At 38.8% G+C, this 121,276-nt stretch overlaps 4 protein-coding genes, 5 long non-coding RNA genes and 4 pseudogenes across 10 annotated transcripts; 5 read left to right on the forward strand and 8 right to left on the reverse strand.

The window, feature by feature from the left end:
* Nucleotides 1–3,544: 3,544 nt before the first annotated feature.
* LOC126618194 (uncharacterized) lies at nucleotides 3,545–4,552 on the reverse strand. Its single transcript, XM_050286273.1, has 2 exons — nucleotides 4,274–4,552; nucleotides 3,545–4,090 (listed from the first exon to the last, which is right to left on the reverse strand). The coding sequence occupies exons 1-2, from the start codon at nucleotides 4,550–4,552 to the stop codon at nucleotides 3,545–3,547; spliced, it is 825 nt and encodes a 274-aa protein (XP_050142230.1).
* A 1,231-nt stretch (nucleotides 4,553–5,783) lies between these two features.
* LOC126619853 (copper transporter 2-like) lies at nucleotides 5,784–6,392 on the reverse strand (annotated as a pseudogene).
* A 2,113-nt stretch (nucleotides 6,393–8,505) lies between these two features.
* On the reverse strand, nucleotides 8,506–9,230 carry LOC126617913 (18.1 kDa class I heat shock protein-like). Its single transcript, XM_050285993.1, has one exon. It carries the CDS (start codon nucleotides 9,204–9,206, stop codon nucleotides 8,736–8,738), a length of 471 nt encoding a protein of 156 aa, XP_050141950.1. The 5' UTR covers nucleotides 9,207–9,230; the 3' UTR covers nucleotides 8,506–8,735.
* Nucleotides 9,231–17,507: 8,277 nt separating this feature from the next.
* LOC126617821 (7-deoxyloganetic acid glucosyltransferase-like) lies at nucleotides 17,508–20,261 on the reverse strand. Its single transcript, XM_050285877.1, has 2 exons — nucleotides 19,653–20,261; nucleotides 17,508–18,506 (listed from the first exon to the last, which is right to left on the reverse strand). The coding sequence occupies exons 1-2, from the start codon at nucleotides 20,197–20,199 to the stop codon at nucleotides 17,590–17,592; spliced, it is 1,464 nt and encodes a 487-aa protein (XP_050141834.1). The 5' UTR covers nucleotides 20,200–20,261; the 3' UTR covers nucleotides 17,508–17,589.
* Nucleotides 20,262–22,993: 2,732 nt separating this feature from the next.
* On the reverse strand, nucleotides 22,994–23,549 carry LOC126618195 (7-deoxyloganetic acid glucosyltransferase-like; annotated as a pseudogene).
* Nucleotides 23,550–24,568: 1,019 nt separating this feature from the next.
* Nucleotides 24,569–33,409, reverse strand: LOC126618196 (7-deoxyloganetic acid glucosyltransferase-like; annotated as a pseudogene).
* LOC126617823 (uncharacterized) lies at nucleotides 28,015–29,365 on the forward strand. 2 transcript variants are annotated; one of them, XR_007621546.1, is made up of 6 exons: nucleotides 28,015–28,097; nucleotides 28,228–28,269; nucleotides 28,366–28,488; nucleotides 28,667–28,712; nucleotides 29,083–29,154; nucleotides 29,279–29,365. It is a non-coding gene; the product is annotated as an uncharacterized LOC126617823 (long non-coding RNA). The 2 variants fall into 2 exon arrangements; XR_007621545.1 differs by lacking the exon at nucleotides 28,228–28,269.
* Nucleotides 29,579–30,838, forward strand: LOC126617822 (uncharacterized). The gene is made up of 2 exons (XR_007621544.1): nucleotides 29,579–30,541; nucleotides 30,618–30,838. It is a non-coding gene; the product is annotated as an uncharacterized LOC126617822 (long non-coding RNA).
* Nucleotides 33,410–39,402: 5,993 nt separating the features above from the next.
* LOC126620076 (7-deoxyloganetic acid glucosyltransferase-like) lies at nucleotides 39,403–50,159 on the reverse strand (annotated as a pseudogene).
* Nucleotides 50,160–74,346: 24,187 nt separating this feature from the next.
* Nucleotides 74,347–75,715, forward strand: LOC126618026 (uncharacterized). Its single transcript, XR_007621629.1, has 2 exons — nucleotides 74,347–74,788; nucleotides 75,406–75,715. It is a non-coding gene; the product is annotated as an uncharacterized LOC126618026 (long non-coding RNA).
* Nucleotides 75,716–76,416: 701 nt separating this feature from the next.
* LOC126617782 (caffeic acid 3-O-methyltransferase-like) lies at nucleotides 76,417–78,448 on the reverse strand. The gene is made up of 4 exons (XM_050285834.1): nucleotides 77,979–78,448; nucleotides 77,275–77,585; nucleotides 77,122–77,186; nucleotides 76,417–76,928 (listed from the first exon to the last, which is right to left on the reverse strand). The coding sequence occupies exons 1-4, from the start codon at nucleotides 78,416–78,418 to the stop codon at nucleotides 76,632–76,634; spliced, it is 1,113 nt and encodes a 370-aa protein (XP_050141791.1). The 5' UTR covers nucleotides 78,419–78,448; the 3' UTR covers nucleotides 76,417–76,631.
* A 6,716-nt stretch (nucleotides 78,449–85,164) lies between these two features.
* LOC126619808 (uncharacterized) lies at nucleotides 85,165–86,093 on the forward strand. The gene is made up of 2 exons (XR_007622161.1): nucleotides 85,165–85,326; nucleotides 85,426–86,093. It is a non-coding gene; the product is annotated as an uncharacterized LOC126619808 (long non-coding RNA).
* A 1,599-nt stretch (nucleotides 86,094–87,692) lies between these two features.
* On the forward strand, nucleotides 87,693–106,953 carry LOC126617911 (uncharacterized). Its single transcript, XR_007621580.1, has 2 exons — nucleotides 87,693–88,441; nucleotides 106,525–106,953. It is a non-coding gene; the product is annotated as an uncharacterized LOC126617911 (long non-coding RNA).
* Nucleotides 106,954–121,276: the final 14,323 nt, after the last annotated feature.

Here is a 121,276-nt window from a genome sequence, read left to right on the forward strand (position 1 = left end):
TAAACTTTACAAGCCTTTATACACCAAGAGGTCTACAGAATATAGGGGTTCCTATAGCAGCTATATAATACAATTAAATACAAAGTACATTTAAATGATAACAACTCATCTTGACTGCCCTAACAGCTCATCCTAACTGCCCTTGTCTACACTCCCCCGCAAACTTGACGCCGGAGAGGAGACAAGTTTGGAACACAAGGACTGAAAACGCGTCTTCGATAGGCCTTTCGTAAAAAGATCAGCCAGTTGCGAAATGGAAGGAAGAAAGTGAACACGATGAGTTCCGGAAGCAACACGTTCCCGAACGAAATGATAATCCAAAGCAATGTGTTTCGTGCGAGCATGAAAGACCGGATTAGTAGCCATATATGTGGCACTCAGATTGTCACAATGCATCAGTATTGGCTCAAAGACTGGTACACGAAGCTCACGCAAAAGACCTACTATCCAAATAGAATCAGCACATGCAAAGGCAAGAGCCCGATACTCCGCTTCGGCACTGGATCGAGAGACCGTCCGTTGTTTCTTAGCACACCAAGAAATCAGATTGTCACCAAGGAAAATACAAAAGCTAGTGGTAGAACGACGTGTGTCAGGGCACCCTGCTTAATCCGCATCAGAATAAGCAATGAGACGAAATGGTTGTGAAGATGAAGTTAAGCGAAGGCCCATACCCAAGCTGCCCTTAAGATAACGCAATATTCGCTTAACCGCTTCCATGTGAGCAGTAGTAGGATGACCCATAAACTGAGAAACATTTTGTACAGCAAAGGAAATGTCTGGCCGAGTTAACGTAAGATACTGCAAGGAACCCACAAGCTGCCTATAAAGAGATGGATCCGAGAGGGGAGCACCGGTGTGTGCAAAAAGTTGAGTCTTGGCTGCTATAGGGGTGGAACAAGGTTTACATTCTAATAAGTCACCACGTTGTAATAATTCCAAGGTATATTTGTTCTGAGACAAGTGAATACCATTGGATAAATAGGATACCTCAATGCCAAGGAAGTAGTGCAGCTTGCCGAGATCCTTTAGTTCAAACTCAGTGCTCAAAGTTTGGATTAAGGATTGAATAAAGGGAGAGGAATTACCAGTCAAAATGATGTCATCCACGTATAGAAGAAAAACAAGGACAGTGGAGCCATGATGATATGTAAACATCGAACTATCTGCTCGACTTTGAACAAAGCCGACCTACATGAGAAAGGTGTTTAGGCGTTGAAACCAAGCTCGCGGAGCTTGTTTAAGACCGTAGATGGCTTTCCGAAGCTTACAAACATAATTGGGACGACTTGGATCAACAAATCCAGGTGGTTGGGCCATATAAACCTCTTCCATAAGTGAACCATAGAGAAATGCGTTCTTCACGTCAAGTTGATGTATCGGCCAACCAAAGGACACGGCTAGGCTGAGCACGGTTCGAATCGTGGTAGGCTTCACAACGGGACTAAAGGTCTCTGTGTAATCAACCCCAGGTTGTTGATGGAAACCTTTGGCAACAAGACGCGCCTTGTAACGCTCTATCGACCCATCAGAATGACGTTTTATTTTGAACACCCATTTACATCCGACAATGTTAGCATAAGGAACAGGAGGAATTAAAGTCCATGTACCTTGTTTGAGCAACGCATTGAACTCATCCAGCATGGCCTTGCGCCACTGAGGAGACCATGAGGCCTGTGTAAAACAAGTAGGCTCCGCATCGGATTCAACAAGGGCAGTCATTGCAGAGGGAATAGGATGACGACTAGCAAAGTAGGCCTTGGTTTTGGGTTTGAAAATGCCAGACTTGGACCGTGTGTGAGGTCCTGAGGAAGGAGCATGAGCCACGCCACTAGCTGGCAACTGAGATGTATGTGGATATGATTGGTGCAGCTAAGTTGCAGCAGGAATTGACGTAGGAAGAGGGGCAGAGGTGTGGACAGCAACTAGTTCCATATTTTGAGGCATAGTCACGGGTGGTGCAGGTAGTAGTGGTTCCACGCCACCAGCTGGCAAGGGAGATGTATGTGGATGAGAAGGCATGGTCATGGGTGGTGTATGCATATTTTGTTGCTGAATTGCAACAGGAAAAGACGCTGCCAGATTTTGAGGCAAAGTCACGGGTTGCATTAAGGGCAACATGGGTGACAAGGCATGGTGGGGTTGAGGTGGGGCAGGTATGGGGACAATGGGAACAAATACCAAGTCTGATTGTTGCACGGAAGACGATGCCATAGAAGAGTGGAATGGAAAATCATCTTCATTGAACGTAACATGGCGGGACAGGTAGACACGTCCAGTTGGGGGATGGAAGCAACAATAGCCTTTATATTTGTCACTGTAGCCAAGAAAAACACATGACAAGGATTTGGGTTGTAGTTTGTTAGTTGCATAATCACCAAGATATGGGAAACAAGCACACCCAAACGGGCGCAAAAACATATAATCAGGAGCTCGGCCAAATAAAATTTGAAACGGAGAAGCCCACTTGAGAACAGGAGTGGGTAGCCGATTAATTATATAAACAGCGGTGCAAAGTGCCTCAGCCCAAAATTTATGCGGAAGACTGGCAGCAAGTAACATGGTGCGTCCCATTTCTGAGATATGACGGTGCTTCCGTTCTGCAAGTCCATTTTGCTGCGGGGTATGTGGACAAGAAAATCTATGGTGAATCTCTTTATGCGCACACAATTGACGAAAGGACAAATTATCATATTCTTTACCCCCCATCACTTTGGAGTATTTTAACCATTGTAGAAAACTGATTAAAAATGAAAGTAATAAAATTGTTAAAGTGATTAAAGACCTCAGACTTCTTACGCATGGGATAAATCCATGTGTATCGTGTGTAATCATCCGTAAACAAGACATAGTAACGAAAACCCGACACCGACACAATAGGAGACATCCAAACATCAGAATGTATTAATTCAAAAGAGGTCATAGCAAAGTGTTCGGAAGACGTAAATGCTAGGCGATGGGATTTAGCCAACGCACAGTAATTACAAAAATCTTTAGTGGAGATAGGAAAAGATGAGCCTAGTACATCACTAGATGCTAACACACTAAGAACTTGACGGGAGGGATGTCTAAGACGACGATGCCAGAGTGAGGGTGACGTAAAAATGGAAGCAAAAACATGTTTGGCAGTAGACCCATTGCTAGAAGCAAGACCAAGCTTAATGGGATAAAGACCATCCTCACATGGGCCCTGAAAAAGAACAACACCCGTCTTTAAGTCACGTACGACAAAACCCCATGGAAAGAATGTTAGACTAACAAGATTATCATGTGTAAACTTAGCAACCGACAATAAATTTTTCCGAATTGCTGGAACATGCAAAACTTGGGATAACCGAAAAATGAACGACCCGAACTTAAAGGAAATATTACCAGTGTGCGCAATAGGGAGGGTCTCACCATTACCCACAACAACCTTGTCATTAAAACCATACCCCGTAGCCGAAGTAATGGAACGAGAGTCACTTGTCATATGGTGAGTAGCACCAGTGTCCGGATACCATGTAGGATCAGAAGGGGAAGCAGTGTGCATGCCAGCGAAAGCTCAAGAGATGTCATCATCAGAACGAGGCGCTCGAGGACACAACGCAGCTATATGACCAAATTGATTGCATGACCAACATTGAGGGCCACGAGTAGCAGGACCGGGTCCAAGTATGCCAGGGCGTTGATGTGTAGCACACTGACCATAGCGACCAGCACCACCATGCATAGTAGAACGACCACCACCATAAGTACGAGGAAGTCGATTGTTACTTGAAGTGCCATGAGGGCGGGAGGACAGATTACCACGTCCCTGAGAGAGATTACTACCAGAATTACGTGCGGAGTAGAAAGCGGAGGGAGCCAAAATAGCTTGAGACATAGCATGTTTGGATTCATAAACCAGAAGACGAGCACGTAAATCGTTGAATGACGGTAGATGAGGGAAGTTGGTCAGCGCCAAGACAAGAATCTCATATTCAGGCCCCAAGCCATTTAGTACATAAGTCACCAAATCATCATTCTGAACAGGTTGGCCAATAGAAGCCAATTGATCTGCCAAGTGTTTGGCAAGACCCAGATAGTCCGAAATTGTTTTAGTACCTTTCTGAAGAGACAGCAACTGAAAGCGAGTATGGGTAGAGTTGGCAAGGGATTGTTGAGAAAAATTTTGACGAAGATGCTCCCAAATCTCACGAGAAGTAGACAACCCGATGGTCAAAGAAAGAACAGGCTATGTAAGCGTAGCACGCAACATGCTGACAAGTGTTTGATCAGTCTGGTACCACACCAGGTAGTCGGGGTTGGGAATGCTAGTAGTTACAGGAGGCACCACTGTGGAGGAGGCTGAATCCGCAGAGGCATTTGGTGAAGTGGCATGAGTGGTGGTGGTGAGAAAGGAAGGAGGGCACGGGTGTGTTCCATCTACAAAACGCCAAAAGTTTTGGCCAATCAAGAATGGCTTAACTTGACTTTCCCAAGGTAAGTAATTAGACTCAGAAAGTTTGACAGAAACTAGTGTAGAAATATTTGGGATGGGAGATGAAGGAGAGGAAGTTGCGGAAGCCATGGAAAAAAAAAAAAGGATCAGAGGCTCAATACCATGTGAAGTTTCAGATTTTCATTAACTTTCGGGGTAAACTTTACAAGCCTTTATACACCAAGAGGTCTACAGAATATAGGGGTTCCTATAGCAGCTATATAATACAATTAAATACAAAGTACATTTAAATGATAACAACTCATCTTGACTGCCCTAACAGCTCATCCTAACTGCCCTTGTCTACATTTGGCATGTCGTCCATTTCTCAATGGAGGAGCTGGAAAGCAGGTTTGAGAGGCGAGTGGGCTTCTGATTGCTCAAATTCTTTTGGTTGTGTTACACTTATTTTTACTTTTCACACACCTCTCTCAATTTTCAACTGTCGGAGATAGATGTGAGTTAGGTCAGTTAGAACATGTCTTTGTCTTTGTGCATTTGAGTTCAAACCTCATTCATCAACAGTTTAGAACATCAATTTTTCAAAACCGTAAAAATATATTCTTTATTACATGCCGTTCATATTCACAACCCGACAATATAACCTTATATTTGGGTAGAGAGCGAGCATTATTGGTCCATTAAATTTATATTGGAGAAGGAAATAAGAAGATTGATTTGTGCTTAGAAAGTGGAGTGAATGTACAAAGAAAATGAGAGATATAATAAATGGTGAAGGAACTAATAAGGAATTGACCCACCAAACAATACAGGACCAGGGGAATCTAATAACTTAACAATACAGCTTGTCGATAACACTATTCTGCCGCCTAGTGCAGTGCAGCAGTGCTAGTGCTGTGTTTTTGTAAACTTTTAATAAACAATATAACATTGTTCTGATTTTATAGTTAATTAGTTTTGAATCACGGATTAGGGTATGGATAAATTCAAGGATCTGGGCATGAATTTCTAGCTAGGTTCCATGAACAAAGAACTGTAGATGCACTTGTCTCGGTTCTAGTGGTCAGTTCACAATATATAGATCATTATCGCATCATCGTGAGTCAAAGCTTGACCTGTTCTAACCAAGTAGAGACAACTACGACGATTAGATCTTTAAATAGTACCTGTCAATTTTTTTTCTCTGTGAAAACATTTTCATGATTGATCGTTTGGAGGAGAAGATGTTGTACAGTATAGACTTACGTGAAAACTTATAGATCCTTGCAATACATGACAGATCCTCCTTTACTGTTTGCTTAATTAGCCTTACAAATGATGAATCAAAGCTCTATTTTCGGATAAATGGACGACTTGGAAGTACACAAAACTATTTTCTTGAATATTAAAGGTAATATTGTTTCATTGACAAAAGGTAAAACTATATCTGATCATCAAGTAGGTATAAACAAAATCAAATTTCCACTAGGGTGGGGAAGCAGCTGGTTTGGCAACAGCAAGAGTTATGGCCTTGACTATAAAGTACCCGAAGGTGTGGCCTGCCACGGCTACTATGAAGATTCTGGCGTTGAATGACATGACTGCGAGCATGACCAAGTACCCCATCCCAATTCGAACAGCGTAAACGGAGGCCTGAGCGAGACCCGCCACAATTGGGTTCATGCTAGGTTTGACATTAGGCCAGGCAGACAAAGTTTCCATAGCAAAGGCTAGCACAAACAACAAAAGTAAAGCCAATATGTACATGGCAGTGCTTTCATTAGCCAGCCTTTGAATAAGATTGTAGCCTCCTTGCCCCAGTGGAAGCTCATCTGCATGTTCATGTTCATCATATGCTCCATCCTTTCCTTGCTTGCGATTTGGGCATTGCAAGGTTTTCTGGTAGGTTTTGGTGTTATATAGATTACAGACAAGACAGGTGTTGAAAACAATGTTGTTGGGACTTAATTTGGAGGTGATTACAATGGCTGAGGGACAACAACTGGCCGCTCTAGATTATATTTATTTTTCAACAAAGGGGATGCTACTAATCTTCTTGTCCGAATCTTCTTGTTCCATGTTGCTTGATTGTCAAAACTGTCTATTTTATAATTCACCCTTTAAGGATCAAGTTTGCCAAAAATTGACCAAATTAGTTACCAATGAATTAATGTTGTGAAAATTTCAATGTTTAAATGAATAACATTGTTCGTCTATTTATTGGATAACTCACAGATTACTAAAAGATTTATAATTTGATTTATTTTTTATCGAGTTATCTTTAAGGAGTAACTTAAAAATAGATAATTAAATTATTATATTACATTGAAGAATGAAAAGGAGATCCAAAAAGTGGATGTACTAAACTTTCGTTAAGTTATTAACATCAAAATAAGTAGCATTGAGTTTGTCATAATGAAGCAAAACCGAAAAAGACATCGAACACAAAGAAAGCAAAGCCTTGTGGTCTCGACACATGTATTAGCAAAAAAACCTGTATTCAGATTCAACATTGGAGCAGGAGACGGTTGGCTGCTTCTAAGAACTTTGGTGAGCAAGTAATGTTCATGCATGGCAAATTTGATTCTCCAAATTTGCTTTACATTGAGACTCAATTAACTTTTACAAAACTAGTTGTCCTACGAGTGTACATGATTCAAAACTGCGACGAGGTGCGCTTCGACAGGATCCATAATTTTTCATACATGCGCAGCTGTGCTATTAGTATAGTATGGTATGATCTGTTTCCAAGCAATTTCGTGGCACGAAAGCTGCCATACCAAAACTAATATTAAAGCTTTCTAAGCCTTTTAAAAGGTATGCAATTATAGAATATAAACATATCGGCATGTTTCATGATTTGGCACCAAGTCCTTAGTCACATGCACTACTAGTACTCTCAGCCATCATGAGGTCTTTTCTTGTAGCCGGTATTCATATAGGTTTTTCCTTGATTCATTCTTTCATAAATTGCTGAAATGGAAAAAAAAAATTCATTAAAATTCAAGATCTATTAAACCAAGTAATTCAAAATGCATTAATGAGTTTTTGACTCCCGAATATCGAAAATAAAACTTACATACAGTTTTGTTGAAATAAAAAACTTGCATACAACTACCTTGGGGTTTCAATAGAAGAACAGCTACAGTTATAATAAATTTTTTTTTGGTAAGTATTAAGAAATTTGTATTTATAAGACCTCATGCCCACGTTGAGATTCCTTAATTAAGAGAGAATTGATTGGACACAATGTAATCGTACGTGCCCATTGCGTTATTGATCATGATTTTGTTAAGAATAATTTTAGCCCTCGATCTGTGCCAAACTCTCATATTAGGAGACTATTAAGATTTCGTTTAATTTAGAAATTTTTTATTGTGCACTCTAAGCATGCAATCTTAATTTATAGCTTGCAAGATTCAGGATTGATAAAGACATGTACAAGCAGTGAGTTACCAAAAAGTGCTCTTCAACATGCACGTCTTCTTTACATAAACTGGGTTCCCTCCCTCAAAATTTTATCTCGTTGGCCTTTTACAAAATCAAAAGAATTGATTAGAATAGATGCTAATCCTTTCAAAATTATCATTGAGAATTGTTGTAGGTGTACGAAGTAATGATATTAGGACACGTATCAGTGGCATGTCCATAGCCATATAATATTTGGTTCTTAATAATTCCATTAACTCTATGAATCCTGTAAACTTATGCTTTTCATTGATCTGTACAACGATGAACGATACAACTCCTTTTAAATGGGATAGATGCTACTTGTACTCTACGAGAAATTTTTCAAGTGTGCTGAGAACATGGCTCGGTACACTAAGTGTAATAATACAATTAGTTAGAAATTTGAATTTTTTTCAACTAATTATATTATTACACTTGATGTACCAGACCGTATTCCCGTCATACTGAAAAGTCTTTCCTACTTTACAAACAGATGACAGCAGATAGGTTTGCACAAGTATTTGGATAAAACTAACTACATGAACTCTTATCAACAAACGATATATTAATTTTTACTCAGTGATCAAATACAAAATTTTTGTGAAAAAAAGTAGGATATTCATTAAACATTGGATCAAACACGTACAGGAGGATTAGGTGCACAGAGGGGAACTAATTAAAATTAAGTTAGAAAAGAGCACTCTCACACATTAATTTTGTGGCTAGGACTAATTAAATTATTGTTTCATTACATGGAACCAAAGCTACATTGGTGTCATGCACCTTATTTGTTTAGGTAAGACACACACAAGTGAAGGGCAAGCAGCCGGCCACCCCCAGCTTCCCGGACTAATTAAAGTTACAATATACATACAGCATAATTCTAGTGCATTCTGGTATGAGGATGGTACTTAACCACATTCTCCTTAGGAACCGTGACAGTGAGCATTCCATTTTCCACGAACACCTTCATCTTCTCGGCCTTGGCATTCTCAGGCAACCTCAAACGCCTAATGAACTTGCCACTGCTCCTCTCGATACGGTGCCAACCGTCGTGATTTTCTTCTCTCTCCACCTTTTTCTCGCCCCTAATACTAAGAACCCTACCTTCCTCCACATCCACCTTCACTTCTTCCCTCTTGAACCCCGGAAGATGTGCCTTGAGTACTAAGTGCCCATCTGAGGTCTCCTTCCAGTCGGTTATTGAGGTCACGAAGGAGGTTGCTTCACTTGGGAAAGCATGGTGTGGGATGATCATTGGGCCTCCATAGTGAAATTCCTCAAATGGGTCCCAAACATTGTGGCAGAAAGGATCGTAGTGACCAACAAAGATGTTACTAGGAATGAGTGACATGATATTCCATCCAATTTTGAGGAAGCTATTGAGAGTGAAGACAAGGAGAGGTGGTGCAATGCCATGGGTGATGAGATGAATTCTCTCTTGAAGAACAAGACCTGGGAGTTAGCTAAATTGCCTAAGGGCAAGAAAGCTATCGGTTGCAAATGGGTGTATGCCAAGAAGGAAGATGTTGATGAGAAAAGCAATGTGAGATTCAAAGCAAGATTAGTTGCTAAAGGGTATGCACAAAAGGAGGGCATTGACTACAATGAAATCTTTTCTCTGGTTGTGAAGCACTCCTCAATTCGCATTATGTTAGCTCTTGTTGCACAGTATGATCTTGAGCTTGTGCAACTTGATGTGAAGACGACTTTCCTACATGGTGATTTGAATGAAGAGATTTATATGTGTCAACCGGATGGGTATATAGTGAAAGGGAAGGAGAACTTGTTTTGCAAATTGAAGAAATCACTATATGGCTTGAAGCAATCTCCAAGGCAATGGTATTTGAGGTTTGATAAATTTATGAGAGGCCAAAATTATTCTAGAAGTCAATATGATCATTGTGTGTACTTCAAGAAGTTGCAAGATGGGTCTTTCATTTATTTGTTGATATATGTTGATGATATGTTGATTGCCTCAAAGAATGTCGAAGACATTGAGAAATTGAAGAAGCAAATGAAGAATGAGTTTGAGATGAAGGATCTTGGTGAAGCGAAGAAGATCATTGGCATGGAGATCACTAGAGATAGAGAGAAGGTTTTGGTCAGTTTGAATCAAAGACAATACCTTGAGAAGTTGATTCGGAAGTTTGGAGTTCATGATTCAACCAAACCGGTTAGTACCCCTTTGGCTCCTCATTTTAAATTGAGTTCTCTACAGTGTCCTAAAACTGATAAAGAGAAGCTGCAAATGAAAAATATACCATATGCAAATTTGGTTGGTAGTTTGATGTATGCAATGGTATGCTCTAGACCGGATATTGCTCATGCAGTTGGCATGGTGAGTCGATATATGCATAATCCAGGTAAAGAGCATTGGCAAGCAGCTAAGTGGATATTGAGATATCTCCATGGTACTCGAGATGTTGGTTTATGCTTTGAGAGAGATGACTCTGGTATTGGTCATTTTGCAGTTGGTTATGTTGATTCAGATTATGCAGGTGATCTGGATGGAAGGAAGTCTACTACAGGCTATGTGTTTACTATGGCTAAAGGACCAGTTTGTTGGAGGTCCATTTTGCAGTCGTCTGTTGCCTTGTCTACTACAGAGGCTGAATATATGGCAATTGCTGAAGCTATAAAGGAGGCCATTTGGATACATGGGCTGATTAGAGATTTGGGGGTTGATCAGAAGCAGGTGGAGGTACATTGTGATAGTCAAAGTGCCATTTATTTGGCTAAGTATCAGGTTCATCATGCGAGGACCAAGCACATAGATGTGCGTTATCACTTTGTTCGTGAAATTGTTGGTGAAGGGGAAATCATTCTCCAGAAGATTCCAACTAAAGACAACCCCGCTGATATGTTGACTAAGGTTGTTGGTGTAGCCAAGTTTGTTCATTGCTTGAACTTGGCTCACATTTTGCCTATATAATGAAGGCGTTGAGCAGTAGGAGTTTTGGAGCATTTGGCTCGGCATGAGTTGTTCTCTTGCTAGTGTTTGGGAGTGATGTTATGTGTTAATTGTGTTGGTTGGCTTATCATGGCGTTTTTCGGAACTTGGCCAAGGTGGAGATTGTTGAATAAGTGGCCAAGTGGACAACAAAACAAAACAACTTTCGGCTAATAAACAAACCAAAAGAAAAAAAAGTGAAAGACAAATGATTATGTTTGTTGAAAAGAAAAAAGGAAAGTCATGATGATGTTTGTAAAGTAATCATTATGTCTTTACTTTGGTTTTGTTTATTGGGTGTTTAGAATGGATGAATGTGTGCATACGGAAGTAAGAGAAAGGAAGGAGGTGTGCACCATTTTTCTGTTTTTAGTAGCCCATCTTTGAGAGAGCAAAGTGAGCTGCAGAGAGCAGAAAATTGAGAGCAGAAAAGAAGAAGAAGGTGCTCTTCTATTTGGTTAGTAATCATTCACCAAAGTAGTTGTTGTTGTAATAGCTTTGAGCTATATGTATAGAGAAGAAATTATTCATTATATTTCTTTCTCTATTTGTTTATGTGGTGTGTGAGAGCTATTGGGTGTATTGGGTTATTTGGGTTGTGAGATTGCCAACACTTTGTAAACTCCCATTTGGTTGATAGTAGATTATTGGGTGAGCTCCTACTGCTCCGAGGACGTACTCAAGTTACACTGACTGTTGAGGAACCTCGTTAAAATCTTGGTGTCTTTTATATTTTGTTCTTGCATTCCATTTGATATATTTCCTGTGGGTTAGCTTGAGTTGGTTCCAATTAGGTTTGGTGCTGTCCTAGCACAACATTTGTATGTAATGAGTTTTGGTAATTGGAAAAAGAAACAGGGCTAGCTAAGTATATGTAACTTTTCAATGCTGTGAAATTAAGAAAGATGGGGCGGATAGCCGTATTTATAGGCCAAAATTGAATGGTTGGACCTTGGAGAAGGATGGCGATGTGAAAATATCTCTATAGTGCTTAAGGCATATTTGATGAAATTTCGAGAGAGAGAATCCTCTTTATAAAAAGATGAGAATTTTCTTTTCTAGTATTTCTTTCATGTCACATTGTTTGTGTTTATTCTCTATCAATCTTGAATCTTGTTCACTTATAAACAACGTTATTTGAACATGCAATACACTTTTTAACACACATTCTAATATAAAGATAGCCCTTCCATTGTAAACTACTCTAATCATATATATATATATATAGTCATATATACCTGACTTTAAGATCATGATGACTTTATTTATTCTAATTGAGCAAAATCTAACCTTACCATAAGAAGATGGAGTCGCATATAAGTGTCAAACTGTCAAAGAAAGAGGATGCGACTTTGGCCAACTTACTGGCGCTTGGGTCTACAACAAAGTTTTAAGCTTTGACATAAGCTGAGTTATTTATTTATTTATTTTAATTCATGAAGCAATCATAAATAGCACACATGTTTACATAGATCAAGAGCTTTCCCTAGACATAATACTTCAGCAACCGAACTTTTACACCACATGATTGTAAGGATCCAAGTGAAAAGAAGTTCAAGGGTCAAACTAGATGACACTTGTCAATAGATTAATGAGAGAGCTGTCATAGGTTGTTACAAGTTAGTTGAGATAAGGAGGAGAGTTAGTTGTTTAGCAAAATATTAGCTAAGTAAGAAAGTGTTATATATATATATATATATATATATATATATATATATATATAACAACCATTGTAATCATAACTTGGCTATCAAGAAATCAAATACAGTTTTCTCTCTCTCTCTCTCTCTCTCTCTCTCTCGTTCTCTCTCTATTTTTCTGCATTCAGTGAACCTTTCAAAGAACAAACTCATCAATATTAACATGGTATCATCGCCAGGGAATGCACAGGCACTTCTGCACCTCCATTAAAGGCATTGTTTTTCTTTCTCTAATCCTTTGTTTTGCAAACTGCTGTGATCTTACAATTTTGGGGTCTTCTCCTATCCCTGAGTTCTTCATAATTATGTTCTTCTTCGATTGCCTTCTAAGTGTTTGATCAAAATTCTCAATGAAAGTTTCTTCTCAAAGTTTAACAATGGTGACTGCAGACCAATTGAGAATTGTCCAGTCTCTGATTACAAACCTCATTTCCACAGTTTCTACTTCGATTACAATGAAACTGGATGATTCTAACTATCTTACTTGGAGTTTCCAGATCAAGTTGCTTCTTGAAAGCCATGGCATAATGGGGTTCATTGATGGATCAAGAAAATGTCCTCCAAGATTTGTTGATGATTATGGAATGGAAAAAGTTGAAAAAGATGATTACTTGGTATGGAAAATGCATGATCGTGCACTTATGCAACTGTTGATTGCAACATTGTCTACTACAGCAATGTCATCCATCATTGGCAATCAAAGCTCTCATGAGATGTGGGTGAATCTACTGAAAGGTTCCCTGCAATCACTAAGGCTACAATCTTTCAATGAAAACTGAACTTCAAAACATCAATAAGGGGCCTGAATCTGTGTTTGATTATCTCCAGAAGATCAAGGATGCAAGAGATCATCTTGCAGCTGCATGAGTAGTGTTTGACGATGATGATGTGATCATTCTTGCGCTGAAAGGGCTTCTTTTAGAGTTCAACACTTTTAGATGTGTTATACGATGAAGAGAAAATGGTATATCTCTAAAGGATTTCCGATCTCAATTACTTGTGGAGGAAGCTATCATTGGTCAGTCCTTTAAATCCTCTTCTATTTTACCATTTGGAATTGTAATGGTTGCTGGTACTCAATCAAACAAGGGCAAATCATTGGTTTTTTTTTTATCAAGAAACATCACAACCTACTGGAATAGGATATAGTTCTGGATTGTCTAGTTCAAACTTCCATAACAATCATGCTGGTGGATCAAATACCACAATATACAACTCTGGGAATGGTTCATTTCAAAACTACAACAATTCTTATCAAGGGTCTTACAACTGTGAGGGATACAAGAGGAACAATTTCCAAGGAAAAGGAAGAGGCAGATCATATAACTATGGTCCAAGATTTTATAATCCTCCACCAAATAGAAGCCCTGGTATTCTTGGTGCTCCAAAACCCTATCAATCGAGTTGTGCAAAACATACTTTTGAGATCCCTATTTGTCAAATCTGCAGCAAGAAAGGTCATGTTGCTGCTGATTGTTTTCAAAGGCATAATTCCTCACAGTCTACTAGCAATATACCAATTCAATGTCAAATTTGCTGGAAATTTAGACATTTAGCTCTGCAATGTTATCACATAAGCAACTTTGCATATCAAGGGAAACCACCTCCCCTAACACTTATTGCTATGCATGCTCAACATTAACCTTTTGCACCTAAGCAACAATTCTGGATTGCAGACATTGGAGCTACTTCCCACATGACCTCTGAGTTAGCTAATTTGGATCTGGTTGCTCCATACCAAGGGAATGACACTATAACCACAACAAGTGGTGCATGTTTGCATATTTCTCATAATGGTACATCAACATTATCTGTTGCTAGTAACACATATTGTCTAGCAAAACTTGTTAATATAAGCACACATGTTGTCTAGTAAAACTTGTTAATATAAGCATGTGGCTTAGAAGATTAGGACATACATCAAATGCCATTACTTCTGCTATTCTACATCAAAATAACATCCCTGCATCACTTGATACTTGTCAATCAATGTATAAACCTTGTCTGGAAGGAAAGTTTACTAAGCTGCAGTTTAATTTTCCTGCAACTAAGTCTATACAACCTCTAGAGGTCTTACATAGTGATGTATGGGGACCTGCCCTCTTGTTATCTCATGAAGGATTTAGGTATTATGTAACCTTCATAGATGAATGTACTCGATATACATGGGTTTTTCCTTTGCATAATAAATAAGAAGTTTTTGCAACATTTGTGCATTTTTATGCCTACTTGAGTACTTAATTTTCTGCATAACAAAAAATTTTACAAAGTGATGGTGGGGGTGAATATGTAGGATCCAAGTTTCAACATTTCTTGTCACAAAAAGGCATGATACACCAAAAATCTTGTCCCCACACCCCAGAACAAAATGGATTGGCAGAAAGAAAACATGGACATGTTGTAGAAACTGCAATCATATTGCTTCAAACTGCAAGTTTACTTGCTAAATTTTGGTTTCATGCTTGTGCTGCAACCACATATTTGATCAATAGAATGCCATGTGCTACTTTAAAAATGAAATCCCATTACCAGTTGTTATTTAGACAAGTTCCAGACATTAATCATTTGAAATTTTTTGGTTGTGCATGTTTTCCACTACTTAAACCATACAATAGCTCTAAGCTACAACCAAAAACAAAAACCTGTGTTTTCCTTGGTTATGCAAGTCATTATAAGGGTTTTATTTGCCTGGATATTACAACACAGAAAATATATATACCTAGGCATGTTTTGTTTGATGAAACAACCTTTCCATATTCTGAGGCTGCACAATTACCCAAATTCACACAATCATTATCTAACAGTATACATGAGCATTCTCAAAGCCCTCCAACATCATCTGTTTCATTAAATAATCAAGTAATATCACATGCATCTCATAATCATTCATCAACATCTTAAACCACAAAGTTATTGACTTTGCATTCATCTAGTGCCTTAAATTCTTTGACAGCATCTAGAGCTTCAGATTCCTTGAATACACTTGCATCTAGTGCTTCAAAGTCTATTCACTCACCTTCACAGAGTCCCAATATAGTACAACAACCTCACTATCTTACATAGTATCCCATCCCTATGGATCCTGATTTTCAACATGAGCAGTTACATGTTGTATTGTCAATACCTATGAATGTTTATCCTATATAAACAAGGTCCAAAAATGGAATCTTCAGGAAAAAGGCTTTCTCAGCTTCTGTAAGCTATTCTCAACCATTTATCACATAATCAAAAACTTTCAAAGCAACTTCAAAAGTCTCAGAATGGCAAGAGGCCATGATAGAAGAAATTAATGTCTTACATACACAGAAAACTTGGTATTTGGTTCCATTACCACCTGACAAGAATCTAGTTGGTTGTAAATGAGTATATAAGATTAAGAGAAATGCAGATGGGTCTGTTGCAAGGTATAAAACAAGATTAGTGGCAAATGGTTATAGTCAAGAATGAATTGATTATAGAGAGATCTTTAGTCCTGTGGTAAAGCCTACAACTATCCGATTGATTCTAGCATTAGCTGCATAGTTCAATTGGCATTTCAGAGAAATGGATGTGAAAAATGCATTTTTACATGGAATTCTTCAAGAGGAGGTGTATATGGAATAGCCTATAGGATTTCAAAGTTCAATACATCCTTCCAACTATGTTTGCAAGTTATACAAGTCTATATGGCATTAAACAGGCTCCTAGAGCCTAGAATGACAGGTTCACAAGTTTTTTACCAGTTTGGGATTTAAGGCTTCATAAGCTGATCCTTCTCTGTTTGTTCAACATTCATCCAAAGGCATTGTGATTATGTTGCTCTATGTTGATGATGTGATACTTACTGGTAGCAGTTCTAAGTTAATTTCGAATGTAATTACAGATCTTACAGCTGAATTTGATATGAAAGATTTGGGGAAACTGCATTATTTCTTGGGGTTGCAGATTAGTTACACACCATAAGGGTTATTTATGTCACAAACAAAGTACATCAATGAATTGATTGACAGGGTTGATCTACAAGATTGTAAGCCTTGTGCTATTCCATGTCTCCCATATCACAGATTGCTTAAGAATGATGGAAAGCCATATCACAGTCCTGATCAATACAAAAGCATTGTTGGAGTTCTTCAATATCTCACATTTACAAGACCAGATATTGCATTCTCAGTGAATCAAGCATGTCAATTCATGCACAATCCTATGGAATCACATGTTATTGTAGTAAAAAGGATCATCATATATCTCAACGACACTTCAATTCTGGGTATTCACTTTAGACCAAAACTAATACATCTTCAATCTTATAGTGATGCAGATTGGGCAAGTGACCCAAATGACAGAATGTCCACTTCAAGCTTTGTTATCTATCTTGGTTCAAATCGGGCATAAAAAAAGTAGCACATAGTCTCAAGGTCCTCCACAGAAGCTGAGTACAGAGCTTTAGCAATCACAACTGCAGAACTAACTTGGATTAGACAGTTGTTTTGTGATTTACATGTTGATATTCATATACCTCCAGTCATATATTGTGACAAAATCTCAGCAAGAGCTCTCTCAACAAATCTAGTCTTCCATGCCAAGTCTAAACATGTTGAGATAGATTATAACGTTGTGAGATAAAGGGTCACTCGAGGAGATCTTAATGTACACCATGTTTCTTCTGCTGAGCAATCTGCAGATATACTTACAAAAGGCTTGTCAACACCCTTGTTTGAACAACAATGTGGCAATCTTATGCTCAGTTCTCTTGAGCATACGATTGATGGGGTGTAAGGATCCAAGTGAAGAGGTTAATCCAAGTGAAAAGAAGATCAAGGGTCAAACTAGATGACACTTGTCAATAGATTAATGAGTGAGTTGTTATAGGTTGTTACAAGTTAGTTGAGATAAGGAGGAGAGTTAGTTGTATAAGGGAAGAGAGTTAGTTGTTTAGCAAAATATCAGCTAAGTAAGAAAGTATATAACAACCATTGTAATCATAACTTGGATATTAAGAAATCAAATATAGTTTCTCTCTCTCTCTCTCCCTCCCTCTCTCTATTTTTCTGCATTTTGTGAACCTCTCAAAGAACAAACTCATCAATATTAACAATGATTTCAGATCACAATTTTTTTACGTCTTCAATAAGTTTTTCTAGGTTTTTATATGAAGAGCCATCTTCATTAACTGCATGGCGAGCCAACTTTGCAAACGTATCCACCGACTTGAAAATCTGCGCGCTTCGATCACCTTCTTCCATCAGTGCTCTTACCATCTTCTCCACCGTAGACCTATCACACGTGTCCTTCATATCGAGCCCGATCTTCCAACCCTCACCAACCCATCTACTATTCACTGGTTGGTCTGCTATTTGAGGCCAACAAAGCATTGGAACTCCCGCCCAAATGCCCTCAATCGTCGAGTTCCAGCCGCTATGGGTCAAAAACCCTCCGATAGCTTTGTGGGCCAATACCTCTTCTTGTGGAACCCACTCCGCTATAAACCCCTTTTCTTTAGTACCAACCTCTAACTTTACCGAAGTTGCATGCGCTTCTTGCTCATTCCAAAGCATATCCGGCCGTATTACCCACAAAAAGGGTTTGCCACTGTCGATTAGACCGTGCCAAAACTCAAGTAACTGGACACGTGTTAGCTTTACCAAACTCCCAAAGCTGACGAAAATAACGGACCGCAATTGTTGGGAGTCAAGCCAAGTCATGCAACGTCGGTCTTGGTGGCGCAAGGAGGAAGCGGAGGATGATAGATCGTCTCCTATGCGAGATTTGAGAAGAGCATGGAAAGGGCCTAAGGTGTAAATTTTGGGAAAGCGAGTGGCGATGTGGGAGAGTATTGGGGACTCGAGGTCATCGAAGGTGTTGAGTATGAGAGCAGAAACTCGAGTAATGGCCTCAAACTCTTCCACGAAAAATTTAAAAGTTGGATGGTCGATTGGCATTTTGCAAAAACTCGGTAGATCTCGACGTCTCAAAAGACTTTCCATCCCCGGAATATCCCTAATCGGCTGATCCATGTCCTCATCTGTTGTAACATGACAAGCATATATCGTGTTCAGCAAAAACTGGTACTGTAGTAGCAAGAATACAAAATACATCTGAACTAGTGAAAACCAGTTTCACATATTTGTTCTAAGAGAAAATGATCTTAGCATTTAGCAGAAAACTAGTTTACGACAATATTGTCAAACTAATTAAAAAAAGGATAAACTAGATTACCATCCCTCATTTTTCTTTCTCATTAATTGAAACTTTTTTTTTTTCATTTTTGATCAAGGTCCCTTGACTTTTCTCCATGTCATTACTAGAATTTTAAATTATTTACAAGTCATTGTAAGTCAATTTAAAAATGAAAAACTTATTAATCATTTCCAAATATATATTTTTAGTATTTTTTTTTCTTCATATATTTCTATTTATAATTTATACCCTTTTTTAAATTTGTACCAATATTCTTTTTAGTTTTAATTTGTACCCATAATTTTGAATTTTAATATGTACGCATAATTTGTACCCACATATATTTTTTTTTGTGAATGTACCCATGCTAATTATATGTATTTATTTTATGTTTTAAAATACATCAATAGTTATTTCTTAAAATATATTAATAATTACGTGGGTACATTATTTTTTTGTTAGAACTATGTGAAGAACAATATTACTCTATTATTGATTTTTAAGTAATTGTTATATTGTAAAAATATTATTTGAATTTGTTTAAATTTCATAATTTGTGGGATACTTAATGCATAAATGTAGGAGTTAAATCCCTTAAATAATGTTAGGGACGTCGATCAAACTATTTAAACAAATAAAGGTTCATTCTAACAATTAGGTTAATTAGGGACCAAAACAAAAATAACCCATGAAAAAATAATAATTCCTGGCCTGTGCCTAAATTAGTATACTTCCTACCCAATTTTATTTTCTGTTAAAGGTGTATCCTATTTAGCTTAGTTCAAATTTTTTTTTACCTCACAGTTTAGGTTTCGCTTACATACAAATTAAGAAAGTGACGTGTAAATCATAACATTGAGGAAAAATACAAAAAATGAAAGAAAAGAGTCACCATGAGAATTTTCTGAAAGGATACATATAAATCAGAATTTTTTGAAATTAAAGTTTTATAAGGAACGAAAAGAACGGGAAGAAGAGTGACAGTGATCACCTTGGAAGGGAAGCTGGCCTTGTTGAATGAGGTCGGGAATGCATGTATAACACCAGAAGCTGCAAGCGCTTGTTGTGCGAAGGGCAAATATGGGAATTCCCACCTCCTCAGCCACATCAATTGCAAAGCACATAAATATCCCATCTATTACCATACAACGCAAAGGAGGAAGCCGCCGGCGAGTAGAGCCATCATTAGACGTCTCGTCGTCTTTTTTGGTTAGGGAGATGAGCAGTTCGCGCAGAAACGGCTTAATTGTGGACCTAAGCGACGCACCCACTTCGTGTAGGGCAGAAAATTTGCGTCCGTGGTCCGGTGGGAAGCCGTCAGGGATAGACTCGAAGTGGAGGGTTGGGAAGCGGGCAGAGAGGGCGTCGCGCTGGGTGAAGAGACTGTGGCTGTGCTTGGTGATGAGGAAGGTGACATGGATGCCAGCGTGGCAGAGCAGCTGTGCCAAACTTAGCATGGGAGTGAAGTGCCCTTGTGATGGTAAGGGCAGCAATACTACGTGTGAATTTTGTTGTTGTTGCTCCATATCCACATACATCTACCCACGACCCATTCTCGGTATGTTTGTCCGGTTCAGAAAATTTGGTGCATGCAAAGTGCAGAGCTTCTCTGAATCTTAATTATAGGCCTATTGATAGTGAGACAGGAAGAAGCACGATATTCATTAGCAATATCGAAAATATGTACAAGAGGATAGGTTGCATTATCAAGTGGTTTCATTTAAATTTTGTTGGTGATTCAATCTGGTCAAAGGAAAAAAGAATGCCGGCACAAATATTACAACATATGACTAATTCTTTAGAAAGAGATCGACAATAATATTTGGAGGTTCTTCAAACCAAATTATATCTTGTGCCGTTGTCTATTCACTCCGTGCTAGTCTATGCGCAATACAGCGCCCGTATAGCACCTAAGTTACCGTGCAAGTATTTAACTATAACCTTTCAAAACTTGGCCATGAAGGACCGAGCACCATTAAGAACAAGTCCAAGCAATGAAGAGTTAGGCTATTGGCTGATTATTTAAAAACAGAAAAAGAAGGATTTGTAAGTGCCTCTTTGACTAAATGTTTGCATGAGGTTTTGATCAATTAATCTCAAGAAAGTTGGATCAATTAATCTGAAGAAAGTTGAGGTTCTATCATAAAACCAATTGGTAATATGTTTGCATGAGGTTTTAGATCAATCTGAAGAAAGTTGAGGTTTCATCATAAAACCAATTGGTAATATAGGAAATAGCCCAATTTCTTATAAGCCCATACAAGATCCATCATTCCATCAATGTGAGACTCATTCTCAACACAATCCACTTCCTTCAAATGAGACAATTTCAATTATAAGAAGACATTTTCTTTAACCCAACCTTCCAATGCAACAAGAAACAAAAACAAGCAATCTAGCACGATTAAAATGTAGGAATAAAATATTTCCCTTTGCATTACAATCATTAATCGCTAATATAAGAAACTAAAATAAATGTAGTTGCTTGAACTCAAAAAAAAAAAAAAAAAAAGGAACTCTTACCCTGCAAAAACGCATAAGGTTACAGGTATACCCTATGAAGATGAAGAGAGATGAAGGTTCAGAAATGAAGAGAGAGAGAGAGAGAGAGAGAGAGAGAGAGAGAGTACAGAGAAAACAGAGAAAGTTTTAGTTAGAGAAAGTAATGGTCTGTATTTCATTGATCTCTAATGAGCTAAGATTACACTTATATAGTCGGTACATCTCTTGCTCACAAAGGAATTCTGTTTTTGGCAGCTAACGATTTTAACATTTGTTATAACAACAACAGCAATTCTAACAGCTCTAGTATTTAATCTCGACTGACACTTGGCAGCTAACAATTCTAACAACACTTGTTACAACAACTAGCAGCAATTCTAACAGACAAGAAATCTGCTGTCCCCAAACTTGTCTCGTCTCTTTCTAATATTTTGACAATTTTAAACGTGACATCGTTAGATTGAGAGTTAAATAAAAGGACGCTTGTCGAAAAATTAGAAAGAGACATGGACAGAGACACAAATTTGAGAACAACAGATCCGTGGCCATTGTAACAGCTCTAGTCTTTTAATCGACTGATACTTGGCAGCCTTAGAACGGTTGATATACACATACATCAAATATTCTTTTTTTGGTTGTTTCGAATTCACAGGTGTACATGTAGTATGTACTCACGCATTACACCTTTACGGCTAGGCTATCCCAATGCCTTATACATCAAACAATTTACAAATAAATTTGTAAATTAGTACATTAAAAACAAACGAACCAATACAAGTACGTGTGGTTGCTGTTGTTGCTTCTCCATCTTTATATCCCAAAAATGATCGAGAAGCTCTTTGCCCGATGTCCCGGGTTGCTCTATGTTGTAAACTGTCGTTGTCGGATCACTAAGGCTGACTTTCGTCCATGCTAGACGGGTGGGTCATGTAGTCAAGCTCCCATATGCCTTTACCCAGCAGTCTTTACCGTAAGGAAGCAAATGCAATATAGATATTAATGTGTTATATTGATAGACTTGAAGAGATTGGCTTCATATTGCCCGACTCAAATCTAAACTCAATACAAAAGTATTGAATCAGATTTTTCCAGTTGCCATGCTCATTTTTGCTTAAAACTGAACCGGAACGAACAAAACTGAACTTGTTAGTTGATTTGATTTTTAGTTGCTAATTAACCAAGCTTAATGGGAGCATGCTCGCGTAGTGTTGATAAAACTAAAGTGAATAATTTTTTGTTAAATTTGAATTCATTTCCACATGTAAAGGAGGAGAGATAGATTTAAGATCTCATGATGACTTCATTTCCAATTAGCAATTAAATCTTTTTGGTAGGAAACTGAGTTTCATAACTTTCATTCATAGAATAGCACAGCACCATTAAGACAAGAAGAAATATTAGTAAGTTTGGACCTCAGAGCTCTACTGCATGCGGTTCCAATTATAAGAAAACAAACGCACCAACAGTGACATGGACTAAAACCTCTTTCTTGTGGAGCCCATTCCTCTATGTCCAGTTTCATTAGGACCCACCTCAACTTCCACCGGAATTACGCCGTCTCTCCTTCCTCACAATAATCCTTCAATATTTTTTTCTGAAATATTAATTTTTTATTTATTTATAGAAAGCTCATCTAGTTGGTTCTTGGCATATCCCACTTTCTTTTAGTTTAATCAGTTTAATCAAACATATATTGATTTATTATGAATAAATGGGAAACACATAATACACAGGTTTCTAAATACATAATACAGTTATTGACAGTTAATCAAGCTACCAATCTAAAGGGAAATATGACAGCAAGAATGCCATAGTCTCCATGTGACCTTTTTACAATTTTCTTAGGTCATGAATTAGCTTCTCCCAGTTTTGACATGAAGAACCACCTTCACTCACAGCATGACGAGCCAGTTTAGCAAATTTATCCACTGACTTGCAAATTTGCTCTCTTTGATCACTGTCTTCCATCAATGTCCTCACCATCTTTTCCACCGTGGACCTAGCACACTTGTCCTTCATATCAATCCCCATCTTCCAATCTCACTAACATATCTACTAATCACTGGCTGGTCCGCCAGTTGCGGCCAACAAAGCATTGGAACTCCCGCCCAAATTCCCTCAAGGGTCGAGTTCACCCACTGTGGGTCAAAAACCCTACCACAACTTTGTGGGCTAGGACATCTTCTTGTGGAACCCATTCCACTATAGACCCTCTTTCTTTTGTACCAACTTCAAGCTCTGCTGGAATAACAAACTCTCTTTGCTCACCACGAAGCATATCTGATCGCACCGACCATAGAAATTGCTTGCCACTGTTGACCAAACCATACCAAAATTCTAACAATTGGCCATGTGTTAGCTTCACCACGCTGGCAAAAGCTGACAAAAATAAGGGTGAAGTGTCGATTTAGTCTCTGAACTATCACCTCAGTGAAAAGTAAGTCCCTGAGTTATTTTTTTGATAAAATAAGTCCCTAAATTCATTAGAAATTGCTAATTTCATCCCTATTATTATATTCAAAACTATTTTATCCAATTTTTCATCAACTTAAGTCACTTGACACACTTTAGAGTGTAATACCACCATTTTCTTGTCTATAAGCCCTTAACATTTCATATAGGTTGCGAATTTTGTCTAATTTACCCTCAAAAGTTAACTTACACTATTTATTTATGAAAAACTACCAATTTATCCTCCAAAGTTAACTCTATACACTATTTCTTTATGAAAAATTACCAATTTATCCTTCAATGTGTATCACATGCAAGTAACGTGACTTAAATTGACGGAAAATTGAATATAGTAGCTTCGAATATAACATTAGGGATGTAATTGGCATATTTTTATAATTCAGGGACTAATTTTTCTGAAAAAATAGTTTAAGGACCTAACTTTCACTATAAGGTGATAATCTAGGGATTAAATTGGCAGTTTACCCCAAAAATAATGGATCCTGGCCATTGGGAGTCAAGTCACGCCATGCAAGTTGCAACGACGATCTTCTTAGCACAAAGATGTGGCCAAAGATGATAAGTCGCTCCTGACATGAGATTTGAGGAGAGCGTGGAGAGGTCCGATTGTGTAAACTTGGGGAAAACAAATGGCGATGTGGGAGAGTATAGAGGCTTCAAGGTCGTCGAAGGTGTTGATTATGAGAGCAGAAACTCGAGTAAGGGATTGGGACGTCTCTTCCATGAAGAATGTGAACAAACAGGGTGGTCATATAATGTTGGCAGTCTTCACAAAATTGGTAGATCTCTTCGTCGCAAAAGGCCTTCCATTCCTGGAACCTCGCTCACATTTTGATCCATTTCTTCACGTGTTGAGCAAAGTAATTAAAATGAGCTTTATTTATTTATTTATTTATTTGCTTTTTCATTTTTCTTTTTGTGTATGTGTATGACTTATAAGGTTGAATTAACATACAACACAAGTACTATCTAGACAAATCATGCACGATCAGTTAATACAACAGTAATAAGTACAAAAACTTACTGTTTAGGTTGAGCTTTAACTTGCGGTGTTAATAAGGAATAGATTGATCAGTAATCCGGTAAAAAAAGGGTCATGTTTGTGTTAATTTGCAAATTTATTGTACTTTATTTTTTTTTAAGCTATTGACCGCGTAATTTGGATACTTTTTTTTTATTTAGGTCAATCTATAATTTTATATTTTGAGATATGGTGATAGATGTTTACTTTCTAACACAAGCTAGCTAGTAAAAAAAATTGCACTTCAACCAAGGCCAATGAAAACAATTTTCCAACAAAATCTTGTGCTAAAATTTCTCTTTATTAATGGGATTTGGTCGTGAACACTGGATCTTGGAGAGGCTGAGCTACAGTGAAAGAGGGGATGGGATTGCAGGTCTTATAACATATTTCCCCACCCTAAAATGTTCTATGCCAGCAATGTAGGTTCCAACTTTCTGCTACGTACAGCAGGGCTCTTTTTGTTTTTATTCTGTAAGTATAACAGCCACATATTTTTTTGCGGCAAACATTATGCCGCTAATTTTAATTAACATGGTGTATTAAAATATTTATAAAAAAAAATTGCCCAACAATGAAACAAATGCAAACTTTTCAGACAAAAATTATAAGATCGACACGTAATAATGCATGCATGGTATAATTCCAATATTTATTGGCAAATTGATTGACACATGACATTGCTCCAAAGGAAGTAGACCAGTAGCCACACACGCTAAGGATTGGCACAGCCATTACGGGAATCCCCACCTCCGCCACATCAACCGAGAAACACATATTCCCCATCTGTTGTCACACAATTCAAAGGAGGACCAGTAGAGTCATACAACCCGTCGTCTTTTTTGGCTAAGGAGATCAGGAGGCCATGCGGAAGCGGCTTTGTTACGAGTCTGAGTGACGAGATAATGTCGATTATAGGGGGAACGGTGCGTGGATGATCCGGTGGGAGTCGTCAAGGATTGACTCAAAACGAAGGGTTGGGAAGCGGGTAGACAGGGCACGGCGTTGGGTGAGGCGACAATGGATGTGTTCGGTGTTGAGAAAGGTGACGTGGATGCCAACGTGGCACAGTAACTGTGCCAAGTTGAGCATCGGAGTAACGTGGCCTTGTGCCTGTAATGGGAACAATAGTACGTGTAGTTGATTTTGTTGCTACATCTCCATCTCAAGTTCACAATTAAAGCAACTGATGCTGTAATTCTATCTTCGGATAGAGTCTATGGGCTGGTTTGGTATTTATGTGCTTTAAAAAAAAAAAAAGTTTCTATTGTGTTGTGAGAATAAGCAGCAGAGTGTTTGATAAACTTTTTTGTAAAAATGCTTTTGGAAAAAAATAGTATTATAGTGTTTGGTAAACTTTTATGTAAAATAACTGTGAATGTGTGAAATGACCAAAAATAGTATAATACTAGATGTGTCATTAATTTAATTTTCTTAACAAATAAAGATGAATTACTAAATATACTTTATTTTTAAAAGAAAATTATTTATAAACTTTATCTTAAACATATAATCCAATGTTTAACAAGAAATCATAATCCAACGTTTAACAAGAAATCATAATCTAACATTCAACATATAATCCAACATTTATGATATCTATTTACTATACAACTATTACTCTTTATCTTTTCTTTTATTATGGAATCATAATTTTTTATTCTATATTCTTCTCCAAGGTTCGGTTCTCCTCTTTTGCAAAACCTGTATTTTCTTTCCTCTTCCGCCACCCACTCCCTCTCTCATCCTTCTCTCTTTGTCTTTCTCTGCCATATCCTAAGGAAGGCTAGGTCGCCGACAAATTCCACTCCTTTATCTAAGACCACCACTGCAGCAACACCAATTGCAATCCCTTGAACACAATCCCTAGCTACTCTCTCGACGAAGATTTGGGAGAAGTCGTGGGAGAGTTCCCTTCGTGTTAGAGGCTTTGTCGTCAACATTATTGCCCACAACCAGCACCACTTGGTCGTCTTCCACTCGCCGCCCTCGTTTTGGAGCTTTCAACATGTCTTCAGCTCCTTATGGGTCCAACCCAAGTGGCCCTTCGTCTTCACTCGTAGAAGATGGATGAACTCCGATTTCAGGACTTACCGTTGGTGTTAGCGGTGAAGGTGTCGAGGCTTTCCCGTTGAGATTTTGGGTGTCAAGCAGAAGGGTGCTTTAATGATCGAAGTAACGTCATTTTATTTTGGGAGCTTTAATGAAAATGGCTTGGAATAAGTTCATTTTAATAAAAAAACTATCCACTAATTTTATTTAATGTAAAGGGCCTGAAATTTAATAAAAAATGACAAAAACTAAAGCCTCTCAAGTAAGAAAAAAGCCCACGTGCACAACTATTTTTTTTTTTCCAGCCTATGCCCCTTATGAAAGCTCCTCCGTTAGTCCAATTCTTAATTATCCCAATACGATTTGAACTGGGTGAAAAATTTGTCGGGCACACTCCCATTAAATATGTGTTTGGTTGTGTGCTAAATGTCAACATATATGCTGGACTTACAGACACATGAATTTCCACTTCTCAATCAATGTCTTATTTGGGTCACAGTTGAAGAAAATTAATTGGAGAAAGAAAAAAAAATTCTGTTATTTTTGTTTTCAGTCGTCCATCAAGAAGAAGAGGGAGTGAGAAAGCTAGTTTAGCGAACTTATCCACCGACTTGAAAATCTGCTCTCTTTGATCACTGTCTTCCCTCAATATTTGCACCATCTTCTCCACCGTGGACCTATCGCACCTGTCCTTCAAATCAATCCCCATGTTCCAAACCTCACCAACATTATCTATATACTAAAGCACTGTTCACGAGCAATGTTTTGGCCGAACTGCCTTTGAGCTGCTGCCCATTCACAGCTATTTTTTCCGTTTTTGTACAGTGAAGTTACAATTGTACCCTTTGTATACACGTGTTGGTCATCGTGGAAAAGAAACCTGCTTCTATGGGATCTCGACGCGTTGATGCGGTTCTAGAAATTCTGGTGCTTCTGGACTCTTCGTTCCATTTCGAAGCCAAGCTCTCAGACGTCTGCTTCTTTCTAAAAAAACTCTAGCCCTCTGCTTCCCTAACACACCTCCCGCAAACGTCTCTATTGTGCCTTCTGCGATTAACACTTTTGAAACAAGAAATTAAATCGATCTCCAAAAGTTCAACCCCCAAACTGGATCCAGATCCATCACCATCTCGCGGTGCCTTGCTCAGATCGGCTCTGCACTCATCATCGATGACTCTGCCTTCACGGAGGACTCCGCAAATCCCATCGCCGATAAAGGTAAAGCACGGCCACCTCTCCCTTTCTTCGTTTTCATGGCCGAATGTCAAATCAAGCGACTTTGACTCATGCATGTGTGTATTCTGTAAAAGATGCTTCTCAATCTGTTGTCTGGACTAAAGAAAATGAGGATGGGGCTCTCGAGAATTTCAAATCCCAAAAAAGAGAAAGGTATAAATTTTGTTTAGTTTCTTTGTATCTATAAGAATAATTTTTATTTTAGGTTACTTCAAAACTGCTGGAGTTTGGATTTCATATGTTTTTTCAGGCGATTTATTTGTTAGATCTTATGGATATTTAGGTATGAATTGGCAGAAGATTGTGCAGACGATGATGAAGCAAAGTAGCTAATTTATAATAAGTGACTTTTTCTTTGTTCTTTATTGTACTATAGATTCGAATTTATCATTATAATTTTTTTTTTAATTTTTTTGTGCAGTTATATGGTCGGGTTTTTTGCAAAGTGTATGAAAATCATTTGAATGCTGAGAACCTATTATATTCGCGAAGTCCAGGCAATGCTGCTTTACATGATACAAGAGATCGACACCTTCATCCATATGTAAGTTTCTCTAATAAATACTTTGAACAAATGCTTTATGAATTTGAGTTTTTATCTTCTGATTATTTTTTATGCAGATGTGGTATTAATTTTCCTTTGACTAGAAATTTAGAGGTTTCTTAAGGTACAATGTTATCAAACTAAATTTTTCTAATTTTCTGATTTTGGGGTATTGCAGGGAGTGCTAATATACAGATTTTCTGGGATTTTTTGTTTTTGAATAGGTATGTGTTGTTTTTAACGTTTCGGTTCTCACGTGTTTTGTTCTTTTATCTGTTATTTGCCTACTTTTGTGTTGCTTCTTAATTTTCATTTTTCAATGTTGGGTGATGGAAATTTGTAAAAATAGTTGTAGTTTTCTGAGAAAGTTGTGGATTTTAGTTATATTTTCTGTGTAATCCTAACTGTAAGACTGAAAAATAATTGAAAATTGATGGTTTTTATTTTCACTTTCTCTTAAATGTTTTTTCTTGAATTTAAAAGCATCTTTCCCGATTGGTTACTATGGTTCTGCTCTCTCTAATTAGTTATTTCATATTCTCTCCAACCTTTTTGTCTAATTTTATTTTTCATTTTTTTGGTGGCTTTCTGCAGAAGTTAGCATGAGGTTTTCACATGACATGGATGATGAGTAGCGAAACTCATCTAGAGAATGAACCTACCAAGGTATATGCAAAAACTGTCCTTTGGGTTCATATGGAGGTATGAATTTTCTTTTAGCGTGTAACTTTGACGCAATAATTTATCTCATGGATTATAAGATATCTTATGGATTTTACCTACTTGGCAGACAACGCCTGATGTTACTTTAAAGGAGCTGAGATCAGCATGTCACAACAGTCTCACAAGCAAATGCCCAAACTGTATACATCACAGTAGGCAAGTTTCAATCTTTTTTAGCTTCCAATTAATATTTCGTGCTGATATTTGATTGCATTGTGTTTGGGTGTTTGGTTTCAGGATTTCTCAAGTTGAATTGCAAGGTGGGTAATGAGAAAAAAAATGGATTTGGTCTCTGGTTACAAGGTGACTTCACCTCTCACTCTCTCTAAAACTCAATTTTGAAGTTGTTGTCCATATATATATATATATTTTTTTTTTTGGATCACCATCACCATGGGTCATCTGAATATCAGCCTTTTATTTTGTCTTATAGTTTTATCATCGTACATCGTTGGTTGATTGTTTTTGTTTTCTGTGTAAGGTACTCTCTGCAATTTATTGCAAAATAATGTCAATTTTTCCTTATTTGGAAACAACTAGGAGCCAGTCTGGTATCCAAACTTTATGTTTGCTGCATGTAGCACTTGAAAAGATTAAGAATATTCTCTAGCATTGCTCAGAATGTAGTCAACTTTATTTGATAGGTATTCCCTCAATTTGCATTTGTAATTTATGCAGTAGTGCTACTTCCAACTTTTCAAGTAAAAAATTATTTCCCCCCTCTACTCTGGAGGAATAAATTTCTGTTTTGGTGTTTAAATTTGTTTCATTCATGATGAGTTTGTATATAAATTGTACTGTGTCTATAATGGGCAAATTATTTGTTATCATTTAGGCTACAATAGAATCGCAAATTTGTCAAGTATATTTTAGATTCTTGGTTGCATATTCACCTACTCACCACTATTGTTTTCTGTCTATTGATTGGATGGACTTTTATAATTTCCAAACCTACAGTTGCAATGCTTTTGACATGTTAAATTGGAGTTGCATCTCTCTTTTTTTGTTCATGAAATTCATTATCTTACTAGCTTGGGAATTAACTAATACATTTTATCCACTTGCGTGATGTCAATGGGTCTTGAAATTGTTGCTGCAAGCTTTAATTCATCAGTATCTAGATAATTGTACCTATTTGTTGGTCGAATGCTGATGTGAGTAATAATTTTAAATTTTACATCTTGAAGATTAATCATAAGTTGTGTTTAATCTGTGATGTTTATGATGCCTTTAGATTTCCACATTTGTTGGTTTTGTTTATGTAGTTTCATGGGTGATACGATTACAGAGGTATTATAGGAAGTTGCTGAATTTCATGCGCACAATTAAGGTTGGATTATTTCTCACACACACTCCCATTTTCTTGATTGTTGACCGGTTTGTGAGTATGGTTATTTCTATATCAGTTTGTTGAAATTGGCAAACGCAGCAAGGTTAAGTATGAGCTCGACAAGGAAACTGGCCTTATAGTAGTAAGATTCTTCTTTTTCTTCACTTACAGGTTGCAGTCTAATTTTTGTTGAAATGCAACTTAATTGATGATTATCCTACTAGATGAATTGTAACTGAATTGATTTTAAATTTTGTTTCAGCAACTTAGTTGATATGGAAATCGAACTTTTTTAAATCATATTATATTCTGTTATATTACAATATTGCGTCTGGACTAGCAATTTTCATACGAAGTCAACTATAAAGTTTGTTGCTTTATCATGTCATGTATTTTATGTAGGAGTTTGTATTCAATCACCAAAAGTAGAAATGATTGCTTCTTTGTTCAAGCCTATGTTCGATAAAGATCCGGGGCAGAATTATGATAGCTTTTCTCACCACTTACATTTACTTTGCCACTTTAATATTTTTGTATCCAATTTCCATTATCTAATTATTTAAAACTCTGTTATATTTGTTTTATGAAAAGAATACAGTTGCGTAATTTTTCATACAATTTTCAATTCCGCAGCAACGCGCAGGCACAATTTCTAGTATCTACTAATCACCGGCTGGTCCCCCAGTTGCGGCCAACAAAGCATTGAGACTCCCGCCCAAATTCCTTCAAGAGTCGAGTTGAGCCCACGGTGGGTCGAAAACCCTCCCACGACTTTGTGGGCCAGTAGGCCCAATACCTCTTCTTGGGGGACCCATTCCACTATGAACCCTCTTTCTTTTGTAGCTGCCTCAAGCTCTGTTGGAATAACAAGCTCTCGCTCACACCACGAAGCATATCTGATCGCACCGCCCACAGAAATTGCTTGCCACTGTTGACCAAACCATGCCAAAATTCTAACAATTGTTCATGTGTTAGCTTCACCATGCTGCTGAAGCTGGCAAAAATAACCGATCTCGGCCATCGGGAGTCGAGCCACTCCATGCAACGACGATCTTCTTGGCACAAAGTGGCAGCCAAAGATGATAGGTCGACCTCGACACGAGATTTGAGGAGAGCGTGGAGAGGTCCGATCGTGGCGATGTGGGAGAGTATAGAGGGTTCTAGGTCGTCAAAGGTGTTTATGAGAGCAGATACTCGAGTAATGGATTGGGTCTCTTCCACGAAGAATTTGAAAATCGGGTGGTCGTATAATTATGGCACTCTGCAGACACTTGGTAAATCTCTGCGTCGCAAATGAGCTTCCATCCCCGGAACCCCAATAACCTTCTGATCCATATCTTCACCTGTTGAGCAAAGTAATTAACATGAGCTTTATTTGTTTTCTTTTTCTTTTTGTGCCTGTGTATGACTTATAAGTTGGAATACAGGTACAACACGAGTACTATACAACCTAAAGGAAACCATGCACAAGGTGTTCACAATACTAAAAAGTACAAAATTTACCGTTTAAGTTGAGCCTTGACGGGATCGTGTTGATATAAAATGGACCAGTTAGTGATCCGGTTGTGTTGGTGCTATTATGTAAAGCTATTGTATACTTTTTTTTAAGCTTTTTTTTTATATTTTTTTTATGGGAATCTTAACAGAACACTTTTGTACTGTTCATTTTTTAACGAAAATGACATTTTTACCTTGAAAAATCACTCTTGGTACTATTTAATTACACCTTTATTTTGTCATTTTCATTAAAATTAAAGTTTTTGTTAGTTTTCTTTTCTTTTATTCGAAGAAAATAAATTACGACCAGAAGTCTCAAGGACAAGCAAAATTATTGACTGAATAATTTGGACATTTTCTTAATACGTAAATTTGGTGTAGGTCAATATATAATTTCATATTTGAGCATATGGTGATGGACATATTTCACTCTCTAACATAGGTGAATAAACAATTTGTCTTTTAAATAAGGCCAATAAAACCATTTTCCTCTTTCACTTTGGTCAATTTCTTGTGCTGAAATTTCTCTTATTGAGCCCTCCTGATGAAACGGACAAAATGTTGAATGCTTCATTGAAATTTTATTATTAAAAACTGGCCCAGCAATGAATCAAATGAAAACATTTCAAACAGTAATATGATTATGTGAATAGTAAGATTTTTTTTGCTTTCAATATTTATTGCCAAATCAATGGACACATAACTATGCCTGCATGCCTGTTAGTGCTCACCTCCAAAGTGAAGCTGGCCTTGTTGAATGAGGTCGAGGATGCATGAAGTAGACCAGAAGCCACAAGCGCTGAGGATTGGCATAGCCATTACGGGAATCCCCAACTCTTCCGCCACGTCAATTGTGAAACGCATATACCCATATGTTATCACACAATTCGAAGGAGGGCGAGTAGAGTCATACGACTTGTCATCCCTTTTGGTTAGGGAGATTAGGAGGTCACGAAGAAGCGGCTTCGTTACGAATCTGAGTGACGAGACGAGGTCGATTTTGGGAGGAACAATGTGGATAATCCGGTGGGAGGCCGTCAAGGATTGACTCGAAGCGAAGGGCTGGGAAGTGGGCAGAGAGAACGTGGCGTTGGTGGAGGCGACGATGAATGTGCTCGGTGTTGAGGAAGGTAACGTGGATGCCAACGTGACACAGTAACTATGCCAAGCTAAGCAACGGAATGACATGGCTTCGTAACGGTAACGGCAACAATAGTATGTGTGGTTGTTGATCTTGTTGGTCTATCTCCATCTCAAATTCTCAACTATGTTAATTCACTCTGTTAATTATTTATTTTTTCGGGAGAGTCTAAGGATTTGTTTGTGACGTCATTATACCCCTAGATTGTATTATGGGAATTTTAACGAAAGTCTACGGTACTGTTCACTTTAACGAAAAACCACATTTTAACATTAAAAAGTCAAACCTGGTACTATTCACTTTTCCCTTTATTTTGTCCTTATCGTTAAAACTCAAAGTTTTCAAACTCTTTTCATTAATTTTCCTTTGTATTATTATAAGAGTGTTACTAGGCCCACCTCCAGCGGAGAAGCGAGGATTTCTTATGAGGACACCTATAAAAGTAAGAGGTAGGATAGAATAGAAACAACTATTATATAGAGAATAATAGAGTTTCACAAACCTTATTGTTCTTTATTCAATAAATTTGGGATTAGGAATATCTAAATATATGAAATTCAAGAAGAATAAGGGAATAGCTCGCATGAGTGAAAGATGGTTTTTTTAATTAAAAGTGAATGATAGGTTTTAATTTAATGTCATTGATTTGTGATAAATGACCATTTAAAAATTATACTTAATTTTGGGAAGAGATTTGGATGAAAAGATAGATAAATGATTGGATTTGTGTTAAGTGTATAGAAGAGTTGCAAAGCAATAAATACAGTGTAATACTAATCTTGTTTTTTCAAGTCAGGGTAGGCTTAGGATTACTCTAGTTCTCATGTGTCTCCGTCAGTGCCTATCTCATTGTTTTATTTCTATACTCACATTATAATCCCACCCACCATAAAAAATAAGAAAAATACTCTACTATCTTCCCACCCACCATTATCCCCAAAGTACCCTTCCAATCGCCACACTCGACACTATTCACCATCATAACCTCCCCCTTCGCATAGACATTATTGACCGATGAGAAGCACATAATTCGACTACCATATTGCTTCTTTATCCTGTTCTCCCATCTATTTTCAATTATTTAAATAATAATTTAATATTCAACTCAAAAAGAAAAAAATATAAGAAAAATGGTTATAAGGAAGCAAAACAGTGACCACCCTTTTGCACTTTTACCACCATCCCGACTATCCCCACAGCTGACCACGGAGGTGATGCAGCAATAGAACGAAGAGTTAGTCATTCAACCAATCATAGAACCAAAGCTAAAGGAATTAGAAGTGACATTGGTAGAGAAAGAAACTCCGATGACATCCTGTAAACACGGGAATTCCCGAAATTTCAGTGTCTACACATCCATATCCGGTTTGATGCTTTCAGTGCGTTTGGATTTGTATTACGACGAGCTGGATGAATACAACAAGATCAATTTGCGATTCAATCATAGATTCAATAATTCAGGATCCAATAAACATAAATTAAAATTTAGAAGGAATAAAATGAAGACAAGATGTATGGGAATTGAGATTACGAGTTGCTGGCAGTGTGGGCGAAAGTGAACGATCTAATTTTGTTTTCCATCAGGCCTTATATGACATTTTACGTGAGGATAAATTGGGAATTATATTTTTTAATAAATAGTGGAGGTAGAAATAAGCCAAAGGGGTAAGGTTAGTGCTTGGAAGATATCCCCTCCGGATTTCTCCTACCAAAGCCACATAATCAATTAATTCGGACCTTAAAATTTGATCCAACGGTTACAAACAAGAAGCTCCTTTAAAAGTTATAATAATTTTAGCCGTTGAATTAAATTTCAAGGGTCCGGATTAATTGATTATGTGGCTTTGGTGGGCGAGATCTAGAGGGAATCTCTTCCCAGTAGCACTATATAATAAATTTGGCAACCTTTTATCAAAACACATGCTTATCCGAAACCACAAAATCCAACAAAATCTACGGTTTAAGAATGGAGCTTTAATAAAAGGGAGCATTTTTGCTCACCACCATAAACTATGGTGTATGCTCACCATACACTTAATCAATTGACACGTGTCATTTCACTTAATCTTGGTTAATTTTTTTCAAAATTGAAAAACTAACATTTAATATGAAAGTTAACTAGAGTTAAGTGAAATGACACGTGTCAATTAGTTAGATGTAGAGTGAGCATACATCATAATTTACGGTGGTGAGCAAAAATGCTTCCTTAATAAAAAGCATTTATTCAAACTTTTTTTTATTAAACTAAAAACATCCTAATACCTTTATTTAATGAAAAGAACAAAAGCTTTAATGAAAAAAGTTTTTCTAAATTTTTTTTCTTGACCAAAAGCACTGTAATAACTTTATTTAGTAAAAAGAACACAACTTTAATGAAAAAGGCTTTTCCAAACTACTGCAACTATTTTTAGAAATGAGACCGTCATTATTTTTAGAATTAAACATTACAACTATTTGTAAAACTGAATATTAACACTGCAACTTTTTCTAAAACTGAATACTGATGCTACAACTATTTCTAGAACTGAATATTGACACTACAACTATTTCTATAAGTGGCCACTGTTATTATTTCTAGAATTGCACATTGCCACTGTTTGTAGAACTGAACACTCCAACTACTTCTAGAACTGAACACTATAACTATTTCTAGAACTGAATATTGTCACGAAAACTATTTGTAGAACTACACATTGCCACTATTTCTAGGACTGAACACTACAACTAATTCCACGACTGAACACTGTTATTAGTTATAGAACTGAACATTGCTAGTGAAATCTCGTCCCCAGATTTTACTATTTAATTTTACGTATTTTCGTATTAACGCGAAAATATTTTATTTTCATTAAATTAGAGCTTGATCCCACGAGCGCGTAAGCAAAAACTTGAAGTTATAACGAATGAGTTATTATAAGATTACAAAGGCAGGGGCAAATTAGTCATTTGTGTGTTTTTTATGTATAGGGACTCTAGAAAAGCTAGAAAAGGAGGAGGGATAACCAATTAGAGGCCAACCCGGATTCCACCATAAGATCCGTGTGTGACCAAGAATTAGACCCGGTTTCTAGGCGCTTTTCCGACGCCGATTTTGGCGAAATTAGACCGCAACAGTCCTAGCCACCACCTGGAAATCATTCCCCTCCTTCCCTAAGCATTTTCCATGCATGATTGACCGCGTTTGGCCACTGTTTATGATGAAACAAAGCTCGGTCTTCCCGAGACTTCCCGACGGTGATATCTTATTCTCTTTTGCAGCATCGACGATCATCATCACCACTTGACAGCCCTTGGCCCCATTAACAAAACTGAGCTTCAGATTGGACATTAGAGCTTCAACGAGTTCGTGACGGGGTACACCGTTGGCGCCTGGCGGCAGTGCATGGGCCTAACAACCCATTTTACCTACTTTGACCAATTTTGATGCCCTGAGCCCATTTTTCACATCCGTTGGATATAATTTCATTGATTGAGCTTAATTTCGTTAAAGTTCGCCAGTAAACCTTTGTAGTAGGCGAACATCCAACTGTTGGATTATCACTAAATTTTAATATGTTGTTAGACATAATATTCGAGAATCTTAGGAATTGATGAACCGAAAATCCAATGTACGAATCTTTCAAATTGAAGAATCTTAGATTCTTGACATTTGTAAAATCGTAGATGATCTGACCGTTGGATCGTCACCAATTTATAATATGTGATTATATGCATTATTTGAGGACCTTCAAAACTTACGGATTAGAAACCCGACATACGGAACTTTCCAGATTAAATTTCTAAGTTTGTAGAACTAATAGTTAACTTCCACTGAAATTTGCGATTGGAATCTGAACATCAGATTATCACGAAATTTTAATATGTTGTTTTAGAAATACATTGAGACTCTTAGGAAGTTACAAATTAAAAATTTGGTAGGCAAATCTTCCGAACTGGATTATTAAGGTTGGGGACCCTACTGTTGACCTTCGATCGATAGTTGACTTTTACGTCAACGTGCCTTGAATTATTCTAGCGTGTCATTTATTTTTAGAATGTTGTTAAGGCTTCATGGAGCTTAGTTGTCTCATCACAATGATGTGGTTTTCCGGTTGATATGTGTCTTGATATACGTGCAAGTGGCACCTTATTGTGATATACATGTTTATTGAACTTTTAAATGATACAAATGAATTGTATGGTTACTAGTATGAAAATGTGAGCCTGGAATCCTATTAGCAGTATTTTGTAGAACTATGCTTGTATGACAAGATAGTTAGTTGTCGTGACTCGTGAGAAATTGATAGTGTATGTCCTTAAGTTGTAAATCATAGGTGTTGACATAGGAGATAGGTTGTGTGATAATGCGATTGTACCATGTAGCAGTGGTACATTGATGATCCTGCTTGGTTAATCCACATTAGGGGACCATACGCATTATAGGGGTGATTCTACTTGATTAATCCATATTAAAGGTCACTACCTATTTGATTACTAGGTTTTCATAGGTGGTTCTGCTTGATTAATCCGCATTAGGGGACCATACACATTATAAGGGTGATTTTGCTGGGTTAATATGCATTAGGGGGTCATTGCGTATTTGATTACTCAGTTTCCATGGTGTGGTCCTACTGGGAACCCCACTATTGACCATGCATATGGTTCAACTTGGTTAATCCTTATTATAGGGCCATACACATTATAGGGGTGACTATGCTTGGTTAATCCTCATTAGGAGGTCATTGCCTATTTGATTATTGTATTTCTATTGGTAGTTCCATCTGGTAAATCCGCATTAGGGAACCATATTATTGGATGTCTATGGTTCAGCCTGCTTAATTCGCATTGGGGAACCATACACATTTTAGAGTGGGATTCCATTTAGTGGTTTGGATACTCCACTCCATCTTGACTCCGTTGAATATTCTGGAATTGTATTCTATTTGGGGTCTCGTTGAGTGGTCTGGATACCCCGCATTGCCTCAGTTCCATATAATGATCTGGAATTGTATTTTTCTCGATACCATTGAGTGATATGAAACTAGATCCCTAGAAATCTTTACGGTTTCTTTTGAATCGGCATATATTGCATAAACATAAAAGTTGTAGGCTTTGGCCAAACTATGACGCTTTAGCCTTACTTTTTTCAACATACTTATAAACAAAAGATTCGAGAAGCTTTGTGGTTGATTTAGAAGTGCTGATCAAATTGTTTATAATTTCGTAAAGTATGGATATGAATGTTATTATTACAATCAAATTGGTTAAAGAATAATATTGTGCATTGTTGGTTCTTTGAAATCTTATATGTTATTGAGTGCAATATTGTACTAGAAAACGGTGTGATATATGTGATTGAAGGAATGACAATCCTAGTGGTCATATGTTATCGTTTTATAGTTCGGAAGCTAGTAAATCATGCTCGGTGAGTTCCTTGAGTAATTATGGAACTATTATATGAGTTTCTTCTGCTAAGAAGTACTACGAGAAATGTCGGAGTTTAACAAAAGGGTGAACTACGAATGGTTTGATCCTGCCTTAGGGTACGTAAACAATCTAACATAGAGATTAGATGCATCCATAATATAAGGGAAAATCACTGCGTTGTTTGGACTATTGACTTGTTTTGGTCATGTATCAGAGGCTGGTCATGATAGATGAATAGTTACTTAGTGACGTCACATGTCAATCCTGGACATATCTTGGGATCAGGGCGTAACACTGCCACTATTTTTAGAAATGGACATTGTAACTATTTCTAGAGCTGAACACTACACTATTCCTAGAATAGAACTATCACTATTTCTAAAGCTGCACACTACCACTATTTCTAGAACTGAACACTGTTACAATTTCTAGAACCAAATCTTTAAGGAAGCACTTACATGGAAAGGAAACCCAAGAAGAGAGGATTAAACTTCTGTCTTGGGTCGAGAACCAATTTCGTCACATTCGATTGAAAATTGGCATATTCACCGGAAAAAGTGTTTCCTTTGGAGAGCTCAATCTCTCTGAACATTGAGTTTCGACGTGTGGGTTTTGTATTAGAAGAAAGAGGGCTTAGAAGAAAGAGGGCTTCAATACAAACTCATAGCCTTTAACTTTGCGTGATTTCGTTACCATATGAGAGACTTATGAAGAATTTAAGATTGGAAAGAAGAAAATGAGAGGGTTGTCTTGAATAAGTTTACAAAGCTAGAGCATCAAACCCGTTCTATAAAAGTCCTTTCATTCTAGCGATTCATCACAAGTTTCTCAAGTCGTGAATAAGTTTGTCCAGGTTATCGTATGAAGACCCATTTTCACTAATAGCAACCCTGGCTAACTTCGAAAATCTTTCCACCGACCTCAAAATTTCCTTTCTTTCATCACCTTCTTCCATCAATCTCCTTATCATCTCCTTCACCATGGATCTCTCACACGTATCCTTCATATCAATTCCAATCCTCCAAACCTCACCAATCCATCTACTAGTCACCTGTTGTTCTGCCAGCTGAGGCCAACAAAGCATCGGCACTCTCGCCCAAATGCCCTCAAGGATGAAGTTCCACCCACATTGGGTTAAAAACCCTCCCACAGCTTTGTGAGCCAGGACCAATGTCTTAAATTTAGATATTATCGGCGATATTTCGTCGATAATATCATTTTTGTGAGACATTGATATTTTCACACGTATCCATTGAAATATCGTCTAAATATCGCGATATTATAAATATTATCGTAAGGAGGACGCACCTGACGAGGAAGAAGAAGGAGTAGAGCTGGAAGAGGCGGATGAGGGCTTACTGAACGGCCAGATAGAGAGGGAGTGGAGCCGCCGGAATCCGCCGAGCCGAGGACCATAAATCTCAGCTGCTGGTTGCCGCAGCCGATGTTGGCCTATTGCCTGGTGCATATCAGTTCCCATAGCCGCTCGTCCTCCATCGTCGTGTGCCACTACTTGCTCATGCACGACGCCATCCCCAACGTCCGCGCGTCCACGTGCTTGAACACCTCGAAGATCAGATTATTGTCTAGATTTGAAAAGCCCACCCCTTTCAGCTCATCCTGGTCAATGCAGTCAACCACCATCTCCTCCTCTTCCTCCATCTTCACATCCGCCAAACTCACCGTCGCCATCGAATAGTCCCCCGATGATGCTCTCTTCATCGAACGATTACAACCTACTAGTCTGAATCTTCTTATTGATTGCTTACAATCAGAGGTTTTAAAGTAATTTTGGGAAGATTTGGTGGGTAATCGGAAAACCCAGAGCCCAAATTGTATGAGCTGTGAGGGTGTGTGGAGAGATGGGGGTGGGTAATGCGGAGGGAGGAGGGAGGTGGGGGTGGATATAGAGGGTGGGGAGTGGGGGACCTATTTTCGTGCGTTTTGGAAGACGACAATTTTGTGAAATGAATGCGCCTTTGGGTTTGTGTGTCTCGTTTGACGAATATTCCCACTTCTTTTTACTCTGCTTTTTCTCATCTTTTACCTGCCCAGTCTCTTTTTTATTTATCTGTTTGCTTCCTTAACTTGTTTCCTGCGTTAACAACAAAAATCAAAATTAGTTTATTAATCCAATACATATGGGCAACTGTGTCCTAATTCATGTATCTTACCATGTAATGTATAAAATGTAAAATATTGTACCAATTCATTATATATAAATGATTATGGTGTGTTTAAACTTCTTTAATTAATTACTATATATTTTCTACACTCACAATGTTTGCCAACTCGCTATATAATCAACTTAAATCAGTTAAATCCATTATAAATGCATTTCTTTCTAATTTTTTGTGATAAACTAATAGATAATTGACTAAATAAACATCCTGTAAAGTTTCAATAAAAATTTCTGAGTTTTTCTTACAATTTCCGTGGTTTTTATTCAATTTTTATCGATATCGATAATATCCCGATATTTCCATCGATATTTCCATATTTTTGGACTACCGATATCATTGATATTTTATACATTGGCCAGGACCTCTTCTTATGGGGCCCACTCCACTATAAAGCCCCTCTCTTTGGTACCCATCTCTAGCTCCGTCGGAATCACATGCTCTCCTTGCTCCCCCCAAAGCATATCTGACCGCACCACCCATATAAATTGTGTATCGCAATTGACCAAGCCGTGCCAAAATTCAAATAATTGGTCACGTCTCAACTTAACTAAGCTGCCAAAGTCAACATATATAACAGATCCCACTTGTTTAGAGTCTAGCCACGCAATGCAACGACGGCCTTCTTGGCGCAAAGAGGTAGAGGATGACAGGACATCGCCAACGCGAGATTTGACAAGAGCGTGGACAGGGCCTATTGTGTAAACTTTGGGGAAAAGTGTGGATATGTGGGAATAATTGAGGCTTCGAGGCCGTCGAAGGTGTTGATTATTAAAGCAGAAGCACGAGTAATAGCTTTGGTCTCTTCCATGAAAAATTTAGTAGATGGGTGGTCAATTGGCACTCTGTAAAAGCTTGGTAGGTCTCGGTGCCGAAAAAGGCCTTCCATCCCCGGAATATCGCTAATCTTCTTATCCATGTCTTCATCTGTTACAAAGTTAGAAGCAGATTTGCATGACTAGTCACGGTAAAAATATGAAATAGACTTTATTTTAAAAAATTGCTAGGAGGAATTGTACCATATGTATAAATGAGTATAAAAAATGCTACTAGTCACGACAAAATAAGTTCATTTGATGTATCTAGATGTTTGAATATTGCGGGAGACGACATATATTTTCTTTTTTTTTGTTAATTAGATAATTCATCAAATTTTATTCTTTGATGAAATCAGGCAAGTAAAATAGACAATTTGTCTTCCTAATTTTAGTAGCCACTCTTTGATTCTCACTTCCCTAACTCTCAACTGCTATATCGTAAAAATAAAGAACAAAGAATTGTGTTTGTACCATACTTGACCAATCCCGAAACTACTGATCACCGGTCAACGTTATACCGTCAAGGACCCATGAGAGTTTCCCTCCAACCAGGAAGTCAATCACAACACGACATGTGTCAACATCAGAGGCCAATCACGGCACGACACGTGTCAAAGTCGGAACAAAGCTAGATCATTTCTTTTATAAAAGGAGATCATTCTCTCACAATATTTCCTAATGTCGTTGGTACTGAATCATTCACTAGAACTCACTAAAGGAGAGCTTGAACCTAAATACTTGTGTAAACGTTTCACAATTAATGAGAACTCCTCTACTTCGTGGACGTAGCCAATCTGGGTGAACCACGTACATCTTGTGTTTGCTTCCCTGTCTCTGTCCATTTACATACTTATCCACACTAGCGACCGGAGCAATCTAGCTAAGGTCACAAACTTGACACTTTCTGTTGTACCAAAGTCCTCATTGATTTTGTGCATCAACATTTGGCATCGTCTGTGGGAATCACACTTATTCCTACTCTCTTCAGCTTTGTCAAGCTGGTTTCCACCATTGGTACACTCTCTTTTGACCAGGCATCACTCTCCAACATGGGGAGCGAAGGAAGCCACATCACACAGAACGACACCTTCATCGAGCCTAGTGTGAGGCAGCGAAAGAAAGAACGAAAGAAGTTCGCTCTTCAAGCTAAAGTTGTAGAGCTAGAGGCTCAGAACAACAAGATAGCAATGAAGAATAAGGTCCTTCAGGAGCAGTATGAGAAACTCTTCGAGACGTTCCATGAGGCTAGGCATACTTAAACACACGAGCTCATCACCCCCGTGGAAATCAACTATCAACTGGGTGCCCCTCAACACAGAGGCTCACCTGTCTTCAACATGGGTATTCCTGACGAGGAGCGAGCTACTCATCGAAATGTTGATCAACATGCGACTTCTCTCAACCCAGCTGCTTCGACCTGAAGTAGGAGAAATGGAGGAAGGCACATTCTTGCAGAAGGAATGGAAAGATCAATAGCCGTTTACCGTGACTGTCAGGACTTCCTAAGACTGTCGAGAAAATTCTATCCACATAGGCTCAAGGGTCAAAGACCTAAGAGTCATTGAAGGGTTCGGTCCTCTACCACAACGTAGGCCAACGCCTAATCCAAGAAAGGAACCACATGCCTTGGAGGGACAAAAAGGTGAAGGAGACTCTAGGACTTCTAAACGGCACATCTCGAAAGTCAGTACGGTGAATCTAAGAAAAAGCCACATGCCTTTGACCAAACTTCCATACTTCCAAGGGATGAGGAAAACTTGCAAATAAGAGTTTTAATGATGCCTGACTCCACTCAGGACCCTCTTATCATACATCTCCTCGAAGAGGTGAACATGCTAAAGGCCGAGCGTCATGCCCAAATCCCTCGCTGGGATCAACCAAGGCCCGACCCTCTGACAAAGAGAATCCTTGGCACCCCTCTACAAGGAGAAACGAAATAGAAGCTTGGCTTGCAATCTTATACTGTGAGGGAAGATCTGATTGAGCATATATACCTCTTTGAATCTACCATGGCATACCGAAGACATAATGATAAAGAACGATGTCTCATATTCCTCCTCAACTTTCTTTAGTGGAGCTCTCAATTGGTATTGTCGTCTTCGACCTAATATTGTGGATTCCTTCGCTGAGCTAAGGAGACTTTTTGTGGCTCAACACATCTTCCAAGCTGATCGTGTACACTCCGCTGATGAGCTATACACTATTCGTCATAAATCAAATGAGTCATTGCGTGAATATGCCGATCGTTTATGCTATAAGTACTCTCGTTGTGCTGAGGCAGACGATAAAACAGCACTCAAGGCCTTCACAGTAGGCATGCATGAATGCTTCTTCAAGTACATGATGAATGCTAACACTTGGAAGACTTACTCTGAGGTAATGATGCAAGCTTACAATCATGCATTTACCGAGGTAAAGACATACCAAGGGAACCTTCATATGATTAACCCCTATCAATAAGTGGGAAGTGGAAGTCAAGTTCTACCAAGTGAGGAGATCTTGGCCATTCAGACACCCATTGCATACTCTCTTACCTCATTTAGCTACTCGTTTCTACCAAGTGAGGAGATCTTGGCCATTCAGACACCCATTGCATCCTTTCCTGCCTCATTTAGCTACTCACTAAGTCACCAAACATATTCGTCTCTTGGTAAAGGGAATGATTTTTACTCTCAGCAAACTCATTACAACATGAGGGATAAAAGTTTGTATCAAGACAACTAGGGGTGAACGTACCGTCGACTATTATGACTATGGGGCCAAGCCTCACTCTTTCAAAGTGGAGGACTAGGTATTGAAGGAAATGATATTATAAGAAGGCATACACATTACAAATGTTTTGACCCTCAACCGCTTGAGATCTTTTTATCACACAAGCCATTCGGCAAATATTTAAAGAAGAGAGAATTCACACAACTTCTTCTGAGTCTTTTGCATTCCTAGCATAAGAACACTTGGTCTACGCTGACCTACCTCTATACTCCAACTCAGAGCTCCAACATGCGTACTTTGACACAAAGTAAGTGATACTAAGTGTTACAACCAACATGGTTCACATATCGAAAGCATGGATTCCGTCATGCATAGAAAAACATTCATAAGCATCACTCATATCAATCAATATAAACATCATACATTCCAACATATTCATACATAAATATTATTTGGCAACTTGCCATCAACCAGGTGATGAAATGTACAACCCGTACTCTCCTTCATGCCACCAACCAGGTGATGAAATGTACAACCCGTACTCTAATATTATTTGGCAACTTGCCATTCTTATCACCAACTAGGTGAAGAAGGAACTCATCTTCATGCCACCAACCAGGTGATGAAATGTACAACCTGTACTCTCCTTCTTATTACCAACCAGGTGATGAAATGTACAACCCGTATTCTAATATTATTTGGCAACTTGTCATTCTTATCACCAACCAGGTGAAGAAGGAACTCATCTTCATGCCACCAACCAGGTGATGAAATGTACAACCTGTACTCTAATATTATTTGGCAACTTGCAACTCTTATCACCAACTAGGTAAAGAAAGGAACTCATCTTCGTGCCGCCAACCAAGTGATGAAATGTGATGAAAGGTGATGAAGGAACTCACATTCGTACCACCAACCAAGTGATGAAAGCAACTCACTATTCATTCCACCAACTAGAAGACGAGTGGTACAACTTGTACATGTGAACTCCTAGCATTCACAAATAATCAAAAACCCTCAAGCTTTACAACTTAACTAGGGGAGCACTTATGCCCAACAAGAGTTATAGTCACCAACAAAGTCTTATTGCAAGCCAACAATGACTTCAGTGCATGGTATACGATGATCAAGCTCTTCAGCCCTCTTGCATCTGCTTCAGACATTTCTCCTCTGTAACAATGCAAATACTACAACTCGTAGAAAGCTTCACACACTCTTGATCAAGACTATTCGAAGCAAATTCAATTTATATGGTTCATCCAAGCCTTCGAACGTGTGGCTTGCATCACAATCTCTTGCTCAACAGTGTGGAAGCAAAATTTGTATATGTTGTTTTTCCCACATTTTCAAATTTTCAGTTTCCCAAAAAAAATAATAATAATAAAAAAAGGAAATTGAGAAATTCAACAACTTCAACAAATGAAGGGCAACTACAATTCTCAAAAGGTTCACCTACAAAGCTTCAACATCAAAACTTCACTTACAAAGTTTCAACCTCAAAGCTTCTCCTACAAAGCTTCACCACAAAGCTTCACCAACAACTTCAACAAATGGAAGGCAACTACAAATGCCAAAATCTTCACACTCTTGATCAAGATAGTGTGAAGCAAAATCAATTCATGATATCCAACAAAGCTTCAACCTTAAAGCTTCACCTACAAAGCTTCAACATAAAAGCTTCACCTACAAAGCTTCAACATCAAAACTTCACCTACAAAGCTTCAACTTCAAAGCTTCACCTAAAAAGCTTCAACACAAAAGCTTCAATTACCAAGTTTCACTACAAAGCTTCACATATAAAGCTTCACCTACCAAGCTTCACTACAAAGCTTCAACCTCAAAGTTTCACCAACAAAAGCTTCATCAAATGGGGGGCAACTACAAATGTCAAAAGCTTCACACTCTTGATCAAGATAGTGTGAAGCAAAATCAATTCATGGTACCCAACAAAACTTCAACCTCAAAGCTTCAACACAAAAGCTTCACCTACAAAGCTTCACCACAAAGCTTCACCAACAAAAGCTTCAACAACAAAGCTTCACCTACAAAGGTTCACCACAAAACTTTACCAACAAAAGCTTCAACAAATGGAAGGCAACTACAAATGCCAAAAGCTTCCCTCTTGATCAAGATAGTGTGAAGCAAAATCAATTCATGATATCCAACAAAGTTTCACCTACAAAACTTCAACACAAAAGCTTCACCTACAAAGCTTCAACATCAAAGCTTCACCTACAAAGCTTCACCTAAAAAGCTTCAACCTCAAATGCCAAAAGCTTCACTAACAAAGCTTTTTAGGTGAAGCTTTGTAGGTGAAGATAGTGTGAAGTAAAATCAATTCATGGTACCAAAATAATGTGAAGCAAAATCAATTCATGGTAACAAAAAAAAAAAAAAAAAAAAAAGGAAAAAGGGCCTAAGCTTCCCCTTCTTTGGGTCTAACAACTTTCATAACAAATGTATATGAAGGAGGAGTTTTGGGCTACCACTTAGAGAAGAAAATGATGAAGTTTTGTTACTTTGGAAACTTGGCTACTAGCAAGACACCTCATTCGTCAACTTCCTCGACCTGAGACTTGGGGGACTCATACCATATACTAGTACACCTCGGTACTTGGAAGTTTCAAGACCACTCAGTGACTTGGATCTTTTAAGTCTCCAACCGAGAAGTTTTCCTCACTCGGGAAATCAAGGGAGCATTATTTCAACCCAAATACTTCACCCCTGTAAAAGAAAGGGCAACATGGCTGCTTGTTCAAAAACCGAAGAAACATTGCTCTCTGAATCTCGAGAGCTAGATCTTCCTGGATAAAATTTGTCAACATTACCCACACGCAACATCAGCTTTTCTGGTACCACGGGTAGCTTTCTCAAAGATCCCTGACCAAGTTAAGAAGTGTGAATTTTGCAGTTCCAGCTACTCTACTATTACCCACATGGGTAAAAGAACAACACCACTACTGGCTAATTGGCAAATCCTTAGATGTGTCGACCTCCATCTTTCGTGGCAAAGCATACTCACAAGAATGCCTAATTTTTCCTTATATCCAAGAACACACCTTCAACAAATTTGCTTGTTCAAAAATCGAAGAGGCAACGCTCTTCGAATTTCGAGAGCTAGATTATCAACATGTCTTCTTGTTCGAAAATTGAAGAGGCACCACTCTCTGAACTTCGAGAGCCAGATTTCCTTGGATAAAACTTGTTCGCAATCTTCACACGCAACATCAACTTTCCGGATACCACAGAACACTTTTTCAAAGTGCTCTGACAAAGTTAAAAGACGTGAAGCTTGCAGCTCGCACTACATTGCTATGACTGAGAAGGGTAAATGAATAGCATTACTACTTGCTGTTAGAGAAATTCCTATATATGTCGACCTCCATCCTCCATAACCAGGCAGACCTGCAAAAAATGCTCAACTCTTCCTTACATCCGAGAGGGCATTCCCAACGAAGTTTCTCGAAATACTCAGCTTCCTTTCCCCCGATAATACTTTTACAAACAATTCACACCAGAGTAAGAGTATCTCATATCATCAGGGTTGAAAGCAAGAGTATCCCATATTATGTTTTTTCCTTGTCTTTTCCTTTGCCCTTGCTTTTACCTGCAAGATAAAGAGAAAGATAGCAATCAGTCAGCACTTGAAATCAAGCTTCCAGTCAAGAATTGACTGCCTGAAACCCCTTGCTTGATTACTTACCTAACATTGCTCTCGAGTACTCATCTTCAACATCTTGTGCTTACAGAGAAGATACCACAACTGCTTGAGGAACAAATAGGGCAAGTGAAAAAGATACAAGGAAGCATGTGGAGACAAGCGCAACAGAACACATGCCGATTCATCTTACTTTTTCAAAAAGCAAAAGTATCTCATATTATCTATTCTCCTTTTTCTTCTCTTTATCCTTCTTGTTGCCTACAAGATAGGGAGAATGAGAACAATTAGTCGAAACTCAAAATCAAACTTTTGATCTAGGATTGATTGCTTACCTTGTCTGTCACCTTTTTTGGTAGATCTCCTAGCTCGGTGACTTGGGGGACTCCTACTATAGGGTTTGTATCGCACTTAACCAAGCCCGAAACTACAAGTAAGCTTCAAGTGAAAATGATACATTACCTTGTGCGTCAACATCAGATAAGGATACCACTCTTAAATGGAAGAGAAGTACTTCCAGATAAGATGCCACTTTTACCTATGGGACAGATAAGACAAGTGAAGACGATACCACATTTCGGTACTTAGAAGTTTTGTGATTACTCAATGGCTTGGATATTGCAAGTCCCCAACCGAGAAGCTTCCCTCACTCATGAACTTAGGAGAGCACTGTTTGTACCATACTTGACCAATTCTGAAACTACTGAGCACTGATCAATGTTATACCGTCAAGGACCCAAGAGAGTTTCCCTCAAACTAGGAAGCCAATCACAACACGACACGTGTCAACATCAGAGGCCAATCACAGCACGACACGTGTCAAAGTCAGAACAAAACTAGATCATTTCTTCTATAAAAGGAGATCATTCTCTCACAATATTTCCTAATGTCATTGGTACTGAATCATTCACTAGAACTCACTAAGGAGAGCTTGAACCTATGTACTTTTGTAAATCTTTCACAATTAATGAGAACTCCTCTACTTCGTGGACGTAGCCAATCTGGGTGAACCATGTATATCTTGTGTTTGCTTCCCTATCTCTGTCCATTTACATACTTATCCACATAGTGACCAAAGCAATCTAGCAAATGTCACAAACTTGACACTTTCTGTTGTACCAAAGTCCTCACTAATTTTGTGCATCAACAAATTGCATCACATAGGACTTTATATTTTGATTAACAACTATTATAAAAGAGGTTTGAACTCAAAGGCTTCATCTCACAAAGTGGAAAACAATCATGAGTTATGATATAAAAAATGCTATTCTAATCACGTCTTTTATTTGTACTACTTTTCTAATAGAGATGACACCTATATGTGTTGATGGACTCTATCTCTATTAGAAATGTGATATAAATGTGGTATGAAAAATATATTAAGTGTAACATTACTCATTATTGTAGACATGTAGCTAGCACTACATATCATTATCGATGCTGATTATTTATTTATTTTTTTTTTTTTTGGGATTACATACTCTAAAAAACCTTATCGTTTTGACATGTGGCATCACGATGTCCAACTCCAGTAAACATTTAATTGAATTAAAAATAAATTTGGAAAAGAAAACGAGAGAAGAATGAGAGAGTGTGTTAGACCAGAAGCCACAATCGCTGATGATGCAGATAGCCATGATGGGAATGTCGACCTTCTTTGCCACATCAATCGCGAAACACATGATCCCATCTGTTATGACACAACTCAAAGGAAGACGGCGAGTGGTGGGGGAGCCATACGACTCGTCATCCTTTTTGGTTAGGGTTATGAGCAGATCACGTAGAAGTGGCTTGGTTACAGACCTGAGTGACGAGACGATGTCTATTAAGGGGGGAATGGTGCGGGGGTGGGTCCGGTGGGAGGCCATCGGGTATGGACTTGAAGTAGAGGGTTGGGAAGCGGGTGGAGAGGGCATGGTGTTGGATGAGGAGAAGGTGGTTGTGCTCCGTACTAAGAAAGGTGACATGGATGCCAGCGTGGCATAGCAGCTGCGCAAAGCTCAACATCAGAGTGATGTGGCCTTGTGCTGGTAACGACAACAATAATACGTGTGCAGCAGATTCAGATCGTTCCATCTCCATCGATCTGTATCCGCATCCACCGTGTGGCTGTCTATATATATATATATATATAAGTACTGTTAGGATACTACCAGATTGCACATTAGGATGATGACATCTGTACAAGGTTGTCAGTAGTTAGTTACTTGTTAACAGATAAATAGGAGATTGTAAAGATGGAAAGGCGGTTAATGAAATATTGATTGTTTGTATTGTTGTTTCGTTCTCTCTGTACAATTGCAAAAGACATAGGGTAGGGTTCTAACATATACATGCACATTTGAGGTAGGAATGAGGCTCCACTTAAAATCCTAATTCAGTGGTCATGATTTCTCAACTATAAGTCAGGAAAGGATTGGCCATCATATATCGTGGGGTCGCCAATCTGTGGCATTATTGATGTCAAAATAAGAGTAACGATAGTATGTAGGGGTGGGCAACCGAGTACAGGAACCGCGGGTCGGGGCGGGTAATCACGGTTTGGAGCGGGTACGGGCCGGTTCCTAATTTTAAAAAAGAGAAACGGGGCGGGCCGGGCCTTTGAAATTTTAGGTTCGGGCCGGTTCCTGAAGTGTAGAAAAACTGGTACCCGGACCAGCCCGTTTGTAATTGCAATGGACGGATGAGATTGAATGATAAACTATCATCCAATCTCAACCGTTAGTTTCTACCCTAATCATCCTTCCTCCCGAGTCCACTCCACGTCGTTTGTCCCTCTGACTCCCTCGACTCCAACCCTTAGTCATCTTCTCCTCTGTCGTCACGACCAACACGACGGCACCACCCATCCTCCCATCCTAGGTCTCATCGAGCTCAACTGTCAATGGAGTCCCTCCTTAAACCCAACCAACCATGTCGAAGCTCGTCGGTGTCCTCGCCTTCCTAACCCTAACCCTTCAATTTTTGGCCCACTCCTTGCCAATAGACTCCTTGTTCTTCAAACCCCTCCAGTCTTGAGGCTTTGAGCTCGATTCAAGCTCGCGAATGATCCAAGATCTCTTTGCAGCGATACAACCTCTACAGATATGAGAAAGTTTGTGTTTGTACTTCTGATTGTTTGTGTTTTTGTCTCTCCCAAGATCTCATTTCTCAGTTTTGATCTTCTGATTGTTTGTGTTTTGGTGATTTGGGAGAAAGTTGTGGAATTTGAGAACTTCTGTTCGGTCAATTGAAATGGAGGATCAATTTATTCAAGTCGAGGACTCTGAGAATGTTTGTTTGTGAGCTTTAGCATGTCATTGGGCTCGATTGATGCGATGCCGTTTAAGCTCGTGTTGCTACTGTTGGAGACACCATTGAAGCAGTTGAAGTAGAGCTATTGGTCGAGCTGGAGGTCGGAGGGGATGGGATCGGCGGAGTGGAAGTTTCAATCTGTGCCAGAAAAAAAAAACGGGTACCCGTGTACACGGACCAAACCGGTCCGTTTCAAACGGGCCGGGTTAGGTCTGATTCCTGTTTTAAAATATGGTGTACCTGCTCCGGCCCGGCCCGTGCCCAGCCCTAATAGTATGTAACAATCTGCCGACCTTTAACATTTATTATTTATTTTAAAGTGAACAACTAAGTATTTATTTTAAGGGGAAGTATTGATATAATGAATTGTCTACAGATATAGAGTCTACCAAAATTTGTACTTGCGCGTTGCTGCGGGATTGAAAACTATATGAATGATTATGCAATTTCAATCTTCATAAACAATGTTTGAGTCAAAAATTGAGTTACCAATGCCAATGCAAATTATACACAACCTCATCATGAATGAAAGAAATTTAAATATCAAAAGAGAAACCTATTTCGTCTATTAAAAATGTTGTTTACTGCAACACTAAAAGTTGTCCTATGCTATGTTGGTCATTAAGGAAGCATCCTAGGCAAGGGAACAAAAAATTGAAATAAATTTATAGACAGTAGAATTATATCATGAACAAATAAGGATAATGCGTGTTTACCTAGTGTTTTTGTGTGCAGAAAGAAGTCTGATTTTGCATGAAATGGAGATGACCTTATTTGGCAATTCTGTAGGATGCGATCAAACTTTTGTGTGTTTCCAATTTGCCTTGCAACCAAGTTTCTACAAATACAGATTGAATTCAAGAAAGTAATTAGACCAAGGCATAAGAGATTATAAGAAAAAGTATAGAAAATATAAACCACATATACCACTTATTATACTACTTTGTATTCCGAATACGCCTAAAAATATATCGATTTCTAGTAAATGGTTCGGTTCCAATTAATTCCACTTTAGTTTCTTTCAAAACCTTCAACTTATCCTTGACATTTTTTTTAATGGCATCATAATTAAAAGTTAGCTAATAATAAATATACAAACTTGTTAACCTTTAGTTGACCCTCGACATGTGCTCGGAAGAGGGCTCTTTCAACATCCTAAAATCATGTCAAGAGTTAAAAAGGAGCAAGAAAAATATAACGTAAGAGCTCTGAAAATTTGAGGCAGAGCATATGACCTTATAGGGCCTCTTTAGAATTAGGTGGACCAAGTTCTATTGCCATGATTTCATCATCCAATTTGTCAACCATCTGAAAAATGAAGAGAAAGTATCTACATATGTAAAATCTGAAAAGTAATAGCAAAAAATAAGTCCCTGGTTTAAAACAACGATCTAGCTAAGACAACATCCATACCTGCATATATAATTCACAACTTATGAGACAGAACAGTGTAATAAGGAATTTCCACCAAGTTCCTTTTTAGAGATCCACCAGTCCCTCTAAAAAATCCCACTTCAATGAAAAGGAAGTTAGGCCACACTATAAAATGCACTACTCCAGCTTTTTTCAAAAATGACATTTTAAGAAGCTAAATGCTTGAAGAACCTAAGAAGAAGATAATATATAAATTTATACTAAATTATAATATTAAATCTACATATCCTAAAGTTATTGTAAATGCCCAAAAATAAATCTAAACAAAAACTTGAAACTAAAAACCAAATGGTTATCAAACGGCTCCTAAAGGATTACACATTCTAGATTTATTAAATGGAGTTTTTCAAGACCTTCAACTAAGTGAAAATAATATACAAATACTAAGAATAATATCGCATAGCCTTACCTCAATCTTCTCAAAATTGATCATGACACACTCTTTTGTATCACATGGAATATCCCTTACCTACAATGTTGCTAACAGAAGCTTTCAAAACTATAATGAATGGAAAGACATAATCCTCAATCTTCCAAACATGGATTACCAAAGTTACCTGATCAGTTTGCAGGGTTACTTGAACGGGTTCAAAATGGGTGACCAGAGGCAGCTTGAGATGAAAACCTGAAATTTGAAATAATGAGAAGCAGGCAAAGTTAAGGCCCTATGCAAGCAACTTCTTAATGCACATCACTTGGATCTATAATTGTGTTCAAAAGAGCGCGTCCTCTCCAATATACCCCAACATGACCTTCTGGGACTTGGTGCAGAATTGATATAGTTGCTGATGTTGGAAGAACCGTCTGTAAACATCAAGACGTCCCAGTTTTAAGAATTTAGCATACTAATCGAAGTTCCCCAGCTAGCATATCATAGTAATTAGCAAAAATACAATCCAAGTCTATTGCAACTATCATTACAGAAAACGAAAAATTCCGAGAAAAACCTTCGATTCGATGCATTATTGGGAAATCGTGTAACTATAATTCTCAATCAACTAATACAAATATTAGATAGAGGATTAATGAAGTCACCAGATGCATTTTATTGCACATGATCATGCTTAGCAAACATATGATCATTAATGACAGGACAAAAGAATGCATTACGAAATAAATATATGCATTCAGTGGAAATGAAAAACAGATGCATGATACTCGAAATAGAGAAATTACTTACCATAATAAAACCTAAAAGTGAAACAAATTGATGAACAACTGAGTTAGTACTGCATATCAAGTGATGGATTAAGCTCGAAGATAAAATGCGATAAGCAATACTTTCTATTTGTATTAGTTGTAAATTTGAGGCCTTTCACTTCAGATCGTCGCCCCAACGCAGCAGCAAGGAAGTTGTATGCAAAGATGACAGCTGCTTTAGAACACCCATTTCAGAAAAGATTCAATCAGAGGCCATAGAGATTCAGCGGAGTAGAGAGAAAAAGATAATCCCAAACGAAATTCTAGAGAGAGAAGAGTTACCCTGAAATCAAATCCAGTTGAAGAATTTTCTTTGAATCGGGAGAACCGGGATGGGATTCACGTTGTGCTTCCTGGAAAACTGTCGAGAGAGAATTGGGGTGGGTTGGAAGAACATGTTGGAAGCAAAAGGAAGAGCCCAATTTTGCTTTAACTAAGATACCCAATTCAATCCTTGATCAAAACACATAACATAGGCTAATAAAATATCTCACCAAAGCACAAAATGCAAAACAATCGAACGGAAATTAGTGGAGAAAGAGTGAAAAGCAACAGAAGCAAAAAGAGTAAAAAGCAAAGGGAAGATGCTAGAAGACGTAGCAATGGTCGAGAGGTGGAACGGAAGGGCATAACCGTATTTTCACTGTATAAAAGTTGAAATAAAACGCAACCAGATACAATTTTGGAAGGCATTTTCGATATTTTACTGTTACAATTCATCAAATATAGCCAAATATTAGCCCCTAATTTCAAAAATGTCATTTTTTATAAAAACTTTCAAATGTATCCAAAATATCACTTAAATAGATATAAATACCATTAAGATTTTAAACCTAATAAATTAAAAAATAAAAAAAAACCAAAACCCTATTAGATTAAGAATTCTCACGGAAAAACCTAAAAAATGGTGGAAACCTAGTGAAGGCATCGACGGTTGGTGAAGACTTGTGCACTCCTAAACGAAGGTGGGTATAGATGGTTAATTTATTGCATTTTTCCTTGTCTACGTTTTCTCTTTGCTTTTGTAGTTTTTTTCTTCATATTTAATTTTCCTTTGCAACTTGAAGAAACAAAAACATGAGGTTTTATGATGATTGTAACACGGTTTACACTCCATTATATATTTATTTTGAGATTAATATTTGAATAGTCATGAGGTTTGTACATTTCGTGGTTTGCAATACTCGCCTTGAGAGATTTATCGAGTTTTCTTGCAAGGGCCAATAACAAGGTTGTTTTCCTGCAGCCATAGGTACCAAGAAAATCATGTACTGCATTTAGAAAATTTAGGGTTTACTTTATGATTTTTATTTTTGTGTGTTTTTTTTTTCTTTTAGTCTGCAATTGTCGATTAACTGTACCAATAATTTGGCCAATATTAAATTAGTTTTTTCAATAAATATGTCACTTTCTTCTTTGCTTATTGTTTTGCTTATATTTCAGGAAAATGTCTAGTAATATGCAATCCGATGAACTCCGCTCTAACCGATCAAATGTTCACAAGTGTAAAAATATTGCACATGAATCAGACATGGTAGACTGTGCAATTCAGATAGAGGGATAGTTATAGGTTAATTGTACGAGACTATTTAAAACAAAAAGTTGGGTATTGATGCTATGAAGAACAATTATGAATTCAAAGTGAAGAGATCAAGCAAAGAAAGGTTTGAAGTTGGTTGTGTAGGCGATGAATGCAAGTGGAAACTATGTGCCTCTAAATTACGACAATCATCCTATTTCAAGGTTAGGAAATACGTTACTATGCACTCATGCTCATTAGATGTTATCAATCGCCATCATCGACAGGCAAGTAAAACTCTTATTGGTCAAAGCATAAAGTCTAAGTACGAGGGTGTATCACGAGTACATAGACCACGTGACATCATAGAAGATATGCGGAAGAACATGGGTGTGAGTATAAGTTATGTGAAGGCTTGGAGAGCTAAGGAACATGCAATGGAGTTGGTTAGGGGATCACCAGAGGAATCTTACGCGTTACTTCCATTTTATTTTGCTGTGTTAGAAGCCAAAAATCCAGGTACTATAACACATATTGAAACTGATGAGAATAATTGTTTTTTGTACTGTTTCATGTCATTTGGACCTTGCATAAGAGGTTTTCGAAGTGCTATTAGGCCAGTAATAGCAGTCGATGGGACATTTTTAAAGGGTAAATATCTTGGCACCCTATTTGTTGCCACATGCATGGACGGCAATAAACAAATATACCCTCTAGCATTTGCAGTTGGAGATTCAGAGAATGACGCATCATGGAATTGGTTTTTGACAAAATTACGAGGAGCAATTGGGAAAATTGATGACTTGGTGTTCATTTCTGATAGACATGAAAGCATTTGGAAGGCTCTCTCAACTATTTTTCCCAATGCCTATCATGGTGCATGCATATTTCATATAAGTCAAAACATTAGGCACAATTTTAAGCATGAGAGAGCACACAAACTGTATTTTATACGAATTTTGTTATTTTTGTTGTTGTTGTTTAGTTCTTCTTTTGTTTTGAGTAATATATATATATATATATATATATGTGTGTGTGTGTGTGTGTGTGTGTGTGTGTGAATATGCAGGTATCGCCCATCACAACTTACTCATTTCATATATATGATGGATCTCGTATTGAAGTTGTCAATTTAAAGGAAAAGAGTTGCACGTGCCAATAATTTGATCTTGACCAAATACCTTGCTCACATGCTTGTGCTACATGTGGACACTGAAAAATTTCATGTTATCCTATGTGTTCTCATTATTATACTACAAACTCCTTGGTCATTATGTATACAGAAGCTATATGGCCAGTTGGTGAACAAACCGATTGGAATCCCGTTCAACTTCATCCTACTTGGTAGAACCCTTTTAAGTTTATAGTTTAATGAATACAATTTTCTTTCAATCATTTTATCATTTATATTGGTTGTACAAACCTTTAAATTTGAGATAAGTGAAAGTTAATTTATTATCATTTGTTCACTTTGGTTTATTGCCTTCTTCATCAACTTCTTCATCTAAATTCCTGATTATATTTACCACTGCTTGATGTATTGTTCCATCTTCCTTGTCAACTACTAGATTTTCAAAGGAAAAGTTATTTGGTTACTATTAGCCGAAAGACTAGTATAAGAGAAAACACTATTTTTAGGTTTTGCCATGAGAATTCATTCATCTAATAGGGTTTTGGTTTTTTTTTTTTTTAATGCAATGATATATTTTATTTTTAATTTATTAGATTAAAAGCTTAAGGGTATTTGTGTCTATTTAAGTGATATTTTGATACATTTGAAAGTTTTTATAAAAAATGACATTTTTGAAATTCAGGGCTAATATTTGGTTATATTTGATAAATACTCAGCAGTATCACTTGAGTTTGAGTTTTAGTATATATAAATAGGGTAAAAGACTATTTACTACCCTCATATTTTGTGGTTGTCAACATTTAGTACATCAAGTTTATTTTGTCTCAGAGTCATACCTAAAGTGTAAATTTTGGGACGGTCTCATACATCCGTTAGTCAAACTGTTAAATCTGCCGTTAATTGTGATGTGGCACCATGACTGGGCGCCACGTGTCATCCACGTTTTTTTTCTTCTGTTTTTTTCCTTTTTTTCTTTTTTTTTCTTTTCTTCTTTCTTCTTCTTCTTTCTTCTTCTTCTTTCTTCTTCTTCCTTCTTCTTCTTCCTTCTTCTGCAATTTTTTTTTCTTCCTCTTCCTTCTTCCTTCCCCTTCTTCTCCTTCTCCTTCTTCTTCTTCTTCCTCCGAATCTGAGGTCCTCTTCCTTCTTCCTTCCCCTTCTTCTTCTTCTCCTTCTTCCTCCGATGCAACTTCTTTTTTATTTATTTTTTCCATCCTCCTTCTCCTTCTTCCTTCCTCCTTCCTTCCCTTTCTTCTCCTTCTTCCTCTGAATTTGGTCTTCTTCTTCTTCTTCTTCTTCTTCCTCCGATGCAACTTCTTTTTTATTTATTTATTCCATCCTCCTTCTCCTTCTTCCTTCCTCCTTCCTTCCCTTTCTTCCCCTTCTTCCTCTGAATTTGGGGAAGATGAAGGTTTTTTTTTTTTTTTCTTCCTCCTTCTCCTTCTTCCTTATCCTTCTTCTTCTTCTTCTTCCTTCTTCTTCCTCCGAATCTGGGGAAGATGAAGGTTTTTTTTTTTTTTTTTTTTCTTCTTTCTTCTTCTTCCTCCTCCTTCCTCCGATTCTTCCTCCGACTGCAACTTTTTTTTTTCTTCCTTCTTCTTCTTCCTCCTTCTTCCTTCCCGTTATTCTCCTTCTTCCTCAAAAAAAAAAAAGTTGTAGTCAGAGGAAGAAGAAGGAGGAAAAAGGAGGAAGAAGAAAAAAAAAAAAAAACTTCCCCAAATTTGGAGGAAGAAGACGAAGGAGAAGGAGAAGGAAGAAGAAGGAAGAAGGGGAAGAAGGGGAAGGAAGAAGGAGGAAGGAAGAAGGAGGAGGAAGAAAAACAAATTGCAGAAGAAGGAAGAAGAAGAAGAAAGAAGAAAAAAAAAAGAAAAAAAAACATGGATGACACGTGGCGTCCAGTTATGGTGTCACGTCACAATTAACGGCAAATTTAACAGTTTGACTAACGGATGTATAAGACTGTCTCAAAATTTACACTTTAGGTATGAATTTGAGACGAAAAAAACTTGATGTACTAAATGTTGAAAATCACAAAATATGAGAATAGTAAACAATCTTTTACCCATATAAATATGTTCCCAAAATTGTGAAGTAATAGGCAATTGTCAATATGGGTCATTAGTTTTGTCAATATGTGCTAGTATGCTGTCTATATGTTCGAGAACCTCCATGGATTTCTCAAGCGCCTTGCTCTCATGCAGGTTTGGAGAAGGACTAGTTGTCCTTGCTTCATAAATCATCCATGATTACTGCTGGAAGAATCAAAGCAACTAAAACTGGAAAAGTAGATGCAAAAAAGGATGAATAAAGAAAGAACTGAAACTTATCGATCAAATAGTTAGGGTTTGACAATAATATTTAAAGCTATTCAAAATTTTGAACACTCTAGTGTTTGAGATTTCCACACTTTGGAATGCCGGATTGGAATTTGTTCGAAATGCTGAAACAGAGTGCCAGCTAGCTAGTCGGCGCCGTCCCCAAATTCCTTTATAAGATCCAAATCGTCCTTGAGACTCACAGCTTCCTTGTTGAGATCCATCAGCACCTTTAATTCATGGATCGACCACTCAAAATCCTTCACCTCCTTGTTTTGCGATTTAGTCGTGAACTCTGGATCTTGGAGCGGCTGAGCTACAGTGAAAGAGGGCTTGGGATTGGAAGACTTATAATGTTCTATGCCTGCAACCTTATAAACGGGTCGGGTTTACTGGGTTTGAGTCGAATTTAACTTGACCTGTTAAGCTAACGGATCACTTGAATCTAACTCGTTAACCTTTTTTTTTTATTTTAACATTTCATCCAAATCAATTACAGCCAAGATTTCCTTGAGCTTGAGGAACTCTTTGGTTTGTGCTTTCAAGATGATCACGGTGGAGACGATGGGGAGTAAACCGGGCATTTTGTTTTGCTTCGGCAGGATTGAGGTCTTCGAGAGCCTTGAGGTGGAGAGAGGTGGTGAGCATCTTAACTCTTAAGCCTGTGACATCCACACTGTGTAAGAAAGAAATCTTAGCATCCTAGTACTTGTGCTAGCCACCTCCTTACTTTATTTAGTTTGTGTGCATATGCAAGTCATGGAGTGATTTGATGAAGACCTGGAGTTTTATTACAATGCACAAGATTAGGAATGTCACAAAACATGTTTATGTTTGTATACTTTGCCTCAGAACTAAATGAAACAACTACAACCATGACCCATGGTTGCAATGAGCGTTGTTGATTAATAAACCAGGGGGTTGCCGCATATAAACTTCCTCACTCAAAGAACCATGTAGAAACAGATTTTGAACATCAAGTTGATAAATAGGCCAATTAAAATGGATATCAACTGATTAAATTAACCTAACACTAGCATGATTTTGTTTTTATATAGTAGAATTCAACTTTCTATCAATTACATGCGTCTCCGAATCTTAACATAGATCGGGAAATTGTTTAAGTAAAACACGGTAATTCTCTTTCTCAAGTCTCAATCAATGTCTCACTACAGAGTCTATAGTGGCTCTCTTTCTTCTTGCATTGCATCCTCTGCTGCTTTTTTACCAACCTTCTTCTTGCATTGCATCCTTTGCTGTTTTTTTTCCTTCAACATTCACCTTAATGGTTTAAAGTTTTTAGTTAGAGAGCAAGGAGAGATGTAATAAAATGATGCAAGAGACTAAATTGGAACTATATTTCCTTGACAAGTGAAATTTCCATTAGTAAGAAGCTTGTCACGATAAAAGTAGGCATTAATCTTGCACAATCCATCCTAATCATTAAACATCACAGAAAAATATCTTTAAAAGAACAAGTTAAAATACATACCATGCTTAATCAAGACTAATACTATTGGAGCATTGTCCTGAGTTTTCGTTAAGGCTCATGTCAAAAATTTCTTAAGTGAGTTCTTCCAAGTTAGCACCCTCTTTCTCTAAAGCTAAACATAAATGGAAAAAATGAAAATAATTATAACCTATTATATAAGGAAAAAAAGTACAAAGTAATATAAAATTTACCTTCATTGCCAAAAAAACCAATTTCTAGTACATAGCAAGGCTTGAATGGTTTCAGGTAACAAAGAACTTTGATAATGATCAAGCACTCTACCACTAATATATTTGATGTACTCACAAACTTTCGTCACTGATCCATCAATTTCCTTTAGTCCAACTTGGATTATCAAGTTTAGGATGTGAGCACAACAACAAACATGGAAGAACTTTCCATCCATTAATAGCAAACCTCTAAAATTTAATTGTTTCTTCAATAGCTCAACAGAACAATCATTTGCTGAGGCATTATCCAAAGTAATGGAAAACAGTTTCTTTTCAATCCCCCACTCAACTAATAAGGTGTTAATTTTTTTCAAACAAAGCAACCCTGGTATGTGGAGGAGGCATATGACAAAAATTTAAAATTCTTTTGTGCATTTTTCATTCTTTGCCAACTAAGTGAGCTATGAGTGTGAGATATCCATCAGTTGCAGCAGAAGACCATGGATCAGATGTCAAACAATTTTTTTTCCTCAATTGTATTTAACCAATCTCGAAGTCTTATCTTTTCATCTTCAAACATCCTCAACACATGTTTGTTAACGGTATTTCTAAATGGCAGTTTAATATCAGGAGATATGTATTTAGACAAAGTTCTAATGCTCTCATATTCAACAAACTAAAAGGCAAATCATGCTTAACTATAGCCTCAATCAATAGCTCACAAAAACTAATATGGTTAAACTGAGGAGAACGCAATCCAATTTGAGATTTCTTCATATCAATGTGATACTTTTTACTACACGAATCCATATGATTCAATAGGTTTTTCGTCCCACAATTACTATCACATATGTAAACTATTCCATAGTTTTTACACTTCGCATGTTGTTTATTATCAAGAACAACATGCAATTCTTCAAACAAAGTCCAAACACGGAATCTCTTTTGACTTATCTTACCTACTCGTATACCTTTAGCCTTTCTTTATTTAGCTCAAATAGACAAAACTTTGTAGAATTGAATTTTTAAATTGCCTAAACAGTTTGGTTTTTCTAAAATATCACAGAAGTCATATTCACAGAGATGCAACGCATACTTTCACACATCCACGTACTACATTCAATAGATCCATGTCGAAAATTTATCTATGGGTTTAGGAATGATACATTCTTCTAGACTCGAGGGTTTTGAGTAGTTTGTTACTTGTTTTCCCTTGGGTTCTGAGCACTGGCCACTTCCGTTTATGCTCATCTTCTCCGCAACCAATAATGGGATCTGTTCCACAAAAAAGTTTCAAGAGAACAAAACCGGATGAAACAAAGCCACCAATTGGCAATTACAAGACAATGGAAAAAAAAAAAACTAATTAAATAAATAAATCCATAACTTGAAAGCATTTAGATTCTTAGGTATACAGAAATATTCCAGTTAGATTACTATACATAATCTTGTACGTTGGATTTAACCTAGTATGCAGCTTAATTCTCAACATTTCTTTCCCTCACTGATGTGGGATACTCAACAATGAAGACTTTACCAACAACCACAGAATATTGTAGTTCAGCATCAACCCCACACAGTACAAAACATTGTAATATCATGGTGGGGCATTGACGGGATATATGGAATTACTTCCTGCCTATCTCCAATGCCATTCAAACAAGGCGGTATGGCTGCTCCATAGTAAAAGAAAGCCATCACCTTTAACTACTCATCTCCACTTCAAATTTCTGAACAGAGGACATAAAAAAAGGAGCTGAAATTCCGATGGTTTTCTAACATGATGTTGGTTGCAAGAGGTCTTTGGGTTTGGAATCTCCCTACAATGGTTCTAGAGTAACTTGGACCCTGAATTACGATGAACCGTTGTACTTTTGTCTTTGATTTGTGACTCAGTATACGATAAGAAGTGTAAAAACGAAATCAAATAAACATCGAAAAGAGAATTACCAAAAGGAAATCAAGGTAAGCGCTTAACTTTCATAATAATCCTTGTCATTCTCAATCGAGTCATCGATTCGTGAACCAAGAACATAAAAATGAAAAACCACACAGATTTATGCTAACATAACATAGATGGAAGTATATGTCCTTTCTGCAAAAGAAACTTGTCGATTTTATGGCCAAAAATGGTTTCTGAGTTCGGATTTGAAAGAAAATTTGAAATATGAAAACCCCAAATTCTAATCTCAATTTGACCTAAAAATCAAAACCCTAATTTGTTCAAGTGAAAAAGTCTATGAATGAAAATTTCTCAAACCCAAAGACAAAAAAAATCAAATAAAGCTCAATAATATCACGATCTGCAAAACAAATCAACGAAATAAATCGAAGATTCAAAGTTTACTAGACAACTCGGAGTAGATGAGGGTGAGCAGATGCAGATAAGGGAGGATGCAGAGATGAGGGTAAGGAGGATGACGATGTGCAACGAGCAGGACGAGCGACGTTGGGGTTCTTGAACGAGCAACTCTCTTGCACTTTTTTATCTTTAAGAAGGGCTTACGAGTTCGGCCGAAATTAAGGATCTTCATTAAGAACACCTAGCAAGGTATATAATCCGAGCAAGTCCGACCTAAGTTTATTAAACCTAATCCTTGTCCAGACCAAATAAGGGACTACACTAGCAATTAGTCTAGTCCAGTCCAGTCCTCCCTAATCCGGTCAAACAAACACACCTAAAGAGTTTATTTATACTTTCATTAAGTATAACATAAGTAGTGTAAATATTTTAAATTGAAGATCCAGTTCATTCATTGTATTCATATAGGGTCAAGGAGTGTAGCTGTAAAAAAATCATCAAAATCGGAGTTAAAATAACCGTTAAATCGTGATTTTTCGTTTATAACTGTAAAAAAGTTTTGTCCCGTTACTTGATCATTGGATGTTTATTTTTTGCGATTTTTGGAATATGCGATCTCGAAGCATATACATACAAGTTTGACGGTTGGATCGTTGAAATTAGTTTTGTAGAATGTGTATCCCATTAAAACAATAGATTCACTAACACTTAAAGAGTTTATTTATACTTTCATTAAGTATAACAAAAGATTTTGTGGTATCCACTAGTGTAAACATTTTAAATTGAAGATCGAGTTCATTGGTTGTATTCATATAGGATCAAGGAGTGTAGCTGTAAAAAAAAGGGAACTTTAACGAAAAACACCCGGTATTGTTCACTTTAACAAAAAACCACATTTTTACACTAAAAAGTCAATCCTGGTACTATTCACTTTTCCCTTTATTTTGTCCTTATCATTAAAACTCAAAGTTTTCAAGCCTTTTTCATTAGTTTTCCTTAAAAAAAATCATCAAAATCGAAGTTAAAATAACTGTTAAATCGTGATTTTTCGTTTATAATCGTTGAAAAATTTTGTCCCGTTACTTGATCTTTGAATGTTTGTTTTTTGTGATTTTTGGTGTATGCGATCTCGAAGCATATACAAACAAGTTTGATGGTTGGAACGTTGAAATTAGTTTCTTAGAATGCATATCCCATCAAAACAATAGATTCACTAACACTTAAACAGACATAAGATGTTGTGGTATTCACTAGTGTAAATATTTTAAATTGAAGATCGAGTTCATTCATTGTATTCATATAGGGTCAATGAGTGTAACTGTAAAAAATCATCAAAATCGGAGTTAAAATAATCATTAAATCATGATTTTTCGTTTATAACCATCGAAAAGTTTTGTCCTGTTACTTGATCTCTGAATGTTTGTTTTTTACGATTTTTTGCGTATGCGATCTCGAAGCATATACAAACAAGTTTGCTGGTTGGATCGTTGAAACTAATTTCGTAAAATGTGTATCACATCAACTTCAATGGTGTGTGTGTGTATATATATTAAGTAGCTTTAAATTTATTTATTTTGTACACATAATACTTAAGAAATTGAATGATATGTATATTTATTAAGTAGCTTTATATTTATTATTGTAGTTCGGATCGAGTTTTTGTTAGAAAAATATATTATTGTGGGAAAAAAACGGTATAAGTCTTGGTTTGGCCCTAAAATCTTGCGCGACGCACAGGCCACGTCGCGCAAACGTCCTTTGCGCGACGTAGGTGCACATTTGTCGCGCAAAATAGCTTTGTGCGACGTAGCGAGACGAATGCACACCTTCGTTGCGCAAAGTCAATGACTTTGTGGTATAACATAATATTTTGTGGTATCCACTTGTGTAAGTATTTTAAATTAATGATCAAATTAGTTCATTGTATTCATATAGGATCAAAGAGTGTAATTGTCAAAAATCATCAAAATTGGAGTGAAAATAACCGTTAAATCGTGATTTCTATTTATAACCGTCGAAACGTTTTATCCCGTTACTTGATCTCTGAATGTTTGTTTGTTGCAATTTTTTGCATATGCGATCTTGAAGCATATACAAATAAGTTTGACGGTTGGATCGTTGAAACTAATTTCGTAGAATGCGTATCACATCAAGTTCAATGGTGTGTATATATATATTAAGTAGCTTTAAATTTATTTATTTTGTACGTATAACACTTAAGAAATTGAATGGTATGTACATTTATTAAATAGCTTTATATTGATTATTGTAGTTCGGATCAGGTTTTTGTTAGAAAAATATATTATTGTGGGAAAAAGTGGTATAAGTCTTGGTTTGGCCCTAAAATCTTGCACAACACACAGACCGCGTCACACAAACGTCCTTTGTGCGATGTAGGTGCACCTTCGTAGCACAAAATAGCTTTGCACGACGTAGCGAGAGGAATGCACACCTTCGTAGCGCAAAGTCAATGACTTTGTGGTATAACATAAGATTTTGTGGTATCCACTTGTGTAAGTATTTTAAATTGACGATCAAATTAGTTCATTGTATTCATATAGGATCAAGGAGTGTAGCTGTAAAAAATCATCAAAATTGAAGTCAAAATAATCTTTAAATCGTGATTTTCCATTTATAACCGTCGAAAAGTTTTGTTCCGTGATTTTTTGAGTCGGAGTTATAATAACCATTAAACCGTGATTTTTTGTTTATAACCGTCAAAAATTTTTGTTCCGTTACTTAATCTTTGAATGTTTGTTTATTGCCATTTTTTGAATATATGCGATCTTGAAGCATATACAAATAAGTTTGACAGTTGGATCGTTGAAACTAATTTCGTAGAATGCGTATTACATCAAGTTCAATGATATATATATATATATATATATATATATATATATATTAAGTAGCTTTAAATTTATTTATTTTGTATGTATAACACTTAAGAAATTGAATGGTATGTATATTTATTAAGTAGCTTTATATCATAACAGATCAAAGGAAGCCCCGCCATTGATGCTTGGAGAGCAAGGAAAATCTTACAGAGAGAAATAAGAGAAATAAGATAGAGGAAGCTTTTATTTCATTCAGTAAAAAGTCATTACAATCCTATTCACTCCACTATTTATACATACTAGTTAGCTTAATGACTAAGCTAATCATCTAACTAACTCCCTTTCTAGGATTGTGACACTTGGCACTCCAAGATCAGCTTACACAACAAAGCATGACTTAATACCCCCCCTCTCAATCTCAATGGGGGAATCCCAGTTTGAGATTGGTACAATGTTGAACAAATAAGGGACCATGAAGACCATTTGTCAAAATATCAGCAACCTGATCATTAGTTGAGATATAATCAACTTGTAAATCTCTTTTTTGCATCCTTTCACGAACAATGAAAGTCCGTATCCAAATGTTTAATCCTAGTATGAAAAACTAGATTCGAACACAAAGCCAACGCTGAAATATTGTCACAATGCAAGACTAGAGATGAGGGCAGAAAGACTTGTAAATCTTTCAAAATTAATCTTATCCATGCAACATTTGCAGCAGCATTGGCTAGATCTTTATACTCCGCCTCTGTTAAACTTCTCGAGACACTTCCTTGCTTTTTTTGACCGCCATGATACTGGATTATGTCCTAAAAACACCACATATCCAGTAGTTGACCATTTTGTGTTGATATCGGATGCCCAATCAGCATCATTGAATGCTAACAAATCCAAAGTATGTGCAGATGAGTATGTAAGACCATATGCCACAGTACCCTGAAGATATCGAATGATTCGCTTTACCAACTGAAAGTGAACATCAGTAGGATTGGACATGAACTGACAAGCACAATTCACAGCATAAGCTATGTCAAGCCGGGTGAATGTAAGATATTGTAATGCTCCTACCAAACGTCGAAATTCAGTAAGATCAGAAAGAGGTATGCCTTCATCTTTAAGTACTTGAGTGTGTGGCTTACACGGAGTTGGACAAGGTTTACAAGATACCGTACCAACCTTTTTTATGAGCTCTATAGCATAATTTGATAGAGACACAAACAAATCACCATTGTCTTGATAGGTGATTTGTAAACCCAAGAAAAAGGTGAGTTGACCCATGTCTTTCATATCAAATACCATGCCCAATTCATCAATAACTTGTTGAACCAGAGCTGCATCAGAACCTGTGATGATTATATCATCAACATATAAGAGAAGAATAACCACTGCACTTTCTTGAGTTTTAACAAACAAACTGGGATCTGAATCTGAAACATTGAACCCCAATGTAGGCAAATAAGTTGTAAACTTGGAATTCTGGGCCCGAGGAGCCTGTTTCAAACCATAGAGCGACTTTCTGAGCTTACAAACATAATCAAGATATTGAGGATCCTTGAACCTTTGTGGCTGTTTCATAAACACTTCCTTCTTCAAATCACCATGAAGAAATGCATTCTTGACATCTAATTGCCTCAAAGACCATTTGTTAGAGGCTGCAAGGGCCAACACAATTTGTATAGTACTGTGCCTAACAACCGGGCTAAAAGTTTCATCATAATCTAAGCCATGTTCTTGACTAAAACCCTGAGCCACAAGTCGAGCCTTGTATCTCGACACTGCACCATTTTGATCCCGCTTGACCTTATAAATCCATTTGCTACCAATAATGTTCTTATTAGAGGACAAAGGAACAAGATCCTAAGTCCTTTGTTTTTTAAGTATAGAAAATTCTTCTGACATGGCATCTTTCCAATGAGAATGTGCAACAACATGTTTATAAGATACAGGTTCAATAGGCTCAGATATATTTAAGACAACAGTGAAACCAAGAAATATAGTATCATCAAGAGAATGAGATGAATTAGAAGACTTAGGACTAGTTGTTGCTACATATGCTCTATAATCTCTTTTGTTAATAAGTCCAGATTTAAGTCGAGTAGTCATAAGATGAACATTTAAAGAATCAGAATTTTCAGCATGTATATTTGTGAGATTGAGAGATACCTCTAATGGTGCAAGTTGGTGGACAGGCAACAAAGATGTAGTTGGAGAAAATGAGTGTGGAGTAGTATTAAGAAGGGAAGTCTATATCGAAAAAGATGAGCTTACATCCTGACTGTTATCAAATGGCACTAGACTAGTATGCACTGATGATGTATTCTGAAGCATTGAATCAACACCACTATGCACCGAGACTGCAGGATGATTATGTTAATCAAATCTTCCACCTGAATACTGTGGTAACACAACTGGAACAACCACTGGATGCTTTAACTGAGGTTGACAATTATGAACAGTGTGTTGCACTATAGAACCTTGTTGAAATGGAAACACGTGTTCATCATGAACCACATGCCTCGAGATAAACATATTTTTCTTCCCTTTGTGATAACATACAACCCTTTTGTATCCTAAAACATAACCCAAGAAAGCACATTGATCTATTCTAAGATCCAACTTATGCTTAGTGTAAGGTCTAAGATATGGATATACAGCAGTTCCAAAAATTTTAAGTGAAGTGACTAATGGATGAGTCCCAAACAACTTGAAATAAGGAGATTGCATATCCAATGATTTGCACGGCATTCTATTAATAAGAAAGATAGCATGAGAACAAGCATGCATCCAAAAATTATGAGGCAAATAGGCAGCAGTTAGTAATGTAATAGCAGTCTCTATAATATGGCAATGTTTCCGCTCAGCAGTTCCATTTTGCTGAGGTGTATGGGGACAAGAAACAAGATGTACAACTCATTTGGAATTGAAAATTTTCTTAAAGGCAAGACTCATATACTCTCCACCACCATCGGACTGAAAATACTGAATAGATGCATGAAACTGGTTCTGAACAAAGGCATATAAGGTCTCAAAAACAGATAAAACTTGAGATTTATATATCAGAGGAAACAACCATGTAAACTTTGTATAGTCATCAATGAAACTAACATAGTATTTATATCCTTCAAGTGAAACAACAGGAGATGGTCCTCATACATCACTACTTATCCTTTGAAATAGTCTTACAGACAAATGTGAACTGGAAGAGAACACTTGCCGAGACATTTTCCCACTAAGACAGAAACTGCATACATGGTTATTCACATCTGGTTTATACACAATCTGAGAATTAGAAAGCATACTATGCAGTACATCATTACTAGGATGTCCTAGTTTATGATGCCAAAGAGAAGCCTTCACCACTTGACCAAGAAATGCCTTCAGAGTTGTAATGGACAGGTTCTTGTTATTCTTGAAAGACAGACTCTTGGGAATGTAATACAGACCTCCACTACTCCTTCCCCTAATTAATATTGTCTTTGTTGCCTTGTCCTGCACCCAAAAACCACATTTATCAAGAATCACATAGCAGTTATTATCCTTGCACAATGTATACACAGATAATAAACTAGCTACTAAGGAAGGAACATGTAAGACAATGGCAATTTATAATGTTTTAGAATGAGTATGTAAAGAATTTGAACTGGTATTCTTCACTGGAAGGCACTCTTCATTGCCAACCGTGATCTTTTAATCGCCTTCAAATGGTGTAATTATATCTAGATCATTAAGATCTCCAGTTATATGATGAGTGACACCGGTGTCCATGATCCATGCTTGATTAGGATTAAAATTGGAGGGAGACTGAGCAATCATGGCAGTCAAGGTTGATGGTGGATTAGTACCTTGATACGCATAGTTACTGCAATAGAAGCAATTGAGAGCAGTGTGCTCTCGCTTTCTACAAATTTGGCACTCAGATATAGTACCATGTATCACAGATGGCTGTTCGTTTTGGTAATAATAATTTGGAGCTGTATGACCGCGTTTGTTGCAAATCTGGCATTCAGGAATAATTGCAGATTTCTGACCAGTATTACCATTCCAATTTGTCCAACTCGAACCTCCATTATTTTGAAAACTCCCACCAGAATTACCATAGCCATTGCCTCTATTGTTATAGCTAGAATTAAATCTGTGTCCTCCATTAAATCGTGATCGTGAATTATACCGCTGATCATTACCATTGTTTTGATTGAAATGAAATTATGGTGGTATATTAGGTTGATTAAAGCCCCCACCAGAAGGACCACTACGATTTTGCCTCTGATTTTGACTAACAAAGCCAAAACCTCCATTATAAAACCCACATCCTCGCTGAGCACCAACATTTGAAGATTCTCCTTGATAAAACTGATTACCATTATTCCTCTGTCCATGATGAAATGCAGCATTTGAAGACCCTCCTGGATAATACTGATCACCTCCATATCCACCATTAAACCCCGGTCCTCGTTGAGATACAACATTAGAAGATTCTCCATGTGAAAACATGCCAGTCATAGGGAATTGAAGACCACCCTAAGCTTCTTTTGTAGTCTTCTCAGCGCTCAAAAGATGTGCACGGAACTCTTTAAGTGTAATGACAGACTCTCGGGCCACAATCACATGTTTATCATATTGTACTCAGATGGCAACCCAGCCAAAGCTGCTACAATTAGGTCATATTGTCGGAAACAGTTTCCCCTGCAGCAATTAACTGATCATTTAAACCTTTAAGAAGCAACAAGTACTTCTCAATAATATCAGCACCCTTCTTAATAGTGTGAAGTTCAATCTTGAGATGATTGATTCTCGCTCGAGACATTGTTGCATATCTATCAGTAAGATTGATCCAAGCTTCATGAGCAGTCTTGCAACCAACCACATACTCAATGGCTTCATCACCCAGAATAGCAATCTACAAACTTAACAAGGCTTTATCTGTTTTAACCCACTCTCGATAAGTATTTGTAATTTCCTTGGTTACACCATCTTCCAAAGAAATCACATACTTTGGTGGACAAACATTAGTTCCATCAAAGAAATTAAATAGATCATATCCTTCCAAGACAGATCGAAATTGAAAGGACCACTTTGCAAAATTATCATCTTGTAATCGGATCGTTAGCATTCCCAATAAACCTTCATGCGTTGTATAACAAACCAGAAAAGAGCTTCATGTTATAAAGAGTCCCCAAATTTCTCAAAACGAAATTGATCTTCGTATACAGATGAGACGAACTTCGTGCCCTAAACCTGCCAAATCTATAAATTTCTGTGCAAATAAGAGCTTCGTGCTCAACAATTCTTCACTAAATTTCACCAACCAAAAATCAATTCAAGATCAATATTCAATTTAGTGCCCTAATTACACAGACACCGACTCAAATCCAAGAACAAATTAGCTTCGTGCTCAAAATTCATCATGATATATCACACAATCTTTCTTCAAACACATTTAATTTTGGCTTCGTGCCGCAATTATCAACAACATTAATGTGAACTGAAAAGAAATTTTTTCAAGATCATCTGAAGAACACATCTGACTTTCGGAGCCTCAGAACCCCAAATCTTCCACTGCTATCACTACCAACCGTGAAAAATTCAGGAACTTGATGAACCTTGGCTCATGATACCATCATAACAGATCAAAGGAAGCACTGCCATTGATGCTTGGAAAGCATGGAAAATCTTACAGAGAGAAATAAGAGAAATAAGATAGAGGTAGCTGTTGTTTCATTCGGTTAAAAGTCAATACAATCCTATTCACTCCACTATTTATACATACTAGTTAGCTTAATGACTAAGCTAATCATCTAACTAACTCCCCTTCTAGGATTGTGACACTTGGCATTCCAAGATCAGCTTACACAACAAAGCATGACTTAATATTATATTTATTATTGTAGTTTGGATCGGGTTTTTATTAGAAAAATATATTATTATGGGAAAAAATCGATATAAGTCTTGATTTGGAGCCAAAATCTTGCCCGATGAATAGGCCGCGTCACGCAAATGTCTTTTGCGCAACGTAGGTGCACCTTCGTCGCACAAAATAGCTTTGCGTGACAACAATCTTCGTCACGCAAAACTATCTTCGTCGCGCAAGTTGTTAAAATTACGGCGGTCCAATTGTAAAAAATAGGCGCTCATTTTGAATTCTCCCCAATTACTTGGACAAAATGGAAAAGAGTCCTTCCTCCTCATCCCTCTCGCTCATCTCGTCCTCTCTCACTCCGTCTCGCGTAGCCTTCCTCCCGACAGCACCCAGCCAGCCTCCTCCTCATCCTTGAATCCTGGTTTCAATGGTATCAATGGTATCATCCTTCTGGAATCCTGGTTTCCCTCCTGTGCACACCCACCCACCTCCTTTTTCTGCCATGGTTGCTGTGAGCGAGACTTCGATTCGCGAAACCGTGGATAACAATCTCCAGAGTCCCCGCCGCTGCTTCGCTCTCTGCAACAACAACAAAACCTCCATAGCCGTATCCGTTCATTCCAACAACCCTATCTATATGCTTTTCTAACTTCCAGCTCGTTCTCACCATATGGGCCCCACTTCCGCCATCTCTCTCTGCTCTCATCCCAAGGAACTCTCTCTCTCTTACTTGAATACTAAAACTCCTATTCGGTTCTCATATTTTACTCCGGCCACAAAGGTCTGGGAGTGCTTTTTCTGGGCTATCGTGGGCAGGGCGTGGTTTTACCTGCTATCCTACCGCGAAGGAGGAGATGCTTAGCGGTAAAAGCCGCTTCTAGGCCATCCATATTCGAAGAGTGTACAGAGAATCGCAGAGCGGAGGCTCATTGTCTGTTGCTCCTGTCAAGCAGCTTGCTTCCATCATTGTTCCCGCCGCCTCCTTCTTGGCCGTCACTTTTGGTACTGCTTTTGCTTTCAATTCCTTTTTGTTTTACCGTCTCTTAGGCAAAAATTTAACTTGGTTGAATGTTGGATAGAAATTAGAAAAATTTAACATGGTTAAAATGTGGTAGAAATTGGAAAACTTCAATTTGGTTGAATGTTGGATTAGAAAATAGAAAACTTAACTTGGTTAAAATGTGGGGTAGAAATTGGAAAACTTTAATTTGTTTGAATGTTGGGTAGAAATGGTATTGGCTTTTGCGGTTTATTCCAGCATATCATACTGGTGTTATTGTGATCATGTATGAAGACTTCTTGACTGATAAATGTGGATGGGTTAATTGGTATCTTGTGAGAAAATTTGTGAAGAAAGATTTTTATGCATTGGAACTATTTGAGAAAATGTCTGAGAAAGGTAGTGAAGACAAAATGGAAATATCTCACTGGAGAAACCTCTACAGCTTCGAGAACACTAATTATATCTAGAATCCCTCTGGTTGCACAATTATTGTTGAGCTTTTAGTAAGTAAATTTTAAGGAATCTCTGCTACTTTTCACCAATATGCTACAAGTATACCACCAATTGCCTTTGCTATTCCCTGGAAGCCAACCCCAAATTATAAATACAAATGGAATAAGCTTTCCCAATTTCAAAATGTGGAGTTCGATCATGTTGCGAAGGCAATTGAGAATGACCGCAATTGAGAATGTGGGGGTCAGATGGATAGTACTACCAACTACTTCAATCTTATTTCTCTTGGTTGATGAAAAGTCTAAGAGACAAAGTGAATGCACTATGGGCACCTATTTTGATTTAGGGCTGGTTTGGTATTGCTGTGCTTTGAAAAAAAACTGTTTCTGCTGTGCTGTGAGAATAAGCGGCTGTGAAATAAAGCTGTAGAGTGTTTGGTAAACTTTTTTGTAAAAATTCTTTTGAAAAAAAAAAAACAGTATTATAGTGTTTGGTAAACTTTTATGTAAAACAGATGTGAAAAAAAACCGGTTTTTCAAAGCTGGGTTTTGCAGCTTCTTGTTTTTTGCTTTTTTTTCACCCAAAACTGTGAACAAAAGCTGAAGCTGAATGTTTACCAAACACAAAAAGGGTTCCCAACTTTTTTCAGAATCATCTCAGTACCAAACCAGGCCTTAGTATGCTCTCTCAAATGTCACATTGAAAGCAATTTTGACGCCTTGGCTATTGATTTACATGCTGATTTCTATCTTTGGTGTTGGAGAACAATTTAGAAACAGAAATAACAGAAATACAGAACTTGAAATATTTATACTTTATTACTCAAAAATACTTGCAATACAGAATGATACACAATGACTACAGAAAATTAAATGTGAGAATATCAATAGTACTAACTTGATTACAGAAGGTAGAGGCTAGCGTAAAAGCTATGTCCTTCGAACAGTAATTCCGTCCCACTCTTGTGCTTGTGGTTCTATAACGTCTGCTCGACCAGGATACAACTACCTAATCCTATAACCCGCACTGGATTATAGAATTCTAGCGAATTGCTTTGTGTGTTTACTCTCTCTGGAAAGTTTGTTCGGAAGAAAAGGAAGAAGAAAAGATAATTCATTTGGATACCATGGATTGCATATATATAGGCTGTTTCACACCCTTTCAAATACCAGTTCAGTGTATTTGAAGGTTCACAACTCTTTTCTAAGAGCTGTGTCTTTTAATCAAAACGTTTTTAATTAATAATAAATTAATTAATATTAATTGTATTTAGGCTATATTATACAAGCCTAATCCACACAACCATAAGGCCCAAGCCTTCAATCCATTTCCAAATGGCCCATATTCTAATTACTAGACTAAAGCACTAAATCTATATAAGGGCCCTTGAGAATCTTGTTTTCCCCAATGTGGGACAAGAGTCTCAAAACTTCCAACATTTGGTTCACTCGTAACCTTGATTTTTGGCCTATTTGGGATCCGGGGGATGCATCAGAGAAAGCTGTCACTCTGATTATCTATTTTCAGTACACGAAGGTCAAGCGAATGGGTGTTTTTGTGAATCTATTTTTCCGGAGGGAACTACCATTGAAAGGTATTGATGTTGAACAGAGGGCAGTGATTGCAGTTGAACTGAAAACATGCCTTTTCACAAGTTCTCTGAATTTAAGGATTGAGGTCAAGCTTTATGGGCAATAGAAATCGTTGACGGATATCCAACTCAGAAAGAGGAATCCACATCAGGTGAACAGAAGTTGGAATACCACAGGCAAGCATTTTCATGTACAGCCCATCAAACCCTCCAAAATTTTCAAATAGCATTTCAAATTCCTGGTATGAGAATTTAAAAATTAGAAACATAATTAAAATAGCTATTTGCTGCATGCATAATCTGTTTATCTTTCTTTAGCTACATACTTGCTTGAGAGTTATCAGAGGAGGGGTTTTATCTCGTATTTGCAACGCGCCTATGTCGTAAGATACACTTTAGGATTAATAATTGGATTAAGGCAGATTTCCAATATATAAATCATGTACCAATTGCCAACTATGACGACCTCTTACCCTTTCGAACCTTCTCTCTACCTTAGCTGGCTAGCTATGAACTTGATGATATTATGATGATGTCAATCAACTTAATCATTGAATTACTGCTTTTATTTCAAATGGTAGCTACAAGCCAACCTTATCTTCCATGTACTTAAGCCTTCACTTTGCTTTGAGAACTATTAAATGTAATGAACTTTGGTATTGCCCTTGTTCCCTTAAACTGTATATTGTCTTTTTTTTCCTATATCTTCTCTGCGACCTTTTGGAGTCTAAGTGAGAAATGGCTCAATTATTACGTTTTATCACATGACAGCTCATATTTAGAACAAAGAGGGTGTGTGGTTTTGGTGTAGTGATATTTGTATCATATTTAAACTTGTGGTTTTGTGGTTTTGGTGTAGTGAGATATGAGGAGTGATGAAGGTGCTACATAAACTGTAGTGAGATACATGAAGGAGCTATATGAAGGAGTGATGAAAAAGCTATATGAAGGAGTGATGAAGGAGCTACATACATTGTATGTACAAAAGGGAAGATGCTTTTATCTACACGTCTTCGAAAGAATTCAAGTTTGTATTTATAGAGTTTGAGGATGTGTGTTAATATGTTCAAACACATATCTTAGGTTTGTAATGAATGTATTGGCTTTACCACATTGATCTTATAAACGCTTGTTTTTATTAATGATAATACAAAATATTCTTTAAACAATGCTCAGTGGAAATTTTACCAAAAAGCATATATATTTTGCCTCAATTTCCATTGGTATATTAATTATTGTTTAGAATTTAATTACAATATTTATTAAAAATTAAATTAAAAAATATTTTTGCCAAAAAAAAAGGATTTGCGCGATGAAGAAGTAACTTGCGGCGTTGGTTAATTCTTCGTCGTGCAAACCCTGTTTTCACTACCTTGGCGCGATGGTTGGTGTGCGACAAAAGTTTCGTTGGGCTAATTTTTGCGTGATGTATTTTGACTTTGCGAGGCAAAAGACTTGCGTCGTGCAAACTGTTTTTTGCACTAGTGTACAAATACTATTTAATTAAATATGTTCTGTAAAATATATGATGTGGTTGTTGATGAATGAATTATTACTTAAGCATTGATTAACGTACTTAATTTTTTTTGGTGACACATTACATGATTTGCAAATATGGTCTAAAATTTTGACCTATTGAGCATTACTCATCTATTTATTAACAACTAGACAACATATATTTTCAATCAAAAGTTTGGATACTAAATTTCCAACAGAAAAAATAATCATTTTTTTTTTCTGATAGTGCTAAAATATTTCATTCCGGGGTTGGTTAACTCTTAATTACCTTCGCGACGATGTTAATGCTTTGTTTACTTCATATCAATAAAGTTTTGGTATGAGTCGCAACATAAAATATAAGCAGGTCCCAACATAAAACTTATGTGTATATATAACTACTGAAATTAATTAGCTACTAAAAATCCCTTCGAACAACACACAAAAATAGTCCCCTTCAAACGTCAAGTTACACATACATAAAAATGTATTCTTATTTTGTATGATAGACAATAAACTTAGAAAAAGATGGGATTATTAGGTATTTGCGTGTGGGATTATCAGGACCATGAACCTAACAACACTCCTCTACTTGTAGAATTCCATGATCCAAAGATTAGCAGTGAAACATTCATATCTGATGCCACTAAATCCAGCAGCAGTTGCTAAGGCCATGAATTCTTCTTGGCTCCTCTCCATCCCTCCCGGGCTTTGTGTCATCATATGCAGATCAAGTTGGCCGTTGGTCCTCACAGATAGGTTAGAATCCGGCTTAATTGGGAGAAGTGCCTCCACCACTATCACTTTTCCATTGTCTGGAATTGCATTGTAACAATTTTTCAATAACTTTATGCAATCTTTATCCAACCAGTCATGAAGTATGTTCTACAAAATAGTCCCAACAAAAATGGAATTATTAATTAAATAGAAAAGCTTCGGTTAATGATATTCATTGGAAAAAGGCTCCTCATGGTATAAAAGATCAAATAAAGAGAAAATTCCAATTTATAATATTACTTTTCTCAGGTCAAACAAAATATTTAAAAACAAAAATAATGCATGAGGAGTTTAAAATCACCTTCAAAAAAATGGCATCCCCATTTGGAATACTTTCAAACATGTCTCCTCCTACATTTTCAACACCTGCAAAATAAATGACTCCAATCTTTTATTACGCAGAAAAGATAGAATTCAAATTATAGGCCATAATAATATAAATTTAAAGTCGTACCAAGATAAGAGTAGGCATGTTTTATAACATGAGGTAAGTCAAAATTGATGCCCTTAATATGTGGATATTTAGAAGTGATTAGATTAATTGCCCCTCCCAAATTACCACCAACATCAACAAGCTGCGTAACGTGCTCAAAACCTTTGTAGAGCTTGAGAATTCTCTTCATAACTAGGGTGCTATGGTTGAACATTGCCTTGTTGAATATTTCATTAAACCTATGGTCGACACTTGGATACTGAAAGTGGTGCATGCCATGAGCTCTGTCAAAGGCAATTTCTCCTTCAATAACTGCATCTTTCACCTGACGCCTGTCGATGTTCACAAAATTAGAGTTAGCTATCGCTACTTTAATGTTGTATTCTTAGATCTAGACTAGGGGTAGTGCTAGTTAGATTAGGAATTTTCGATTCTACCATTAAAATTTCGGATCAAATAAAAACTTTTCCATAAAGGAGAGAACTCCGGTTCTAAAATAATTTAACAGTTTCCGATTTGCAAATTTTGATCGGCCAAAAATTTTGGAATGAAAATTGTAAACCTTATTTCCGATCTTATCCTTGAACAAATATGGGACACATTCATGTATATACGAAGCTCATGACCAACGAATCTGGGACATATTTTGATCCTCTTCATACATACATGAACATGTCCAATTTTCAAAATGTGGTTGAGCAGCAAGTCTTGACTAAAAAACATACCAGCCTTTTAAGAAGGCCTCGTCTTGAACCAAAGTCAGCACAGGGGCTAAGGAAACACCATCTTCATTAGTCACAAAGTGCTTGGACACAGGGGTAAGGCCGTAGAGCCTCCGGAAACACTTGTCAAGTTTACCGTCAACAACTGTGCAGTCGAGCACGGAGTTGCTGGCCAGGACAGCTAGAAGGCGATCTAGCATCATGGGTCCGTCAGGGGTCTTGGTTCCGATGTGAGCTGCGATCTCAGATGAAGAGAGCTTGGCATTTTGACCCTCTTTTGCTATGATGTCAAAAACGCCAAGCTCAATTGCTGACTGCATGGAGAAGGACAGCACTGAAGAAACCACCAGCTGCAGTGCATGGCAGTAGCTCTCTTCTTCTTTCCTTGCTTCATCATCAAGAGGAATGTCAGGAAGGCCTTTTGGTTCCTCTAGAGAAGCCATTGGATCAGTGCTTGTGCATCTAGCTAAGCTGTCTACATTGATTTATATGCTAAAAAATCTTCGATTTATTAGGTGAAGTGTTCTGTCATTTTCATTGTTTATTGTTTTATTTTTGAGTGGATTTATTTTATTGTTTTATTTTCGTACTTGATATATTATAGCTAACGAGTTGGGATTAAACAAAGTTCTCTGCGGGCATGGATTGCTTGAATAGTTAAATTAAGTAATGGGAAATAATTTTGAATGACAGTGAGCGTAAAGACTATTACATGAACACCATACAAAGTTGGGATGAGGATCCTCTCCGGATCCCTTTTGTAGAGATCTTAGGAATTCTCACATCATGACCGTTCATTGTAAATCGTACCGTTAGTTTTTGTTAGATACCATTTGTGTTTAATCTTAAATAAAATAATTTAAAATAATTTTTAACCGTACGATATACGATAAATGATTAGAATATGAAAATTATTAGGATCCCCACAATTTAGAATTGGATTAATCCAAATCCACAAATTTGAATATTAAATTGAATTTTTTTTCAGAACAGGAGTTAAAACCATTTGTCCAAGTAGCAAACTAAAAGCCTCCAACTACCACTGCAATTAAAGTTGCTGATGAATAACTGATTCATTTGACTCTCTGTACCAATGAATGAAGAGTAGACCTAATGATGCGACGAGTTTTGTACGTTGTTACTAATTGCAAGTTGAAAATAAGACAAATGTGCGAACCTTTTTGCCTACGGTTATCTTTGGTTAAAATGATGCGTCTTTACACTAATACTGTAATTTGGACTAAATCACACAAATGATTAGTCATAATAAATTCTTATTAAACTTATTATTTACAAAATTCGAACTTAACATCTTTTATTAAACTCATTATTTACGAAATTCACTTAACATATTTTAGTTATAATAAGTACAACTAAATTACAATATTAAGTGATGAGTTAAATTTATTTTTTTATATTCATGAGACTAGAGAAATTTATTATCAAGCAAGAAGAAATTTTTTGGAAGTTATATTCAGATTATTTGTCCAAAAATGTGTTTATAAGAAGATGGCGGACGTCGTTACGATTCTATGGCAACTTTTGATAAGACATTGAAACTCTCCATAATTCACCAAATTCGACTCCGTTGTCGCTTACGAATTCGTAGACAAGAGTACTACACATGAAGGAATTTAATTTGGAATTTGGTCCAGTTGTAATTTCATAAATCGGTCACTATGTATTTTTTAGGAGAAACTTGTTGAGAAAGTCAAGGATCATCAGCAAGATACTTGCCAATATTATGAGTCAATCAATGATATCAAGGATTAATATATTGTAATTGATTACATTCCTATCTTGTATTATACACTGTCAATTAGTAGCTAGTTAGTAGGAATTGATTGTAAACATATGGCGACATATAGTAGTATTGTACAAAGAATTGAATTAATGAGAATCGGTGAATTACCACCTTCCAAAATTCACACGGTATCAGAGCCCTTCTTGGGTTCTTAGTTCTTTTTTCTTGGGTTATGGTGGAGGATTCAACATCTGACTATTGAGTAAAAATTGTAAACAATATGTAAACAAATAATTCATTCGACACAATTTCATCCTCGTTCATTTTTTCTGAAGAGGGTTTTATTAATTTGAGTTTGACCCATTCTAGGCTACGCACCTTGAGTGAATTATTTGTTTACATATTGGGTACAATTTTTACTCAACATAATTTTTGGCACGCTCGGTGAGACCCATTCACCTTTTCATCTGTAACTATGAATAAATGAAATCTTATGTGCTACTTATTTTCTCGCAGGAAACAAGATGGCACCACAAGTTATTGTTTACTTCCATGAGCTTCCGACAACTCATGCCAAGGTAAGACGTGTAAAGCATGCTGGTTATCGAATGTCATTCATCATTGATCAAGCACAAGCTTCGCTCAATATCCCAAAGCCAAATCCTGGAGTCGAAGCCAACAAGGCAACTGCCAAAGTCGCAAAGACCGTGCAGAAGAAGACTCCATCAAAGAACACCACAAAAAATGTGAAGAAAAGAGTTGCTAAAGTTCTTAGGAAGAAAAGAAGTGAAAATGATGTTGTGGAAGCTACTGAAGGCCTCCCAAATGTAGCTGCTAAGGCTCCACTTGCATCAACCAAAGCTACAAAGACTAAAAAGCACAGAGTTATCAAGACTAACGCACTTGCAGCTGATAAATCTTGCACCACAACTAAAATCATAGTTGGCTCAATTCCAATCGCTTTAATCATTGCGGAGCCTCTAAGGGTGGTTTCTTTTAAAGAAGAAAAGAAAGTTTCAAGAAAAAATACCACAGGACGTATACAACCAGCCAAGAAAGACAATATTGTCTCAAATATCAAATCACAAGCTTGGTACATTGAAAGTAAAGTCAAGGTTGCTAACCCATACCACCTATGGGGGCACTACAAGGTGACAAATTGTGTCAAGTCCAAAAAGACGAATAAAAAAATACACAACAATGAGACAATGAGAGTTCAAGCCCACATGTTACAGGGGGCATCTAAAAAACATCTCAAGACACGTTTAAAAACCAAGTTATGGGGCTCCACTCTAGCTCGAAATCATAGGGGGCATTCCCCGATCTCCAAGCCAAGTCACGACCATGTATTGGTCATATTAAACAATCAATGGCTCAAACAAGACTACATCAATCCCATTACAAGGCATTTGCCTCGAACAACATTCCCAAATGGTTGGAGAGTAAAAATGAAGATGTAGAGTCTATGTCAGTCATGGTAATTGGCACATCACGTCTAGAGGAGCAGCTTCAAGAAATGCAAAGGAAGCTAGCCGAAAAAGATGCCGAAATTGTAGCATTAACTGCACAGCTAGCCATTAAGGCTAACATTGTTGGTGGTGGTGAGACGAAAAAAGGAAAGTTCCTCAAGTCAAATGAATAGAGAAATTGACCGAGGCGACGACAATACAAATGTGCTCACATAACCTCGTACCTGAGATCGGAACTTTTGTTGTTGTTGCAGAGCCTCAAACATTTGATGAGCTAGTCTCGATGGCATGCAATGTTGAAAAGCAAATTGCTCGAAATCGATTTAAATTCCGAGCATGGTCAGAAACTGAAAAGACCAACAAAGGAATAGAAGGAGAATGAGCTTTTTAGACGTAAAGCCTTATAAGGTGGTCTGAAAAAAATACACACTGAACTACGTATGACTTGATCCCTAAAAAAAAAGGGTACGTAGGCAACCTATCATTAAAAATGGGTGCAATCATAAAAAAATAAAAATAATTCCCAAAATTAAGGGATGAACTACGTTCGGTTTGATCATTTCACAAGGTACGTAGGTTGTCCAGTTTTATTACTAGATACAGCCGTAAAAACCATTTTCCCAAAATTAAGTGATGAACTACGTTCGGCTTAATCTCTTCATAGGGTATGTAGGTAGTCTAGTTTTATTACTAGATACAACCATAAAAACTATTTTCCCAAAATTAAGGGATGAACTACGTTTGACTTGATCCCTTCACAGAGTACGTAGGGAATCTGATTCCCAAATTTAGATGCAGCCATAACTCATCAAAAATTATATATTTGTCCCCCAACAGAATTATCATTTGTTCGAATTGTCATATGCTAATATTTGTTTGAACTCTTCCCAGGCGAGAGTTTTAAGGACAAAGCATAGGTGATTTTCACTTATGTAAGGTGATGAAAAAAGTCTGATGCATTGAAAACACTAAATTGTCATGCATGCAGCAGCTGTACTTAAAGTTTAAAGCAGTAGCTATGTTTGAATAGGACAAGATTCTCTGCCCTCGTAGTTGTGGTGCCCTTTCATGCTCTCCTATTTTGTGCGGTCACGGTTAAGCCACGTCCATATTTTATATTAATTTTTTAATAAGATAATAAGACAAAAAATAATAAAAATATAAAATATTAACGTAACTTAACCGTGATCGCACAAAATAAAAAAGCATGATAGGGCACCACAACTAGAAGGGCAGACAATCCGTTTGAATAATGGTGCTGCTATCTACAAAGAAGCATGCCGTGTAGACTACAGGTTAAAACAGCAGCTATGTTTGACTAATGACACAGCTATCTACGAGGACACGTGCCATGTAAACTAAAAGTTAAAAGCAACGACCATGTTTGAAAAACGGTACATCTATATTTGAAAAAAAAAAAAAAAAAACCCTTTTAAACATAAAGGAAAACATGCCTTTATTACAAGATTACCAACTAAAGCATTTCTCTCTCTCTCTAAATATATATATAGAGGTAAAGGTACGGCATGCTGAAGTTGAAGGTGCTGCTATCTACAAAGAAGCATGCCGTGTAGACTACAGGTTAAAACAGCAGCTATGTTTGACTAATGACACAGCTATCTACGAGGACACGTGCCATGTAAACTAAAAGTTAAAAGCAACGGCCATGTTTGAAAAACGGTACATCTATATTTGTAGAAACATGCTGCAGAAAAAAAAAAAAAAAAAAAAAAAAAAACCTTTTAAACATAAAGGAAAAGACGCCTTCATTACAAGATTACCAACTAAAGCATTTCCTCTCTCTCTCTCTCTCTCTCTCTCTCTCTCTCTCTCTCTCTCTCTCTCTCTCTCTCTATATATATATATATAGATATTTTATATTAGCATCCCACAAATTGTTGAATGTACTCTACATTAAAATTTAATATTAATAACTTATTTACCCTACTATGCAATTACAATTTTGACCTTATTAGGTTGAAAAAAAATAAAAAATTTCTAAATACACCCCAAATCACTTTTAACGTATTATTTATTTACTTCAACTATTAAAACCCTTCCCACCTTCTATTGTTGAATAAAACCCTAAGCAATGAAACTACAAACATGTTGATTGAAAAAAATTATTTTTGACCGGAACATGAAATCGGTGTTTCGAAAGCTTTATATGAGGTAAGACTTAATATTTTTCTTTGTTTTAGTGATTTCGACGACATCGATAATTATTTAATCTCACTCAATCTAATAGTTCAAGAATTAACACTTATGAATCTCATAATTCAAAAACCATGGCATGCAAACTGATTGCAGATTGAGTCAATGTCATTCATAAGGTGCTTTCTTGCAGGTCGACTTGGTTCGACCAAAATATGCACAAGAAAATGGAAACAACATGGTAGCTTTGAAATCATTATTATTATTATTGAAAAACGTTCAAATGAACCTAAACATTTTTTTTTTCAAATAATTCAATTTGATATCATTCGGCAAACTAACGTTCAGATGATTTGAAATAATTCGACAAAATTAAAAATGAGTGTTACAAGATTTGAGAAATGTGAGGGTGTATGTAGAAAATGTAAGGTGTATATTAAGAATGTGGGGTGTGAGGGTATTATGGGGAAGGAAGTGTGGTGTATTAAGATAATTTTTAATTGAAAAATTAGATGTGAGGTGTATTAAGTATGTGAAATTTATTCAACAACTTGTGAGGTGCTAATATAATTAGCCTATATATATAGAGGTAAAGGTACGGCATGCTGAAGTTGAACACGGAACGTAAACTGAGCAAGGGAGATGCGTAAAGGAATATGGTTTTGAATAACATAAGAAAATTCAAATAAATCTCAAACGTTTTGGTTCAATGAACCCATTATTATCAACCAAGTTTGCTCAAAAGAGTCTGCGAAAAAAGAGGAAAGGCCAACATAAAATAGCAGGAGGGCAAAACAGAAGGAAAACCACATGAATCCCTACTCCGGTTTACTGCAAGAGTGGAGCAGGGAAGCAATCAAGTTCAAAATTATTTGGGTAAAGTACAAAAAACTACTTTAACTATTGATGTCACGACATTTTTATACATCATCTTTTAAAATTGACAATGTCATACCTTATCTTATGAATTTGTGCCAATGTCATACCTTCCGTTAGCTTAGCGTGAATTTTTCAGTTAAATGCTGACGTAACTTGATCCAGAGCCCATTTTTTATTAAAAAATTTTTAAAAACTAAAAAAAAATCATTTAATATTTTTTAAATATTAAAATAATAAAGAAAAGTTAAAAAAACAAAAAAAAAAAACCAACAATCAGTTCGTCCCCTTCCCCCCCTTCTCTCTCTTCTCCCCATCTTCTCTTCTTCCCCCTTCCTACAACTTCAACCCAGAAAAAAGAAGAGAGAAAAAAAAAACCAATTTGTCTTCCCCACCCCCTCTTCTCCCCGCACCCAACCTCCCCACCTTCCCACCCATCATATGCACCCACTACCTGCAACCCAAAAAAACAAAAACCCAGATCTCAATCAGGAAAGTGGGGGGAATGGATGTGGAGGGAAGATGGTGGGTACACGGCAGGGGGGGCGGATGGACGAACTGGGTGTTCGAACTAGGTGTCCTTTTTTTTTTTCTTCTTTTCCTTCTCTCTTCTTCTTCTTCTTCTGCAGGTTGGGTGTGGGGGGGGGGGGGACATACCCTTTTGTTTTCCTTTTCTCTCTTCTTCTTCTACAGGTTGGGTGGGGGGGGGGGGACAGACGATTTCCATTTTTTTTTCCTTTTCTTCTTCTTCTTCCTCCTACTCCTCCTTCTTTCTGGGTTGCAAGGGATTGGGTTTATGGTGGGGGGAGGGGGGACGAACAAAATTTGGTTTGGGTTTTTTTTTTCTTATTCTTCCTCATTCTTTTTCTTTTTGGGTTGCAGGAAGGTGGGGAAGAGAGAGAGAGAGAGAGGGGAATGGACGACTTAGAGAGATAGAGAGAGAGAGAGAGAGAGAGTTTTAAAAAATATTTTTTTTTTAATTTTTAATTATTAAAAATATATTTAATTATTAGTGAGTGGATCTGCATGTAGCCACATCAGCACTTAACAGGAAAATTAACAGAAAAATTGACGGATGTATGACATTGGCACAAATTCATAAGATGAGGTATGACATTGTCAATTTTAAAAGATGAGGTATGAAAGTGTCGTGACACCAATAGTTGAGGTAGTTTTTTGTACTTTACCCAAATTCTTTCTTCTGCAGATTTGTTCAAAGCTTCAGCACGCCCAATGTCCAAGAAAAGCCCTTCATTCGCGTCAATCCAAGACTGACAAAGTTTTACATCCAATTTCCACTTAATTGAAGCTTTAAGGTCTCTCACTCGACGCTTGACAGAAACTCTTCCGGAATCATATTGCTGACGAAGAACACAAGCAACCTCATCTGCTTCTTTTCCACTAATGGTATTGCACGTGGATAAACTACTATACACTAACACTATGTTTGGATACGGTAAAATAAAACAGAATTTCACTTAAACTAGGGAATTTAGGATGGGAAAGCAGTTTTCCCTCATTTGGGAACCTTGTAACGCAAGAAACGGCAAATTCTACAGGAAAAAAAGGTGGAAATTGGGGATGAAGAATTCCGAGTTTAATTTCCGCCTAAAGAGGTGTAATTTCACAATTCCAACAACGATGAGAATCCCGAATTCATCCGCGGGGAGATTTTGTGCACGCCAAACTTCAGGATTAGGGCGCCAAAGTCGAATATCTACCGCCAAATTTCACAACAAAAGGGCTGCACGATCTTCACTCTGTTAACTTTCCAATTTTCGAAGGGATTTTCGATCGTGCAATCATCTTCTTCCTTTGTTCTAGGTCAGCGACACTACTCTATTCTATCTTGAAAGATTTTTAGCTTTTTGGGTGCGATCTTCCTGTAAGCATCATGTATTTCTGGTTTCATTCCATCCTTATCTGGGTGCGATCATGTATTTTAGGGTGCGATCTTATTTTTGGGTGCGATCTTATTACTGTAAGCATCATGTATTTTTGGGTGCTATCTTATCTGGGAAGGGTGAATTGTCCGGTTGAATTGCCATTTGGGTGTGATCTTATTATGTTTTATTTTCTCCGATTGAATTGTCTATTTGCTCTGTAACCTTATCTGGGAAGGGTGGAATGATTTGCTCATAATTTAAAATGGTAGTAAATGATGTCTGCTAAGTGTTGAAATTAAAAAGCACTAACACTACTAGATTAATTGCAATATTAAACCAGATTAATTGAATATTTGATATGTTAGCAACATCAATTTCTTCCTGAAATGTAAGAACAAATGACAGAACAGACAAACCTCACAAGGGTATCCTAGATCGTACACCAACTTCCGGATAGTTCCATTGTATGTAAGAGACTCGAAGGTTTCTGGCTTGTACTGTGCCAATGTGTAATCCATATCAAATCCTTCTGTAACAATATTCTTCATATTCAACGATCTTTTGCAGAAGATTTGCTTTCTTATGTCAATTTTACATCCTCCTTGGGGAGATGACCATACACATGGTTTTTGACCACCATCAGTTGAGCCCATTTTTAGTTTTTGATGGCCTTTGGTGTTAGTTCCTTGTTATAGATATTGTGCTTTTGAAGGTTAACTGTCAAAGAACTAAAATATAGATGCTAGTATGATTAAAGCCGTGACTTTCATTACTGCATTTAGCAATATAAATAAGTGTTGGATTGGTATAGTCCTACTGGGATTTAGAGATCCCATCTATATCAAATATATGAGTTGACCAGATCTCAGCGAAGAAGAAAATGCAATACCAGATCTTAGTGAAGAAGAACAAATCAAAGCATGTGCTTGGTTGATCGAAAATGACAAGCAATTTCTCATGTTGAAGACTCTCCCAATTGAGAAGAAAAAGAATATGGTATTATTGCTTACTTCATGAGGCGCATAAGATTGTTTTCATTATGTTTCTCATTTTAGTGTTTTTCAGTAAGACATTAGTTAGAATAAAAGTCTTACATGTCACAAATGTTGGTTGACATTTGCAAGTGTGCTTTACAGGGGTTTTCCTACTTCAATCAACTCTTATCATATTATTGCAAACATTTTTTCCCAATTAAATATTATTGCAAACCTTTGATAAGTTCTTAATTGCTGGAAAATTTAGACAGTTTTCCCTTTAGTGCGGGTTTGGCAGCCCCAGTCTTGGGGGTTTGATGACCTCTATCATTGATGACTTTGTTACCAGTTTAACATTTTTCTTTTTTCAAATTTGTATTCCTCTATGGAATACAAATTCTAGGGAATATCCAAACAATGAAAATTGTAATTCCCTTCATTTCGCAATTTCCATGTATCCAACATCCAAACATTGAAATTTCAATTAACAGGATTTCAATTACTGGGAATTGTAATTCTCGTCATTTAGAATTCTATGAAAATTTAGAAATTCTCCATCCAAACATAGTGTAATGTTCTTAGAATTCTTGGCCAACTCAAGTAACTAAAAAAAAGTCTACTCGGATGTCAAACCACTGTCAAATCAAAACATAAATGGAGCTAGAGAAGAGAAAAAAATTCAAGGCTCGCACATGTCAAAGCCATTTCCACGCACGATGCTTGAGGGGACAACTGTTAAGCTATATATTTTCACAAATAAAATATATTAGCAAGTCTTATTAAAAACAGGGAGACTTAAGAGAAAAAAAAAAAATAAAAAAAAAAATATATATATATATATTCTACACCTGCACGTACGTGGACTATGACAAGTCTGATGGAGTTTTGTCATCTACGTGCCAACCAAGTATAGAGATCATGTGTGTCTAGAACTCTCCAAAAACCCCCATGTTCTCCACTCAAGTGATGGCTTTCTCTGAGCATCTCCACACCGCAGGAAAATAGCATCCCACTAGCTTCAACTGCCATGTCCACTTTTTTGCCTATAAAAAGGCATCAAACCAAAGAAAAGGGGGAGGACACAAAAAGAAGAAGAGAGACTCTGCAGAAATTAAGAGAGAAATTGAGAGAAAAGATAGCAACGAAGGGGAGTGACAATTAAACCTTGCAGAAATTGAAGCTCACAGAGAAGAACGAAAAAAAAAAAAAACAGGAGACACCGCAGAAATCAAGAGAGAAATTGAGAGACAAAAAGAACAATGCAGAACGACGGTGAGGAACGAACCACAAAGAAGAACAAAGAAAGCAAGAAAACGAAAGGCACAAGGGGTGCACACGACAAAGAACAGCAAAGTACCCAAAGGTATCAAATCTTTGTCTTTAATTTATTCTTGGTTTTGTGTATTAGGTGCAGCTTTTTGCAGGATCAATAAAAGAGGAACTTGGCTTTTCTTTTTCACCGAAGCCAGAAAGATGGATGGGAAAATTTCCCCATGGCAACCAAAAGATAAGGGAAGAAAAAAAAATCTCTTCTCCTTCCTCTACAATCTTGCCGACAACGGGTAAAAAGCAACCCACCCTTTTAATAGGGGGCGTTGCTTTGAAAAACCCCAGTCACCACCCTCATTTCAAGTTCCTCGTGACACTTCCTCTCTCCGTCGAGTCACTGACTACCAGTTTATTCTTTTCCGACGGTTTCGAACCATATAGTATAAAGCCGTAGGTCTTTGGAGATCTGCAACTACAAAAAAAAAAAAAAAAAGAGATCAAATCCAAGTCTCTCAACAGTGGCAGCATGATCAGACCACCAATACCAAACAGAAGACCAAAACAGGAACGCAGCAGTGCAGTGTTCACTCTCCCTCGTCCTCTTCTTCCTTTGGCCAAGCAGCAGCCATGTCGTGATCTCTGCCCAGCAAGTTCGTCCATGCCAAGAAGAAAAAGGAGTAGTTTGTGCCGTTGCAGTTAGTTCCATGAATTTTTTCGAGGTGGTCTAAACCACCCCGTGAAGTTCCAATCAAACTTGAAAGTTCCGTGAGAGTCCTGACGCTATGCTCTGTCTTCTCAAAGTTAAAGATGTCAAACACTGCAGCAACAAGCATGAACATGGAAAAACAACATGAAGCATGGACCAGCGACAACAAAATTAACCTAAGTCTTCCTGTGTTACAAAAGGTGCCAGACTGATGCCAACTTCAAGCACCAGCGGGAATGAAGATTGCTCTTAAGTCACTAACGGAAGAGAGAATACAAAGGGCTGTTCAAGCATCTAGAAGGTTTGCAAAGGAAAAAATGGTTTGTAAAGGAAAAGTGAGTAAAATTGACAGATGCAACGAGACTGTTTAGACCAAAAATATTGGTTTGGGCCGAGATGTATTCTCGGCCCGAAAGGCCGTACAAAAAAGGTTACTGTAGATTATTTAGTTCGTGGACTTCCTAACCTAGTTCAGTCAAGTCATGTTGCGAGACAAGTAATTGAATCCTGGTGCAATAAGGAGTCTCGGCAAGATATGGATAGAAGTGAATCCAGTTTTATAAAGGACTAGGTTCAAAGTCATAGTGAAAATAGGACTGGTCGAGATGGTGTTTGATAAGAAGAGGAAATCCTAATCCGAGTAGGGTTTTAACTCGATCTAGAAAGTGCCTGGTGCTACAAATAAAAGAGGTCGTGCATCGTTCAAGCCCCCTCCAATTCCACACATAACTGCCCTGCGTAAATTATCTTAACAACCTTGAGATATTTTCCTTTTCTTTTTCGCGGACACACCTTCAGTTTGGATAAACAGCACTGTGAAGGCAACCGATGATATCTTCAGTCGGCATAGATAACACTGCGGTGAAGGTGACTGGTTATCTATCCAAGTCTCGGTCGAAAAGGATTTCCGAATCCTTATTGGTCGAGGTCATCTCATTAGCCTTCTCGGCGAAATGAGGTGTTATAGTTTATTAGGCTCGGCTTACTGCACGCCGAGTTAGTTTATGATTGCATGCTCTCAAGTGGGATTTAGAGTTCGGCATTCCAACGGCCGAACCACGTTTATTGTTAAGACATATATTCGCTTTGTGTATTTGTGCCCTTACACTTTGGTGTTGATTCGGCGTGAGTTTACTCTGACGAATACCATCACTGTGATCGAATACCATCACTGTGATCGAATCCGACGTCGACGATTTGTGAACTTCGTAAGAATAGTAGCCTTGTCTTCAGGTTTGAGAACCCAAGAGGCCGAGACGTGTTCCTTCCTCGATCGCAATCGCAAGATGCAGAAGTCGGTCGCGCACTCAACACAACATTAGCATATTTTACTCCTCGGCCGAGCTCGACCGAAGAGTTGGCACGCCCCACATTCAACCGAATGACATAGGTAGCTCATAGATTATTTGGCTTGCGAGCCACGTAGGCTTAGTAGTTTTTAGGGTCAACATTTTGGCACGCCCAGTGAGACTCAATGTTAAACTACGAAGTTCATGCCAATTGAAACATGATCGGTTAAAAAGAAAACAACTATGGGAAAATCAACAACTGATTTTCCAATTCAGAACATAGGACAAAGTGTATCACATGCACAGAATCCCCTTAGTGCCGTGACACCTGAGTCCACAAGCGCGACTCGCCGAGAAAAGGAAATTGGTCTCGGCGGTCAGCTTTGCAGTCTAGAAATCCCTAACAAGAACACTTGTGTCCTCAATGAAGGGATAGTGGAGAACTGTGATGAGGATGGTGGTGAAGGCTTTGATCCACCAACAAGATCGTTTCTTCGAAGACGACTTGACAAACAGTCTAGGGCAAAGTGTATCACATGCACAGAATCCCCTTAGTGCCGTGACACCTGAGTCCACAAGCGCAACTCGCCGAGAAAAGGAAATTGGTCTCGGCGGTCAGCTTTGCAGTCTAGAAATCCCTAACAAGAACACTTGTGTCCTCAATGAAGGGATAGTGGAGAACTGTGATGAGGATGGTGGTGAAGGCTTTGATTCACCAACAAGATCGTTTCTTCGAAGACGACTTGACGAATAGTCTAGGGCGGTTGAACAGACATTTAGTTGAAGAATCAATAAACTGCACGATGTGATACGCAGTAACAGTGACGTACAAAACAGATTGCTTGAAATACTGGTTAGCAAGGTCTGCGAGACAAGTCATTCGATCTTTCCCGGCACTTGCCACCAAGGAATAATCTGTTGCCAGTAGTACAGGCCGAGCCAATTCTTACTCGGCTCAAGCCAATTGGCTTAGAAAAAAAAGTAGGATCGAGTAGCAGGATAGATGGACCTGACCAGAAAGTAAAAGTAACGTCCGTCAATGTAACCGAGGTCCAGCGGATGATTGATTTGGCCATGAAAAAGGGGTCGAAGTTCCCTAAATTGATCTATCCATATCCAGCTTGCGTGGAACGGTTCGAATATCCTAAAGGTTTCAAAATTCTAGATTTTAGTCTTTTCGCTGGAGAATCGTCTTTATCCTCGTTAGAACATGTGGCCCATTTCACAAGCTGCCAACAGTGATTTCCATAAGCTGCGGTTGTTCAACTTTTCGTTGACAGGTTCAGCATTTGCTTGGTATATCAACCTTTCACCCAATTCCATCCAAAGCTGGGAGGAATTGGTCGAGAGATTTCACGAGCAATTTTATCGCCCAGGGATGGAAATGTCAGTTTCTTCGTTGGCAAGGATGGCTCAAGCGTCTAATGAGTCACTAATGGATTATCTTACTAGATTTAAATCAACCAGGAATTGGTGCCGAGTACCTCTCCCTGAAGTTGAGTTTGTTAGACTTGCTTTAAACGGACTCGATGTAGAATACAAAAAGAAATTTTTAAGGGAAAACTTTCAGGGTATGTATGAATTAGCCCAGCATGTTGAGCAATATGACTATTTTCTCCGAGAATAGAAGATGTCAAAACCCTCATCTCGAGGGACGATTTACAAAAATCCTACGGTCAATTACGAGTCGACCGAAGGCGAGGAATCTTAGTACGTCAGCGTGGACGCGGCCGAGATAGTAATAGATAAACCATACGTGTGCAAGGCATTGACTCAAATTAATTCCAAAGAAGTCAAAACCCGCTCGGCCACTGAAGAAACAGTACAAACATCAAAAGTTTATACCTTTGATATCACAAAGGCCGAAGCAATTTTTGATCAATTGTTATCAACGAAGATCATTAAACTTCGGCCATGGCATAATATTCCTAAGGCCGAAGAACTTAAAGGAATGACATATTGCAAATACCATAACTCGACAAAGCATGCAACAAACAATTGTGTTATATTTCGTGATGAGATCCAGAGCTGGATTGACAAAGGCAAGCTAAAGTTTCCTGAAAAAACGCATGACGGTTGATACAGATCCATTCCCTTCAGCGACAATCGACATGGTAGACGCCCTTTTGCCCAAGAGCAAAGGAAAAAAGAAGGTCGAATTTACCCCAGTACAACATATCCGGAAGCAAAGCTCCCAGCCTCGACTCAAGATCGATCTATTTTCCAACGCGCCATCTACTGAGCTATCAAGACTGGCCATAGTTGAACCAATGTCAAACTATAACGACGAAGAAAATGGTGGGCCAATAGTACCACAGATCCTAAAGAAAGGTTCCCAACCTCGACTTAAGATCAATTTGTTTTCTAATGCACCACTCACCGAACTCTCAAGACCTACCATAGTCGAGTCCATGTCAGACTCCAGCGAAGATGGAAATGGCAGGCCGATAATTCTGTGTAGCAATTGTAAGGCACACGTTGTATTAATCGAGCCCAAGGGGAAACTGTGTCTGATGCAGATGCCGACATCACAACACCAATCGGCGATTATAGCAAAACCTTCAAATGAACCTAATGAAGGCCAGCGCCAGAAAGTATTCGACAGGCTCGGCCTAAGGAAATAAACAGATGGTTCTACATCGGTTAGACGACGTATTGATTTCGACGCACCGTTTTACAACGAGGACTATTATTCCCAATTTCAGTAGTTCGAGCTCATTAGCAAATCAAAAAACCTTTAGGCCACCTGAACCACGTGACCAACGTTGGTACAGCTACAATTCTCCCACCGGCATGTATACCGCGTTATCCAAATCTCAGAAACGTCGACGTCAGCATATAGATTGCTTGGCTCGACGACAAGCTGCCCAGCCTGTTTCAGCCACTAAATGGCAGCCGAAAGAGACAGCAGGAAGCGGAGATGATCGACCAACCCCAACAATCATGGCTGAATTACAAGGGCAGAAGGAAACCAATCGGGACTTTGAAACTACCATTGAAGCAGTCGAGAAGCGGATCAAACTTCTTCTTCGGCCCGGGGAAATGAAAGCTCGTTTCGAGCAATTTAAGAAAGTGGTCGAAAGCCAATTGTTTCCGTTACCGTTGAAAGAACCTCTAATCAAAGTTCAACGAAATCTACACCCTTCATTCCTCGGTGAATCATTGGAATATATGAAAGAATTTCACAAGAAATATTCCACTAACGACTTGTATGAATTGCCGAAGGCCTGCCAAGAAACTTTTGACCTGGCATTAACTTGCCCCGATGCTGAGCAGATCATCCAAAAAACCACTGATCCAGCAATGAAAGCCATATTCTAGCACATTCGAGAGGCTAAGGTTCTCGGCTTTGAGGTTGACCCATACACGGATATTGACACAGCCGAATTCCCTGTTTCTCTTGAAGACCTTCAACATATTCGGTATCATTTCGAAGTTTTTTCGGCCATCTCCTTGTTTGGCTTAACGACCGATGAGACAGAGTGTGGCACGACTGGACGCTTACCTGGACACCAGGAATACCCAGATCGCCTATGAAGAACGAGCTCCCAAAATACGGCAGGAGCAGAGTTCGACATCAGATGCATGCAAGCCTGAAAACGACAGTCAACAAGATACAACGACAGATTGTATGGCGCAAGCGCTAGAATATGTTAAAACACACAGCAAGTCGGCCGCGAATGCTCCGACACACGATGTATAGTCCTCACAACTCCGGAAGAGGATGACCAGGATCCAATGGGCCCTTCAGTCATTGAAAATATGGAAATCAGTATTGTCCATGTTCTACCGACCGAATTTCAGCTGACTACACGCCAACCAAGTTCCTTGGATGGCGATGTGGTCACCGAGGAACACAAGTTGATTTCGTCACTACGACGGAGGATGAGTCACCAAACGGCGACGATAAACTTAAAACAACCTTGGATATCTTGTTTCCCCGTTCTTCCTCAACTAACCTTCAGCATTTAAAACCGTTGTATGTCACGGCCCATATTGAAGGCCACCCAAACTCCAAGATTTTCGTTGATTGCGGAGCAAGGTTCAACATCATGCCTGTATCCGTCATGAAAGCATTACGATGATCCACCGACGAACTCATTCCTTTAGGAATAACCATGAGTAGCTTTGTCGGTGACAAGTCTCAGACAAAATGGACTTCTCTCTAAAGGTAAACATCGTAGGTCGCAATCACATGACCGTATTTTTTATCGTCGACTCCAAAATTGAATATAATGCTTTGCTCAGTAGGGATTGGATTCATCAAACGAATTGCATTCTTTCTTCTTTATATCAAGTTCTCATTTTTTGGGATGGTAAATCAGTTGTGGTCCACCCGGCCGACACTTAGCCGTTTGAAACCAACATGATTCAGGCCCGCTATTATGATGATTACGTCGGCTATATTACCCTACAGGGTTTTAATGAAGATGGACGGTCGACCTAGATCTCAATCCAAAAAGCCATCGAGGTAGGCGTCGAGACTGTCCACCAGGATTCGGCGAGACTTGGTTTGGCCAATTTACTCCCCACTACTGATGATTGACATCAAAAGTGAAAGGCGTCGGGCCGCGATTTCATCCACGATGGAATAGCTGCTGGCCCATTGGTATGCTATTTCCAAGCACCCACATTCGGGCATCAACTTAATCGAATTTTTGGCCGAAGAAGATAACGGCCCGGTACTATCGTTGGATAAAGTTTAGGTTGCACCGACCGAGCTCGACAACAGGCGACCCTAAGTTAAGGATCCTCTAGAGGAAATAAATGTTGGAACGGCCGATGATCCTCGGTCGCTCTTTATTAGTGAGTTATTACCCCATGCCATGAAAGTTGAACTCCATCAATTGCTTCACGAGTTTAAAGATTGTTTTGCTTGGAGTTATCATGAAATGCTGGGTCTCGAACGGACCCTTGTCGAACATGAATTACGTATCAAACCTGGTTACAAGCCTGTTCGACAACCTCCTCGTCAATTCTTGACCGAAGTACAACTCGGCATAAAAGACGAAATTGTTTGACTATTAAATGCCAGGTTTTTCTGAACCGCTCGATACGTCGAGTGGTTGGCGAATATCGTACCCGTGCTCAAGAAAAATAGGGCCCTATGCATTGCATTTATTTTTGAAATTTGAATTTGGCAACACCCAAAGATCCATATCCCATGCCAATTTCAGATTTGCTAATCGACGCCGCGGCTAATCATGATATGCTGTCATTTATGGATGGACATGCCGGTTATAACCAGATATTTATTGCCGAGGCCGATGTTTATAAAACTGCTTTTCGCTGTCCAGGGGCACTCGAAACCTACAACTGGGTCGTCATGCCATTCGGTCTAAAGAACGCTGGTGCCACATACCAACGTGCGATGAATACCATTTTTCATGACCTAATCGGCACTACCATAGAAGTGTATATTGATGACGTTATGGTCAAATAAAAAAGCCGTCGAACGTATGTTGATGATCTTCGGCACAATTTCCTTCGCATGCGACGACACAACCTTAAGATGAACCTGGCCAAATGCACATTTGATGTGTCGGCTGGTAATTTCTTAGGTTTTCTTGTCCACCATCGTGGCATCGAGGTCGACGCGAATAAAGCTCGCGTGATTACTGACGCCCCACCACCGACGACCAAAAAATAACTCCAGTCCTTGCTCGGGAAAATAAATTTTCTTCGCCGATTCATAGCTAATTCCCCTGGAAAATGACGGCATTCTCTACACTATTGAAACTTAAGGACTCAGAAAAGTTTGAGTGGAGTGAAGAACATCAAGCAGCTTTCACACAAATCAAGGTTGCTCTCGCAACTCCATCCGTCCTCGTACCGCCCTGACGTGATAAACCCCTTAAGCTTTATGCTTACTCGGCCGATATTCAAAGGCCGAATCAGGAAATGGACACTGGCACTATCAGAGTTTAGTTTGCAGTACGTCCCATAAAAAGCCGTCAAAGGACAAACGCTTGCTGATTTCTTAGCCCATCACCCTTCTCCTTATGGGTTCCGGGGCAATGATGTTGAAATCGGAATGGTGGAAGCACATGACAATTATTGGATGATGTATTTTGATGGTTTCATCACGTCGACATCGGCCGGCGTGGGGATCGTCCTTAAGTCTCCACACTAACACGTTGGTTATTTTCCCTTAAGTTGGATTTCGATTGTACTAATAATCAGACCGAGTACGAAGCCTTTGTTATCGGCCTTAGCGTGCTTCATGACTTGCGCACTGCTCGTGTCCTCGTCTTCGACGATTCAGAGCTTGTGATCAACCAACTCAATGACACTTTTCGGTGTATGAGTTGCACTTTGGCGCCCTATCACATGGTGGCCAATTACTTAGCCAAGTCGTTCGATGGTATCACATTCAATCATATTTCCCGTGGACGGAACATTGTCGCAGACGAACTCGCTCAGATAGCCTCCGGAGCACAACTCTTGGGGGGTAAGAGTGGACCGATGATACCCATTTTACGGCAGTCATACCCGGCTTTGGTTAATCAACAAGTCATTCAGTGCGACCAAGTCATCCGTACATGGGTAATGTCCTTAACTTCGTTATTGGAACGGGAGGATATTGTAGATATTTACGCGGTCGAGACGCTACCAAACGACTGGAAAAGGCCAATTATGCAATACCTTGATGATCCAAGAGGCAAACATGACCGAAAGACAAGGGTCCACGCCACAAACTATGTCTCGTACCAAAACGAGTTGTATCGAAAAGGAGAGGATGGTTTATTACTGTTATTCCTAGGCCCGCAAGAAGCGGCCCAAGCAATCACAGAGGTACACGAAGGAATTTACAAAGCCCATCAATCAGGACGCAAGATGCGTTGGCTACTTCGCCGACACGGTTACTTTTGGCCAAGCATATTGAAAGATTGTATCGAGTACGCACGAAGATGCGTCCAGTGTCAAATTCATGGACCCATCCAAAGGGCCCTGGTCGAATTACTTCATTCGGTCACCAAACCTTGGCCGTTCAAAGGATGGGCAATGGACGTGATCGGCAAAATCACACCATCTTCTGGAGCAGCGAAACATGCATGGATACTCGTGGCAACGAATTATTTCACTAAGTGGGTCGAAGCAAAATCATATGCCAAATTAACCTCCAAGAAGGTTTATGATTTTATGAGGGAACATATTGTGTCCAGGTTCAGCGTGCCATAAACGATCATAACTGATAATGGCACAGTCTTCATAGCCGAAAGGTTCAAAGAGTATATGGCGAGCTTAAAAATTCAGCTTGAGCAGTCCACACCATACTATCCACAAGCGAATGGACAAGTCGAAGCAAGTAATAAGGTTTTGATTGGTATTCTTGAGAAAATGATAAAAGAAAGACCTGGCATGTGGCATTTAAAATTGAATGAAGCCTTATGGGCATACCGAACTTCACCCCGATCGACAACGAGGACCACCCCATATGCGTTAACCTATGGACATGACGCGATGTTACCAGTCGAGCTAAGTGTAAATTCTTTACATGTGATCAAGCAGAGTAGTTTGTCCAACGTCGAATATAATCAGGCCATGTTACAAGAGTTAGAAGATTTGGAAGAATATCGGCTTGACGCTTACAATCTTCTAGTGGCACAAAAGAAAATTACCGAGCGAGCTTATAATAAAAAAGTCAAACAAAAAATGTTCGGCGAATGAGAGTTAGTTTGGAAAACTTTGTTACCCGTGGGAATTAAAGACCCCAGGTTCGGCAAATGATTGCCGAATTGAGAATAAGCGTTTATCGTCCATAAAGTTCTCGGTAATGGGGCATACCATCTTAGAGATCGAACCAGTATTATTCACAAATTACCAATTAATGGAAAGTTTTTTAAAAAATACTACCTAGTCACATAGGAGATGTAAGAGTAAAACCTTGTTTCATTTCATTAATAAGATGGTTTACAATCAAATTATTCTAAGGTGATGAAGGAAGAGAGTTCCAAGAAGTGCCTTCAGCTCCAGCCACCTCACCTTGCCCATTATGACCTCGGCCTGCCTGTTCTTCTTATCCAACTTCAGCTGCTTGACTCGCTTCACGTTCGCCGTAAATTCGGTTAGACAAGATTTCCCGCCAGACTCAAAGTCCTTTGCAAGCTCAGAAGCAAGGGCCGACCTTCGTTTTGCCAGTTTGGCCATTTGACGGTTGAGGTCGGCCAAGGCTTCCCCATTCGTCTTTAAGGCATCAATCTTTCGACGAAGAGTTTCCTGAACGGCCAGTGCAATTTTCAAGTCATCATCAGCACGAAGAGCGTTCTCGAGAATACTAAAGGATTCCTAAACTCGCTCCAAGGCGGACGACGCCTGAACGACAGCCTCGACGCTCATTTGACCATCTGCTCCGAGATCGTTTAGGCATGCACCCAACGAATCGAGTCATTTGTGCCGAACTAGAGCAGCTGAATCGGCAGGTGCAGTCCTAGCGGTCGAAAGACCAGCCACTCCAGAAGTGCTTGACAAGAGAGCATTAAATTAGACTTCCCATGAAGGCTGCACATAAAAAACATGTTAAGTACAAGGAAATTATGAAAGAATATAGCAAGAAAGTTTTTGTTTTAAACCTGCCGAGAAGAGACTTCGGCCATATCTTTGGGTTCGTTGCTCGAACCTAAAGAACATAATGGCCGAGCCCAGTGCCTTAGACCGCTTCTTAGTTCACGCAGCCGATGAAGGTTAACTATGTTCGATGGCCACAGAGGAGGCCAAGAAATATAGATAACACCCTTCGGCGCATAGAATGTTCGATGAAAAGAGTAGGTAGGCACCTGACATTCAGTATCTTCTTGGTTTAGAGATCTAAGGAAGAAAACTAACCAAACAAAGGTGGTAGGGGTACTTACGAAGGTTGAAATGGCTTTTTGGGAAGGAATGTTGAGGTCTTGGTCATACGGATGAACGGGTGTTTCTGCCGTCGCTTCTGGCTCGACAGCAGGTCATTTGCCACGATCAGCCGCAGAATGGCCAACTTGGATAACCGCCTCTGACGTAGGGGGAGGCGGATCGCGTGGTTGAAGACGACTTGTCAATGGAATCTCATAACTCCACTCGCTCTCTTCTAGAACGACTGCCGTCGGTTTTGGATTTTCAGGAAGTTTTTTCTCGACCGAGGGGACAGCCCCTTCTAAGGCACGTGTAGTAGCTGGCCCCAAGGTTGCAGGCATCTCGGCCAGTGGAGCAACAACTAGTCCAGCGACTTGAGGAACCGGCCGTATATGGGCTGTTTCTTTGGCCAGAATTGGCTTTTTCTCTGTCGAAGCGTGGACGACAAGAGTAGAAGGTGAAACACTAGGAGTCGTCACTCCCGTAATTTGACTGGAGATAACATGAATCTCTCGTTCCTCTTTCCTTGCCAACTTCTTGACCCGTTTTATAGGGTAAGGGAGGTTGAAGGCGGTCTCGGCCTCTTGATGAGGCCGTTTTGCTCAGCAAGGCCTGTGCGGTAGTCTTAGCCCTTTTAGAAATGGTTGATTTTTTCCCAGCCGCAGCCGCAGCGACCACTTCTGTTTTTTTCAGTGACCGACCACCTGAGAAAGCAAGAGCAAATTAGTAGAGTTCAAAGTCAAATGAAGAAGGTAGAAATAGACCGTTACCTTGAGATTGAGGGGCAGAAGCCTTATTGGGTCGACCGCCGAAGATCTTGTTCAGGACGTTTTCGACCGAAGCACCAAAAAAGTTTTGGGTATACTCTTCCCACCAATCACCGAAAGTGTTAGTGCTCAGAGATTCTGGAACGATTGGCCGAAGGCGGAATTTTTGGCACCATTCTTGAAACTCCTTCTTGGCATCCTTGCACTTCTTGTCTGACGAGACAGATAGGCGTCCTCGATTCAGCTGGGAGCGAGAGGTAAAAAGAGGCACCGGGCGACCCTGAAGATAGCCGAGTTGTCAAGCAGTGAATTGGGGATGATATACTTCCCAACTTGCTCGGTGCACGTCACACACAAGAGGAAGGTCGCGGGTAAGCACAAACGACCCCCAGGATTGACGAAGATCAGCATCCGCACTCCATGCTGATATGGGGAGTTTGATCGATAAAGGATATTCTCGACGACGACAGATCAAAAATTCGTCGTCAGAAAGAGCATCAAGGCTAAAGAAGTATCTAAACACGTCTTCAGCTTGGTGAGGAGGTACTGGTCGAGGGGCCACCTGAAGGGCCGAGTGCTTCAGTAGGTGAGAAACTGGCAAGCTCTGGCCAAAGGGTGACAAAATAAACTTGTAGCCAGAGCTGGAATACCCAGAGGGGACTACTCCGGTGTGGGTCGATCTTATGAAGGGTCATCTCGGCCAAACAGCGCAAGAGATGGGCAAAATTGGCTGGATTGAGCGTTAGAGTGTGACCACTGGCCAGGGCTTCGGCCATCGGCGTGTTCTCGACCAAGCATTTGTTGGACTTGGTATAACAAATAAATTTCTTATACCAGTAGAAGAGGAAGGCTTCGTGTTCCTGCTGCCGTAGGTTCTCATCCCCTCGGCTAACAAAGTGGAGATAGAGAGTGTTGTAGTTGAGGAAGTTCTTATAAAGTTTTTGAACTTCCTCCTTCGAGGGTTCTTGGCCCTCTCCGCTCAGCGTTTCGATGGCCCGATCATTGAAAAAAGCCTTCAAGTCAATGGTTGACGGGTACCCGGAGAGGGTAGCGTTAGCTGGGATGCCGAAAGGGAAAGTCCTTAAGATCGCGGTGATATCAAGGATAGTGGGGCCCATGGGGCCGAGGGGAAGAACTATGGTGTTGGTAGTTGAGCACCATAGGCTGAAGATTGCCATAAGAAGCTCATTGTCCATGACGAGTTCGATAGACGAAAGATGAATGGCATCATAAATGCCAAGAGCTTTCCATTGTTCGCCGAAGATCTTTTCCATCCGAGCAACCCAAGCTTCCCAGGTCGCAATGTTCGAGGGCTAGGAGCCTTGAGGTTTCACCAAATCCCACCTCGATCATTCAAACCCTGACAGTAGGGGTGTTAGGCATTGATCCTTGAAGAGCTCGGTAATGGCCAGTGGCACTGTATCCTTGAAAAGTGGACCAAGGATTTGGTGGGGGGTGCTCATATTGCTCTCATAGCGCAGAGTCTTAATTGAGCTCTGATCGATTATTGCCCCACATTTGTCGCATTCTTTAGAGAGCTTGGAAATGAAAAAGGCCATTGGAAATGGTTTCGAAGGATTTCTGGGAGAAAGCCAGGAGGTTTCTTTTAATCTTTAAGCAAGAGAGAGTTTGGAAAATTTGAAAGCGTAAGAATGAATGATAAAAGGCCAGGTATTTATATACTCGTGGAATGGAAGACAAAACGGGGATAGTGATCGGGAAGATCGCTAATAATGATGGAGTGATGGAGAATATTAACAGACTCAGGAGAAAGAACCAAAAAACTCGCAGATTAAGGGGTCATGATGATATCGTGACGGCGTCCTTTTATGAAGAAATGATGTTTTGGTGTCCACACGAACTCGAGGGTACCGAAAGATTCACAAATCGAGATTGCATGATGGCATGCGGCGATAGGTATATTGATTTGAAGATGTTTGGACATCCGCACGTCTTGAGGAATTCAAAAAATCTCGCGGATCAATGGGATAATGATGAAAGGACACTTCAGGTTGGGCTGAGAAGAGAACACTTGGTGAGATATCTAACGAGATCAAGATCGTGCAATTGTGCTTCATAAATGCTCATCGGGAGACGGAGCCTGGTATCGCTTCTTCAAGGTCAGGGCTCTGTCAAAGTCTTCAGGCCGAAAAAAGTCCTCAGAAGCGATGGGGTAATGTTTGGGCCCAAAATATTGGTTTGGGCTGAGATGTATTCTCGGCCTGGAAGGGTGTACAAAAAAGGTTACTGTAGATCATTTAGTTCGTGGGCTTCCTAACCTAGGTCGGTCAAGTCATGCTACGAGACGAGTAATTGAATCCTGGTGCAATAAGGAGTCTCGGCAAGATATGGATAGAAGTGAATCCGGTTTGATAAAGGACTAGGTTCAAAGTCATAGTGAAAATAGGACTGGTCGAGATGATGTTTGATGAGAAGAGGAAATCCTAATCTGAGTAGGGTTTTAACTCGGTCTAGAAAGTGCCTGGTGCTATAAATAGAAGAGGATGTGCATCGTTCAAGCCCCCTCCAATTCAACACACAACTGCCCTGTGCAAATTCTCTCAATAACCTTGAGATATTTTCCTTTTCTTTTTCGCCGACACACCTTCAGTTTGGATAAACAGCACTGTGAAGGCAACCGATGATATCTTCAGTCGGCATAGATCGTATTGTCATTGTAGAACCAACCGATCTCACAGCATCTTCAGTCGGCATAGATAACACTACGGCGAGGGTGACTGGTTATCTATCCAAGTCTCAATAAAAAAGGATTTCCGAATCATTATTGGTCGAGGTTATCTCATTAGCCTTCTCGGTGAAGTGAGGTGTTACAGTTTATTAGGCTCGGCATACTGCACGCCGAGTTAGTTTATGATTGGATACTCTCAAGTGGGATTTAGAGTTCGGCATTCCAATGGCCGAACCACGTTTATTGTTAAGACATATATCCGCTTTGAGTATTTGTGCCCTTACACTTTGGTGTCGATTCGGCGTGAGTTTACTCTGACGAATACCATCATTGTGACCGAATCCGACGTCGATGATTTGTGAACTTCGTAAGAATAGTAGCCTTGTCTTCAGGTTCGAGAACCCAAGAGGCCGAGACGTGTTCCTTCCTCGGTCGCAATCGCAAGACGCAGAAGTCGACCGCGCACTCAACACAACATCAGCATATTTTACTCCTCGGCTGAGCTTGGCCGACGAGTTGACACGCCACGTAGGCTTGGTAGTTTTTAGGGTCAACAGAGACAAATGGGGAAAAGAAAAGAATATGTTGTTCAAGAGTTTCACCCAAAGTCTTTGTGTTAGGAATTTGAAAGATAAGCAACATGGTCAAGAAGCTGCAAAGGAAAAGAAAAAAAAAACGAGTTTAATACTCAAAAGGAAAAGAAGAACTTCAGCCTAAAATATAAAGAGGTTTTTATCACATCGAAATTAAGTACAAATTGTGGATGTGATCTTCTTTTCACCACATGAAGTTCTATTTGGACTTGAAAGAGTTCAACCCAAGTTCAAAGGAAAAGAAAAAAAAACTTGCTATCAAACTTCCCAAAGTAATTGGGAAACTCACGTGGCAACCTTAGGAAAGATAGGCCTACTTTTGTTCCTACTACTTTGACTAAGTGAAACTCCAACACTTTTCAAAAGTAAGAGAGAAGTCTGTAAACAAAGTTCCTAGATATCCAATAGATTCTACACGCATCAAAGTTCCTAATTTCATTGGGAATGTTGCCCCATATGAGAATTGAAGGAATAAAACAACTTTTGTTTACTCACGTGAACTTTACAAATTTTTAACTTTGTGATTAAATATTGGGCCAGACAATATGGCACTCACAATATGGAAACGACATCAATTCCGTGGAGGACGTAAATCACTTCAAATGCTATGGATGCAAACTATCTTAAAGCATGAAGCTATATAAAAAAATCAAATGGCACAAAGCCCCATCAAATCTCAACAAAGTTACGAACTACGCCGGTTTGATTCTGTTAAGGATACGTAGGCAGTTTGATATCAAATTTTAGACGCAACCAAGAAGTCAAGACGAATCCCTGGTTTATATAAACTAAATTCACCTCTGCTGCTTTGATCAAGTAAATACAAATTCTACAAAGAGTAAGAGAAGTCTTCAAGCACAAGTTCCTAGACTTCCAATTAATGGATGCTGCTCATGCAACAAAGTTCCTAATTTTATAGGGAATGTTGCTCCATATGAGATTGAAGTAAAAAAAAAAATTTGTATTCACATGAGCTTTATATTTTTGGACTCTGTGAATAAAAATAGGGATGGACACCACAAAGTCATGTCAAGTTTCAAATGGAATGAAGTGGTATCAAATGTCAAATGGCACGAAGTTGAAGGAAAAAAATCTCAAACGACATGAAGCCGTATCAAATATCAAATAGCTTGAAGCTGTAACAAGACTCAAATGACATGAAGCCACATCACACTTCAACGGCTTAAAGTCTTCGCTCGCACGAGCTAAAACTGCGCAAGGCACCAAAACGCTCTAATGGCTTAAAGTCCTTGCTCGCATAAGCTAAAACTGCACAAGACATCAAAAGCTCCAATGGTTTAAAGTTCCCGCTCGCATGAGCTAAAACTGCACAAGGCATTAAACGCTCAAACGGCTTAAAGTCCTCGTCTGCATCAGCTAAAACTGCACAAGGCATCAGTTGCTCCTTGCCTGCACGAGCTGAAACTGCACAAGGCATCAAACTCTAACAAAACACATAAGGAACTATGAGTGACTTGATCCTTCAACGAGGGTACGTAAGCAATCTAGGGCTCTACCTAGACGCAGTCACAAAATCAAATAAACACCCAAATCCCCAAGTTATCATTTATTCATATTAGAATCAAAAGGTATTCCCTTCCCAAATGAAGGGTTGTAATTAATAGGCGCGTAGCTAGAAAGATGGATGGGAAGTTTTCCCTATGGCAGCCAAAAGATAAGGGAAGAAAAAAATCTCTTCTCCTTCCTCTACAATCTTGTCGACAACGAGTAAAGAGCAACCCACCCTTTTAATAGGGGGCATTGCTTTTAAAAAACCCAGTCACCACCCTTATTTCAAGTTCCCCATGACACCTCATTTCTCTCTCAGTCGAGCAGCGCCGAGTCCCTGACTACCAGTTTATTATTCTCCGGCGGTTCCGAACCATATAGTATAAAGCCGTAGGTCTCTGAAGATCTGCAACTACAAAAAAAAAAAAAAATAAAATAAAAAGAGATCAAATCTAAGTCTCTCAACAGTGGCAGCAGGATTAGACCACCAATACCAAACAGAAGACCAAAAATGGAACGCAGTAGTGCAGTGTTCACTCTTCCTCGTCCTCTTCTTCCTTTGGCTAAGCAGCAGCCATGCCGTGATATCTGCCCAGCAAGTTCGTCCATGCCAAGAAGAAAAATGAGCAGTTTGTGCCGCTGCAGTTAGTCCCATGAATTTCTTCGGTATGGTCTAAACCACCCAGTGAAGTTCCAATCAAACCTAAAAGTTCCGTGAGAGTCCCGACGCCATGCTTTGTCTTCTTAAAGTTGAAAATGTCGAACACTACATCAACAAGCATGAACATGGAAAAACAACAAGAAGCATGGACGAGCGACAACGAAATCAGCCTAAGTCTTCCTGCGTTACAAAGGGTGCCACAATGACACTAACTTCAAGCACCAGCGAGAATGAAGATTGCTCTCAGGTCACTAACGGAGGAGAAAATACAAAGGGCTTCTTAGGCATCTAGAAGGCTTGCAAAGGAAAAAATGGTTTGCAAAGGAAAAGATGGTTTGTAAAGGAAAAGTAAGTAAAATTAACAGATGCTACAAGACAAATGGGGAAAGGAAAAGAATGTGTTGTTTAAGAGTTTCACCCAAAGTCTTTGTGTTAGGAATTTGAAAGATAAGCAAAATGGTCAAGAAGCTGCAAAGGAAAAGAAAAAAAAAACGAGTTTAAAACTCAAAAGGAAAAGAAGAACTTCAGCCTAAAATATAAAGAGGTTTTTATCACATCGAAAGTAAGTACAAATTGTGGATGTGATCTTATTTTCACCACATGAAGTTTTATTTGGACTTGAAAGAGTTCAACCCAAGTTCAAAGGAAAAGAAAAAAAACTTGCTGTCAAACTTCCCAAAGTAATTGGGAAACTCACGTGGCAACCTTAGGAAAGATAGGCCTAGTTTTGTTCCTGCTACTTTGACTAAGTGAAACTCCAACACTTTTCAGGAGTAAGAGAGAAGTCTGTAAACAAAGTTCCTAGATATCCAATAGATGATGCACGCATCAAAGTTCCTAATTTCATTGGGAATGTTACCCCATGTGAGAATTGAAGGAATAAAACAACATTTGTTTACTCACGTGAACTTTACAAATTTTGAACTCTGTCCTTCATTTGGGAAAGGAATACCCTTTGATTCAAATATGAATAAATCATAACTTGGGGATTTTGGTGTTTATTTGATTTTGTGACTGCGTCTAGGTAGAGCCTTAGATTGCCTACATACCCTCGTTGAGGGATCAAGTCACTCGTAGTTCTTTATGTGTTTTGTTGGAGTTTGATGCCTTGTGCAGTTTCAACTTATGCAGGCAAGGAGCAACTGATGCCTTGCGCAGTTTTAGCTCATGTAGACGGAGACTTTAAGATGTTGGAGCGGTTGATGCCTTGTGCAGTTTTAGCTCGTGCGGGCGAGGACTTTGAGTCATTGGAGCATTTAAATTTGATATGGCTTCATGCAATTTGAAATTTGATACGCTTTCGTGCCAGTTGACATATCTTTGTGCCATTTGAGATTTTGTTGAGGCTTCATACCATTTGATATTTGACTTTTTCTTCGACTTCGTGCCATTGGGTTTTGTTGCGGCTTCGTGCCATCAGAATTTAATACGGCTTCGAGCCATTGAATCGGCTTTGAGCCATTTGAGGCAGCTTTGTCCCATTTAAAGTGGTTTTGTGCCGTTTAAGCGTAAAGTAAAATTAAAGGGTTTATTTTTTATAAACCCACTAATATTTTGGCATTTGACTTTGGCTTGGTATCATTTCTTACTCCATGTTTAATTTTACTTTTCGTTTTCGTTTCTTTCTCTAATAGGTTCCATAGGAATTCAATCCTATTTGAAATAAGACTTTGAATGCATGAAAGTTGGATCTTTTTTTATTGTGAAAAAGACTTGTTTTGACTTGTCTTTCCTTTGTCTTGGGAACCTTGTCAGTTTGTCTCCATGCTTTTCACAAAGCCCATAATTTAGATGGGAACCATGACTTTCCTTTGTTCTCCATGTGAGTGGCTTTCCTGTTGTCAAGGAAGGAAGACCACCTTATTCTTTGTAGAATTTGTAATTACTTGGTCGAAGTAGCATGAGTGAATTTAGTTCATATAAACTAGAGATTCGTTTCAGTTTCACTGTTGCGTCTAAAACTTGATATCATACTGCCTACGTATCCTTAACGGAATCAAACCAGCGTAGTTCATAAATTTGGAATAACTTTGTGCTATTTGAAGAGGTTTTGTGCCATTTTGATTTGGATTTAGCTTTGTAGAAATTTTGTATCAATTATATGCCAACTGATACAATGGACGAATTTACTTTGGAGATCATGTCCATTGACTTTACTTGGAAAATTATACCAATTAATTGTTAATCAGTATAAACCCCTTTTGACTGGTAACTTTGTTTTATGAGTTCAACTTGCTTCGTATTTGAAAGCTTTGCTTCAGATTTTTATTCCGCAACAACACCAGTTTAGAGTTCTCTACCAATTTCATTGGTAGCTCCTTGGTGGTCTTGTATTTGTTACTTGGAAGTACTAATAAGCCTTTGTAGAATTAGCTTTGTCTTTTTGGTTTTTGAACATAGAGACACCCTTTTAATTGTTGGGTCTTTCATCCTTTGAACCATCATGTGATTGCCACATTCCCTTCATTGTGCAGAGGCTTTATTTGTACGACCAGGCTGAGGTATTGCCATAATTTGAAATCCCCACCCAGGATATTATCATTCTTTTATCCTGTATCCACTTCAAGCCTTTCATAATAGTTTGCTCGTTTAAACACGTGAAAGGATCAGGGGCTTTGACTTCCCTACAACACATTTGCCCATTTTTTGTCTTTTACTGCAATCCTCCACTACTGGAATCAACTTGCCTTATCTTAACAGCAAGGCTTTTGGTGGAATAAGAAGGAAGAACAACTATTAAAGCTGTAAAGCCAGAAGCTGCTACGATATCATCGTCTCGATTACTGTACAAAGCTTTCCTTGATGAAAACTTATTTATTTTCTTTACTTTTGACTTGTAGCTTCTATCATTTTATCTCCATTTAATCTTTTCTTTGTATTTGCGTCAAATCTTCTAGCAACCTAGAAGACAACTTTCTTCATTTTTTTATTCCCTGTTATAGCTTTCTTCTACAGACTTTACAATCTTCATTTTTCCTTCTCTTTCGAATCCCTAGCACAAAAAGCTTTTGGTGGAACTCATATAAGACGCAGCTCCCATGTTAATTTTGTCCACGAGAATATTACGTTAACGCCTGTCGGTTTCAGCTACAAGTGAGATTGATATAAAAGTCATGGTCTTGCTGCTACTTGTTGCTTGTGTCTGTGATAGAGACAATCCTCGACAGAGGCGGGAGTCGGCAAGAGCCTCGAGTGTTTCTTGGATAGCTTTCCATGGGATTTAAAATCCTGCATGATGAGCACCCTTTCTTTCTTTTCCTTTGTCTTGAAACCTTTTCCATTTTTCCATGCCCATTTCATGCACCAGACTCAATTAATGGGGCCCAAGTTCATAATGCTCACGTGAATGACTGTAAACACGAAATTTTCTTGAAACAAATGAGACAAGAACACGTGTACAAAATAATATTTGTATTTGATGATTTAGGGGTTACAATCTCTCTCAAATTTGATCCTCTGATTCGATCTCCGTAAGGTGTTGATTTGTGGATTGTGATGATGATCCAAGGGCCGTCGAGGCTTGATCTCGGATGAATGGTTGGAAGTTTCTTCAAGGGGGCCTTTTGGGCTTGATCTTGAAGGTTGATGGATGAACAGATCTTCAAGGGCTTTTGGGCTTTATCTTGAAGAACGGTTGGATGTGTGGATTTGTTGATGTTGTTGATCTAAATGGCCGTTGGGGCTTGATCCTAGGATGAACGGATGATGAACGATGAACGCTTTCTTCAAGGGTCGTCGAGGTTTGATCTTGAATTGGTGGAAGTTCCTTCAAAGGGCCGTTGGGGCTTGATCTTGAAGGTTGGGTTGACGAAGAACGAAGAGAGCTTTCTTGATCCTTCGGGATTTGCTTGGGAGCTTTGGAGTTTCAAAGCTTCAAAGTTTTGGTGTAAGGTCAATTGGTTATGAAATTGGTTTCCCTTTTCCTTTCCCAATGAATGAATTAGCCTTATATTTATAGAAATTTCCAAGGCCTAATTTTGAATATAATATTCTAGATGAAATAAGTCATTTCTGCCAGGTGTTGACACGTGTCCTGTTTGATGCCTTTTCCGACTCTTTTCGATTTTTCGTTGAGTCACACGCTACATGTAAAATTTATGTGACACGTGAGTGTTGAAATTGTAACTATTGGTCAACATTTATTTCATCGAAATTTCGATGTCTACATATGCCCCCACTTCAAGGCGCGTCGTATACATGTGCTTGTCACGTGTAGGAGATGCATTTTGAAGTCCCTTAATGTAGATGTCGATCCAAAGGCCATCGAGGCTTGATCTTGAATTGGGCTGGAGATTTCTTCAAAGGCCGTTGAGGCTTGATCTTGAATTGGGCTTGAGAATTCTTCAAAGGCTTGATCTTGAATTGGGCTTGAGAATTCTTCAAGGCCGTTGAGGCTTGATTTTGAATTGGGCTTGAGATTTCTTCAAGGGCCGTTGAGGCTTGATTTTGAATTGGGCTTGAGATTTCTTCAAGGGCCGTTGAGGCTTGATCTTGAATTGGGCTAAAAATTTCTTCAAGGGCCATCGAGGCTTGATCTTGAAGGTTGAAATTGGACCACAATGAGCTTCATGTGGTAGATGATCTTTGGCTTTGGTAGTGGATGAATTGGCACGTTTTTTTTTTTTTTTTTGCGCTTTGTTGACTTTCCATAACTTTGATCTTGAACTGGGTTGGAGGATTTTCTGGATTCCTCCAATTGTTGACTTTCCTCAGCTTATTCTTGAACTGGATTTGATTCAAGGGTGGTGGACGCTTGATCTTGAATTGGACTTGTGATTTCCTTAAAGGTCATCGAGGCTTGATCTTGAATTTGGCTGGAAGCTTCTTCAAGGAACGTTGAAGCTTGATTCTTGAAGGTTAACTTCAACACATGGCAAGCAGGCACGAGGTAAAGGTGACGGCTTGTTGCTTTGTTCAATCTTTCTAATTCACACCTGAGTAGTTTGGTCAACAGTATGATCTTCAAGATTGATGGGCTCTTTTTCCAGTTGGTGACTTAATCTTTAAGGATTTGATTCAAGGGTGGTGAATCGGTACGTGCAGCCCACAACGCCTAGCGAGTCAACCCAAGAATTTGAGAGTCAAAACGAGTTATCTACCCAGAATGATTGCAACCCTGATGATATGAGATACTTTTGATTTTGAAGAAGTAGCGGATGAATCTGCACGTGCTTTGTTGTGCTTGTCTCCACATACTTCAATGTATCATTTTCCCTTGCCTTATCTATTCTTCTGGCAGAATGTGGCATCTTCTCGAGTTCCTCAGCTCAGATTCCTTCTGCTAAGTTGATTGTGCAAGCTGCATTCTTCTCTGCTTGTTTCTTCTACACATTGTCTCCCAATGCTGCAAGGTATCATTTTCACTTACCTTATCTGTTCTCCAGGTAGATGTGGCAGCTTCTTTGGAAGTACAGCAACAATAGAAGACGAATACTCGAGAGCAGTGCTAGGTAAGCAATCAGGGAAGGGTTCCAAGCAGTCAGTTCCAGATCAGAAGATTGATACCAAGTGCTGGCTGATTGCTTTCTTTCTCCTTGTCCCGTAGGTAAGAACATGGATAAAGAAAATGACAGGGAGAAAGCATGATATGAAATACTCTTGCTTTCGAAGAAGTGGTGGCGATTTGATAGTGTTGCACAGCAAGGCTTTGTTCTTTGGCGATGGTACCATCAATATGTTGTTGAAGCTTCTCGAGATTTTGGATTCAACTCAAACCCCTTCTTCTCTCTAATTCTTCAACTCGGACTCCTTCTGCTGAGTTGATTGTGCATGCCGCATTTCCTTATTTGTTCTCCAAGCAGATGTGGCAGCTTCTTAAGTTCCTCAACCCAAACTCCTTCTGCTGAGTTGACTGTGCAGGCCGCATTCTTCTCTGCTTGTTCCTTCTGCACGTTGTCTTCACATGCTGCAAGGTATCATTTTCACTTGCCTTATCTGTTCTCCAAGCAAATGTGGATCTTCTTCGGAAGTACATCAGCAGCTGAAGACGAGTACTCGAGAGCAATTCACGTAAGCAACCAAGCAAAGGTTCCAGGTAGTTGATTCCTTACCCGAGTTTGAGTGGAGGTTCCGGCATAATGCTTTCTTTATCCTTGTCTTTGCAGGTAAGAACAAGGACAAAGGAAAGGACAGGGAGAACGCATGATATGAGATACTCTTGCTTTCTACCTTGGTGATATGAGATACTTTTGCTTTGGTGTCATTTGTTTGCAGAGGTACCCCAAGGAATAAGGAACACTGAGTGACTCGAGAGGGTTTGTTGGAAATGCATTCTCAGAGATGAAGAAAGGTTGAGTATGTCTGCCTTGCTATGGAGGGTAAAGGTGGAAAGTTATAGGAAGTTCTTTAATACTTGTAGCGGTACTATTCTTTCACTCGTGTCGGCAACCATTGAGTGATTGATCAGTATGGCTTCACGTCCTTTCTTCTTCATCAGATATCTTCGACAAGTTGTCCGTAATTTTCGCCAAGCTGAGTGTGCATGTGACAGGTGTTGACGAGGCTGAAAAAGACTGGCGCCTCTTCGATATCTAAGGTCAGCGCTTCGACAAATTGCCCGTGATTTCCGCAAGCTGAGTTAATGTGTGACGGGTGCTGACGCGTCTGGAAAAGCAGATGCCTCTTCGATATCTGAAATCGGCGCTTCGACAAACTGCCCGTGATTTCCACAAAGCCAAGCTTTTGAAAAAGCTAGCGCCTCTTCGATTTCTGAGTTCGCCTCTTCGATATCTGAAATCCCGTCGAGTGCTGATTTTTATAGAGGTACGCAGTATGTTTCAAATCACACTTGAATTTCTGCCCGTAGAAACTCCCTTCTTGCACTTCTACGATCTTGACTTGTCCAACCTCTTCTTTCTTTCAACGCCTTTGAAAATGTCTGGCCTCTCCGACCGTCATTTTGACTTGAACCTTGGTAAAGAAACAGTCCCGCCTTCTCCAGACAACATATGGCACCCATCCTTCATATCCCTTACTGGTCCTCTTACCGTTAGGGATTCGGTGATGAAGAATGATATGACCGCTGCGGTGGTGGCCCGGAACCTTGTCACTCCCAAACATAACAGACTGATTTCCAAACGGTCTGATGAATTGGCTGTTAAGGATTCTTTGGCTTTCAGTGTGTAGTGTGCAGGTTCTGTGTCTAATATGGCTCAACGTCTATTTGCTCGAACTCGTCAAGTTGAATCATTGGCGGCTGAAGTGATGAGTCTCAAACAGGAGATTAGAGGGCTCAAGCATGAGAATAAACAGTTGCACAGGCTCGCACATAACTATGCTACAAACATGAAGAGGAAGATTGACCAGATGCAGGAATCTGATGGTCAGATTTTACTTGATCATCAGAGGTTTATGGGTTTGTTCCAACAGCATTTGCCTTCGTCTTCTGGGGTTGTACCGAGTAATGAAGCTCCAAATGATCAACCTTCGGTGCCTCCTCATCCTGGAGTTCTGCCTAATACTGAGGCGCCACCTGATCAGCCTTTGTGAAGGCTTCCTCCTGTTTGCTACTCCTTTTTATTTTATTTTATTTTTTTTATTTATTTTTTTTGTCTCATGTAAAATGTACATTTATGTAAATTTTTAGAGAAATCAATAAATAAGTTTTATTTCTTTCACTGTTTATATATATATATATATATATATATATATATATATATATATATATATATATATTTTCGATGCGCTTAGCACCATCATTATTTTTTCTTCTTTTTGCCAATTTGCACTTGACTTCTTTAGTTGTTGGGCTTTCCCACGTAACTGAGTTATCATTCGAACAACATTGCTCAGTATAGAAACCGGTTCCAGTGGATTATATTATACAGGCCAAGAGCACTGATGCACAGAAGCCATGCCAACACCATGGTAATGAAGATGATGATTGGTCCAGTTTGAATGAGAAGCCAGTGTTTGGGGGAAGGGTCCCGACAATCAAGTTGAATTTGTTGGTGGCGAAGGAGGTTTGATCTGCCGTTGATTCTTTTACAGTGGTTCCACGCCTCGTCGTCCAAGGACCACGACCGCTACTTGTAGAGCAAAAAATGAGGCGTTGAGGAGCTTGGTGCCGAGTCCGAGCAAGGCGACGGAGGTAGGCTAGGTGAGGTGAAGGACTAGACGAAGTCAATGCCGATGGAGCAGAGTAGGTACATGACGGAGGTGAAGAGAGAAAAGAGGGTCGGACGGACTTTGATGGAGAAGCATGACCTCGCCGAAGAAGGAGGGCTTTCTGTAGCAGCTGGATCTGGAGGTGGAGGCAGAAGTTGCTGCAGCATTTGGGATTGCAGCAACCCTTCTGGCGGTGGAGGCTGAAAGCCTTGATGTCGGATCCAGCTTGGAGAAGTTGAGCGGCGCAGAGATTCTAGAAATCGGGTTTCGGGGCAGATTCGACAGCCCTTGGGCTTCATTCCGGATAGGCTCTTTAAGCAATGCTGCAAGAGATGGGAGATGGGCTTTGAGAGCCGGGCCCTGATTTGTAGTTGAGCCTCACTGGCTTGAGCCCTTTGTTGCTGTTGGGTCGAGACACTCATACATATATATTATTTCTTTTTCTTTTTCTTTTTCTTTTTTTTTTGTAAATACATAATAATATATGTACTCATTTTTTTTCGAAGAAACTATGATTTAATTTTGTACAAAGAAAATTGCAATTTTTTTCAACAAAATAAATTTGTAATAAAATTGACCTTCTTTAACAAAACATTTATTTTTTATTTTGATATGATTGAACTCGAAATTAAATGTTCGAGCCGCCTACGTACCCTTCTAAAGAAGAGATCAAGTCATAACATAGTTCAAATACATTTTTTTTGTGCCGTACGCAATTTCAACTCGTGCAGGCAATGAGCTTTTGGTGCCCTTCGCAGTTTCAACTTGTGTAGGCAAGGAGTGTATGTTGTCGCCTTTTATGCTTGTGCGGACTAGGAGCGTTGGTTGTCACCTTTTAGGCTCGTGTGGACCAAGAGTGTTGTTGTCACCTTTTAAGCTCTTGCGGACAAGGAGCGTTGGTGTTGCCTTTTATGCTCTGCAGGCAAGGAGCCTCGTGTCCTACAGTTTAGGCTCGTGCGGACAAGGAGCTTTGGTTCGTGTAGTTTAGGCTCGTGCGAACAAGAAGCATTGGTGTTGCCTTTTATGCTCGTGCAGACCAGGAGCTTTGTGCCATGCAGTTTAGACTCATGCGGGCGAGGATAAATGGTGAATTTGTCAAGCAATTTTGGAGAGGCATTCCTCACAATCTTCATAGCAATGAGCCTTGACCAAGTGATGGGGATGGACGATCTTCGTGTAGAAGTTTCATCATCCTCAACACTTTCATGTAGCTTTGAAGGTTGACAAGAGCTGTTTTGCCCCCTTTCCGATTGGCGAACTTCTGGATGCAACGTAGGTTTCATGTGCAATTTCTTCGGAGCGACATGAGTCCATCCTTTAACTTCGCTTGACTTGGAGCATGCCCCCAGCGGTTGAGGTGAAAACTTTGAGTCGGAAGAGTTAGAAGTGATGGTGGTATAGTTTAACTTCACCACATCGTCAAGATCTAGCTCAATAATTCCTTTCTGAGCCAGCTTCATGATGAGATCTTTCAGTACGAAACACTTTTCCGTTTGATGACTTATGAAATGGTGGAATTTACAATACCTTGGACTGTCAGTACGATTCATCTTTTCCGGCCATTTGCACTCAGGTAGGTCGATCACCTTTTTGTCAAGCAAGTCTTTCAACATGGCAACCACATCAGAGTCGGGGAATGGATAAGTCTTCTCCTCAAGCTCCTTCAAAGTACGTCTACGTATATCTTGATCACGAAAAGCTTCGGCTTGAATCGCCTTGCCTCGTGTAGAGATTTTGACGGGAGCTGTGTTGACCATCATTGCTTCCTTGGTGGATTTCCACTCAGCCTTCTCCACCTTTGTCCCAAGAACTTTGTCGTTTTTGTAGTCGGCGATCGGTTTTTTCTTCCCATGATGGGCGATGCTCAACTCCATGTCATGGGCGCGGGTGCCTAACTCTTCGAAGGTCCGTGGTTTGATGCCTTGAAGGATGTAGTGTAATCCCCATTGCATGCCTTGAACATGATCGATGAGGTCTCTAAAAGTTTGGCTTTGCAGTCAAAACTTAGAGTGCGCCATCGGTTGATGTAGTCCACGACTGGTTCATCTTTCCATTGCTTCGTACTTGTCAGCTCCAGCATGCTTACAATGCGGCGGGTGCTGTAGAAGCGATCAAGGAATTCTCTTTCCAATTACTCTCAGTTGTTGATAGACTCAGGCTCTATGTCCGTGTACCACTCAAATGCATTTCTTTTCAGCGAGCACACAAACTGATTGGCGAGGTAGTCTCCCTCCGTCCCCACGTTGTTGCAAGTTTCGATGAAATGTGCAACGTGCTGCTTTGGGTTTCCTTTTCCATAAAACTGCATGAACTTTGGTGATTGATATCTCATCGGCATCTTCAGGGCATCAATCTTCTTTGAATAAGGCTTCGAGTACAACCCGGAGGTATTTGAGCTCCCTTCGTACTATGCCTTAACGGTGTTGGCGATCATCTCTTGCAACTGCTTGATGGAGAGAGATCCCATGAGCGCCGCTACTTGGTCTGGCTCCGGCTTCACATCGGTCTTCTCCACCGAAGGCTCATCTTCTTCACCAGCTCCTCTCTTTAGTGGATCATCCTCTGGGTCGGGGTTCTCGCCATCCTATGGCTCCAGTCGGCTGACAAGTGCAGCGATTTGCAAGTCTTTTTCTTCAACAATCTGTGTTAGCCTTGCGATCGCTTCATTCATTTGAGCCAGTTGTTCTTCGATGGAGGTAACGCCGATGGTCATGACTTGTGCAACCAATAGACGTGACTTTCTTTTAAACATCCAGGATGCTGACGAAGAACGTCGTTGGCTGCTTTGGGATGTCATCTTGTGTGCCTCAGCAGCATGCTTCGGTGCCCCCAGCGAGGTCAGGTTGATGACAGACTCGCACCTTTGATGCTCCCCTTGCTCCTTTAGCAGCACCTACTTTGAAGTGGCATGTTGAGGAGCGGTTGTGGCCCCAATGGATTGTCCATTTACGGCAGAAGTGCTCAGGATCCTTCCCTTGGTGGTTGCGAGAACGGCTTGTCCCTTGCTTGATGCCATTAACTTTGAGGCGTGTTTGGATTCCTTGAACGAAGAAAGAGATGAGAGGTAGAAAAGGTCCCACTGGGTGTGCCAAATTTGTAAACATGAAATTTTCTTGAAACAAACGAGACAACAACACGTGTACAAAATAATGTTTGTATTTGATGATTTAAGGGTTACAATCTCTATCAAATTTGATCATCTGATTCGATCTCCGTAAGGTGTTGATTTGTGGATTGTGATGATGATCCAAAGGCCGCCAGGCTTGATCTTGGATGAATGGTTGGAAATTTCTTCAAGGGGGCCTTTTGGGCTTGATCTTGAAGGTTGATGGATGAACGGATCTTCAAGGGATTTTGGGCTTTATCTTGAAGAACGGTTGGATGTGTGGATTTGTTAATGTTGTTGATCCAAAGGGCCATTGGGGCTTGATCTTAGGATGAACGGATGATGAACGATGAACGCTTTCTTCAAGGGCTGTCGGGGCTTGATCTTGAATTGGTGGAAGTTCCTTCAAAGGGCCGTTAGGGCTTGATCTTGAAGGTTGGGTTGACGACGAACGAAGAGAGCTTTCTTGATCCTTTGGGATTTGCTTGGGAGATTTGGAGTTTCAAAGCTTCAAAGTCTTGGTGTGAGGTCAATTGGTTATGAAATTGGTTTCCTTTTTCCTTTCCCAATGAATGAATTAGCCTTCTATTTATAGAAATTTCCAACGCCTAATTTTGAATATAATATTCCATATGAAATAAGTCGTTTCTGCCAGGTGTTGACACGTGTCATGTTTGATGACTTTTCCGACTCTTTTCAATTTTTCGTTGAGTCACACGCTACATGTAAAATTTATGTGACACGTGAGCGTTGAAATTGTAACTATTGGTCAACATTTATTTCACCGAAATTTCGATGTCTACAATGACATTCGAATTTTTGGAGGATCTTTCACTTTCTTCCCTTGCTTTTACCTTCGGATTTTGTAGGATTTTGAGAACATTGGCCTCTTGTTTAAGTATTGCCAAACATATCATTTTCCTCCAGGCGGGAGAACGGTACACGGCAGCTCCATGCTTTGGTATCTATCTTCATATTTTGACGTAGAGGAGAGAACATAAGGGCTTTTGAAGACGACCATGACCCGTTGACTGAATTGGAGGTTTTCTTTTCTTGTTACTAGCGCAAGACTTACGCAGGATTGAGAGTGCTACAGTGGCTTAGTACACGGAGCACGTAGATTTGATTGGAACTTCACGGGGTGGTTTAGACCATCCCGAAGAAATTCACGGGGTGATTTGATTGGAACTTCACGGGGTGATTTCTTTAAAACAATATGCACAATTGATTTGTTTGCCACTCACATTCCCATTTTCCCTGAATTAAGGAACCGCCTTTTTTTCTCCTTTTTTTTTATATATTGTTTTTTTTATTTTTTTACCTTAACACTGGCATTGACACAAAATCAGCTATGGCCAAACTTGAATCATCTAGTGATCCTACTAGTCCTTTCTATGTTCATAATTCCCATCACCCTGGAATGATGCTCGTTTCAACCAAACTTACCGGTGAAATTTATGGCACTTGGTATTGTTCCATGTCAATTGCACTTAGTGCGATGAACAAATTGGGGTTTGTTGATGGAAGTGTCGAACAACCATCTGCGAAGACAAAGCCCACAAAATCTGCTATTTGGTAACGGTGCAACGACATGATCCTTATATGGATTCTCAACACGCATTCCGGCGACCTGGCCACCAGTGTGGTGTACATGACGATTGCCAAAGACGTTTGGGATGATCTTCGAAAATGTTTTTCTCAACAAAATGTGTCTCGTCTATTTGAAATTCAGCGTGACCTTGCACGTTTTACACAGAATCAACAACATATCAATGTGTATTTCACCAAGCTTAAAGGTTTATGGGATGAGATGGATTCATAGCAAACTTTAAAGTCATGTTCTTGCGGGGCTGTTCAATCCAACAATGAACAAGTGGAAAGAACCAAGGTTTTGCAGATTTTAATGGGGTTAGACGACTCGTATTCTGCGATTCGTAGGCAGATTTTGCTTATCCAGCCACTGCCTTCGATTTGATCTGTCTATTCCATGTTGATGCAAAAAGAGAAACAGAGAGGCATGGCTGCTGGGCTTAGCCTTATTGAACCTGCAACCATGGTTGTTCAAACAAGCCATGGAAACAGCGACAGCAATGGAAAAGGAAAATCAACAGAGAGGAAACCGTTGCACTACTCGTACTGCGATAAGGACCATCACGTTATTGAAACGTGTTGGAAGCTCTATGGATATCCGTCGGGGCACCGTCTTCATGGTAAATCCAATGGTTTGAGCAATTCCGGTGGGTGCGATAACAAGCCGAGCAGCAAACCTGCTGTCAATAATGTGGCATCCACCGTGGCATTGTCCTCCATGCCTAACCTCACCACCGAACAATTCCAGCAACTTTTGTCCATGATGAGCCAAAAGATGGGCCTTGATTCGAAGGAAAATATAGCAGGTGGGCATCCTTCTTTCCAATGGGTTATAGATAGTGGTGCCACTGACCATATATCTAGTGTCCCATTGACTAATGCAACTTCAAATCCACCTCTACCACCAGTGACATTGCCTAATAGGACTTGGGTTCCCATAAATTATGTTGGCACCTACAGCTTTAGTTCCCAAATATCTCTGTATAATGTTCTTGTTATAGCTTCATTTTTTTATCAACTTAATTTCCGTTAGTCAGATAACTCGATCATTGGGATGCTTAGTAACCTTTTATCCTGATTTTTGTATTTTACAAGACCTGGAGACAAAGACGATGGTTGGTTGGGGGCGACAACGTAATGGGCTTTACTATTTGGTGGACTCCAAAGGGCGGACATCACCTACAACTACCTTATATCCCAAGGTTTTTTCCATCACGTGGCACCGTCGACTTGGTCATCCTTCACCCTTGAGACTCCAACTGTTAACTAAACATTTTCCTGAAATTTCCCATTCTAAAAATAAACCTTGTGATATTTGCCCTTTGTCAAAACAAACTCAATTGTCTTTTGGATTAAGTCATATTTATACTAAGCATGCTTTTGAACTTATACATTGTGATATTTGGGGACCATATAGAGTAGTGTCTCGTTCAGATGCTCGTTATTTCCTTACTATTGTTGATGATTTTTTGCATTGCACTTGGGTTTATCTCATGCTTCATAAATCAGACATACAATCTTTTCTTAAATCTTTCATTGCCTATGCCAAAACACAATATCACCACAAATTTAAAACCATTACTACTGACAATGGAGAGGAATTTGTTTCTATGCATAATTTCTTTAATGACCATGGCATACTTTTTCAATGCTCTTGTGTTTCCACCCCTCAAAAAAATGGGGTTGTGGAGCATAAGCATAGACATATTCTTCAAACTGCACGGGCTTTGCATTTTCAGTCCCATGTTCCCTTGCACTTTTGGGATGAATGCATTCTCACATCCATTTACCTAATTAACCACCTTCCTACCCCTCTCTTATCGGGCCTTACACCTTATGAGAAATTATTTGGTCACCCTCCTTCATATACCCATCTACGCACTTTTGGGTGTTTAACATATGCCACTAATCTTCACCCACAACATAACTTTGATGCTCGAGCTAAAAAATGTGTTTTCCTCGAGTATCCTTTTGGGAAAAAAGCTTACAAATTATATGATCTTAATTCCAAACAAATTTTTACAAGTCGAGATGTCAAATTTCCTGAGACTATTTTCCCATTTCACCAAAATCCCCAACCCCAAATAGTTACCCCGGACCCAAATATTGGCCTTCCACCTGGCCCTGATCCTTACCCATTAGACCACCAAATAGCAAACCTAGGCATTTCTTCTAGCCCAACACCAATCCCAAATATATCCACCTCTGCCATTGACGGGCTTGACCAGGTTTCAGCCCTTCCTAATGGGCCTACTGTCTCTATGGACCCGTGTCCAACACCTGCCCAGCCTGCCATTGCATCCCCAGTCCCTTTGCGACATTCCAATCACATCCGAGTTTCGTCGACCAAGCTCCATGATTATGTTTGCCTGACTATTACATTACCCCTCGCTTATTCCTCGTTTTTCGGTCCTAATACAAGGTATCATCTTTCTAATTACTTGTCCTATCAAGGGTTCTCTCCCAAATATCAATCATTCATTGCACAATTGTCTTCTGTTTTGGAGCCTAACAGTTATACAGAAGCTGCCAAATCTCCCCTGTGGCACCAGGCCATGGATGAGGAACTCAAGGGGCTTCAAGCCTATGACACTTGGACACTTTCTCCTCTCCACTCGGGGAAAGTCCCAATTGGATGTCGATGGGTTTATAAGATCAAAAGAAAATCCGATGGGAGTATTGAGCGTTACAAAGCTCGGTTGGTTGCTAAAGGTTACACCCAATTGAAAAGTATTGACGATCATGACACTTTTTCCCTCACGGCCAAACTTGTCACTTTTCGCTACTTGCTCTTGATGTTGCTCACTCATGGTCACTTCATCAACTTGATGTCGATAACGCATTCGTTCATGGTGATCTCATGGAGGAAATCTACATGTTTCGACCACCCGGTCTTCGGCAACATAGGGAGAATTTGGTGTGTCGCCTCAATAAGTCGCTTTATGGGTTGAAGCAAGTTTCTCGGCAATCGTTTTTCAAGTTCTCACAAGCTATTCGATCTGCTGGTTATGTTCAATCCAAAGCAGACTACTCACTTTTCACTAAGAAAATAGGGAAGTCATTTACTGTGCTTCTCATTTA

The sequence above is a fragment of the Malus sylvestris genome, chromosome 4 (assembly GCF_916048215.2).
Source record: "Malus sylvestris chromosome 4, drMalSylv7.2, whole genome shotgun sequence".
Lineage (NCBI taxonomy): Eukaryota > Viridiplantae > Streptophyta > Magnoliopsida > Rosales > Rosaceae > Malus > Malus sylvestris.

Coding starts and splice junctions, on each gene's coding strand:
- LOC126617913 (XM_050285993.1), bottom strand. CDS start 9,206: ATGTCACTCATTCCTAGTAACATCTTTGTTGGTCACTACGATCCTTTC.
- LOC126617782 (XM_050285834.1), bottom strand. CDS start 78,418: ATGGCTTCTCTAGAGGAACCAAAAGGCCTTCCTGACATTCCTCTTGAT. Junction 77,586..77,978: donor GAGGCCTTCTTAAAAGGCTG/GTATGTTTTTTA, acceptor GAACATCGACAG/GCGTCAGGTGAAAGATGCAG. Junction 77,187..77,274: donor ACATGCCTACTCTTATCTTG/GTACGACTTTAA, acceptor TTTATTTTGCAG/GTGTTGAAAATGTAGGAGGA.
- LOC126617821 (XM_050285877.1), bottom strand. CDS start 20,199: ATGTATGTGGATATGGAGCAACAACAACAAAATTCACACGTAGTATTG. Junction 18,507..19,652: donor AGGCCAGCTTCCCTTCCAAG/GTGATCACTGTC, acceptor ATGTTACAACAG/ATGAGGACATGGATCAGCCG.
- LOC126618194 (XM_050286273.1), bottom strand. CDS start 4,552: ATGGCTTCCGCAACTTCCTCTCCTTCATCTCCCATCCCAAATATTTCT. Junction 4,091..4,273: donor TTCCCAACCCCGACTACCTG/GTGTGGTACCAG, acceptor CTGTCTCTTCAG/AAAGGTACTAAAACAATTTC.